Here is a 144,179-nt window from a genome sequence, read left to right on the forward strand (position 1 = left end):
TGTGTGTTCCATGTAAAACGGGTTGAATTTTTAGGATTTATTTTGACACCAGCAGGAGTGGTTATGGATCCCAAGAAAGTGCAGGCAGTAACTGAGTGGCCTTCCCCGCAGTGCATTAAAGATATCCAATCATTCTTAGGGTTCGCCAATTTTTATCGGCGTTTCATTATTAATTTCTCTAAGATAGTTTCTCCTATCACACAATTACTTCGGAAGGCAGTAAGATTTGTTTGGAATTCTGAGGCAGAAAGTGCTTTTAAAGAATTAAAGAAAGCCTTTACTACAGCACCCGTGTTAAGACATCCAAACACTGAGAAAGCTTTTCAGGTGGAGACAGATGCTAGCAATTTGGCCATAGGAGCTATATTGTCACAGAAAGAGGAAGATGGAATATGGCATCCAGTGGCGTTTTTCTGTAGAAAATTGACCAGTTGTGAGCAGAACTACTCCATTACTGATGAGGAATTGTTGGCCATTCGGGCAGCCTTTCTAGAATGGAGACATTATTTACTAGGGGCACGACATCAGGTGGTGGTGGTAACAGATCAAAAGAACTTGCAATATTTTAAAACTGCACAATCCCTGAGCCAGAGACAACTGAGATGGTCCCAGTATTTTAATGAGTTTGATTTTGTGGTAACATTCAGACCCGGCAGTAAAAATGGGAAGGCGGATGCCTTATCCCGACAACAAAATACAGACAATCTAGTAGAAGAAGTCAAAACAATCATTGCCCCAGAAAAAGTTATTGGAGCAGTCACTAAACACATAACTGATCAAATAAAGAAGGTGTTGTCACCAAGTCAAATGCAGAAGTCGAAAAATATGGATGCAACACGGATGGTGCGGGAAGGGTTGCCTTACCATAATGGGCATTTGTACTTACCCACCAAAGAATTACAAGGAAAGGCGTTGTATTGGTGCCATAAGTCACCTTTAGCAGGACATGCTGGGCAAAGGAAAATGCAAATTATGTTAGAGAAGTACTTTTGGTGGCCTACATTAAGAAAGGATGTGGAGAACTATTTATTGCACTGTGAAAATTGTGCGCGTAATAAGTCTGAGCATGTAAAAAAGAGAGGGCTCTTACAACCATTGGCCACTCCTGAAAGAGCATGGACTCACCTGTCAATGGATTTCATTACTGACCTACCACCCGATAATCAGTTCAATACCATTTGGGTGGTGGTAGATTTTCTGTCCAAACAAGCCCATTTTGTTCCATGTGTGGGAATTCCGGGAGCGGGCAAGTTGGCAGAGTTGTTTTTGCAACATGTAGTCAGATTGCATGGTCTGCCAAAGAGCATTGTGTCGGATAGGGGCTCGCAGTTTACATCCAGGTTTTGGCGTGCTTTCTGTCGGATGTTGGGAATCAATTGTGCTCTGTCCACTAGCTATCATCCTCAAACCGATGGGCAGACCGAAAGAGTGAACCAGACATTGGAGCAATACCTGAGAGGTTACCTGGGGGATGGCAGAGAATCATGGGTGCAGGCACTGTGGTTGGCGGAGTTTACATATAATAACACTTTTCACAGTTCTTTGGGAATGGCACCTAATGAATGTTTGTATGGGCATGAACAAAACATGATACCAGAACAACTACCAAATATGGAAAATATGCCAGCGTTGCAAGAGCGAAAACAGTTGCTTCTTCAAGTCAGACAGAGGGCACGCACAAATTTGGAGAGAGCCAAAGAAGCATATAAAAAACAGGCGGATAAACATCGACAAGAGAGTCCGCAGTATCTAGTGGGGGATCGGGTTTGGTTATCAACACGCAATCTTTCATTGGTAGGATCACGTAAATTTATGCCTCGGTTTATTGGTCCTTATGAAATATGTAAGTGTGTATCAAATACTGCTATGAAATTACGTTTGCCAAAGACTGTGCCGGTACATCCGGTATTTCATGTATCTTTACTTAAACCTGCAGCTCCCGGAATGAAAACCAAACGGCCTCCACCCATTGTACAAGATGGACAAGAGGAATACGAGGTTAAAAGGATTTTGGACGTGAAAAGGAAGAAGACACATCTATGGTACCTCATTCAATGGGTAGGTTACTGACCAGAAGACTGTTCATGGGAACCAGCAGAGGCCGTACATGACCCCAGATTGGCAAAATTATTTCATTTGAGACATCCAGAAAAACCCGGTCCTGGAAAGAGGCCTGGGAGAGGAGGTAATGTCAGGAATAACGGCTGGTGCCGCCGGGGAGTAACTAAGTTTGCTTATTGAAGCATTGGTAAAGAGAACTACATTTCCTAGCATGCCGGGGAGGACCTGTAGTTCAGCGCAAGTTGCCGCGCGTTGCCAGCTGCAAGTAATGAAGGGCAGCATAAAGCCAACACGCTCGCAGCCGCAGGTGTGGTTTATTTTGTGTTCCTGGATGGGTGCGGTCGGAGCGAGACGCGAGCGAAGCTTTCCTTACAACCCGTAAAACTTTGGAGCAATACGAAGCGGGCGAACTGGCTACAGCGTTTTCTTCAGACTCTGAGTGGTCCCGTGGGGCCGCTCAGAGCTCAGATAAGTAATGGGTACATTACTCTGGTAAATACTGGAAGCAGGAGGAATGCGGGCGGGCTGGCTGACATTGGTTACGGCATTTTCTTCAGACTCCGAGTGGTCCCGTGGGGCTGCTCGGAACTCAGATAAGTCCTGGGCACATTACGAGTTTTATAGCAAAGTGTGTGTTTTCAGGATGTCGATGATTAATACCCGTGTGTTCAAAGGCACACAACAGAGTGTGGACCATGTTTCGGATTGTTAAATCAGCAACATACAGTACAGGACATTCAGGGTTCAAGGCTGATTAGGCACACCAGTGTTCTGTGTCCCTGTCTTGGCACGTGTACATTATGGCCATATGTGTTCAGTGTTGCTTCAGCTTGCCCAACGGGCCGTGTGTCATGTATTTCATGTATGGAATCTAATTCCATTGTTGGTGTTCATCTATGCTTGCTATATGTTTATCTTGTTACATGTTCACACGTATTAAGGTGTGTTTATACGATTTTGGAGGTAGGCTGGAGGCAAGATTCATAGCGCATAACCTATGCGTTTAGTTTAGGAAAAGAACTAGATAAGGAGGTTTTTTCCCTGTGCTTCCCCTTTCCTATCCACCTTAGGAATTCCCTAACCCTCTATCCGGTGTTCCTACATCCCTACCCTATCCACAACCTCTTTCTAACTCCTCTTCCCCCCATTGGCTGCCACGTGGTGTCCTGTGTCTATAATCAGGCGCCTGTGCCAACCACGGGTGGAGAGTCAAATTCATTCGGCTTCTGTGGTTCGGGGGAGAGTGTCGATTCCTCTCCTCCATTATTGTGTGCACATTGACAGGTATCCGGTCCGGGTCCGACATGTGCTGTTGAGTGAGTGTCTGTGCCGTGTGTTTGTTGTTGGAGTGGGGTGAAGTGTGTGCGGGTTGCTGTGGTTTAAGAGGTGTGGTTGTGTTTAGTTAGGGTGTGAGAGGTGTTAGAAGTTTTTGTAGGGTTTGTTTAGTAGTCTTGTTGTTCTGAGAAATGCACACTCCTGTTGTGTGTTTTTAAGGGATTTAGACAAGGTTGTCTTCCTTTCAGTGATCTAGTTTCCAAATAATAAGGCTGTGTCTCATCTCTGTGTCAATATGCTAAGTTAGCTAGTCTTTGCATTTCTATCTACGTTTTGGCCAACACCTACATCCCAGTTTGTGGTTGGTGCAAACTAGTCCTCTCAGATCAATCTACTTGCAACCTGCGCCCATACCCAACGTCCTGTCTGGGGTATTAAGGTTGGTGGTTGTGCCTTTTGTGTTAAGCTTGTTTGCTATTGTTGTGCTCTGATAGGGTTGTCGCTCGTGGTCGGTTCCCCCTGGCATTGTCTCTCTTGTTCTTGTCAGAGTTTCTGGCAGTCAGTTCTAGGTGTTGTCTGTGCCGTCATGGATTCTGTCGGCCTGTTCTTTTGTGATTCCTGCTTGATTGTTACAGTTCTTTCCGTCTGGTTCTGAGGTGCTGAAGACCCAGGTTTTTAGTAGTTTTCTAAATTTTAGGTGGTCTTTGATAGTCCTTATTCCTTTTGGGGTGGTGTTCCAGGTTTTTGCTGCTAGGTGGGAGAAAGAGGAGACCCCTTTTTTTTCCTGGCGTATGGTTTTGGTTCCAGGCGGATTTCATTGCTTGCTCTGAGGAGTCTTGTTGGCTTGTAGATTGTTCTTTTCTTTTGTAGGAATTCTACTCCCTGTCCGTGGATTGCCCTGTGTGTTATGAACATTGTTTTGAACATGATACAATGTTTATTGGAAGCCAATGTAGCATTTTTAGCGCTGGACTCGTGTGATCTCTTCTAGAAAGTTTGAGGAGGAGTCTAGCTGCTGCATTTTGGATGCATTTTAATTTTTTCAGGAGGTGTTCCAGCGTCCTAGAAGCTGTTTGCGTAGTCGATTGATGACATCATGAGGGCAACGATTATCAGTGTTTTGTGGGTGAAGGACAGGAAAGGTAGGATTCTTTTTGTTGAGTGAAAAAGGGAGAAGCATTTCTTAATTATCACATTTACTTGTGGTTCTAAGGTTAGTGCATTGTTCATTAGAACTCCCAGGTTTTTTACTACCTTTGATGGTGTGGGGGTGGTTCCCAGTTCTATTGGCCAGGGTATGTAGGTGTTGTTCTCTTGATTTTTGGATATAATCATGATTTCCGTCTTTCCTGGGTTGATTTTAAGGTTGTTAGCATTCATCCAATCACAGATTTCTTTTAGACATTCTCCTAGAGTTGAGTGATCTGCTTGTGTATCTTTGATTTTGTAGATGATTTGAGTGTCGCCTGCATAGTTGCAGCACGTAAGGTTGTATTTTTTCAAAATCAGTCATTAACTCATGGAGTAGATTTGAAGGGTTTTATCCATACAGTTTCTGTTCTGTTTGCTAGGAATGATTTAATCCAGAGTAGTGCCATGCCCATTATACCTATATCTTCAAGTCTTTTGATCAGGGTGTCATGGCTTACTGTGTCGAAAGCTGCCGAAAGGTCGAGCAGAATCAGGGCCAAGGTTGTGTCGGAATCAGCATTTGATTTTAGGTTGTCCCAGATGGATAGGAGTGCTGATTATGTTCCTCTAGCGGGTCTGACACTGACTTGTGCTTCGTCTAGCAACTGGGGTTTTTCTACGTGTTCTTGGGTTAGTTTGTATACGTATGTTTCTAGGAGTTTTGCTGGGTAGGGAATATTTGAAATCGGCCTGTAGTTGGAGAGGCCTTCTTTGTCGCCACTTGTGTTCTTAAGAAGTGGTTTAATATATGCTGATTTGAAGGATCGTGGTACGTCCCTGTCACGAGCAACAGATTCAGGGGATTTCTGTAATATTCAGATGGGATCCTTGTGTGAGGATTGATTTGTAGATGTCTGGTGGGCATGGATCCATGGGCGACCCTGCTTTCTTGCTATTTTTTACCAGCTTGACGAATGTCTCTACTGATATTTGCAGGAAGTTTTGGAGTGTGTGCTGTGGCTCCTCGTCGGATCCGGTCGGTTATGTGTTAGGATTGGTCGGTCTGTTTTGTATGATTTGTTGGATGTCGTTGATTTTGTTTTTTTAAATGGTCAGCCAAGTTGTTGCATAGTTTCTGTGAAGGTATTGGAGTGTTGTCGCAACCTGGTGGGTTTCTCATTTCGTTTATGATGTTGAACATTTCTTTTTGTGTGTTGGTGGTTTTGGTGATTCTGTCATCATAATGCCTTTTCTTTGCCTTTTGAGTTTCCTTCTTATGTGATCGGATTTCTCTCTGGATCTGAGTTTTCTTATCTAGGTCATATACTTTCCTCCATTCTAATTCCAGCTTCATGTTGTTCTTTTTCATGTTGGTTAGTAGTGGGGTGAACCATTTTGCCATTGCTCTTTTTCTTGAGGGGGTAAACGTTTTTTTCTGGGGAGATGTTTTCCATTGTATCAGCAATCCATTTATCGAGTAGCTCCATTTTCCTGTCTAGGTCTGCCTTCTCCAGTTCTGTCGTGGAAGGTTTGGTCAGGTCAAGTTGTTCTATTAGGTTGCTATGTTTGATGGTTTTCCAGTCTCTTTTTGTGGTGGTTGGGAGTTTGAGGGGCTGGATGGTAGCTTTGGTTGATAGTGTGATCACAAATGGAATGATGATATGGTTGTTCCAAAGTATTTGTATCAGTAGTGCAGTGGTGATAAGTTGTTTCTTGGCGAAGATTGCGTCAAGGGGCCTTTTTTGTCCCCCCATTGTATGTGACAGCGCCTGGATGCCCCCGGGCTTTGGCGCTTTAGAAATATATTAACATAACAAGGGTGTGTCCTGTCGATTGTGTTGCTCCTATGACCAGATGTTGTAGTCTCATGTTTGTTAGTTGCCCGATTAGTGAGTTTCATGAGTTGGCATGTTTTTCTTCGAACCATATGTTGAAGTCCTCCAGGATTACCAGATCCTCATGTTGAATGGCTATGTTGGTGATGGCTTCTATGAAGTTGTCGACAAAGGTTGCATTGTATGTCGGCGGTCTGTAAATCAGTATGAATTTAATGTTTGTTTTTGGATTTGCTGATAGGTTTATGTCCATGGATTTGCAGTTATGATGTTTAGAGGTTTGTCTGTTTTTATTTGCAGGTGTTCTTTGAATGCTATTGCAAGGCCTCCTCCTTGTTTTCCTGTTTAACTGAAGGCATTTGAAGATGGTGGGGAGGCAGCTTTGTAGGTTGATTTTGTAGTTGTCTTCCAGCCATGTTTCTGTGATTAATAGGATGTCGATACCATTGTCGCAGAGCAGGACGAAAATCTCTGTTGAGTGTTTTGACATGGATCTTGAGTTAATTAGGATGCAGTGGATTTTTTATGGTATAGTTTGGTTTGTGCTTTAATATTGCTGTTGTTTTCTGACTGGTGGTTTGGTTTCCTTCCAAGTCGATCTCTGGTTGAGGTGTTGGTACAGTTGTGTCTTTGTCATCATTGAATAGCTCTTCTAGGCTGAGTCTTTGGTTTTTGTTTTCATCAGGGTCCTCTTGTTTTGCTGATGTATGGTGTTAGGGCGTCAATCATATTCTTGTTATCTCTAGCTTTGTCTGTTCTTGTTCTGCGTGGTTGTGTTTGGTTGTCAGTCTTTGTTGATTCGTTCGTTGGGTCAGTTCATTCCAGTGAGTCGTTATTTGCAAGGTATGGTGTTAGGTATAGGGATTTCTCTCTTCTGTCGGCACTGGTTCTGTTTTCGTTCTTGTCGATGGGCGCGTGTTCTGTAGTTGTGAATCTTCAGTGGCGTTCTGTTGGGTTTGTTCTCTCTGTCCTTTGTCTTTCTTTTGGTCCAATTCATTTACGGGGCATTTTGATTTATTTGGCAGTCCACTGTGGGGTTGGTGTTGGGTGTTTCACACTTATTTTTTGTTCTGTTTGTTTGGGTTGTCACGGTTGTGTGCTTTGTAACGTCTTTGGTATGTTTTTCCTTTGGGTTTTCTTCGGGGTTAAGGTTGCAGTTGCAGGGGCAGTAGCCCTCGTGCAGTGCTTTGCTGACTGGTTCGGTTTTTGTTATGATTGTACGGTTGCAAGCATTTTTTTCCTGATTGGTTTTGTTTCATTAGTTGCTTCGCTGTGTGTGTGATTGTGGGCATGGTGTTGTTGACGCGCAGAGTCAGTCTATCGTGCTTAGTCCGACTGTCTTGTGGGGTTGGTCTTGGTGAGGTGGGTTTCTCTGATACAGGCTTGGCCGGTGTCTGCTGGGGAGGTCTAGCTGGGATTATACAGCTAGGGTGATTCATTTGCTGTCCTAATGTGGCAATCTCTGGATGTGGCTCGAGGCAACAAACAATTTCTAGGGTGCGACACAGGCTAATGTTCACAGTCCACCATCTCAGTATGGTAGAGGCCAATAATCACAGTATTAGCTCGGCGTGGCAGGGCCAGTACTTACCATAATATCCCAATGTGGCACTTTCTAGATTTGATTTAAGGCCCTATTACCAATTCTCTAAGGGTGCTCCACAGGCCAATATTTGCAGTACTATCCCAGTGTGGGACAGGGTAGTAATCACAGTACTAGTTCAGTGTGGTACTAACTAGATGTGATTCAGGATGACATTAATAATTATCTAGGGGTGGGAGGCAGGCTGAAATTCACAGTACTATCCTAGAGAGGTGCAGGCTAATAATTCCAGGACTCTCCCAGAGAGGCACAGGCTAATAGTCACAGTCCCAGAGAGGCACAGGCTATTAATCACAGTACTATCCCAGAGAGGCACAGGATAATAAACGCATTACTGTCCCAGAGAGCCACAGGCTAATAATCACAGTGTTATTATATCTTGGTGCATTTTAGATGTGATTCAAATCAGTATGATCAGATCTCTAGGCAGCCATGTAGGTTAATAATCACAGTACTATCCTAGATGGCACTGGCTAATTATCACAGTACTAACCTAGAGAGGCAAAGGCTAATAATCACAGTGCTGTCCTAGAGAGGTACAAGCTAATAATTACAGTACTCGTCTATTGTGGTGCATCCTAGATGTGATTCAAATCAATATGCACACATCTCTAAGGGTGCGATGCAGGCTAGTATTCACAGTACTATCCTAGAGAGGCATGGGCTACTAATCACAGTGCTATACTAGAGAGGCAAATGCAAATAATCACAGTGCTATCCCAGGGAGGCACAGGTTAATAATCACACTACTATTCTATTGTGGTGCTTTCTAGATGTGATCGAACTGCAACAACAATGTAGCTGGACAGATGAAGTTGGGGGTCTGGTCTTCAAAGCTTCCAGTGCATAAGAGGGAAACATGGGTGTCCAGCATGTTTGCCTCTGACATTCATTTGATTCCCATCTCGCGATTTGAGCTGACCTTTCGAGATGACAAGTGTGTTGGCTAGGTAAGGTGATGTGTCTGTTCTTAGAGCCTTGTATGTGACACAAATAGTTTTTAGGCTGATTAAGACATCCTCAGATTTGTATGAAGTGTCCACGTTTTGGGATGTCAGCATTTGTTGCATGTCACCCCTGCACGGTGGACATGGTATCCTCCAGTGTGTGTTGTGGTCACATGGCTTCCCATGTGACCACGTTAATAAAAGGGACGAGCTGCTTCCAGCTCGTCAGTCGAGACCAACAAGACTCTGTGGTGTGTGTGTGTTCTTGTGTTAGCGCCATGGTGGCGCCCCACCACGTGTGCTGGGCCCAAGGACGGGGCCCAGCTCCAGGACGGTGCTCCTGCCGGGCAACGCCGTCCGGATGCTGCCCCTGCTGGGCAACACCATCCCTGTGTGTGTTTCCCTGGCCCGGTGAGTTGGGCCAGGGTGGTGACCCCAGCCTGGGTGCCCCCAGAGCCGGGGCCGCGGTAAGACGGTTGCCACCTGGCCCCTGTGCTGATCTCCGGTGCCCCGGAGAGGGTGGGGTGACCCCCCCCACCCTTTGTGTATGCATGATGCTCTGCTTTGTGTAGTGTGAGGGGTGTCACAGGGATCCCAGAGGTTTGTGCTTTGCCACACTCAGGTGTGATAGTGCCAATTATTGTACAAATGTCCTGATCTCAGAAGGTGGCAAGAAGTACTTTAATTTGTCTAGCAATATTAGTCTTCATAACATTCCAGGTGGGCCGTTTTGGTGATGTGATGCTTGATGGGGTGTTTTCAATGAATGATGAAATCTAGACATTTGCTGCTTTGGGTGACTTGAGGCTAATATTGTGTAGTCTTCAGGATTCCTTTGGTTGCACTAGTACTTTGAAGGAGGAAGCCTCAGGGCTGGTTAATCAGCAAATATGAGAGGACAACATCAACACATATCCCCCCAACAAACTATAGGAAAAGTTGAAAACAGCAACCTCCCAGTACAATGAAAACTGTGAACCATTCCCAAATAGACAGACCCACAAGCCTTGTGTGTGCACTCTAAACCACAGATTGCCGTGTCCAGGGAATGCACATATTACCTTCACTGCTGATCCACAGAGAAAACCAAGAAACAAGCTTCCACACAGGTTTTACTGCTCAAATACCAAAGTAAAATCCCATGTGTGGCACTAGAAAACAAATTGCATGTCTCAGCGAAGCAAATTAAGAATATGCTAGTTAAACTACAGCCACACGTGCGCCACTAAAGCACAACCTCCGTCTATATCAGTGGAAAATCAAAACTGTGTATACAAGTTATACATGAGACACTGGAAAATTAACACAGAGAGACTGCCACTGTGAACCAATTCATCTGAGTAAATGCATGCAGTTCCCAGGTGAATAATGTTTAGCCAGAACAAGGAATACTGGGAAAGAGTAGACCAGGCAAATATAAACCTATAAAGGCGATAAGTAGGCATGCTATTTGATTGCTCAGTGTCTTCCCAGGATGACCTGAGTCCTGCTATTGTGAGATGAAGGTGGAAGTGGCAGGAGATGCAGACCGGAGACAAGCTATGCCGTCTACCAAACAGTTGCAAAACATCAGTTGTGCTCAGATAAGAATGTCAGGGTAGCGAATATGGAAAGGCTGAGATGAATGCCAATGAGTGGGAGTTGCAAGTTATGCTCCATCACCCTGTGTGCATTTCCATAACGGGAGAAAGGTGACCAGTGGTTCTGTCTATCCAAGTCGACCTAAAACCTTCTGATCTGCTCTTTGCTCCATCCCCAGCCACTCAACCGAGCAAACCTTCTCTACTCCTAACTCATAGCCCCCACTATCTCTTAGAAGCATCCCTGCTGCCGCCAGAACAAGTGCCCGATCACACATTAAAAAATAAAAACACCCATAACCACCCAAGGACCAAAATAAACTCATGCCAACCAGTCACCCACTATAACCCATAACTATCCAAACTCAAGGGGGGCGTGGCTTGGACGCCATGTGAAAGGACGTGCCTGAACGGGAGCTCCCGCTGATCCGAACATTATCCGGCTGAATCCGCGCAACGGCCGCTACGATGTGGCATAGACGGTGATGACTGCAAATGCGAAGCTCGGCTGCACATGTGGATGCATTTTCACACGGGATTGTGCAGCGCTTGTGTACTCAGGAGCCGCGAGAAGTTTTGGTGCCGGAGCTTCGCCGGCAGACAAAATGGCTGCCGTCGCTTGATGTTGGGACAAAGGATCGGGGACCGGGATTCTGGAGGCGATTCCCTCAGTTCACGTTCAGCGCGATCCAGCGAGAGCAAGCCTGACTGGAGGTAGCCGAAACTGCGTGGCGACGGGGGGACATAGTGCCCCCAGGCCTGGGGCCTAAGCGAGATCGAAGATATGTCGAGCAAGCTCCTGAGGGCGAAGAATAAACAGCCCACGCTCGACGAATTTGCCAAGACGTCGCCTGGCACCGAGGGGACCAGGAGCAAAGAGAAGGCCCAGCCCAAGGAGATGGCCGCAGGAGGAACGAACCAGGAGGTCCTGGCAGCGATCGCAGATCTGAAGGCGACATGGGAGACCAAACTCCAACTTGCGGTGGCCGAACTGAAAACTGCGATGGAACTTCAGGTCGGGGCGGTACAGGAGGACGTGAACCTCCTGAGGCAAGATGTGCGAACCCTGGCCGAGCGCACAGAGACCCTGGAGAAGGAGATGGGCCCGACTGTGGCGGAATGCACCGCGCACAAACGAGAGATCCATGCCCTGGTGCAGAGGGTAGGCAACCTGGAAAGCAGGGCTGAAGAGGCAGAAGGTCGGGCCCGCAGAAACAACATCCGGATTGTGGGCCTACCGGAGGGAGCTGAGGGCCAGAATCCCACAGATTTTATTGAGACTTTGCTGCTGCAGGAGATCACCGGAGGTGCCCTAACGCAGGGATTTGCAGTGGAGAGGGCACATAGGGCCCTGATCAGAAGGCCACCGCCGGGTAATCCGCCCAGGCCCGTGATCGCCAAGATCCTCAACTACAAAGACCGGGAGAAGATTCTGGAACATTTTCGTAAAGGGGGCACCATACGGCGAGGGGAGGCAACCATCACCGCTTACCCCGACTACACTCTACAAGTGCAGCGCAGTCGGATGAACTTTGGGGCGGTCAAAAGGCGCCTGCGGACGGCCGGTTTCAAGTATATGTTACTCTACCCAGCCAAACTTAAGGTCTTCTTCAAGGCTAAGACGCTGTTTTTCGACACCCCTGAGGAGGCCATGGAATGGCTCGATGCGCAGAACTGCCCTCAGGAGCCTGATGAGCAGATGGCGGACGGAGCAGGGAGAGTTAAGTGAAATAGTGGGCCTGGCTGACTTTGAACATTTGGACTGGAATATAGTCTTTGCCACTTTGTGATGGGGATGCACTTTTTAACTGTTTCGAACATGGTCCGCGAGCGCGGATATAGATGTGTAGGGGGCATCCTAGGGCCGTTTTATTCGTACCCCAGTGTGTAGTTAGGTTAGTCACTGTGTGGGGTGTGACACCCTGTCGGGTTCTCTACACGGGCTTCCGAAGAGAACCGAACACGGGGATGCCTGAGATCCAGGGATGGAGCTGGGCAGTTGGTTGGGTTAGGGGGGTGGGGGGTGTTAGTTGTTATGTGAGCCTGGGGAAGAAACTGAGAAGGGAAGTAGTCGGGACTGGGGGGAGGCGATCAGACCAGAGGGGGAAGTGGGAGCTACGGATAAATCATGGGAGACCTTAAGGTATTGACATGGAATGTGAGAGGGTTGAATAGCTACCTGAAGCGTAATAAGGTCATGTTGTATTTGAAGAGGCGGAGGATAGACGTGGCCTTGTTACAGGAGACGCATTTGACACGGGATAAACTTGAAATGGTGCGGAGAAAATGGAGGGGGACAGTGGTTGGATCCACATTCTCTGCGTATGCCAGGGGTGTGCTGGTTTGGGTTGCACCACATGTCCCGTTCAAGCTCTTGGGGGAGGTTGTGGAGTCGGACGGGCGGCTGGCCATGGTTCGGGGGATTGTGGAAGGTAGAGTTGTCTGTATCATAAACACTTATGCGCCCAACCAGGACACAGCGACTTACTTTAAGACACTGTGCGTGAGACTCGGTGAAGGGATGGGGAGCACAGTAATCTGGGGTGGAGACTTTAATTGTGTGCTTAACCCCAGGGAGGACAGGTCGGATGACAAAATGGTTAGGCCCAGCCCAGCGGCCAAGGTGTTGCAGTCGCTGCTAACGGATCTAGGCCTGGTAGACGTGTGGAGAGCGAGACACCCGGGTGGGAGGCAGTATTCGCACTATTCGGCTCCGCACCAACTGCACACGAGGCTCGACTACTTTTTTGCCACTCCAGACATTCTTACGGAGTGTGAACAGATTGACTACAGGGCGAGGGTCCTCTCGGACCACTCGCCCCTAATCATGCAATGGCGGCTGCGCCCCCCACGTGCACGGATTCCAACATGGCGCCTTCGGGCGGAAGCGCTACGGGATCCGGTATTCAAGGAGGACATGAGGGAGGAGATAGTCGCGTACTTTGAGTCGAACACAGGGAGTGTCAAGTCGGCTGGTACTTTGTGGGAGGCTTTTAAGGTGGTGATGAGGGGAGTTGCTATCGCGAAGTCCAAGGGATTAATGGGCGGAATCCTGACCGACCTGCGAGAGGCCGAGATCGAGCTGGAAAAAGAATTGGAGAAGGGTGGGACTGATATGGAAGTAGTTACTGAGCTGCAGCAGCGGTGCTCTGGGCATTGGGACAGACTTTGTAACCTGAACTATACGAAGTACATTGAGAGGTTGCATGCGGGTGGGGACAAGACAGGCAGGCTCCTCGCTTGGCTATATAAGAGCGAAACCCCTAGGGCTCCGATCCGATCGGTCATCACCGAAGGGGGTGCGGAGATCGATACGCAAGAAGGGGTAAATGGGGCATTCGCAGAATACTACCAAACATTGTATGAAGATCGGGAAGGGGGGAGCCGAGAGGAGATAGATGAAGTACTCGGGGATATAGGCCTGCCCAGAATCAGCGATGAAGAGCGAGAGGAGATGGATGCTCCGATCACTCTGGAAGAGCTCAGAGAGATAGTGCGACAGCTGCCCACTTGCAAGGCCCCGGGGGCGGATGGGTTCCCCAGTGAGTTTTATAAGGCGTATGGGGAGGAGGTACTCCCACCCATGCTGGACATGTTTAATGAGGCGTTTGAGCTGGGACAGCTACCAGAATCACTCAGGGAAGCGGTCATAGTGCCACTCCCCAAGCACAATACACCGGGACACGGTTGCGGCTCCTATCGACCCTTGTCGATGCTGAACCAGGACAGCAAGATCCTAACAGCTGTCTTGGCGGCTAGAATGAGGAGAGTGATAGGCAAGCTGATTCACCCTGACCAGACGGGCTATGTCCCGGACAGGAACATTACCCACAACCATAGACGCCTACACAGAGTGGTCGAATGGGGATGTAGCAAAGACGGCGAAATGGCGATAGTGGCGCTGGATGCGGTCAAGGCGTTCGACTCTGTTCGTTGGCCGTGGCTGTTGGCGGCACTGGATCACTTCGGAATGGGGCCAGGGTACAGGAGGTGGGCCGAATTATTATATAGCGCGCCTCTAGCCAGAGTTCGGACGGGGGCAGTAGTGTCGGACAGATGGCAGTTAGGTAGAGGCACCAGGCAGGGATGTCCTTGGTCCCCAATGTTGTACATCCTGGCCCTTGAGCCCTTGGCAATTTACCTCCGGCAACAGTATGACCCGGTGGGCATAGAGGTGGGGGGGGAGAGCCATCTGATATCCCTGTATGCCGACGATATGCTGTTGTACCTCCAATACCCTGAAGAGAACTTGCAATATGTCTTGGAGGTGATGGAGAGGTTTGCTTGGCTTTCTGGCATAGCGGTCAACCCTCGGAAATCCACTCTGTTCCCGCTGGGCGGCTATGTGGGGATACCGGCTGAGAGGTTGCCAGTATTGCGGATCCCATGGGCGACAAGCACCTTTCGGTACCTTGGCATAGATGTATACCACACGACCGGGGAGGAACACAGGCACAATACTGAATTGGCAGTGGGGAGGATTGAGAAGTGCATGAGGTTTTGGGAGAAACTACCCTTAGCGATGATGGGCCGGGGTGCTATGCTTAAGATGGTCGTGCTACCTAGGCTGCTGCATTATTTCAATAACATTCCATACATGATACCCAAGGGGTTTTTTGCTAGACTACATAGGGTATGTAGAGATTTCTTGTGGCAGGGCACGCGTAACAGGGTCGCATTGTGGAAATTGCAGAAGGCTTATGAGAAAGGCGGCGTGAGGCTGCCGAACTTTGAGGCCTACTACGTGGCAGCGCAGCTGCAGTACGTGGCCAAGTGGCTTTCGGACGACGAAACCCCGGAACACAGACTGTTGGGAAAGGACTGCTCCCCCTTCTACCTGCGAGAGATTATTTGGGTATCCAGCACATGGATGAGGGGGCGTCCTAAGATGCTAGCGTTGGGCAGGAACCTGTGGCGAAGAGCCTGCCGGATGATGGGGGATCCCCTGCCGTGCATGCCGCAGCTGCCGCTGGTGGCCTTGGCAAGGGAAGACGGACAGCTTAGGGCCATCCTGCGAACATACTGGGAGTCAGTGGGGCTGGTCACTTTGGGTGACATTTGGCAGGATGGGGCCTTGGCGGAGTTCGCAGATCTAGAGGCGGGGGCGGGGCTGCATGCGGGGCAATACATGACGTTCCACAGAGTGGTCAGGGAGGTCCGGAGCACTTGGCCCGAGACCGTATTGGCTGACGAGCCGGATGCGACGCTGGAGATTATGTATGACGCATCCGAGGGCGGGCATGAGGTCTCCAGGCTGTACGAGATGCTGATGGCAAAGGTTGGGAAGGATTTGGGGTACCTGAGGTTGGAATGGGAAACAGAGATGGGGGCCCCGATGGCGGATGGGCAGTGGGAGCGCGCCCTGGGGTACCACAAAAAAGTATCGAGGAATGCCAGGTTCAAACAGATACAACTATATATCACGCATAGGGCATACATGACCCCCCTGAGAATTTCCAGATTTCGAGACGCTGGGCGCCAGGCGTGTCCCAAGTGTAACACAGAGAACGCTGATATGATTCACATGTTCTGGGCCTGCCCTGTGATTGGAACCTACTGGAGCGAAGTGGCGCAGAAGCTGGCAGGGAGGGGCATTGTACTTAAGATAGATTCGGCCTGGGCCTGTTTGCTTGGAGGGTACCCCAGGGCGCGCAAGCTTCGGCACGTGGAGAAGCTTAAAGATTTGGCTTATGTACTTGCCAAACGCAGAATAGCCATGGGATGGAAGAATTGTCAGAGGCCACGGGTGGAGGTATGGTGGTGTGACCTCCAGAAATGGGCTGCCGCCGAGACGACAGCATGGTGGGAGGCCAGCAGGGCGGGAGGGGAGGAAGAGGTGAGCTCCCTCACGGCATGGAAGGTGCTATTGGCTGAACTGTTTAGTACGGGGTCGACCTCGGCTGGATCTGAGAGCGACGGAACCCCACCACACGGAACGGACAATGATGGTGGACACCCTACAGGCTCATAGGGAGGAGGGAAGGGGATTGTTAAGTTAATTCCGTTCTGTTTTTTCTTTCTTTTCTTTTTCATATCTGTTGTTTGGCCTTTGTTGTGGCTTGATGTGTTCTATTTATGTTCTGTTGCACTGTGTGGTCGTTATAAAATAAAATACATTTTTAAAAAAACTATCCAAACTCAAATCAAACAACAAGATCCTTAATTGGTGCAGCATCAAAGAGATATCACCCAGCACATGGTCCACTAATTCTATTGTAATTGATTGAGAAGGTCACACACAAGGCATCAAAACCGAAGTCCAGTTGTACCTTCCAAGGCACTTGCGCCTGTGCCTGGCATATCTCCCTACACCTCGAGTGCTGCATACCAATCCACATGCCTGGTCCTCCTCTGTATTCTAACAACATAGGGACCAATAGGATTCCCACATACTGGATGATTCCAGCCACCACAATTATACCCAAGATTTTCCTGTTTCATTAACCTATTTTATTTAATTTTATTGTTTAAAGCATGGACCAAGCTCGAGAGCAGAGAAGCGATGTACAGAGCGCGGGCAGCCGGCATTTGGGCTGGAATGCTTTAACAGTACCACAGTATTGTGAGGTCTGCGCATCGGTATGTGCGTCCAGGGGAATTAGTCCTTGGTCAGGTGTTGTGGAAAGAGCCATCTTTTGAGAAATTGGAGAATTTTGGGGACATTCCGAGCCGAAACTGGGATCGAGTTCTAGAGGAAGGTGCATGACAAGAGAAGGATTGTTTGTGGGGCCAGTCTTTGCGGACGCATTGTGATTCAAGCCGGTTGGTCGATTTGCTGTGTGAGGAGCATGTGTCTCCAGATATGTGGAGTTTAGCCTACAGGTAACTAAGTCTGCTATGCGTGACTGCTTTCTAGATGATATATGCAGTTTTGAACAGTATCCTGGTTTGTAGTGTAAGCCAATGTATTTCACGTAGGATGGGGGTTATTTGGTCAAATTTCGGTGCTCCAGTAATAAGACGTGCTGCAGCGTGGTGGACTGCTTTTAGGGGAGAAAAGTGAGCAGCTGGAAAGCATTTCCTGCATCGATGTATGAGAACACAAAGGCCTGCACTACGGTCCGGAAGTCCTACGGCGGGAGGAAGTGTTTGAATTTTCAAAGGATGAGCCAGGATATTTGGGCCTCTTTGTCTATGTGTTTCAGGAATGACAGATTGCTGTCAATGGTGAAGCCTAAGGATTTTGCTGAGTCTGAGAGTTGTGAATCAAATCCTTCTAGGTGCATATTATTGAACCATTGTTGGACGAGTTGTTTTTTAGTGGGTGGACCGATGAGGACGAATACAGTCTTGGATGGGTTTAGTTTGAAGTAGGCAGTCGACATCCAGGACTGGATGATGGCTAGGTAATCGCAGAGACAAATGATGCCCTGCATGCTACTTACTCTCTTGTACAACTGAGTATCATCTGCATATTGGTGAATGGCTATATTGGGATCCTTTAGGAGAGTAACCAGAGGCTCCATGTAAAGGTTAAAAAGGATTGGTGAGAGGATGGACCTTGGGGGACACTGTAGGAGACCTGGAGTTAGTTAGAATGCAACTACTTCATCTGGACAGCCTGGTGTCTGCCAGAGTGGTAGGAGGCACATAAATTCAGGACAGGGCCATGACTATGGCTCTTATTATAGGCCTATGTACCTCCCCAGACATTATAACACTATTATGTGTTTAGATTGGCAGTGGCTTCCAGTTGTCAGTTTTTTTATTAATACATTTTTTTCTTGCAATGTGGATACTAACATTGCATTTCCACGTTATTTTTACATTTCTGAGGTGCATTTGCATCATAGCTTATGATATCGTATTTCATCTACTAAACGATAGGCAGTTAAATAGTGGCTGCATCTCCTTATTGCGAGCTTTTTACTTGCACTATTACTCACTCAAGATGGCGGCTCCGGCATACCGCCGTGCGCGTTGTAGCTAACGCTGCATTGCCTGGATATATGCTCCCTTCGTCTCATTTTCGGCCGGAAGGCAGGTGAGCAGGACACCTGCACCATACACATGATCCCTGACTCTCCTAATGATTGCAATTGAAAGCAATTGATATCCCTAACTAATGCGGGATTGCCGTCTATTTCTCTTTGTCTCCATAACTGATGTATGAAGGACTGATTAATCATTTGAATGATGACTTCGTGTATGGATTGGTTACATTCAATTCCCTTAATTACGCTGGCACTTGGGAACCGCTGCAGCTCGTATAATTATTGATATCTGCAACTGTAGGATAACTAAGGTAAAACACTTAATTTTGGTTCTTTAATATATACATTAAGTTTCCTGACTTTGTAGTGAGTGCAATTTGTGCATATGCAATTTTTCTGTTTTAGCACACTTTGATTACGGAACAAGAGAATACAGAATTGAATATTCTACTTATTTGGTAAGCACAATTTATGTGTCTTAAGCTGTAGTCTTATTGCCCACCATCACGTTATGGTTAAGCTATGGCCTAACTTCTTTTTTCACTTTCTGTCAATTTATAGTAATTCAACTTGGACAAGACTCAGTGGTAAATATGGTTGTTTTGAGAATTGTAACTCAAATATTGACTAATTGTTATTGCCTCAGATCTCACCCACGACTGCCTATCCACTAATTCTGGCTAACTGCTGTTTATTGTTATATTCCTTTCTTTTTCTTTGATATTCGGACTGCCTTGATGGCACTTCGTGTTTCGGTAAAGTGAATAATTTTTAATTTATATTATGTATGCTAAATGTATACTTATACTAAATGCATTTCTATATATATTTCTATATAATTTACTCAATGTTGGCATCCATATGTGTTAACTGCCTGCTTGTTGATTATTTATTTATGTTGCAACCCTGAATGTCCTCCCAAGCTTGACCCTTTTTTCCTGAATGGCTATGTTATCCACATTGGTCAATTCCACACAATGGTGCGCCAAAATAATTGTAACAGCCTCTGAGGAGGAGCTATGCTCGAAACAAGTGTCAGGCTGTTCATGGCATGAATTAAAATATTGTACACTTGTACTTTTTGAATTTCTTGGTGTGGCGCAGTTCAACTGTTTACAATTGTTCTAATGCTGTGCAAAGTAGTTCAAGTTGACTAAATGATTAGTATGCTGGTCAATCAAAGATGAGATGGCTTTTTATGGCCTAAAAGATGTTTGCAGGTCCTACCTGCTATTCTCTCGAAAAAAGGGGGTGTTTGCCTGAAACTAGTATATAATGGGGTCAATCCCTGCATACGAAATTCTGGGCAAATGCCAGAAGCAGCGAATAAACCAATCTAATCTAATAACACTACTAAATACAACCCTCCATGTAAAGGAATGCAGAGAACAGACAGTTTCTAAGAAGGAAAATGGATGCACTCTGAATACTGACAGGAGGGTAGTTGGTATGGTTAATAACCACAATCGTTTTTTAAAAGGCTTCGTGACTTCAGCAGAAACTGAGAAATGGTTTCAAAATGTCTCTAGCGGCCTTCGCGGAAAGACCAGGGGATAGAACCACAATGTACCTCTTGCTGTAGTTGTTCTTTGTCCTCAACAGCATTGAGTCAACTTCGGGGTGGTTGCCAGGCTTCTGCAACAGAGTTTGAGATTGGAGTCAGCGGCAGGTATCAGGCGGACGGACGGTTAACGTTCGAAGCTTAGCAAATGGCGGAAGGCTGGTCTTCATTGCGACTCGGGGTCAGGAATCGTTGTCTCAGTGCTGATGGCGGTTCTGAAGTGTGGGCCGAGATGTCTCAGGTTCATTCAGTTACTGTGGCTTGATGGTGGTAGCTTGAGGCTTGATAGCGGACAGCGTTGCAAGCGGTTGCGGATAGAGGAACTTGACTGGCTTGAGAATGTCCTTTAAGGCACCCTTCAGCAGGTGCTTGTTGTTGCACTTCTTCCTGCCTCTTCAATGGGCTTGTGTTTTCCTTTAAGGCGGACAGCCCAGAGCTAGGGAGTGTATTGCAGGCAGCAGCCTTCTCCTTGGTTTCGGGTTCAGAGACCTTCTGGCACTCCCTGTCCAGGAAGCTTGCTGCAGAGCCCAGCATGGCACGCTGTGTGCTGGCACAAGACTGGTTCTGTAGCAACTGTAGGGTCTTCTGAGTTCTTTTCTCCATCTGTTCCCTAAGAGAAGGTAAGGGCAGGGACCCTGCTTCCCTATTTGGATGTTCCTGGCCTTCCTTCACTGGAGTAAGCTGTAAGGCAGATTGTACCTTCAGCCAGGGTCGAAGGAAGTGAAGTCTTCAGATGATTTGCCTGAAAGAGGGGCTCAAGCCCTCTCTTAAAGCCAAGTGGGTCACAGTGATTGGTGTAGGCTGAGCACACGTTAGTGAACCAATCCCGAGGTCCCTACCAACAATTTTCTGTATGTGTGATGTTATAGCCAGAGTGCTTTGCAACAGGAAAAGGCAAGGGGGTCCTACAGGAACAATGGGTGTCCCAGATCCAATATGGCGGAACCCTTCTCTCAACAGAAGGAGTTCTGGTCTCACTCCCCTGTGATTCTAGGTCCCACCAACCTTCTTTTCCGCTGTGATCAAAGAGTCTTTCTTGTTAATGGTTCTCCCTGCAAGGTTCCTTTTTAAAGTGGCAGATCTCCCCTGAAGATGCTGAGAGACCATCTCATGCTTCTGCAAACCACATTCTTGTTTCTTATGAATGGGGTCCCCCTAGCGGGGGTTGTCTACTATAAAAAGACTCAGACATGTCAGTTCACTGTCATTGATACTGAGGAGCGGGAGCTGGCTCCGGGTTGACACAGTTACATATGAAAGGTTTGTTGGGTTTCCTGTCTCCTTTGTTATCCTCAGCAGCCAGGACCAATGGGGGCCTGTTTGAAATACCCTCTTTTGGCATGTTAATTGCTGCCACCAGTGGCAGGGCTAAAAGAAGAGCAGGGTGTTTCCATGGAGCCCTTGTCAGTTAATCAGCCTGTCCATGGCAGGGGGAAGCCCCCCGAATATGGGATGACATTGTTCTCTCCTCTCCTGTCATATTCCAACTAACTAGATTGTACCTGGAGGCTGTGTCCATGCCGGAGTAAACAGGTCTATACGTTTGTTGTGGTGTGAGCATAGGAAAATGTGTGTGGTTTAGCCACGCACATTTTCCTGAGGCAGGTGTGCCATCATCCATTTACTTAAACATTTCAAAAAAGCCCAGGTGAGCGCACGGCCACCAAGCGGATGGATGAATTCCTCACAGAGTGATTCAAATTAGTTTGTTCTGGAAAAGGGGATGATGTAGCATGGCCAATCACTCCTGTGGATGATTGCCACTTTGCCTCCTGCCTTTCCTGGCTGCTCGGTATGATGGATTAAGTGGCCCTTGGGTGGGAGGACATTGAAAACATGTTGGGAGGATAGGTTAAACCTTGTTTCAGTGATGAACACAGCATCAATACTGTTGTACGAGATGAGGTCAGTGATCTCTGCAGCGTGAGCGACTGCTGAGCGAGCATTGATCAACATAAGAGAAAGTGTGCATGTGCTCCATGACTGTTGGATGGGGACAATGGCAATATTGATGAGTTTCACTAGGGTAGCTTGCCAGAGCTTCCCAGGGCACTTGTTCATTCAAATCTTAGTGTGAGTGGGGATAGGTTGTGGATGTGAGTAGCAGTAGTAGCAATTAGTTTGTAGGTGAAATGCAGGATAGCAGGTCTGGCCCTTAGCCTATCAGGCCCAAATAGGCACAAACAGGTGAGGTCCTTGTCTTTGCACGTCCTTTGCTGACGCCTAAGGATGAATGATTAAATAGTTAGTGGGCAGAGTAACTGAGTGGTTTGGCCTGGGCACGTGACCAACAGCTTACTCAATGCTGTCTACCTGTAGCTGGTCTACCTTCCATAGGTGGAGGCTTGGAAGGCACAACCAACAACCCCACGTTACCACATTAACAACCTACCCATTCCCTAATCCCCTCATAGAAATTGCATCATAACAACATTCTCTGTGACCCCCGTCCCAAGTAAAGGACCCCAGGCAGCCTGCTTCCCAAATGTACAATACCCAGGTCCTCCATGATCTCAGGAATTCCCCACAATACACTGCCTGCTGCTCCCTCTCCCCAGTTGTCTAGGGATGTACTCAACAATTGCTTTACTAATAGGTCACACTCCATGAGCAGCATGTTCACTCCTGCTAGCAATCAAAGCAGTCAGCAATTTCCTCCCAAGCAGCCTCCAAATACTGAGATACATACAATGGGCCTCATTACGACTCAGGCGGTAAGGGGTTTACGGCGGCGTAAACAGCGCCGACCCTTACCGCCTGATTCCGAGGTCCCTTAGCGCCATGGAGATTTAACACCTGCTTTTAGCAGGTGTTAAAATCCATGGCGCTAAGGGACCTTGATGTTAATTACGCCACCGTAATTTACGGTGGCGTAATTAACGCCTTCCCCACTCCCATTATGCCCTATGGGGCAAAAATGGGAATGGGGAAGGGTAAATGGGGATTGGGGACTTACCGCCCCGCCAACCTCGGAATGGGGCGGTAAGTCCGCCAACCACCATGGCGTAAACGTAGTTTACGCCATGGTGGTAAAGGTACGACCCAGGCGGTAACTTACCGCCTGGGTCGTAATGAGGCCCAATGTCATGGTCGCATGCAACCACATGGCAGTGTTTTAGCCTCTACATCAAAGCTTTTAGGCACCGAAATGACTACAACATCAACAAGCAAAGTCCAAGAGAAAGTCCCACAATGCAAAGTGGTAAATGCTAAAATAAATAAAATAGTGACAAGTGCCACATTTGAAAGTGAACAACAGGCATATTAGGGCTGTCGTGATATTCCTGCCATTTCATGTTGCATTGACCGGAAGCACCGGGGCACTGTACTAGTGCATCCCTATTCTAGACACCTGTGGTCATTACGACCCAGGCGGTAAGTACACCAACTTTACCACCATGGTGTAAACTACGTTTACACCATGGTGGATGGCGGATTTACCGCCCCATTCCAAGGTGAGTGGGGCGGTAAATCCCCTTTTCCCATTTACCCTTCCCCATTCCCATTTTTGCCCCATAGGGCATAATGGGAGTGGGGAAGGAGCTAATTACGCCACCGTAAATTACCGTGGCGTAATTAGCACCAAGGTCCCTTTGCGGCATGGGTTTTAACGCCTGCAAAAAGCAGGCGTTAAAATCACCATCCCGCAAAGGGACCTTGGAATCAGGCGTTAAGGGTCGGCGCCGTTTACGGCGCCGTAAACCCCTCAACGCCTGGGTCCTAATGAGGGCCACCATCTTTCCTATTCTGGAGTTTGTTTTAATAAGCCCGATTTCATCAGATCCGAGCTACAGAGAACCTTTTAGTAGATAAAAGGAGGAGGCGCAGGTCTGGGCAACCCTTGGTGTGGCCTTTGTACCAAAGCCTTGAGAGGGAGCAGTCAGCTTTTGTGGTTTCAAATTGTTAACTAAACATGTTCAGGCTTATTTAGATGAAGCAGGGTCTATTTGGAAGAGGCCCGAAGGTTTTGTGCATGGGATTATGCACTAGCTGTAGATCTGGCCTTTTGATAGGAAATGCACTGTATTAGGGAGAAATGTGCAATATGAGAGAAGGTGTCGACTATTTTGATCAGATGTGTTCTATTGCAAAAGGTGTGTTCTTTAAAGAGCAGTGCAATCTATTATGTGGAGCTCTAGTCTACTAGAAAAAGCTCTGTTTTCTTGGGTTTGTATTACATACATAAATTAAGGCCAGTAGCATTTCAAATTACAAGTAGCTGGGATGAAGAGAATAATATAAAGAAGAAATTGCTTACATTCTAGGGCGTAGGGCGGTGGTTGCCTCCCTATAGTTAAGGTGAGTCGGGCTGCCATAGGAAACCCGAACAAAATGAATTGCTACTAACATTTGACTCTTGTGACGAAATCTGCAGATAACTGGGTGTGCCTGCCCCCCGCGACACTGCACATTGTGGGAAAACTGTGTTTACAAATAAAAATGTTATTAAGTAAATAAGAAAAATGTTAAAAAACAAAGTTGCGGCCAATTCATTTTCCCATCCACAAAAAAGGTCATTTTTTCTAAGACCACACAGCCCAAACTGCTGGATGTATTTGGACCAGGTCCGAAAAACAACTTGGGCATGAAGCCTTGACTCTGGGGCCTTTTATGGTATGGGTTTATTCCGTCTAGTAGTTTTTATAATATTTGATGGAAAAGAGGGTGCCCCTTCTCCAAAATAGATAGCTATATCTTGGGTTAATTGCCAAGAAGCTGGGTGTTTATAAATGATAGAGCCGCCATTTTTTTTTCTCAATGCGAGCGATAACCACGTGTATAGACAAGGGTATCAGAAAATGAAATGCAGCTAAAGGCTATTTTCACGTCAAAAAACGTGCAAATGCCAACAGTCTAGAGGCAGGGGGAGGACAATGAGTGAAATTTGGGAGATAGAAGGGGTCTACGGACTGAGTTTGAAACATGACGTTTTTCTGTAACTTCAGCTATCGGACAGAATAGCCGAGAATAGCCGACATCTCAAAGAAAACTGCGTCATAGAACCAGCAAGTGTTGTGGGGGTAATGGGAGAAGCAGAGTAGGTGATGGGGCCATCAGGGAAGTGGGGGGAGCTGGCACAGATGACAGGGGTGCTTGGTGAGGGCCTGGGGGTGCAGGGAAGCTTTTTTTTTTCTTTTTTTTCCCCGATAACCACAGGTATAATACCTCCAGATATTTTTACAGCTACAGTGACGTCAGGGGTGAAATTTCACTGGCCAGACTAAATAGTAATTTAAAGTACAGAGTGGGCATGGCTGAGTGGACGTTATATACAGTGGGCATGGCCAAAGGCCGTGGCCACTGGGCTGTTTGTGTTTAAAAATATACATTGGGCACGGTCACATGGCTAGTGTTCATAAAAAATATATAGTGGGCACAGCCGAAGGCCATGGCTAGTGTTCTGGTAGTGATTTAAAACATACAGTGGGCACGGCTAGAGGCCATGCACACCTGCCATGGCCGAAGGACATGTCTAGTATTCTGGTTGTTTTCTAAAATGGATGAAGGAAGGCCAGGGCTAGTGACTAGGTAGTGATTTAAAAAATACAATGTCCAGGGCAGAGGGCCATGGCTAATGGTCTGGTAGTGTTTTAAAATTGACAGTGAACATAGCCATGGTCGAAGGCCATGGCTAGTGGTCTGTTAGTGTAATACACTATACATTAGGCATGGCCTCCTGCCGTACCCACTGGCCATGGCCGAAGGCCATTGCTACTGACCAGGTAGTGATTTAAAAAATACAGCGGGCACGGCCATGGCCAAAGGCCATAGCGAGTGGTATGGTAGTGTTTTCAAATGGACCATGCCCCCTGGCCATGGCCAAAGGCCACTGCTAATGACCAGGCAGTGATTTAAAAACTACAGTGGCCATGGCTGGAGGGCCCGTGCCCACTGGCTTTGGCCGAAGGGCATCTCTAGTGGTCTGGTATTGTTTTAAAATGGACAGTGGGCACATCCAAACCGTGCCCACTGGCCATGGCAAGTGTTCTGGTAGTTTTCTGAAATATAAACTGGCCATGGCCAAAGGTCATGGACAGGGGCATGGAAAAGATCTACAGAATAACATAACCCTTGAAATACAATGATACAAACTTTAGTTGCAGGGACATTAAGGTGAGAACTTAATGCAACAAAACCGCTGAAATTCAGCGAAAGGCAGCTTACCTTTGCACCCCCAGTTGCGCAGCCTTTGACCAGTATGATGACATCGCTGATGACATCACTGGTGACTTCACTGGTGACATCAGTGTTTACATCATCTATGACACCATTGATTGAATCACTAATTACATTACAACACTTACCAGCCTCCTCCTCAACACCTAGGCCATCACGTTGCCTTCCGTGCCACCTCACGCAGTAGCATCCATCCGCCCCTCTTTTCCCCACCACTCTGTACAGATGTACCCCTCCTCTGTGCTCCTCAGTATCCTAACCCCTTCTGTATATCTGTTCTGTTATTACCTCTGAAATGTGCCCCTTTATTCATCTATACTTTTGAATACCTCTGTAAACCACTCCGTTGTGTCTCTGTATTGTTTTATAACTCTGTGGTCCGTGGCTACTCAACGCTAGGTCTTCGCTCAATAAAAACCATAATAATAATAATAATAGGCTGTGACAAGGTCAGTAATATGACCTTGTCACATGTGGATAGGATCCGCTTTCAAGCTGGAGTGGGACACCTACAGGTGTGGAAGCCAGAGCCAGTCCTGCCCGAGAGGAGGGCGGTTACAGTTCAGAGAGCCCCAATTCCTGTCCTCTCCTAAGTGGCTTTCTATGTCTGTGCATCACCCCCTAGCTAGGATTTCTCTTCCTTTTCAAGAGCAGGAAGTCAGGTCACAGCAATGTCAAGAGGCCATCTGCAAGACTACAACATTTCAGTGCCCCACAACACTGGTCTGCAGACATCTAAGCCGCAGAGAGAAAGTGCGAGTGAATGAGAACCCAGAGAGTTTACGCGGTGGTTGGAGATACCGCACACCTCTCCCTAGCTCCATCCTATTGCCACAAGGACTTGTCATGGAGCAGTGGTCTGGCAATAATATTGTGCTTAAAAAGAAAGTTGGTGGGAGGCACTTCTGGTAATAAATAGGGGTAATTCAAGGTAAATAGACCCCAAGGGGTCTTATGTTAAGTGTGTAAAACAGGTATGTGCTATTTCAGGTGCAGCAGGGTAAAGCTCGAGGCCACTCGAGATTCAAAATACTGAGGAACAAAACATGCACAGACTGTTGCCAGTCGGTAACCCTGTGCTGCACTCCTAATGGGAATAAAATCCCAACTGGTGATTCAGCCTGGCTGAGACTAGAAGACTCCCTTGTGGGAATACTAGCTCAGTAGGACACATTTTCAAAACGTTCAAAGAAAAGGGGTCAGCTTGATCAAGTATTAAAGTATTAGAATGGTGCTCCAGGTATACCCAGACCTCTCACGCTGTAGGTCCACAGTGAACATAGAATTCGGCTGGGCTCAGAACAGGTAACAGGCTGGCCTAGGTGCCATTAAGTTGTATCATTCACATTGAAAATAAATTCAACTTCCCACACTTCAATGTGTAAAAGGTGTGAGACTCAATTAATTCAATTCACAGGATACTAAGTAAAAGTAATTTTATAGTACACAAACAAAGAATTGCATTTCAGTTGATCTGGACAGAATGCTCTGTAACAAAACATATACAAAGTAGGTAACAAAAGCAAGATACACTTTTTAGCAGTATAGTCTGACTGAGCCATTCATATACAAAACTGAACAGACAATAGTTGTCCAATTTCAAATTCCCTGCTTCTGAGCAATCACATTCACTCAGCTCAGAAGTATATTCCTAAAGACACTCCTATTAAGTTTGTCAGTGCCAACGCCTTTCGGATTGTAGGAAATCCATCTTCAGGGCAGGATTTGTTTTAGTTTCAACAAGATTCAAATTTCAGTTTTCAAATTTCAGTGGGGTTTCCTAAAGGTATAAGGATACACTAATTAGATTCATGCAGAATTTGGAGAAACTCAAATAAGTATCTCACAGAGGTAGAGATAAACTAACCTGCTTTCCTTGGTACCCATAGAGAAATCATGGCCACCTGTATAGTTAAAATGACATGACAGAAACAGCTTGTCAGGATCCGATCATTGGTGAGGGATCAGATTCTCAAGTGTTGTGAACGTAATTTAATCGTATCTCACCTGGTCAAAAGACTGTATATGTCTCGCCGGGTGTAGTGGCGGTGTCGGGCAGTTGCTTCAACCGAGAGCGATTGAAATTATGAAGAAAGAAGAGGAGGGTGACTTCAAAGCATACGTGCTCGTAGTAAATGTCGTTGGGTGAGAGGTGGAAAAGCCGCCTCTGTGCACTCATTCACTCATAGTGAGATTTTAGTTTGATTGTTACTAGTGCTTGCCTCGGTTATTGTTGTAACTTACTTGTAAGTAAAAAATCACCTTAGGACCGACCCACTCTATAGGTCTGTCACTCTCTAGTACTTGAACGGTGGGTAGGGGCATGAGGCAGCTTCACAACTGCTGCCGTGCCCCTCCCCCCTCTAAATCTGTTTCCTCACCTTAGCAGGTGTTGGTACTCCGATCGTTCACTCGATATTACCATGATCCTCACAAAGTGGAATTATTAACAAATCCAATACCATTGGCAACGTGGCGCATGCTCCGTGCGCGTCCTTAGCAACGACTGCTGAGTAGAATCTTTCGGCGGATTTGCCCATACAAATATGTCGGTCAGCGTGGGGATGCGCGTGCGCGCCGGTTCCCTGGGCAACGATTATAGCTTGGGTGAGCTGTGCAGCACGTCCTCGAGGCGGGTTGCTATACTCAGTGTTCTGCAGGCGATTTTTTACTTACAAGTAAGTTACAACAATAACCGAGGCGAGCACTAGTAACGATCACACTATGAGTGAATGAGTGCACAGAGGCGGCTTTTCCACCTCTCACCCAACGACATTTACTACGAGCACGAATGCTTTAAAGTCACCCTCCTCTTCTTTCTTCATAATTTCAGTCGCTCTCGGTTGAAGCAACTGCCTGACACTGCCACTACACCTGGCTAGACATCTACGGTCTTTTGACCGGGTGAGTTACGATTAAATTACGTTCACAACACTTGAGAATCTGATCCCTCACCAATGATCTGATCCTGGCAAGCTGTTTCTGTCATGTCATTTTAACTATACAGGTGGCCATGATTTCTCTATGGGTACCAAGGAAAGCAGGTTAGTTTATCTCTACCTCTGTGAGATACTTATTTGAGTTTCTCCAAATTCTGCATGAATCTAATTAGTGTATCCTTATACCTTTAGGAAACCCCACTGAAATTTGAAAACTGAAATTTGAATCTTGTTGAAACTAAAACAAATCCTGCCCTGAAGATGGATTTCCTACAATCCGAAACGCGTTGGCACTGACAAACTTAATAGGAGTGTCTTTAGGAATATACTTCTGAGCTGAGTGAATGTGATTGCTCAGAAGCAGGGAATTTGAAATTGGACAACTATTGTCTGTTCAGTTTTGTATATGAATGGCTCAGTCAGACTATACTGCTAAAAAGTGTATCTTGCTTTTGTTACCTACTGTGTATATGTTTTGTTAAAGAGCATTCTGTCCAGATCAACTGAAATGCAATTCTTTGTTTGTGTACTATAAAATTACTTTTACTTAGTATCCTGTGAATTGAATTAATTGAGTCTCACACCTTTTACACATTGAAGTGTGGGAAGTTGATTTTATTTTCAATGTGAATGATACAACTTAATGGCACCTAGGCCAGCCTGTTACCTTTTTCTGAGCCCAGCCGAATTCTATGTTCACTGTGGACCTACAGCGTGAGAGGTCTGGGTATACCTGGAGCACCATTCTAATACTTTAATACTTGATCAAGCTGACCCCTTTTCTTTGAACGTTTTGAAAATGTGTCCTACTGAACTAGGATTCCCACAAGGGAGTCTTCTAGTCTCAGCCAGGCTGAATCACCAGTTGGGATTTTATTCCCATTAGGAGTGCAGCACAGGGTTACCGACTGGCAACAGTCTGTGCATGTTTTGTTCCTCAATAATATTGTGCTTACCTTTGGGGCTGCACCAAGGCCCCCCTAACATAAACTTGGACACTTTGCAATGCCGGGTGCCATTGTTACCACACATCAGTCCCGCAGAGAGAAAAGGGCCAGGGCTTAACACGTTACTTAGAACATCCCTTGATTGTAACACCATCCGGGCAGACAAGACAGGGCGAGATTGTTCATGGCAGTGACCCAATGTAAGAAGGAGCGCGGGCGATAAATCGAGCAACAGGAAACGGGAAGGTGTGGGTTGTTCAGTTGATGTCAGACTAGGGGGAGGGGGAAGAGATCATCAAGAGGAAGAATGGTGGATTGGAGATTGGAGGTGAATTGGAGAAAAGGTGAGGTACTGGCTGGTTAGAGAAAGTGGTACCGCATGCTAAGTGTGCATGCAAGATGAGTGAGAGTGATAGAGCAAGTGCATGGAATATCTGGAAGGTGATTAAGAGAATGGAAGGAGTGTTACTGAGAAGAAGGCTGTTTGGAGTGGGGTATAATGGTAGTCATAATGTGAAGTGTTAGCAGTAGTGTGGGGGAGGGATTAACAGTGTGGGGGAGGGAGTAAACAGATTGAGGGTGAACACAGGCAGTAGAAAGAGAGAGAGAACTTTGGGGGGACAGAAGAGGAAGGTGTAAGGAGAACAGTAGAAGGTGGGTAGAGTTGGAGGCAGGAGAGTAGGTGGAACTGTAGTCAGAAACAGGGAAAGGAATATCAGTAAATGAGAGGAAGGGTACTGAGTTACGGATAGTGTCTGGAAAGCCCAACCCAACATTGGTAGAGTAGGACCAATATTGGAAGTTCCGGTGGAAATGTAGTCAGATCAATTAATTGCCTTTGGGCCATCCGGAGTAGAGATCTAGAATTAGATATAAGGAAAGAAAAGATATATACTAACATGGGGAGTAGTTACTGCTATTTTATGGAGCGTCTGGTGCTTGTTAGATGGGATCGTGAAGGACGGCCACAGCACCCTGCCTAAGAAGCCAATACAAATCCTTTATCTTTCTATGGGAGTTGGAGTGTTCTTTGAGCCATCTGCCGCAATGCAATTTGCCTAAGCTTCATCCTGGACGCTGGTGTAACCTTAAAGAGCCATATGAAGGCCATTACCGCGTCATCTAACAACCAACTCATTGTTCTTTGAAAAATGTGTCATCTAATCCCAAAGCCGGACTTGCTCATGGATGTCCACTACATGGCCATTTCATTCCCGGATTTGGGAAATGCTGAGCTTGCAGGCCTTCGTAAGCTCTTGCTACTTTCTTTGAAAGTTGAAGTCCATTGGCTTGTGAGTAGAGCCAGTAAAATAAGATTAGTTCACTGCCATACAATGGCCTCTCCATTGGTAGTATCTAAATAAATCAATGTCATTTAAAATCATTTTCCTTACCCACCCAGCCATCCACACTGGCCTGCCAGATTATCTTGCCCTGAAGATAGTTCTATTTAGAGGTTATCCAGAAATTAGGAGCCAAAGTATCCTCAGATTGGAAACCCCAGGTTTTATTTTTTTTTTATTTTTTAAGTAATACAAGCTATGCAACTCCTGGTATGACTCAGACCTCGTCGCCCTTAAACGCAAGTGCAGGGTGGCTGAGAGGACACGGCGTGCTTCTTGTTCATCCTCTGACAAACTGGCCTGTCGCCTGCTCCAAAGGCAATATCGGCTCTCTGTCCTCACCAAGAAGAGAACTCATATCCAAGCCCACATCTCCACAGCATCTAACAACTTGGCTGAACTCTTTAAAATCTGCAAGGAACTGTCCAATCCTGCCGCAGTATCTACCTCTCCTGTCCCTTCCCAGGCCCTCTTCACGGCACTGGTGTCTCACTCATCTCTAAAACTCAGGACATCCTGTCCTCATTCGCCTCCTCTCCCCTCCCTCCCAATACTCCCTGTTCTTCCTCTGGCCCTTCTGTAGCCACCTCTCCTCCCTCCTTCTCCGCCTTTCCCCTGTTCTCCGCTGACAAGGTTTCTAGACAGGTCCGATCTATGAAAGTCTCGTCAAAACAGGTTCACCCCTGTTCCTCCAAAACCATCAAGGACCACATTGACACCATTGCCCCTGCCCTGGCTGAATTCTGCAACCACTCCTTCGCCACTGGGGTCTTTCCTTGCCCCCTGATGCACTCCTGGGTGCACCCTCTTCTTAAGAAACCCTCTGCCGATACCTCTTGCCCGGCCAACTATCGCCCAATCTCCATTACTCCCTTCCTGGGCAAGCTCCTGGAGAAACTGGCCATCTCCCAGCTATATCTCCACACTGAATCTGTTGGTTGTCTTCATGACCATCAGTCTGGCTTCAGAGCTGCCAGAGGCATGGAAACTGCTCTCCTAAACATCTGTGAAGACCTGCTCTCCATCCTTGACTCTAACACCCCCTGTGTCCTCATCTTGCTTGATCTCTCTTCTGCCTTTGACACCGTCAACCATGCCATCCTGCTTAATTGTCTCTGTGTTAACCTAGGGATCACCTGTCAGGCCCTGGAGTGGCCGACTTCCTTCCTCTCTGACCGACCCTCCCAGGTCCAACTTGGATCATTACTCTCTGCTATCTTCTTCTCTACCTGTGGTGTCCCCCAGGGGTCTAACCTGTCTCCCTGGCTGTTCAACCAATACCTGGCACTCCTTGCACAGTGCATTGCCGCTCTCTGCCCCAACTTTCAGTGCTATGTGGATGCCACTCAGCTCATTTTCAGGCTACCTTCGGCCACCTCTTCTCCATCCCTCATCTCTGACTGTCTGTCTTCTATCCAGGAGTGGTGCGTCACCAATGACCTCTGCCTTAATGCCAGTAAGACTGAGATTCTCCTCATCGGCACACCCACTCCCTCCTTCGCTATAGCTCTCTGGCCGGCCTCTCTTGGCTCACTCCCCGCTCACACCTGCAAGGCTAAAAACCTTGGGGTCATCTTCGACTCCACTCTCTCTTTCTCGCCTCACATCTCTGATGTCTCTAAGAAGTCACACTACCAGCTGCACCTCCTCAGAGGCATTCTTCCTTTCCTCTCCTTCCCCCAGAAGGTCACTGTCTCTAGAGCTCTGGTCCTCTCTAAGCTGGACTATTGCAACAGCCTCTTTCTAAATCTGCCTGCTTCCACTCTACGCCCTCTGCAACTCATCCAGAACACGACTCCGAGAAGTGTGCTTGGCCTCAAGCCCAGGGATCTTATCTCTCCAGGACTGAAATATCTGCACTGGCTCCCAGTGGCTGCGAGGATTAATTTCAAAACCCTCTGCATCGTCCACAAGGCCTTCTGGGGTCTGGGGCCTCAATACCTTCAACTCTCTCTTCCTAGTTATCTTCCCTCTCGAGCTCTTCGCTCATCCGCCTCCAACTCCCTCAGGGTCAGTCGCTTCTCCAAGCAACGAGTTGGTGGCAGATCTCTCTCTTTGGCTGGGGCCTCCCTCTGGAACAGCCTCCCTGCCTCCCTGAAACCTGAGGAGAACCACCTGCGGTTCCGGAAGCACCTGAAAACCCTCCTCTTTGTTTCTGCTTTCTCTCCCCCTCTCCCTTGCTAAAATCCTGGCTGTTACTGAAACTGCACTGGTTACCTGGCCACCCATCTTATCTTGGGCCCTAGCCCTGCCAGATGCACGCCTGCACTGCCTCCCTGGCAACCCCTGCACCTGTGTACTGTTCTCTGTATCCCTACAGTCCCCCCACTAGCACTTATGTTCTGCACTCACCCTGCACTTGCCACCTGCTGGCCGTTTATTTCCCCCCCTGCACTTGTCTTCCTCCCCCTTCCTTTGCACTTGCGCGATCTGAATGACACTTGGCCTAGTAATATCGTTGTCTGTCTTCCCTCTGTTCCCCATCCCTTGCCTCATCGCGCTTTGAAACACTTGTGTATAGGCGCGTTCTAAATGCCACATCATATCATATCATATCATACGCTCCTGGAATTTTCTTTCAGTGGCTGCATGTCTGGAAACAACCCTTAAACCAGTGGCGGCCGCTTACATAGGGCGGGGGGGCGCCGCCCCCCCTCCCCGCCACTGATGTAAGAACAAACAACTATTTTTTCCTGTGCGGAGTCATTGCGGAATTAAATAAATGTTTGCAGCACGGCAGATTCATGATTTATTAGCCTGCTGCTCTGCTGGGCTGCAGTGCCAGGCCTGCTCCTGCCCAACCACTACAGCAGCGGGGCGCGTCCGGATCTACGTAGACTTCGTTAATTTAATGTACATGTGGAGTGCGTGGAGCTTGTAGCTCCACGCACTCTACGTATCACATCCTCTCATTTGGGAGGCTGTCGGGGCGCTGGAGGGGTGGCCCCTCACTGTTTGTATTCTGCGCAAACAGCGCAGTAGGAGACCTCCTCGGGTTGTCATTGGCTGTTTACCAGCCAATGACAATCCGTGTGTGTGGAGCCTCACAACCTTCTTCTGGATTGGAGCTTGTGTAAGCAGTGCAGGAACGGGACTATGAGGAAATCAGGCCTCGCTATAGTGCTCCGTCGATTTTTTGTTTCCTTTCTTCCTTTAAGCTCCCATGATTATTTTAAAAATATTTAGAAACTCAACCGCATGGTCTGATCCTCGGCAGAAACTTGTGACTGGACGCGCCCTTGCCCCTTTCAAGCTTCCCAGTTCCCGAGTGTCACATGAAAACAGCGCAGGCGTATTAAGATAGCGGAGAGGAAAGAATGACTTTCTTCTTTTTTATTTTTTCCGTTCTGCCAGCCTAATATAATTCTTTGGAGGAACGACGGAATTCAAATGAGGCTTGTGAAGTGCGGCAGCTCTCACGGAGCTGTGATACGTAATGGTGTTTATCTGAACACATAGGCCGCAGATAAGAATCTCCGACTTTGATCTTGAGAACTCCTGCCTCTCCCCTCTGCTCTGGCTGACAGCTCTCTGGCTGCATCATTGCTTTGGCAATTGCAGTGTTGATCACACTGCGCCATGAGAAGGCATACAGAGAGCTGCTAGCTTTTACAGGAGTGGGCCCGTTCTAGCCTTTTGAGCACTCGCTAGGTTGCGAGATTACAAAACCTTTTCCCCCTCTGATTTTCAACACGTCCATTGATCGTTCTATGTGCCATGTACTCACGCAACAAGGGTGAAAACATTGGGTCGTAGTACAGAAACTGCAATAGTCCTGCATTACAAAAATAATAACATTTCGATGTATTTTTGCACAAGGCTGAGAGGGTTAGGATTAAAGCATATGGTTCCCTTGTGCAAAAGCACATTAAAAGAATATGTTTTCTCCAAAAGGTCAATTTTAGCAGTGGAGCTAATTTAACTTGCAACGATGAAAACTTTCTATAATATTCTGCTGTTATGCATTCATACTTTTATTGTACAATATTTCTTGATTTTAGCAGTCTTTCTGAGGTCCCTGGTGTTGCGCCATGTTCCACAGACTCCAATGGCCTGATTTACAAAGCGTTTTCAATGGAATTGCACCCTTATAAAACGCTTTTGTAAATCAGACCCCAACTTATAAAGGTCACGTTTTTATATAAAGCCTAGAGCCCCCAAACTTGCCTCAAGAGTGTTATAGCTAAGTAGTCTTTTTAGTAAACAATAGGTAACCATCCCCAGGTATGTATGGCACTGCCCTGAGTAACCAATTGAGCGTCTGCTGTTTTTAGTTTGGGCTATTAGGTGGCACCTGTAAGCCAAAACTATTGCATTAGAGTACAGATAGGGAGAAATGGCATATGAGGAGGGAACAAAGCGTGTAGGTGTTTCATTATTTGACCACTCATTTCCAGCCCCTACCCGCCCAAAACACCTCCTTGTGGGAACTCTTTTAGCTCAAATTAAACAAGCCTTATCATCAAACCTTGCACTCAATGTGCCAGCCAGTTTTTTTTCAAAGCAATCTTATGAGAGTTAATGACTTAAATGGAGTGTTGCTTCTGAAAAGCAATTGGGTTGAGCCGTTGTGGTACTTGCACCTTATTTTATGTTTATTAATAATCAGCCTGCGATTACAAAACTTGCATTATGATGCATTTATACAAGGCCTCCAGGCTCCAGTTCTAACAACGTCATTTATATCATGCACCCCCTTCTGAAAGTTGCAGAGTTACACTTCCTTTAATTTACTGTCATCTGTTCATTGCTGTACTTGTACTCTTTACTTACTATATAACGATGAATTTTGTATGCATACATCATAGTACCAGCTATTCTCAATACAAGCTGCTGTAAAATACACCATCACACCTGCACACGTAAGAATAATTTACAACCATTAGTATGTAAAACTTAATGTTTTTTATGTAATATTTCGGTGGCTTTTGGACAGTAAATAGCACATTTTGGAGGCCATTTTTCAAAATAAATTCCGGGGAGAGAACCCCCTACAATCCCCTTGGGTGGAGTGGGCTTGTGCGCTGCGCACGCTCGCTCACAAATTACACCTGGGAACTTTACGCCCCACCAGCTTTAAAACTCACCAGCCGCCACTGCCTTAAACTGTTAAAAAAACGTCTTAAAATGCACCTGCTTTTGCTCTGCCTTTACGTAATGTGATCTTTTTTTAGTTCCGGATGTGTTATCTCTATATTCGAGTTTTGCTGCTTTATCAGTGTTTTTTGTGGTTTTGTTCTTCTTGATAATGGTATTTCTATTCTGGCTGCAGTTGTATTTGTTTTATTCCAAGTGGTTTAATTATGCATTTTTGACATTTAGATTTCATTAATTTGCATAGTTCTTTTGGGCCATTCAGAGCTCTAGAAAACTAGTAAAAACTAGAATTAAAATATTATTTAGTGAATGTGTTTAATGCTATGGGGTGTGTTCTGTGGTAGAAGGTTTCATATTTTCAGGATCTGGGTTATTTGACAATGGCAGATTTTTTTGTGGCGGAATTGACCGTAGTAAATTTGCCTGCAAATAAAATTTTACAGTGGCCAAATTCACCAAATCTATGTCCCCCCCACACCCTAATACACCCCCCCATTTACCTTTTCTCCGTCTGCTGCCTCTCCTGATCCTGCGGTGTTAGCTCCGTCCCTCTAACACGAGTCAGATGCGACGCTGAAGGGTCTCCTTTCATTTTTTTCTTTCATTTTTGTTCCGTCCCCTGCCTCCAATCTTCTGGAAGCATGGACACCCCTGCAGCCTCCCAAGGGCCAAAATACAGAACATGGGGAACGGAGGGCAACCCTCGATCCCCGTGTTCGTTTTTTTTGTTGCCTAACTTGATCAAATAAAATCGATGAATCGTACTGGCCCAATTCGGTCAAATGTACTATTCGATCAATAATATTCGATCAAATTGGGTAATATTTATTTTCAAAGGCATTGTGGCATGGCACAAGTGGGAGGTGGGCACGAGTGAATGAACACCACCTAAATTGTATTTTCAGAGCGCAGTCTGCATCCTCTTTAGCAGAAGCTGATGGAGTATGGAACGGTTTTAACAAAAATATATTTATTATTGTCAGAATATGAGATTTCACAAGACGTAAACACATAAAGAGAAGAAAGAGAGATTGCAGTGGAGAAGTGATGAAAAAGAATAGAAGAAAAAAAATGTATGATGGTCAGAGGTGGCTATAATAATGCAAATACATAAGGAAAAGACCATGTATATGACAATGATGTAAGAAGTGAAAAGGTAAAAAGCCAGAGAAGGAGACCTGGGAATGAAAGTGAAGCAAGCATGCATGACAGAATGGAGGAATGTACAGAAGTGCATTGAAGGCTGGTGTCTTACACTTCCAGAAGGCGCTGATACTCGTGAATCTCAACCTCCAGCCGGGTTTTGTCCTGGTGCTTCTGCTTCATGGCTTCGCTGCGACTCTAGGGGACTCATTTCCAACTTTATTAGGTCCATTTGGGTGGGACCTGTAGCGGGCGTTTATGGCTTCCAAAATATGCCGCCGTTCTTGTTTCTGTCAGGAGAACAAAAAACAAGAGCAGAGCCATGTTACCTGACTTATCTGCCAGTAAATCAGGCTTTTTGGAATTCCTAGGAACATGCATTGTGAATTCCTCATCATTTATATTTAAAATCCAAAGAAGGATTTAGTAAGTGCTTTACAAATAATCAACAGCTTTACTTTAAGCAGTGAGCACATTAAAACAATGGCTTGAATGTAACACTATGCCTCAAATTCCCTGTTTGAACCCTGGCCATCGTTCCCACATAACAGGTGCCCCTACTCCTCCAGACGTGCATGGTCTATTGGGGATGCAGGCAAGGGTACTGCATGACTGAAGGTGTTTAGTGGACGTTTATGTGCCCCTCTGCAAATTCCAAGGCCATGGGGAAATTGTACAGAGTCACACTGCCTCCACCAGGCATGTGCAGGAACTAGGAAACTCTCCCTGCTTCTTAATTCCTGCGGCGTGCTGCACTGGAGCTGGAGAGCCTTCGTTGCCTGGGCATAAAGCAGAGTCGTGAGGAGTCTGGACAGGGCTGCAAGTAAGAAAGTCAAAACAAGTATGTATGTGTCTATTCATATATTGGTGCATGCAAGGGTTTGGAACAGAAAATGCATGAGTGTAAGGTCAATATGAGAGTATTCTTACATGTCCATACTGGCCTACTTTTGGTGCAGCCATTCTGGGCATGTTTTACTTTTTGTGGCTTGGCATTTTTTACTGAGCATCAAGGGTAAAGTTAGCATGATATCAAGCAATGAGCTGGGTTGGCACATGATATTCTTGTAGCAGTGGCACAAGACTCCACCAAGATGCACAGTGCATGGCGTACTGCGTGGTTGGTGTGGTTCAGGAAGATGGCCCAGTGCACCCACAACAAGATGGATGACTCAGGGAAAACACTGGACCAGTCTCCCTACGCCACAAGTGCAGTACCTTAGATTAATGTGATGCAGGGACCGTGCAGGCAGTGAACTGAGGTACCAGAATGAGTGGAAACCAGATAATGGTAGAAGGAAGGATTAAGAATAAACACAAGGAACAAGGATGGCAGAAGCCACAAGGAAGAGGCAAAGGGCAAGGACCGGGCAGCAGAGAAGAAAACAAGCAAGTAATATGGAGTCGGAAAGGACAAGGGTGGAGTAACCCCAGAAGCAGAAACAGGCAAGGTTAACCAGGAGGAACTCCTAACGAAAATGAGATGGCTATGCTTACACAAAAGCCAAATTTCTTGGTATTGCCAATGCTTGTCTTCAATGTATCGGTTTTTTAGGCATTTATAAAAATGATCCTTCTGCAAAATCCTTTCACAGCCATCTTAAAACATACCGAGGGCTTAGCACAGACGTAAAGACATGTTACCCACGGGAACACCAAGGAAAACCCTGACACTTTGCTAGCTCCTAGGTCTATCATGATATGATGGGTCATTCATAACGCGCGGACCCGGGGGATCGAACCTGTGTTGCTTCGCCTCGTCTTGCTTCCAAGGCGTGCACGTTGCCCCTGAGCTATCCTCCCAAGACTCATGGAAGAGACTGCTTCCACTGGTGCCTGCGTGAAACCCCGGAAAAGGCATTGTGGTGCTTACAGACATGAGCAGGGACTCCAGTTCAATCTCGAATCCCTGCATCTTCCGTTTCAGGTCTTCCAGCTCAACCTTCTTCGTGTTCAGCTCCTTGGTACTCATGGGATTGCCGGTCTTCAATGCCTTGACCTGAAAAAGATTTGCAGGGAGAGAGGTCATTGCGGGGCCATGCCATCATGTCATTGGGCCGTTTGAGGTAATTGATCCAGAAACTTTAAAAGTCTTCAAGCGCATGTTATGTTAGGTTACTTTGGGCCTGCAATGTGTGGTTAATAGTTATGGGCCTCCTTTCTAACTACCCACTGACACCTCACATTCATTCCAAGAGCGGCACCACTCAGTGTTGCAGGAGGTTATGCATGGAGTTTGCATACTGCAACCACACCAGAACCACACGTTGCAGCTACAGCATTTTACCATACCGGCATGTACCAGTGAGGCTTAGGGCCCGATTCACGAAAAAAGCGCAGAGACGCCTCAAACTACCCTGCGCATACAAGGACTGTGCGCGTACCTGCACGCAATGGTTTGCTCTGCACATTCTGCTGACTCATGGAATTCTAAGCGCAAAGTAACCCTATGTGCAAGTAACGACCCGAACGCCCATGACACGCCCCACGCCATCCAAGACCAGCCACATATACCAACCTTTGCACCTTCCTCATCTTCAAAATCCTGCACCCCGGCAATACTGCGTGCCAAACCCTGCAACCAAGGCAGCACCCAGGCGACACTGCATACGGTCCCCCGTAACTCATAACTGCACCCCGATCATCTGCGTTGCATGCCACGTAACACAAGTTAACCCACAGTTAATCTGCTTGCTAACCTCCGGAAATCAAGGCTGCACCCTGCTAATCTGCGCATGGTCACCCCTAACTCCAAGCGGCACCTCAACTATGTGTGGGCACCCTAAATTCCTGATCGTAACTTACCCTTTGCGCGTTGGTTCCTACGCGATTGGTACTTTGCGCCTCCTTGCATGTGGCAGTAAGAGCACAAGCTTTGTGTGGTACTTATCACAACGTGAGGTTGCACGTTCAGATCTATGAATACGGGTGTGCCTGTGCTCGACTGGGCGAGCGATTTCTCTGTGTGGCTCATCTCTCAACACGCTGACGTTATTCCTCGTTCTTCCTCATTCTCCGCAAAGAATGTGGGATATGCCTGTCCCACACTTTGCGTGCAGTGTCCTGCAAGGCGCTCAGCTGCACGCAGAGATGTGACGGACCTGCGCTAAGTCTCCATAAAGTCCGTCAAATGCATGCATAGTCAGTTGCATGAATCCACAAAGGGTGATTTTTCGTGCAAAGTCACTTTTGAGCGTGCACAAAATGCCAGTAAATCAGGCACTTGGCCTAGTTTCCTCTGCGCATTTGTTATGCTATTCTGCTTGCAGTGTTATGTTAATTCACTTTTGAAAAGTTTAAAGGCATAGTCTAGTAAAAATTTTTATTTCAAAAATAGATAGCCCACATTAAAAAAAAAATACTAGCATCCTCCGTTTTAAAACTTCCTATGTAAAATTTTGAGATATTTAAGCTCAAAAGCAAGCACAAGGGCGCCGCCATTTTGTGAAATGGAGGCCCTCCTGTGCTGGCTTTTGCGGCACTAATGAAGGAAAAGCCAGCCAGCTGTACTAAATAAAGTCTACCGCTGGGTGGCTTTCCCTTCATTAGTGCCGGGACTCGGAGGACGCGGACCGGAGACCAGAGCAGGAAAGCTGCAGCTGAATCTCGGTAAGTGCTATTTATTTTTTTTACAAAAAATAAGCACTAGCTGCGTTTTTTTTTCTAAGTTTTCCGGGCTGGAGGAGCCCGGAAAACTTAGAAATAAAACCGCAGCTTTAAAAACGTTGTATTTATGTTTGCGGTCGCTTTTGAAGCGACCGCAAACATGAATAAAACGTTATTGTGTTGGAAAACGCTGCGGTTTTAAAACCGCAGCGTTTTCCAACTCAACCGTGTTGTGTCTGCCTGAATCTGCTTTACCATTTGGGGCTCTCGGGCTCCCCGCCCGAGAGCCCCAAATGGTAAAGCAGATTCAGGCACACACAACACGGCGTTGCGCAAAACAACCGCGTTGTGTCTGCCTGAATCTGCTTTTCCATTTGGGGCTCTCGGGCTCCCCACGGGGAGCCCGAGAGCCCCAAATGGAAAAGAAGATTCAGGCAGACAACGTAGCATTTCCCATTTGGGGCTCTCGGGCTCCCCACGGGGAGCCCGAGAGCCCCAAATGGGAAATCAGCTGCAGGTAGAAACACTACGCGGCATGTAAACACAACCGCTTGTGTTTCTGCCTGCTGTGGCTTTCACTTTGGGTCTTCGGTGCTCCCCTGGGAGCACCGGAGACCCAAAGTGATAGCCACAGCAGGCAGAAACACATGCGGTTGTGTTGGAAAACGCTGCGTTTTTTCTTTCCAAGTTTCTCAGGCTCCTCCGAGCCGGAGGAGCCTGAGAAACTTGGAACGAAAAACCGCAGCGTTTTCCAACACAATAACGTTTTATTTATGTTTGCGGTCGCTTCAAAAGCGACCGCAAACATAAATACGTTTTTAAAGCTGCGGTTTTATTTCTAAGTTTTCCGGGCTCCTCCAGCCCGGAAAACTTAGAAAAAAAAACGCAGCTAGTGCTTATTTTTTGTAAAAAAAATAAATAGCACTTACCGAGATTCAGCTGCAGCTTTCCTGCTCTGGTCTCCGGTCTGCGTCCTCCGAGTCCCGGCACTAATGAAGGGAAAGCCACCCAGCGGTAGACTTTGTTTACTACAGCTGGCTGGCTTTTCCTTCATTAGTGCCGCAAAAGCAAAAGCCAGCACAGGAGGGCCTCCATTTCACAAAATGGCGGCGCCCCTGTGCTTGCTTTTTCGAATTTTGAGCTTGAATAGCTCAAAATTTTACATAGGAAGTTTTAAAACGGAGGATGCTAGTATTTTTTTTTTAATGTGGCCTATCTATTTTTGAAATAAATTTTTTTACTAGACTATCCCTTTAAATAAATCTGAATGGCTACATGTTTGCCATTCTGAAACGTTTTGCTCAACACCAAATAGCATGCAATGCCGGACGGTTACCCCACATCAACACAATCCAACCCAGCCATTCGGCCCAAAGTGCCACAAGGCCATTCCTAAAGTTTTGCTCCATGCCATGTAATAAGCAGTATTGGACTAGGGCCCGTGTGTAACCCAGACCTGTTCAAGCTAACCAGATCATTCTGCCCGAGAACTTTCCAAATGATACATAGCACCACAAATGAATGGAGGTAGGGTGAAACCCACATGGGTCCTGGTGCACACAAGCCCATAACACATGGTGACAAACTGGCTGCTTACCAATAACGGGTTCCTATGTCATCGTTGGAAGACGCACATTCAATCCAAAATGTAATATTCTGCAATGAAAGCTGGATGTTGCAAAGTGTTGAAGACTGAATACTTGAGACCCCGAAGATTCCAAGTGAACTTGGGGAGTAGTGTGGCTGTGCTTCAGTGAGCTATTGCAGGGGGCAGCCTTAAACCCCTTTCTCTGGCCTTGGGAGGCGCACATACTTCCAAATGTCCATCGGAAAGCATTGATGTATGGCAGTGAAAGTGTTGACAAATTGAGAACTCGAGTTGTGGGGATAAAGCGCAAACTTTGATGAGTAGTTTACACAGATGCCTATGTTAACAATGATAGCCTAAATTCAGGAATGGTTGACAACCTGCACTCACACCCATTCACAAACTTCTGATCAACTTTGAGAAACTCTGAATGATGAAATACTGGTATGTTGAAACCTAGCAGTGATCCTGGAAATCCCCTTAAAGATGTGATCCCAACCTGAGCATTACGGATCAATGAATGTGCAAAATATGACTCATAGAATACCACTCAATAGCAGCTGGTGCAGGGGAGTTAGCCAATCAGCTCACTCAGATCACAGGCTGAATCTGGGATACAGGCCCCCCTCCAAAGGAGTTGAAGGATGCTTTTTGGCATGCCCCCAACTCTTGCTGACACTCTCCTCTGCTTGCCACATTGCTGACGTCTCTCACACACCACCCCGCTCCCTCTCTGCACTTACCACCACCGACCCTCGATAGTGACATACAAATAATCACACTTACTTGAGCTCGTATCATCTTTGTCCACCTCGGCAAGAAAAAATGGTGTTGATATCAAGTTCCCTTCCTTTATTTCCATGACGACATTTTTTTGTAATATTGCTCATCAAAGCAGAAGACATCATGTTTCTTTCAAGAAAGGAAACTTTGGAAAACCACCAGCTTTAGCATCCCCAGAGTGATGGCGGGTGGGGCAGGGGGGCTAATGGTGTTGCTGGCCATAGTGAAGTTTACCCAACCAGTAATGACCCTCACTTGGCTCAGACCATCACTTTTGAATGGGGGGCAATTACGGGCCGGAGTGCTAACTACAGAGCGAACAGAGAGCGAGAGAGAGGGGGAGTGAGAGAGAGAAGGAGCGAGAGAGGGAGAGAGAGAGAGAGAGATCTTGGGAGCTTCAGTGCGAGTGTTCAGTCTTTCCCTATTGACCCCTTGTTGCCACAGGATTTAAGACTGTACCTCTTTTTCAAACCGCTTTTCGGCCTGCTGGTGATTCTTTTCAACTAATTCATCAAACTTCTTCCTCATTTCGTCCATCACCTCGGCCAGATCAACAGCTGGGGCAGCGTCAACCTCAACCTTGACTGATCGACCCAGCTGCTTTTTGAGTATCTTCACTTCCTAGAACAGAAAACAAAACAGACCAGCTTGACTGAACTGGAATATTGCACAGCTTTTCAGATCTCCTTGCATCATACATCAGCACACACATAGTGTCTATTCCAAACACTGCTGAAGTTTCTTCTTTTGATCTCTCGCACCATTTGCGTGCTGCCATTTCGCACATTTTCCTCTCCTCTTCATTCTCCACCACTGTACACTGTACTCTGTCAGCCTGTCTGCTGACACTTCAGTCTTGGATGTCTGATCATTATTTACATCTTAATTCATCCAAGCCTCTGCTATGAATATTCCCTCACCATTCCCTCCTTCTTCTATTTCTTTTCCTCCATCTTTTCTTCCAATGTCTTCATCTGCCCTGCAAGCCTAGAGTCATCCTCCACTCTACTTTTTCATTCTCTCCTCACATCTGCTCCACTCCCGAAGGAAAGGCTAAGACATACCTATCGCTCCATACAATACTCACCAGGATACAGCTGGATCCGCGCCGCACCTTCACACACCACAGTGAGACGGCCTAAAAGGAATCAGCAACAACCCCACCCACAGGGATACAGCTCGAACGCAACCAGAAATATCAGAATCAGGATACAGACCCCACTAACTCAACCTCCAAATCTCTTCATACTCAACCCACATAAAACTCACACAACCATTTCTCTCCCAGCAATCTACACGCACTTTACCACACCACACCAACAACACATAAACAGCACCTACAGCACACAAGGTCTCGCCCGATCCGATACCTGCACCGAAGCCCAGCACTCTGAATATACCGAGCTGAAGCCACCAACAGCACACCACCTCTCCCACTCTCCTACTCCAGCTCCACCCGACTAACTCTTCCCGTCCTTCTCTTGTTTAAACATCTGCCACAGCGCCTGGGGACCAATTCCGTTGGTGACGGTGCGCTATATAAGTACCTTTAACATAACATAACATTTTCGCTCACTCTTTAATATTCAGAGAGCATGCTCATTTCTTTACTTTCATGCCACCTAAACCCTTGTTTGCCCCCTTGTTTTGTTCATCTTTTCCATTGCTTCTGTCTTCTGCTTGGTCTCCTGGCATATCCGTTTGATCCTCCCCCTTCAAATTGCAATTCTTCAATTTGCCTATTGTTCTACATTCCCTCCGCTGTGATCTTTCCTCTCTAGCGTTGCAATCTCTTCGTTATCTCTGGATGGTGTGTAAATGCCTCCATGGTATGGCTCCAGCCTCCTTCCGATCTTTCTTCCTTGGTGTCTTTATGTTCTTCTCCTGGTCTTCTTCACGCACAGTCTCAACTCCTCCTATCTGTTGCTCATACTGCATGGGCTCAATTCCTTTTCCTCTCATTCTCTCTTTTCGCACCGACACACTGGACAGCACGTCCTCTCCCTCTTTGCTCCTTGTCTCCTTTTGCTCACTTTCCCTCTCATCGTATGCATCACTTGTTATCCACTTGAATGTTCATTGAAGTGTTTTGCACATTTTGTTGGTACCGTTTCTTCTGATTTGTTAAGCATTTCGGTGTACAGCGCTGAATAAATTAAATTAACTACAAATGCAAATGTCTCTAAGGGGGCAAGGTGTGGTTCCTGCACCTTTTGCTACAGAAGTAAGGGGGCATTTGTCCGCATTGCCCTCCTGTACTGGGTGAATATGCTATGCATTGCACCATCTTAAAAGGGTATCCGGTAATATCCCCATATATATGGTTGCCATACATATGGGGAAGGGGAGCAGGGGTTGAGGGGGTGTCCCCACTCCCCTTGAAAAATGACATTTTTGTCAGATGACATTTTTGCAGGGACATTATCACATGGAACCCTTAAAAGTAGTAATTGTGGAAGCAGGTGAGCTGAGCTTTTAGAACCTTAACCAGTGGTGTGTGAATAGCACTGGAGACTTTCCAAGGTGCTGAATAGAAATGAACAAAATAAATGCATGGAATGTGTGGCAAATTATTTTCCGTACAATTCTCTCGGGAGGATAGCCACGGAAGCAAGACGGCGTGGAACAACACAGGTTCGATCCCCGGGTCCGCGCTTAGAAACCTCTGTGTATTAAGTGTGTTATAAATAACCAATTATAATTATAATGTACTGGTTGTCTATCCTTCATGGTGCACTGGGTTTATTTCTGATCTTTCTGTGCATTTCTCTTCATGGTCCCGCGGTGCTTCACAGTTCTTCTGTGCCTTTTGCCCTTTTGCGCTTCTCTCTACCAAACTGGCATGGAGGGAGATCGTTCAAATCATTCACAAACATGCAATGCAGAATTTCTTAAATAGTGTGCATTGCATTTAAAAAATGCAGCAGGTTTGCTATGAGTTTTCTACCCAACTGAGGTTAAACTCATAATTTTGTGGAAACACTGCATTGGGAGTAATACTGCCAGCTCATCATGAGGGATCTTAGTATTTAAAAATAAAAAGAAAAGTGCCGTGGAGGGAGAGGTGATCTTTATCATTAAGGAGATATAAATGCAGTTCAGAGAAAGCATAACCATTTTTGAAAAGACATTGAGAACCAGACTGTGAAACTGCTACTGTGCCGCCTGCAGGGTCATTTTAAGTGATTGTATGGCCCAGGGCACAGACGAATTTGGGCCTCTCCCCCAAAAGCCTCAAAAGTAAATGATCCAAGAATCCCTGCCCCACCCTTGGTGCCGATCATAGCTCATAGCTTGGCATGCTGCCCTGACAGCCATTAAGCATGAGTGGGAATGTTCAGACAAAACTTGAACGCATATAATTTCCATGGGTTGTACCCAGATGAAACTTTGTAGGCTTTCTGGAGGTTCAAGATATGCAGTCCTACTGGGATGGACCTTGCGTCTATATAAAGGCTGGGAAGCAGAAACCTGGGACAGTCGAGGGCTGGCGCTTGAAATGTCAGTAGCAGATCTTGCTCGCTTGGAAAATGAAGGGATTTGTAGTCGAGTTGGGTTAGAATAGAACTAAATTGATAATATTGATTTATTTATTTGTTTATTTGTATTGCACCAGTAACTCGCAAGTCTCGGGCGCAGAAACATGGACACGAGGTATGATAACAATTACCACGAAACAAGACTCAACGTACAATTACCGATGGGAGGTCTGTTGAGAGTAGGGGATCAGTTGAAAATATGGGTCTTCACTAGTTTACAGTATGTATTTATTTGTTTATTTAATAGGGCCAAGGTACAATTAGGATCGAATTTCTTTTGGGGGTGGTCGAGGGCACACAAGGGGTTTGAATACAATGGGGCTGTACAACCACCTTGCATTTTGTAGACGTAGGAGAAGGGAATTGGCACACACATTTACTAGCAAAAGAAGGCCAAAACCCTGAGAACTAAGAACCACACATGCTTTATGTAGGCAGAAGAGAAGGCAAAGCACGGATAACCCAACATGCATTTACTAGACATAGGGAAAGGCCAACACACTGAGAAGCCCATGCACATTTACAAGGCGTGGGAGATGGTCAAAGGAATGAGAACCCACATGCATTGGTTCCATGTGATAAAATTGCGGCAAAAATTGCCGTGGTTACAAAATATCACGGCAAAATGCTGTGGTTTTTGCGCCTCAGTCCATGTAAAGGATGCGACACCCCGCAACCCCGGACCCATTATACCATTTAAGGGGAGCGGGGGACACCCCCGCAAACCCCGCTTCCCTTAAATGGTATACTGGGGCACACCTTTACTGGGTGAAACCACAGCATTTTTGATGCAATTTCTTTTTACCACAACTTTATTACCTGATAGCCATGCATTACAAAGCCAGATGAGAAAGCCAAAGCACTGAGAACCGCACGTGGATGTTGCAGGTGTAGGAGAAGGCAATGCATTGAGAACCCCACGTGCATTTACTAGACGTATGGGAAGGTCAAAGCAGAGAGAACCCCAGATGTATTTATTAGGTGTAGGAGATGGCCAAACCACTGAGATCGCCACATGCATTTATTAGGTGTAGGAGATGGCCAAAGCACTGAGATCCCCACATGCATTTATTAGGTGTAGGAGATGGCCAAAGCACTGAGATCCCCACATGCATTTATTAGGTGTAGGAGATGGGCAAAGCACTGAGATCCCCAGATGCATTTATTAGGTGTAGGAGATGGTCAAAGCACAGACAACCCCAGATGCATTTATTAGGTGTAGTAGATGGGCAAAGCACTGAGATCCCCAGATGCATTTATTAGGTGTAGGAGATGGTCAAAGCACAGACAACCCCAGATGCATTTATTAGGTGTAGTAGATGGCCAAAGCACTGAGATCCCCACATGCATTTATTAGGTGTAGGAGATGGCCAAAGCACTGAGATCCCCACATGCATTTATTAGGTGTAGGAGACGGGCAAAGCACTGAGATCCCCACATGCATTTATTAGGTGTAGGAGATGGCCAAAGCACTGAGATCCGCACATGCATTTATTAGGTGTAGGAGATGGGCAAAGCACTGAGATCCCCAGATGCATTTATTAGGTGTAGGAGATGGTCAAAGCACAGACAACCCCAGATGCATTTATTAGGTGTAGTAGATGGCCAAAGCACTGAGATCCCCACATGCATTTATTAGGTGTAGGAGATGGCCAAAGCACTGAGATCCCCACATGCATTTATTAGGTGTAGGAGACGGGCAAAGCACTGAGATCCCCACATGCATTTATTAGGTGTAGGAGATGGCCAAAGCACTGAGATCCGCACATACATTTATTAGGTGTAGGAGATGGCAAATGTAACCTGGGTGTTACTATATCCTGGCATGGGGCTTGTGCACACTCCATTCCCCCAGGGAGGGACCACTTAATGCCTTCCTCCCCACAGTCCAGCTGAAAAGAGAGGGGTGCTAGGAAAACTAAAATACACAACCAGATGGGTAATCCCTTCCTACACAACATTAGATGGGCTACCCTCTGAGCTTTTACCTTCATAAAGGGTTAAGCCACTTCATGTAAGAAGACTACAGACATCAGGGTGGATTTTATGTACCTCAATGGTGACCTTTATCTTTATTATCGGCAAGGTAGAACCCTTGGCGACACCCTGCTAGCTTCCTTCTCTTTGGTTCATTCTACTGGTTTTACTTGCTTCCTCGCCTGCCTTTTACCTATATTAGAATTCTAAGCATGTATTGCGTTCAGTGGTACTTTTACGTGTTTAATTGATTAACTGCTTTTAGAAATGTAATTTATTAGAATTACATATTCAATGATGCTGCTTTCACAAGATATGTTTGGTATCACGCTGATCAGGTTCCACTAATTGTCTTGCAGCTTCCTGGTTCCTGTTTGTTTGCAGCATGCAGGAGCCGAGGGGGCCTGGAAGGATGGACCGAAGCTGCAAGAACAAGGTAAGAAGGCTTTTTTTGTGTAATATGATGTGTGTTTTGCATGTGTGAAGTGTGTGTCAGATGTATGTATGTGAATGGTGGGGGAATGAGAAGATATGTGATGTGTGTTTTTGAATGTTCTGGGTCGGTGAGTGTGTGTCTGTGCAGAGAATACAATGAGTAGATGTAAGAGAAGGTGTGAGTGACTGGTGGGTGAATGAGAGGTTATGTGATGTGAGTTTCTGAATGTTCTGGGTGGGTGTGTGCCTATGTGCATAGAATGTAATGAGTGAATGTAAGAGAAACTGTGAGTGACTGGTGGGTGAATGAGAAGTGATGTGATGTGTGTTTTTGAATATTCTTTGTGTGCCTGTGTAGAGAATTTAATGAGTGGATGTAAGAGAAGGTGTGAGTGACTGGTGGTTGAATGAGAAGAGATGTGATGTGTGTTTTTGAATGTTCTCGGTGGGTGGGTGTGTGCCTGTGTAGAGAATACAATGATTCAATGGAAGAGAAGGTGTGAGTGACTGGTGGGTGAATGAGAAGTGATGTAATGTGTATTTTTGAATGTTCTGGGTGTGTGCTTGTGTAAAGAATGTAATGACTGGATGCACGAGAAAGTGTTAGTGACTGGTGGGTGAATGGGAAGTGATGTGATGTGTGTTTTGGAATGTTCTGGGTCGGTGGGTGTGTGCCTGTGAAGAGAATGCAATGTGTGGATGTAATAGAAGGTGTGAGGGACTGGTGGGTGAATGAGAAGTGATCTGATGTGTGTTTTTGAATGTTCTGGGTAGGTGGGTGTGTGCCTGTGCAGAGAATGCAATGAGTGGATGAGTGTGTGCCTGTCTAGAGAAAGCAATGAGTGGATGTAAGAGAATGTATGTGTGACTGACTGGTGGGTGAATGAGTATGCATGTGATGGTGGGTGTTTGAATGTTCTGGGTGGATGTGTGCAGCGCCTGTGTAGAAAATGCAATGGGTGGAGGTAAGAAAAGCTGTATGATTGAGTGACTGGTGGGTGAATGAGTATGAATGTGATGGCGTGTTTTGAATGATCTGGGTGGGTGGGCGTGTGCCTGTGTAGAGAGTGCATGTAAGAGAAGGTGTGAGTGAGTGACTGGTGGGTGAATGAGCATGCATGTGGTAGTGTGTGTTTCAATGTTCTGGGTGGGGGTTTAGTGTGTGCCTGTGTTGTGTTTGGTGTGTGCCTGTGTGGTGTATCCAGTGTGATTGAGTGCGAGAGGACATGTATGGGTGAGTGACCGGTGGGTGAAAGGGGATGCATGTGTGTGTGTAAGGCCCTGGGAGACTGGATATCACTGGAACATTTTTGCCACATCCTTTATTGACTTTGGATGTTTTACTGGTGTTTTGGGGCAAAGGCAAGTTCATGTTTGCCATTCCCTGGCTAGACTGGTATTTTGGTGCAGTCAGTCTAGCCCTTGCTTACTGTGGCATTTATTAATCGGCATCTCTAAAAAGCAAGCATGATAAGTAGTGTTACCTCGCTAGACTGATGTTTTGGCATAGAGGGCTCTATATTCTTCACTGTAGCATGAAATTTGATTAACTGAGCATCTATGATGTACCAAGCAGGATAAGTGTTCTTATGGGTCTAGACTGGCTTACATTGGAACCAGTTTGGACAGGTCACTTTTAATGGCCAAACCAATGGGAGTATGTACTTACATAGGAGTACTGGCATGTATTGGCAGAGCTGTTTTGTGCCCAGTGCCAGTAATGATACTATAGAAAAATGTCTTAAAGCAAACATAAGTATGGTCTTATATGGGAATACTAGCATAGGTTGGTGGAGCCAGCATGGAAATGTATGGCCACAGCCAGCATACAAATGTTTTTTACACTGGCATATATTGCAGGGACCAGCATGATAATGCATTGGGAAAAGCCCTGTGCAATTTTGGTGACTTGCATCTATTGTACTTTTTTTCACGATTTACCCTACACCCCACAAAACCAATTATTGGCCTTTTACCTGCATTGTTGGCCTTTTCCCCAAACTTTCCCAGAAAGTGTGCTTTGTAATGCACCATTTTAACCCATTATTCAAAACATTTACTCTAGGGAGGGAGAAGAAAACCCCTGCCCCTCCCCCCAACCCATTTTCATTAGTTCGGGCTCCCTCACTATGCTCAGTCGCAATCACATCCTTGTAGCAAATATTTACACCCTCCAAAAAAAAAAAACTCACCAGCCACCACAGGTGACTGGTATATTTGTGGACCAGGCACTGCCCCCTTCTCTCTACGTTTACTTCTTTCACATGCAGTAGTGCATGCCCCTGAAGCGGCATAATCATCATGGACATTGCGCAAATGTGGGGGTCCGGTCCGGCCCGGGTGTGTGTGGCGTGCTCTGTGCTTTGCTAAGGAGCTTGGGGGGGGCAAAGCATGGCTCGCAGGGGAGTTGACAAATTGTGTGCTAGGCCATTGGGCACCACTGGGTCAGACAAAGGGGTAGTGTGCAGTGCACGCCTTGAAGTCTGCCAGTGAGTCCCCGGGTGAGAAGCAACTCGTGGGTAATTTCAATTTTAAGTAAACGTGTGGTGCTATGAATTTATGTGTGCAGCAATGATATTACATTAAATGGTGTTTTTTCTTTTAAAGTCCTCTGGCACCCAGTATTACGCTTAATTAATAAAAAACTATGGGGGGGTCTTAGGTATATTGAAAGAAACTTTCCCAGGTATTATACTCCAGCAAAGATAACATTATCAGGTGCACTCCCCTCTGTGCACGCAGAGCAGTCCAATAGGTTTATTCTATCGTAGTGGTAGCTGAATCATATATACATTTATAATCAGGACATTTTGTTGATACTAAATCCTGGTCAAAGATTTAATTTTCAGGCCTTGCTCGCGCAGCATTGTTCTCCTGGTTAAACAGCAGTGCAGGCCTCCCAGGTCAGTGCTTTTTTGGCTTGTTTAACACAGCAGTGCCACAGATAACATGTACTTCTGTGTCCATTGATCTATAGATGTTTCATACACTAAATGTAGCCTGTGTTACAGATTTCGGTTACCCTGTTAGAAATACTGCATTATGTATGTTTTACATATAGACCCCACGTCGAATCTGGAAAATGGCATTCCCCAAATGGGTAATCGTGGAAAGTTCTTGCCTCCCTCTGTGCCTCGGTTCTTATATCTTGCTGAAATGAAAGCACCTGGAATACGGTTGATAGATGCATTTAAAAAATCTGAAGGTCATTTGCCATCACTTCCTGTGATGTCACTTGGGGGCGGGGTCAAATTACATCACTTCATGTGATGTCATCAGGGGTCAACTGTCATGTGATGTCACTTAAATTACGTCTCTCATAAAGAATTCAAAAAACGGTACAATCATAGTGATACAAAGGAGTGGAGATTACATCTGGTCATTTATTTTTATTTTTTCTAAGAAGCAGGATGTGAAAGAAGGAAGAGTTTAAGATTTGTTTGGAAGAGACAGCGAGAAGAAGAGGAGCGAAGGGAAAGAGGAAGAGTGTTCCAATGCTTAGGAGCCAGAAGAGAAAAAGCGTAGAAACGAGAGGAGACACAAGGGGACTTAGTAACAGTTAAGAGAAATAGATTCTGAGAACATAAAGGACTTGAAGGAAGATAAAACGAGAGTAGGGAAGAGAGGTAGGGTGGGGCCAGACCATAAGGCATTTGAAGACAATCAAGAAAAAGTGATACAAAAGACGACATTCAAACGGAAGTAAGGATATTCAAAGCAGGGAAGATGTTATGGGGAGCGAGGGGGCAAAGATAAAAGGAGACGAACAGAAGAATTATAGACAGAACAGAGAGGAAAAAGGTGGCAAGCAGGGAGGTCAAGCAATAAAGATGAACAGTGGTCAATATGGGAAAAGACAAGGGAAAAAAGAAGAAGTTTAGTGGCATGAAAAGATAAGTGTGTGCGCAGCAAATGTTAACCAGAGCAAAATGGCAAGAGCGAGCAATAGAGGAAATGTGAACGGAAAAGGAAAGGGAAGGATCAAAGATAACGCCTATGTTGCACGCTGAAGGTGAAAAGGAAAGAGAGAATGGGGGAAAGATTACAGAGGGAGGGGATGGGGTAGGATAGATAGTTGAAGAGGGAACAAACAAAACCCCAGTTATTGAGGGATTAAGATGTAGAACATGGGAGGACATCCTGTTCTGAACATATAGAAGACAGTTAGAGATGGTGGAGTGGAGAGCAGAGTCAAAGGAAGAGAAAAAAAGACTGATCTGGGTGCTATCAGCATTAAGGTGGAAAGAAAGGTAGAACAAGGAAATAAAAGCAGTGAGAGGAGCAGTATGAAGAGAAAAAAGAAGGAGGGACACGTTCAGAGCCTTGGGGACACCATAAAGAAGAGGGAGTGAAGAAGAAGAGTGTCCAGCCCAAGTAATGGAATAGGTCAGTTGCGAAAGATTAGAGCAAGGCCATTCAAGAGCAGGCCCAGAAATACCTAAAGTGTAAAGAGAGGAAATAAGAAGAGTGTGCTCCACAGTGTCAAACACCACAGACAGAGCAAGAAGAATAAGAATACAAGAAAGCTTGGAGTGGCTGGTTGCGAGTAGAAGAAGAGCAGTTTCTGTAGAGTGAAACGGACAGAAACCAGACTGCAAGGGCAGAAGAAGTGAATGAAGACTCAAGTAACAGGTTACCTGGGTGTAGGCAGTTCATTCAAGAATTTTGGAAAGAAAGGGTAGAGGAGAACTAGGGCAGAAATTAGATGGGGAAGACGGATCAAGAGAAGGTTTTATTTAGGATAGGTAGAATAAGTGCATGTTTGAAAGTTGCAGGGAAACAAGAATCTACGAGGGAGAAGAAAGATTGGGAAGATGATGGTTATATACTTGAGGAATAAGAGAAGAAGGGAGATTGTCAGAGGGGAGAGGCAGTAGGATGAGCACAAGTCAAGAGAGCAGGAGTGTCAAGGTCCATGAGAGGAGAAAAAGATGCAAAAGAGTAAAGTGACAAAGGAGGAGAAAGACGAGGAGGATAGGAAGAAGGAGTAAAAGCAAGACAGGTGTTAGATACATTAGACATAGAGTACTTTGCAAAATCAGAAGAAGAAAGGGATGAGAGCCTAGAAGTATCGGGGGCTTTTAGAGAGAGTATATTGTGCAGAAGCTGATAGAGATGAAAAGGGTGGTGAGATAGATAATGTGTACATTCAGAGAAGTAAGATTTCATAACAATGAGTAAAGCAGAATCAAAGGAAGAGTGCAGCATTGAAGGTGTGGCAATATGGGAAGGGGAGTGAGAGTTTTTGCAAAGCTGCTCAGCTTTACGCAAGCTACGGCAAAGGGAAATAAGACTAGGAGTGAGCCAAGGCTGTGAAGTTTTACAAGCTGGGGAAAAAGGATGTTAAGGGAAAGTAGAATCCAAGACAGATTGTACAGAAGAGTGTAGGGTACTAGCAGCTAGGCGCATCCGAAGTGGGCGCTACTAAGTGGCTGTTTGGCTGGTCTCTCTGCACCTCTTCTGTTGGAACTCTCCTTTGCCACTGGATTAATTCGTCGCCCGTCGGCGAAAGGAATCTTTTCAGCTGCCGCAACGCGGCTTCTGTTGGACTGCTCTGCTGCTTCAAATTGCTTCGCCATGCCTCCTGCCCGCCTCTGGCACGCCCCCCAGCCTGCTCCGGCCCACGCCACTTCCTAAAACATCTAGGAGCACGCGCAACCGCGTGCACGCATCCGCATGCGTGCATCCAAAGTGGGCACTGCTAAGTGGCTGTTTGGCTCGTCTCTCTGGACCTCTTCTGTTGGAACTCTCCTTTGCCACTGGATTAATTTGTTGCCCGTCAGCGAGAGGAATCTTTTCAGCTGCCGCAACGCTGCTTCTTTTGGACTGCTCTGCTGCTTCAAAGTAAATTGACCTAAGTTTGTTTTCCTTTTTCCTGCTTCTCTGTTCTTAGTGTGCGCCGCGGCTTCGCCACGGCTTAAAGCACTTAACCCACAGTTCCCCGCCCACATCATCTTTGAACTCGTTCTTCTATTTTTTTTTCAGTTGCTTCGCCGTGCCTCCTGCCCCACCTCTGGCAGGCCCCCCAGCCTGCTCCGGCCCACGCCACTTCCTATAACAGCTAGGTGTACGCGCATCCGAAGTGGGCGCTACTAAGTGGCTGTTTGGCTGTTCGGGTGTGCCATGGAGCAGGGGCAGTGGGACTGTAATCATTGATTACTTTGGGGTAAGTAGTCTTTTTTTCTCTTCCTTCCTAAAGTTATACTCCCTGGGCAGCATGGCAACGGGAAAATATGTGCATTAAAGACCCCAGGGCTTCCATTGACCCTGGAAAACAACCTGATCCCTCAATGCATCAGGACAGAGATAAAATCCCTCAGGGAAACACATGAAACCTCTCAGATGGGGGAGAGGACGGATCCACAAAAACTTGAGGTCCATCCATTCGACACTATTACTCAAGAAGAGAATTCCTGGGGAGCTAATATGGAGGAAAACGAAAAGGAAAAAAATGATGATATTAAACAAGAGGTGGAATTCTCTTACATGCACTCACAAATACACACAAAAATGGGTGCTCAATCTCTGGGGGTGGATGATATATCCTTTGTGCCTGCTGGTTTTTCCTTTGATTCTCAGATCCTAATTCAGTCGAGCTTTCTGAGTGTAAGGGAGTCACTAAATCAAAAACTAATTGAGGGAGCAGACAACATGCCAAAGGATATAAACCTTGATGTATCTATGATGGGCCAAACAGTGAGGATGAAACTGGGGAAGCGTGCTAGGCTCTCAAGGGGCCTGTCTACGCCTGTTAATACCGCTCGAAATGGGATAGATCATGTGAACCTTTTTAATACACTTCCCCAACTGAGGACCTTAACACCACACAGAGTCTTCTCAGCAAATGCGAAATTCCCTTTACCATCTGCCTCCATATTTACTGACACAAAAGAAGGCTGAGGAGGGGAATACAAGAGTGTCTTGGGGGAGCAGGGGGGACACATGCTGTTGGAGAATCTGGCTAGCACAGCTGTGCCCTCACACATCAATAACCCCCCAACTTCAGGGGTCTCCCTCACGAGCTCCCCGATCAACGATAACAACAATAAATTCGAGGAATCACTCCCAGTGATTTCTAGGATATTGAACCTTTTAGATAAAGGATATGAGCTTACCCATTGGGAGATGAGAGATCTGAAAAGGATCGTACTTGATACCCAATTAAAACTTAGTAAAGTGGAAGGTTTCCTCATGGGTAAAGATGATGTTAAAGTCCCCCCAATGAAGATAGGTATCCCACTAATACCATTAACAACTAACTCACAAGGATTCCAAACCATTGTTAATGGAAAGGAGGGTCAGAGTTTTGCAAGTGTGATATCCCTGCGGATCGGGACGAACATGTCCAAGGGAAAAAAGGAAAATAGTGCCCAGAAATTTGAAACACAAGGGGAAAAAAAGATTATAGAGGCACTCAATGATCTATCAGTGAAAACTACTAAATTGGAACAAGGTATGCAAGTACTGATCAGGAACCCCACAATGCCGCTGGGACCGGTGTTGCCAGTTCAGGAAAAGGAAACTAAATTCAGTGACACACCAGACAGTCCATCTGTCCTAATTAAAATGATGGACTCTGCCGACGGCGTGGGGGGCGAGAAGATGTAACAAAAAAACAAGAGGATGAAGGAAGTGTAGGAGGAAATGTTTTTTTTCTCTCAAGGCGACAAAAACGCTTGGCCTTAAAGGCAAAAAAAAGGCTGATGAAGAAGGGATCAATCCCTCCTAAGTTAGAAATCCCTAAAAAATAATCTAAGCCGCCCCTGAATGAAGTTGCCTTATCTGACCTAATACAACTTAATGAGGAAAGAAGGATGGCTCTGCAACTACACAATGTTGACACTCTGAAACCTATCCGGGAGCAACCTAGGAAAATAACAAAATTAAAAAAAATCTGAAAAAACAAAAAATACAAATAAGGTACAGGAGGGAGATATGAGACACAATGCAGGTGATAAGACAGAAGGTATTGATGATGAGAAAGCACTGTCGCAACAAATGGGGGGAGAACAAGGAAATAAAACAGTCACAACTCTCCAACTTCTACAAGGTTTTAGAGAAATCAACATCTCATCGGATACTGCCACAAGATCTCTCTAACCTTATGGCTGAACGCCTAACAACTTCAGCTGAATCTAATAGACTGCGCTTTTCTTCCATGCCCTCAGCTCTGACTTCTGCCCCCTCACTTTCAGGGGTTCCAAAAATCCTGGGTGCAGATGTAACAGAGGGGAAAATGAAATCCAACCCCGAGAAGCCTCTGTCCGATGGTGCTGTGAATGAGGGATATATACCACCCTTGAAGGGAGATCAACAGCCCCCGATTGGGAATGAAGGGGAAAATGTGATTCTTCCGGACACAATTAAAAGGATTATGGTATATGTCTTACCCGACCTGGCACTGCTTGGAAACAAGGCCATGATGGGTAGGGACCACGTGAAAAAGGGAAATCCAGCCTGGGCCCATAGTGAAATGCCCACTAATCCTGCGTCTAGGGGAGGGGGCACAGAAAAAGAGCAGTTGCATGGGGATCAGTGGGGACAGGGGGAGGAACACAAGAGGGGTTCCTACACAGTCTACTGATTTGCATGTAATGACCCAATCCAAAGGTCCACAGGAATTGATAAATCCATTACAATATGTATCGGCTAGGCCCCTTCATATTAAGGATAGTGATCTGAGGAATACAGTGTGGCGGAATGTCTCATTTCCGGAATATCCAAGTATCCTTCTCTACAACCTGTGTGACATTGGAGGTCCATCCTCTCTGAACAGACCTCATGTTCTGTCACTCTTTAATGAGGTCCCCAGCCTGAGGCTGATCTCATCTGCTATTTGTTTAGTGGACTTCATCCATCCCTCACGTCTTGATCATGTCCGTATTGTTCCTAACTCTCAAAAGATATTTGAGATGATAATACAGGAGACAGTACAATTTAACAGAATGGGATATGATATCCTGATTTTTAGTAATGGATGGGAGAACGGAAATGCCTTGATGCACCAAAAAGTAAATTCAAACATACCCAGGGAGGAAGTAGACAGACTAAAGGATAATAATATGGCTCATAAGGCGCAGGAGGTTCAGGACTGGACCTGGCTTGCCCAGTCCTTAAGAGAGTCAATTTCTCAAATTCAAAAGATGAAACAAAAACTTAAGTCTCATAAAAGAAAAAGATCATTGGAAACTGCTTTCATGGAACTCAAGGGGTTACTCAAATCTGGTGAACTCTGGGGTATTAGGTGAAAAACTTAAATCATTTGACCTGTTTTGTATACAGGAGACTTGCCTTATTTTCCCTATACAACTAGACGGTTTTGTATGTAAACATCTCTTTGCTAAAATGGGGCTTCGTGGCAGACCGGCAGGAGGTTTACTTACTGCGGTCAAAATTGCATCTGGCACACAAGTCCTAGAATCAATGGAATTACTCAATTTTGCCCTTGTTGTTGTAATGGAATATGGAAGCAATTTACATCCCCTGTTGATTCTTGTGCTAAATATTTACTGGAATCCCCAGGCACCACTGGATAATGTCATTTCACACTTGAACAATTGCATATCTTCCATGTTGCTCAAATATAGAGGAATAGATATTATAATTGCGGGGATCTCAATTCTGAAATTAAATATGGGCAAGGCATTGGGAAAAAGATGGGTGTGTCAGTAATAAGACCTATGCTGACCATGAAAAACGTTGAAGGTGGTCCCTTTGCAATTAAACAAAGGATAATTAATGGTGAGATCTGGAGGAATTTATTTGATTGTTGGGGCCTTAATCACATTAACGGTCTTTCCAATTCCTCTCTTCATGAGCATACATGGTCGAATGGTATTCACAAATCGCACATTGATCATATTTTTATGTTAAAATCTCTATCTACTATATGTCTAGAATTCCATATAAATGACACTAACATGAGTGATCATAGACTTCTGGAGACTAAAATGGCATTTAATACTATAACATCTAAACAAAGCATGATTCAGATGAATTTGATAGTGTCTTGTGGTGAAAATCGTATAATCTGGCATGAGGGAAATGTTAACAAATTTAACACCGTTTTTGTTCACGAATATCATAGTATGCCATTGTCTACTAGACTTCATTGCTTCTCTGTACCTAACTTTGCAGAATATATCAAAGACATGATACGTAGGTCTATAAAACATAGTAAACATGGCATTATGAAACACTTTCACACACATGCTTATGATCCTTTGGTAAGGCAAAAAATAAATCTTGCCAACCGTCAAATTAGAGCAACCCTGAAGACCAATCTGACCGAGATAGAAAAAAGGAGACAAGTTCTCCAAATTAAACAAGCCAAAAAAAAACTGGATGAAAAATCACGAGATGGTCCTGCAAAACAATGATAATACTAACATGCTTGAGGCACTAAGGGGTTCGTCGGGACGCGAATTCTGGTGCCTGATAAATGCGCTGGAAAAACGTCAGGTTATAATTCAATCGGTAAATGTACAGGAAGCTACCTGGGAAAAATATTTTTCAACCCTGTATAAAGGTAAAAATGAAAATGACAAATGAATTACTAGTCATAAAAAAGGGCTCTGGGATTTTGACTTTTCAATTGCAGACATTGAATCTCAGATTAAGAGGGTAAACAACTCAAGGGCGGCCAGACCAATGGGTTGACAAATAATACACTGACGAGGAACCCCGAACACTGGGCAAAATTGTTCTATTCTCTTTCATGACATCATACAGTCCAGGGTAGCTCCTCAGTCTTGGTGAATATCTTATGTCGTTCCCATATATAAAAAGGGGGATAGAACCTTTTCGACTAACTACCGCCCGATTTCGGTTATGAATGCCGACTCGAAGATTTTTGCGGGGTTGGTACTACAGGGAATTGAGGAGTGGGCCGACTCTAATAAGATCTTTTCGCCCCCACAGTTTGGCTTTCGAAAGGGGGTGGGCACGGAGATAGGCAGACTGATTATCTGTCTACTCTTAGAGAAGGCTTGCAAAAAAACTGCAACCCCAATATATCTGGCGTCAGTCGATCTTTCGCTTGCCTTTGATAAGGTGGACAGGATGAAACTCTGGACAAAACTTGCCCATATGGGGCTCCCTTCTGGACTCCTGGCAATTCTTATTAATCTTCATGAGGATTCTGCAATCCAAGTAAGATTGAATATGTCCGGCGATCTCTCTAAAACAATCCAAACAAATAATGGCCTTAGACAAGGGTGTCTGTTCACCCCAACACTTTTTGATCTCTATACTGCAGGCGTAAATGTCCCTCTTACGACCTTTTCCCTTGTCTCTCCTAAGATAGAGGGTGTAAAAATATGCTGGAGTGCTTATGTTGATGACCTTCTCCTGGTTGATAACACCACCGTTGCTCTACAACAAAAACCTACGGCCCTGAAAACATACGTACAGGAAAATGCACTGGTCATAAACGAAAAGAAATCAGTTGTAATATCTCTTTACCATCAGGAAGAAGAATGTAAATTTCAAGTGGCGAATCAATGCATGCCCTCTAACAAAAGTAAGATCTCTATGTTACCTGGGCTGTCCGGTCTTTGGGAGTGCTTCTGTGCAGTCTTACTCGAAATTCTGTTTGGAGAAGGCCGATAAGCTCATTCTCCAAATGAGGAAGGTTTCCAACAAATACTGCAAATTCTCTGTCATTCCCCTGATCAGGTTCTATAATCTGAAAGTCGTACCAAAATTACTATATGGTCTTGAAATCCTACCATTCAAAGCCTCGCATATGGTACAAAAAATGGAATCTAAAATATGGCAGAAAATCATCTTTTACCTACCACAGAGCTATCCTGTATCTGCAATACGTTATGAGTTAGGTCTCATGTCCCTAAATATGAGAGTTAAGTGGAAAAAAATTGCATTATATCGGAATCCGGTTGTATCTAAGAATAACTCCTTATATACCCTATTGGGAAGTAGACTGAGAAGTGGTACCAGCGAATCGAGGTGGATGTTGAAACTACAGAAAGACTGTGTAAACCTCCTTGAGACCATTAACTTATCGCATGAAATGCTGATTTTCAACCCGGTGGGTGTGAAAAAACGGCTGCAATGGTTGGATTGGGCGAATACCACGGAAATGGTGGCTGCTTCCAAGATCTATAAACAATTAATTGCTGAGGGGAAAGAATTAGGCATGTTGGAATATTATTTAACTAAATTCCCGGATCCAACAAGGAGAGCAGTTTATTTACGTTCCCGTTTTAATGTCCTTCCTACGGGGGAAATACTTGAAATTAGATCAGGAACTTGTCAAAAAATCCCCTGTCGCTTTTGCCATTGTAAACCTACGACTGAATCACTTAAACATCTACTTCTGCATTGTGAAACAATTGCTCCACAGCGACTAACGTCCTTTGGCAGATTTGTCCATGACCCCTCCAGGGTTTTGTCTGAAACATTATGGTGGTACATGCTCCACGGGAAGTTAAATGCACTAAAGTTGGCTGTGGTAAATTTTCTAATAGAAGTGGGTGGTTTCGCAACTATAGGAAGAAAAAGTAATACTGCAGAGAATCTCCATTTGATCTCTGAATTTACATGAATGTAAAGTGTGGCCTTTGCTTTCCTCTTCTGGTTTTGATCTCATATGTTTTTCGATTCTAAAAATGTAAAATGCTGCAGAAGTCCTATTGATCTCTGAACTTACATGAATGAAAAGTGTGGCCTTTTCTTTTCTCTTTTGGTCTTGATCTTATATGTTTTTCTGGTTTTTTAAAATGTTAAATATTTGTAATGAAATTGTGTATTGTTTTAGTCTGGCTAAATATTTGTAATGAAATTGTACATTGTTTTAGTTTTGCTAAATGTTTCAGTTCGATTTTATAAAGGTTTATTTTGTATAAACCAGATACAAAATAAAAAAAATAAAAAATACTAGCAGCTAGGTCAGGAGAAAGGGTAGAGAAAAGGTACATTTGAGTAAGGGAAGAACTCATAAACGAAAGGAAAGATGGAGAATCAAAAGAAGAAAGATCATGACACGTAAAGATAGATGAAGGAGGGAGAGAAGGCGAAAGGGAGAAGTAAGTGATCAGAAGCATAAAAGGGGGAAGAGGAGACAAGAGGAAGAGGAGAAAAAGAAGAGAACATTAAGTCAAGACAGGAGCCAGTCTGATGCGAAAAAAGGAGAAGGAGGGAAGTGCAAGTGATGAGAATCAGCAAGAGAGAGCAACAGAGGGAGTGAAAAATTAGTGGCAGGAAGATTAAAATCCCCAAGGAGAAAAAAAAGGGGAGGAAGACAGAAGAAGATGGGATAGAAGGAGTTCAAGATTTTTAAGAAAATATGTGGGTTGGCCAGGGGGACAATAAACAACATGAAAAGAGACAGGAAAGGGATTAGAAAAGGAGGACACATTTTATCAAAGGAAGAACAATTAGGGAGATTAGAATGAGATGATAGAGTCCAGGATGAATTAAAGAGAATTCCAGTGCCTCCGACGCCTAAGTGGATGGGGGTGTGAGAAAAAGAAGTAGAGGGAGTGTGAAGAAAGGCATGGGCTTTAGAGTTATCTGGGGAGATCCAAGTTTCAGTTAAACAGAGAAAATGGAAATTAGAGCGAAGAAAGAGGTCAAGAATAGAATGTGATTTATAACAGATAGAACAAATGTTTAAAAGACCAATGTGGAATTGCGGAAGAGCGTCAGAAGAAATGGGAGGACAGGAGAAATTAGAAGCTTTACGTAGGTGAGCAGGGGGTAGCACCGGAGAAGTGCGATAGGTTGTCCTAAATGGGAAAGGACGAGACATAGAAGTGAAGAGAAGACTAGAAAGGAAGATTGTAGACAAATAGATGACAAGTCGGCGCATTATTTGCCACAAAACAGAAATAAATAATGAAAACCAAAGCCTTTCAAGAGGGGTCACCCATAGAATAGGTTGCCCGTGGCTACAGATGTCCGAGGAGGCTCCTTAAAAATAGCAGTCACGAACACGTGACTGCATCAGTCACCAAAAACTGGAGGCGGCATAGAGTTGTAAAACACGCTGCAGTGGCGATGAAATGGCGATAGGAAAGTCAGTTGGTAGGAGAGCAGCGCAGGTACCAGTCCAAGGAAAGACACAAAGTTGGAAAGTCTGATAAGGTGGTCACGTGGAGGCAGTTATAGATGGTAATTTCCAATGCCCAAGGCGGGAGTCCAAGCACAGACAGCAAAAGGTAACGAGCACACTTTCGCTGAGATCATAAAACTGTAGGTACAGCCATGGAGCAAAGTACCTCCAGAGAAGGCGAAAGGGTACAAAATGCCACTCCAGCAGTTAGCTCCAGGAAAAGGTGGGCCGAGCCAGGAAACCTGAATGCACAAGGGGCTCAAGAGCAGTTGCTCACAGTCACCCCTGGTCACCCTCCTGCCAACACCCAAACTAACAAATGCTTATGGACGGAAAAAGAGGGGCGGGAAGGGGAAGATGTGCACAGGTAAACAGATGATGGAAAAAGACGTGGAGGGCAATAGAGCACCAAAAGAAAAGCTTGAGCTTGCAATGGATTAGAGCCCTAGTACAGGGCTCCAACAAGCAATCAAGATATCTGAGGCACCAATTGCCCACCCCCAACATCAGCACTACCGAACGTTGCCCACAACAGGATGCCCAGCTCAGCTCACCATGTCCAGTAGAAAGAGGCAGGGTCAGAGCTCAAGGCTCCGAGCCTACTACCTCTGAATTGGTAAGGCTGAAGGAGACTCTCAGGAGGAAGAAGTCATGGCTGGAGAGAATCCGGGACAGGAAAATCTCCAGAAGCGGGGAGCCACAAAAAACGTGTACAATGGCAGTGCTGCTCTCCAGGGAGCATAGAAGGACCAGCGTGGTAGCTGCTGCACTCAAGTAAGCGCATAGCAGCGTGAGAGCTGCCTGCAAGCCGCAGCTCCATGAGCAGCGGTAAATGTCCAGCACCTCAATCACTGTGTTGATGCAGGAAGGAGCCGGCAAAGACGGGAAAAGTGGACCCATCAACACGGGGTTGGGCATCAAGCCACACTTTCAGACAGCCGCTTCAGACGTCTCACTTCCGCTCCGCAGCCGGACAACTACAACGCATACCAACATTTGAGATCCCATGTTTTCTTCAAAGGCCATGTTGGAATACATTGAGTATTTACATGAGAGGAGGCAGTACATGTCAGATCAGAGAGACATGGCAGCAGTAGCAGTTTTGTGTGAATTTGAAGGGGGGGGGCTTGGGAAAAGTTATTTTCAGATGAAGAAAGTCTTAGCAGAATGGGGAAAGGATGAAAGTGTTCACCCAGAGAGCAGGAAACTCTTTGTTGCCCCCAAATAGGAAAGAATACGGTTGCCCCGCAGCATATTTGGAGATATTGAAGGATTATCTTCTGTTAAGAACAGTGTTCTTCTTCTTGCCATTTTACATGTGGGGAGAGTCAGAGAGCGCCTCTGAGCCATGGTCACTGTGGTGGTGTGTTTGTGACATTGAAAAATATTGTAAGCTGGATTAATAAAATGTGGGAAATTGTGAGGCAAGACCTTGTTGTGTCTGGTTGTGGGCTGGTGTTCAGTCCAGGTCGATGAAGTTGTCATGAGGGAGTTCACCATTCGCTGCTGATCTGGCAGCTGCACACATATGGAGGGGAATTGCTCTGAGGGTTTGTCGATTCAGAAAGGGTCATCATATTATCCTCAGATCTAGTTCCGGCGGCGTAGCAAGATGCGTCTTCCATTGACATTTAGAACGATTTCCCTGGGGTCTTGGCCCTGCAGAAATTAACATTTACTAGGTGTGTCGTGTTATTATAACTAGACCGGTAAGATAGCTCAGTGGGTTGAGCGCTCGCAGCTGTGATCTGAACGTGATCTGCAGGTCGCAGGCTCGAATCCCTGCAAGGCCAACTCAGACTTCCGAGGTCGATAAATGAGTACCGTACTAATTTCGGTTTGGTGATATTGGGCCTCATTACGACTCAGGCGGTAAGGGGTTTACGGCGGCGTAAACAGCGCCGACCCTTACCGCCTGAGTACGAGGTCCCTTAGCGCCATGGAGGTTTTAACACCAGGTGTTAAAATCCATGGCGCTAAGGGACCATGGAGTTAATTACGCCACCGTAATTTACGGTGGCGTAATTAGCACCTTCCCCACTCCCATTATGCCCTATGGGGCAAAATGGGAATGGGGAAGGGTAAATGGGAAAATGGGGATTTACCGCCCCGCCAAGGTTGGAATGGGGCGGTAAATCCGCCAACCACCATGGCGTAAACATAGTTTACGCCATTGTGGTAAAGTCACGGCCCAGGCGGTAACTTACCGCCTGGGTCGAAATGAGGCCCATTGTATGTAAATATGAGCTCTGTAAAGCGCTTTGGATTAAGGTGCTACATAAATCACACATCATTATCTTGTCAGTGATTTGTTATAAGCTGTCAATGTTTTTTGTAATAAATGCGAGAACTGTGTGTTGCATTACTCCCATTGGCCCTCTGCACCTCCCATTAGTCCTGACCATGGAGACTGAATAAGGCCACTTACTGTGTCCTGGTCCTTCCTCATGATGGCCAGCTCCTCCTGCCCACGTTCAATACGCGACTCCAGTTCAGTAGTCTCTAAAGTCAGATTATCCCGAAACTTGCGTAACGCGGCAACGTCTGAGTCGATGATACTCCAGTGCAAATGCTCCTTTTCATACCTAGAGAACGAAAGAGTATTTTATTAGCACATTCCCTAGGCACCATGAGGCTTTTGAGGTGCACACGAGATCCGGCAAATAGAAGTAGCTATACATCAGTCACACAATTGTGCTAAATAGAATTTGTCTGTCTGTGGGAGGATTGCACATGAAAGATCATACGTCACTTTCTTATTTGAAAAACAAGGGATGACCAACCAACTTTCAACCGTAAATTAATGACCGAGTGCTAATGGGGCCAGAGAGTTAAACGGATAACTAGCAAAGGAAAAAGAAAAACACGTATGGAGCATTAAACAACACTTTCTGTCAACTCTGAGAGTGGACACCTTAAAAGAACTAGTAGTGAAAAACACGTTTTTTGGGTCCATTCAATTTTTTGCATACATTCTAAAAAATACATTGATTTAGAAAGACATTTAGAAAATGCATATCATTGTGAATAAATCCCAATAAAGGATACTTAAAAGAGAAGATACTGAAAGAAAAGCACATGAAAAATGACATACATGAAGATACCACTTTTGCATATTCAACTTTCTTTTGACAAGGACAGGTAATGATATATAGGTGAAACACATTCCAATTGTCAAGGTGTATGAACATCAACCATTTTTACTGTGCAAAGTCTGGACGTGAACATGATGATTCGTTCCATTTACGTAAGCACATACGTTTCGGCTATATTGGCCATTTATTTAAGGGTTAGCCTTCCTCAGGATGCTATTGAGTGGTACATGGGCTTCTCAATTTGGTTCAGTAAAGTAGGTCCTTCTACAAGAGGAGGAGAAAGTAGCAGGGAATTAACTTACATAGCTTTTTTTTTCTTTTCTTCTTTTTTTAATGAATTTCAGCATATACTACCAAATGTGTAAAGTGTTTTGGTGTATTTTATCCAATATGGTGCTCCAGACGGATGCAATTAAACCTGCCTTCAAGGATAGCTGTGTTTCTTCATTGGAGAGTGTCCTGGATTAAAAGAACGAGCATAACATAGAAGCTCAGTGTACCCTTGTGACGATGCAAAAAGGCAACATGCCTAATTGAGAAATATGAGATTCCAACTGTTGTCTTATCCAAAGTTTGCAGCGGGACAACAGATACATGCATCTACCCCGTCTCCTACCACATTTGGGTACTGCTGCCAATTCTGCCATTTCTTTTTTATGTACTTCTACCGAAAAATAAACAGGTTGACGAACGCTGCTTGCCTACAAAACACACATAGCATTCTCACAGCTTTTGAGCTTCTCCACCCGCAAAACACAAATAACATTCTCAATGATTTGTCATTTTCCTCCACCGGCAACACATGAGTGCCTAACACTGCTTTGACATACTCCCCACCAACAAAACCGATATGTGGTTCTCACTGCTTGGCCTTCTCTTCTACCTACAGCACACGTGCATGGTTTTGGATGATTTGGCACTCTTCTTAGCCTACAAGACTTCTCTTTGTCTAACATAAATTTGGTCTTCTCTTGCACCAACATAACACATGTGTGCCTAACATTGCATTGGTGTTTTCATTCAATACGTTGAAAAAGTGGTAGTCTGTCTTGTTAGAGTCAAAGCGAGCTCCAAATGTGGAACTTAATAAATAATAAAATAAATGATTTGTGCATGCAAGAAAATGCATCACACAGACAACAGCCTATTGTTCTGCAGATGCATTACCATCATCCTTAGATTCAGCATCAGATGGAAGGGCAGAAGGTTATAATGAGACAGATCGACTGAAAATGACATTATGGAAATTAGTACCCGGCGAGGGTCAATGTGCTTGCAACAACCAAGCTCATTGCCCCTCGCAGTGGCCTTACCCGGCCTTAAAGGCTCTGCTCACCACCACAGCCCCAGGTTTCATCCTGGAGTGGACGCCATGGAAAGCGAGAAGGGACTACATGTAGTCTTTCCTTTCCTTGGCATCCATTTTCTTTGTTTTGATTTTTTTTTCTGTTTTCAATGGCCGCCATGGAATGGGATGAGGGACTACATGTAGTCCTTTCTCCCTGTTACGTGGCGGCCATTTTTTCTTTATTTTCCATTTGCGAAACGGCTTGCTCGGGCTTGTTACTCTGTGTCCCAGGGCATTACCTGAAGTGATATTGCCCCCCACCATCCCTGCAAGGAGCTTATTGCTTAAATAGAGCACAATTCACACAGTTCACCAGTCACCAGTGCATTACAACAGGGAGGTGATACCCCGAAATCGTGCAATGAGTTGGTGGAAAAGAGAGGAGTTTTCTGGAGAAAGGTGAATGACAAAAGAGTGTTAGCAATTCCTCACAAGATCAGGAAAGTTGTCTAGCAGTGGCACGTGGATGCTGGGTGAATGAGAAAGGAGACAAAACGTGGGGCACATGCCATCATATAAGTTGATGTCCAGGCTAGATGGCAAATGAGGAGGAATGGATGTCAGTCAAATTGCCAGGCATGTGGAAAACATGCACAATCTACCTGAAATGGACACCAAACGGTGCTTTGCAGCATCTGCATTTAGATTTTACTGGCCATTCACTACAAACACCTCAAGGATTTCCTTAGTGTTGTTGGTGGTTTTCGTAGATAGCTAGAAACATTTCCCACTAGAAATTGTTTTGCATTAACTATTTGATAAACAATCGGTGAACAATATAATTTCCCAACTTCCAGTGTTATGCTGATGACATACAACTCTTCTTCAAACTTCCTGCAGACACCCTTGCACCTTCCATCATCCCTGACTGCCTCTCTGCCATCCAAGCCTCTGCCTCAATGCCAGCAAAACAGAGTTCCCTCCAATTGGGACTCCTGCACCTGACTTCTTCCCTTCACGCTGGCCTTCTTCCATGAGCTCTCCCACCGTTCTCTCACCGTTCCCTCTTCTGAAGCCAGAAGCCTCAGAGTCATCTTTGTCTCCTCTCTCTCCTTCCTCCCTCACGCTCAGGACATTGCCAAGAAGTCCCACTTTCAGCTCTTCCTTCTCAAAGGAATTCTACCTTTTCTCACCTTCCCCCAGAGGCTCAATGTTACCCAGGCCCTGGTTCTCTCTAGGCTTGACTATTGCAATAGCCTCTTCCTGAATGTACCTTCTTCCACTCTGCAACCCCTTCAGCTAATCCAGAATAGGGCAGCGAGACGTATCCTTGGCCTCAAGCCCATGGACTGCATCTCTCCTGCCCTACATAGTCTTCACTGCCTCCCGGTTGCTTCACAGATTAAATTCAAATCCCTCTGTATTATCCACAAGGCTGTCTGGGGCCAGGGGCCACACTATCTGCAACTCTTTCTTACTAAATATGCCCCCCTAGACCTCTGTATTTCTCTGGAACCAATTCCTTGTGTGTAAAGTAGTTTGATAAACAGAGGGCATGTGGTTGATCGCTGGGGGTACTCTTCAGGACCATGAGGAGACTTTTCAGAAAGGTGTTTTTGAAAACAGTCAGGCACCCCACTTTATTAAAACCCCACAGTTCTGCCCCATAGCTGGCTGCGCCTACTACTTGTGTTCTATACAGCTCTAAGCAGCTCTAAGGATGGGTACACAAGGTTATTCCCAAATTTCTTTACAAGATGTTCACTCACTGAGGCTGGTCTCACCCCCTTCTCAAACTTAAATGTCTTAGTGTACATCCCATACATTCCGGTTCTGACAACATCAACATTGTTGAACTGTCAGCGTCAAACTGTTCAAAGCAAAACTGTCCTGTGTCCAAAGTACTATTTGACCCTGACATTCTAAGGAAATAATTCTTAAGATGAAAAGGATAATGTCTTTGGTCTTTAGTGCTTCAAAAATGTTCAAATTGTAAAAAGGAATCAATAACTCCAACAAGTCTTTAAGGATATTGCTCCTTAACCCAGAGGGTGTTTCCCTTCCCCTGGATTCTTCTCCACGGCTCCTTGAATAAAGACAGTTCTTGTCTTTCCTCTTCAGAAATACCAATGTATGTTTATCTTTGGACTTTGATCTGGGTTCTCAGTATTTCATAAAGGTACAAACATGGAAAACTCAATAAATAACTTTCAACAACAAAAAGTCTTTCAAAGACTTTGCTCCTTAATGCAAAGGGTGTTCCCCTTCCCCTGAATTCTTCTTCACAGTTTCCTGAGAACAACAATTGTGATCTTTCTTCTTGATCACTACCTAATTTAGGCACAATAATGTTTTTAGTCTTTGGGGTTGTACCTGGTAGACTCTCCTGCCAGGGTTGCCTTGTACTCACTCTTGCGATTGCCTGGTACATTCTCTTGCCAGGACGTCTTGTATTCATACACCTGTAATTGCATGGTATACTCTCTTGCCAGAGCTTGCCAGGGCTTCCTATCTTTGAACTTGTGATTGCCTGGTATACTCTCCTGCCAGTGCTTCTTATATGTATACACTGGTTAGACAATTGTAGTTACTTTTCTTTACAATGCTACTTTTGATAATTAAACACACCTGTTCTTTTAGTAAATTCCTTTTGTTTAATATTCAGATTGGTGGGTAAATATGACCTTGTTACTGTTTCTTATTCTTTGTGTATAAGGCAAACTTCAACGATTCCCTTTCATGGTAAATGTCTTTTTTACTTTCTCACTTGCAGTGTTAGCAAATGGTTTCTTTTCTTTATCCATTATGGGTGGCATTTTTGCCAATACGCCCCAGTGTCCCCTTCACCTCATTGTGAACTCACCAGCTGTTCGTGGCCTTTCCTGGTTTCTTTGCAGTCCGCTGATGACAGCCGCTGGATGTTCTCTTCCTCACGCTTTTCGGCTTTTGGCTTCCCTGCTTCCTGTGGTTTTGCTTGGGCTTCTCCTTTCCTCGTGGGTCTCCGGGAAGCGCTTTGTTGCTTCTTTCCACCAGCGAATGCCCAGGACTTTCTTCATGCAGCCTTTTTCTGCTTGACACTTTAGCTCCAAGGTTTTGTTTCTCCTTCCGCTCCTTGGTAGCACAATGATCAGCAGCAGCCTGTTCCCAAAGGCAGTTTGCCATTTCTTGTGATGATTCAGTTTTAAAGGTCCTGGGCAAAAGTGCACAATCACAACAACTAGATCATTTCCTGGCCTTATCCTGCTCTGTATTCCTCCATTCCTCTTTCTTTATCGTCAATGTGTTAAGGTGTTTCTGGGAATAGAAGCTCCTTTCACCTAACTTGCACAAATACATTGGTGGAAAGGTTTTAACATGTGATAAGGACATGTTAGTGTTTGAAAATTGATTTACAGATTGGATAGAGAAAAATTCAGCCCTCTCTTTTAAGGGGGCAGGAAAAGTAATGCTATAGGCCATTAAGGTGTTTTGCATGGGTGATTCATTCTGCAAGGGAAAAGGGGGATACCATGTATCGTCCTCTGATATTACTACTCCCTGACGGAGGCTATATCCCCTCATTAGATCCTCCCTCATATAGCCACCTCCAGGGTCAGGATCAGGTAGCGGCTGCTATCCCCTGGCCACATGGGAAGAAGTTACAGCCGGGAAAACAGTGATAACTCCATTGGATTCATCACAGTTCGCTGCAGGGAATGCAGTCAAATGCAGTTTATAAGTCTATGAATACCAAATACAGGGTCCCCTCTCTTAGAGAAACATATATTTTTGTGCTCTTTTGCTTGGTGCAACACTTGTTTCATACTGTAGCATATTTGTTGCAGTCTTCTGTCTGGTTCTGAGACCACAAATTAGAGCTGTGCTGTGGTAATAGCTGTGAGGAATTATTCTTATTTACTGCAGCTGGTGCCTTTGTCATCTAGGGAATGGAATGTCATCCGTATCTTGTGACCTTTACTGTGGGTCTTGTCTCAAACATCTTTCTCTCTGTCCAGCCTGATTAAGCTCAGCCTGGCTCTTGCTGAGAGGCCTGTGGCCTGCTGTAATTTTCCTAAACCATTATAGTGTGGTTTCTACAAAATCCATGTTAAACTACATTCTCCGTAGGTTAGTCACACTTGGTTCTGTCAGGTCCCATAAGTGCTCTGGTAGTTCCATAAGGTTAGTCGCATGTAAGCATCTGAACGCTTTGCTCAGGATCTCTTGCTTCTTGCTGTTTCTACGTTGCTGCATTTGGCTAGTGGAAAAAATAATGAAAAGCAATGACAGTATCTATATGCGTCTGTCCTCTACCTATAGAACTGTATGCTTGTGTACTTCATGGATTGGAGTGCTTGTGTGTGTCCTGAAGTGCGGATGGCATGTGTGCTTCATGTCTACTGTCGTGGTGTCTCTAATGACGTCAGCAACATGGCGTGTTGGTGTTTTTAATCGAGACTGTCAATTGAGGTGCCTTTGGTTATAACCTGGGTCTCCTCATCCACGCTGGGCTATATTCGTACCACACCTGGTATGTAGGGCTGGTTGAGGGCGTATGGCTATGTGAGGGGGTATCTCTCGACATACTTGTCAACCGTTAGTCTGTTGGGAATTTGTCCAAAATAGAATGGGTGATTGCTGTGTTTCCTGGCCTTCTTTCCGCGTCATAAATTTCGTATGAGTGGGAGAAGTGGGTAGGCTTCCCCATCCCTCTTCAGTGCCCCCTATGGTCGACCTGTCGACCACATCCTTATATGACAGTCCTTTGGCTCTGGGCTGCCATATCTTTGTTATTCCTCCGAGGTGTCCATAGTAGTGTGTGTGGTCGTCGAACAACCAGTGCATGTAACAGCACTCTCCTTCATGGTTGCACCAAACCTACTTCCCTTCATAGTACTTTGGATCATGCAGATTGTCCAGCTTCATGGATTCAGTTGGAAATAGTTGACACTGTGCAATTTTCTCTCTGAGCTTGTCTCTTTCTGCAACAATCTCGTCTTTTGTTCCTCCTATGTTTACATCCATCAGGATCTGCATTCCGATAGCCTCTTCTGCTGTTATCTTGCATTTTCCCATGTAGATTTTGATCCCACACAGTGTTGTGGCTGGCAATGCCAGTGCTCCCATTATCACCTTTACTCCATCTGATAGCCATGAGGCCATCCAAGACCATATGTACGCTATCCAGCATTGGTTCTTCCCTGTTCCCCGTTCCGTTGTCATAGTCGTTGGAGGGTGTAAATGTGCAACAGGAACTCCCTACTTTTGCGAAAACTCCCCCTTCCATAGATGTGAGTCGGTCCAGGACATATCTATTCTGGAGCGCCACCAACCTTATTGCTCTGAGCTCTTCCTTTATTGTGTTGAATCCATTCACCGTTGAGTTTATCATTACCATCAACTCCCATCAAGTGATCTGTAACCACTTGGCATTTGTGTACGTCTGCTCCGAAGGTGGTATTGATGCAAAGAACATTTGCGTCCTTCTGAACAGCCTGTGTTCTGCTGGGATCTCATCTAGTACCGTTGCGGATGCTTCTGATAAATAATTCCCTCCCCTCTTCACTCTGCTCAATCCTGCTCGCTTCTCTTCTTTCTTTTGTTGTTATTCATTTTCGGGAACTCATCAAGTTTTACGTCCTTCCTTGGCATGACCAGTGAAGACATATTGATGCGTACCAACGAGCAAACTCCTCCCCAATCAGGTGGCAGCTACTCGTATGCTTTTGATCTGCAAGCACAATAAAGATCTGTAGAGGAGCAGTTAAATGCCTCTGCAGGAAATCCCGCCCCCATACCTCCTGTATGTTGAAACCCTAAGATTGTGCCATGCTTGACACCAGCAGTTGTGACCATACCATGGCGAATATTCGAAAGAAGACACCTACTGAGTAAACCGTATCAGATGTATTCCCGAAGAGACGACAATCTGAGGGAGGATCTCCCTGAAAGTATATGAACACGAGAGAAAGAGGAGCTGCTGGTGACGTCACGAAAGACGAGCGTGACGCACTAAGAATACTGGGTGAAGAGAATGCATGGACCTTATACAAACTGATAAAATAATCGAGTAAACTTTCATGTGCTAAACAAAGATTGTATGTGTGTGACACACTACAGAAAATGCAAGCCATTTAATACTGTACAGATGCTGTAACGCAAGTAGATTATGTAATCTTAGAAGCTGGCTATATGTAGTGAATAGACTGCAGACAGAGTCTCCATTGTATAGAAGCTGGACATCAGTGTCATGAATTTAGAAAGCCCAGACCCATGGAGAGGAAAGGCTGAGAACTGTGTCGCAACAAGAATTAGCTGAGATTGTGGATACGAATGGTGAGGCTGTCTGGCCTGGTGTGAAAGCTGAGGCAGCCAAGGCTGGTTATCTATTCTCAAAGTCAGTGAACATGAGAAGCTGAATCATCCCTTGTTAAGGTGCAAAGAAAGAACACAATGCATGCCGATTTTTATTCATTTAAGACATTTAAATGCTAAAAAATGGTCCAAATCGTGGTCTTCGTTCACGTGGACCAAGGATGGAAATAGAGTTGGGCATGGAGTTCCAGAATTACGACAGTGCGTGCTTGCACTCCCTTTTATTCCCAGAGGCAAGAATACTCTACAAGGCCAAGTTCAAAGACAATCTTCATGGCAGATGGCATGGGTGATGAGAGACGTTGGGCTAATTGGGTGGGGAGGTAAAGTCAAGTCCACCTCTTGGCACCTGGGTCTGAGCTTACGTACTGCTAAGTGTACTGAATGTTCCAGACATGGCACGCGCATGCCAACAAATTGTAGAGGGCCATGTAACGAAGGGCTTTATAGTTTGAGAGCCAATGATATACCGTGTACTTTATAGTGCTGATGATGACATGTTTTAAAGGTAGGCATAAGTTGTCCACCTGACAGTAGACATTCAATCACAATCCCACCCCTAATAGAAAGTATACTTAGATGTTCCCATTGAGCCTATCATAACCCCTCAAAGGTTTTTCTCATTGGCCACGTAGTATGATGTCACCTATGACACATTTTTTTTACATAAATGTGTTTTTATGTAAAATGAATTGAGAGCTTGAGCAAACGACTGTTGCTGTCCGTTTTAACTCCCTGTTTAAGATAATTGATATTAAAACAGCAACCTTTGCCATCTTCCTGAGTTGATTCGATTATTTGGTGTCAGAGTTATTCTGCATCCCCATCCATTGCATGCATGTTATCCAAAGGGCTCTAAGCTCACGTGGTAGCACTACGGATGGTTTATAGGTCCAAACTAGTTTGTCTCCAGAGTTTCGTTCGATCAGGCATCCTCCACCATTAGGCAGAAGATCGCAGGGTTTCCTGTGTAGAGCTGTCGATTAGAAATAAACTTTCATGAAGAACCGGGACTGTGGGCAGGTCCCCCTTTGACAAAATCCCTGCATGGTTTTCACGGTCGCTCTGCGGATGGAAAGCGAAGTGGTCGAATTGGAGGATGAGTCGATAACAAAGGCCTCAAGTATATTAAATGAACAAATGGTGAGGAGACTAAGGGGAATGGCAAATGAAGGGGATGAGTTGTGATACTTTTTGAGTAACAGAGAAATATTTTGTGAAGAAGAGATTGCGCCTAGAGTCCTAGCTCAAGGGAGTTCAGAAGGAGACGTCTTAAACTCCAATGGGAGTAGAGTGAAATATATAACGCATGAAGAGGTTCATGTAAGGTGACGTCTGAAACCCTGTACAGGGTACATAAGTAAAGGCGAGAGAGAAAAAACATGATCACAGTGTTTATTAATGTGTGAAGTTGACTAGTCTGTCTGTTGTTTGTTGAAGTAAAATATCGAAGAGCGACAGAAGTTGTGAAGTCATTGAAAAAGCTTGAGGAGCTATAGTGACTACCTAGTGAAGAGGTGGGTACCAATCCAAAGGTAGAGATAGCTAATTAAGAAATTAGGGGCTTGTGCAGCGATTGATGGTGCGCGCTCATATTTGTTGTTTTAAAGGTGTTGAAAAAATGGTGATTTAAGTAAAAGTATAAAGGTTATTTTATAAGCCTGGTAAGTAGTGACAGTCAATTGAGACTTGTCATCATGCAAGACACTCCTCTCATGCACCTAAGCATGACACTTGCAAAGTATAAGCCCAAGCTCAAACAGTATAGTATGGAATGGGTGAAAGGCATGGCAGATAAGATGTTCATGCCGTGGCCATAAGGAGGATCATTGTAAAAAGTGGCATTGCATCACATGACCACATACTTGCATGCTGCGTACACAGGGAAGAAATCAGAGAAAAGATTAGCGATTCTAGAACTCTGGAAAATGTATCAGGAAGAGAGAGAGGATATGCCACCTAAGTAGTGGATGCTTAGTCAGCGTAGGGAGGAAGGTTTTGAGCCCTCAGCTCCACTTACCTCGCTCGAAGTAAAAGGCGCTGCCACAGAAGAAATAGGGTTGTATCCTTTAAAGAAGTTGGAAGTGGCATTGGGGTGTAGTAATCCAATATACAAATCTCCTGCTTATAGCAGCAGTGATAGTCCAGAAGAGAATAAGAGAAAAGAAGAGATCTGTAAGATCATACAAGACAAAGAAGAAAGGAGTGAGCAGTCGAATCTGTCGACAGAAATAGAAAGGGAGATCAAGAGATGGAAAGGAGAGAAGGATAACGCTGAATGAATGGATGGGTGGACAAATATTACTTAAAATCGATGGCAAAAGCATCGAGGAAGTTAGGCAAAGAGAAGATAAGGACGAACAAGAAAAAGAGAAAAAGAATGAGAGAAGAGATTGAAAGAAGACAAACAGAAAAGGAAGAACAGGGAGCAACGAGAATAGATGTATCAGGAGGAGCAAGAGAGAAAAGAACAGTCAGAAGAACAAAGAAAGCATGAGAGTAGACAAAGAGTGATAGAATACAGGGATAGTAGATAAAGGAAGAGAGAATAGGAGGAAGTGCAGAAATTAAGGGACAAAATAATACAGAGACAAAGGGAAGAAGAGGAAAGAAGGGAAGGAGTAAGGAGAGAAGAACAAAGGCAAGAGGAAGAAAGAATTAGCAGGGATGCGAGAAAGCAAAGAGAAGTAGATGAAGAAATAGAACGAAGAAGGAGACAGCGGGGTCTTGACATCAGCCTTATTTGTAGGGAACCAGTAGGGCCAAGCCCAGACAAACAATTGGACAGAACAGAAGAGTTCCTTCCAATAAAGGAAATAACACCAGGGAGTTGCGTTGGGCGAGGAAATATTTGATGTGGAAAGCTTCGGAGAGAGTATCGATAAGGCCTATCAACATTTGAGACGAAATAGTGAGCATGAAACCCAACGGAAGGATGATCAATCCCTAATGCCCCGATCACAAAGAGAGGAGGAAAGCCTGTTCAGTGATGAACGCTGAGCATTGTCTTTAAGTAGATTGAATCTGGATAAAGGTGAAGAGGATGATAGTTACACTAGTTGGGGACAAGGCAGGTCAGACGAGGAAAGAAAATCCAGTCTTGGGGTAGAAAAACGGGAATGGGTGCGCCCGAGGGAAGCCTGCAAATAGATAAAGAAGTAAGATGGTCAGATGTGGAACAACCGAAGGATAGGATGACAGATTCCATAGCATATTCAGAGCGTCCCCGAGGACGATCGTATAGTGAGAAGGGAGAAACGCCGCCATATGTGAGCAGGTTAAGATCGCTACCATCAAGGAGACGGTCAGGGACGATTGTTCCTACCATGGATAGCCTAATGATGGGAGCTGACTGTGGGTTAGGGTTTACGTAGTTTCCCTTATTGGAAAAAGGGGAAGCAAGACCACAGTATATTCCATGGCCGTAGATGGACAAAGATCATTTAAGATGTAAGCTCCCGAGTTTGACTTCCTGCGCTGGGAAATGGATATACGAGTTAGAAAAAATTACAGGAAGAAACACGCTGGCCATAGGGGACATAAAAGGTCTCCTGGCGGCTATTCCTGGGGAGAAAGCTGATGACATATGGAGGAGAGCAGGATCTTCAACTGTGACAGCACAAAATACAGCGCATTACGGAACGCTGTTTAATAATTGTAGAGCAGATGTGTGGAGGGCTCTCAGGGTACAGTATCCTGACACATCAGATATGGGTGCAATTATGACACGTAAGATGAAGGAAGATGAAGAGTCTATTTCTTACATTCAGGATATTCAAGACAGATGGCAACTTGAAACTCGTGAACTGTGGGAAAAAACTGTGGCATTATTTTACCACATTTTGTGCCAGGGGTTGCCTGAGCTAGTGCAGAGGCAGATGAAGAAACAAGTGGGAAAGGAAGCAAAACCGTGAGCTGAGATACATCTGACAGTAGTGCATCATTGTCCGCTATTGCAAGAGAAAAATGAGAAGAAAGATCAGACTAGGAAAATCGAGGGAGCCAAGCTAGAAATTGTCAAAATTTGCCATAGAAGGGGCGGTATGTGGAGAAGGATTGGGAATGCAGGAAGCAGTGGGTACATCGCAGGTGAATAATCAGCACATGATGGATCAAGGTGGATATGGGTTTGTGCCACGAGGCAAAGGTATGGGCTATAGAAGAAGATGAGAATTCCAAAATAATCAAGGTGGGTTTCAGAATACTCAGATAGCACACGCGTTTGATAGCATGGATAGAGAACTATTATGGTCAAAACTATGGAAATGGAAATGCCCAACAAGTCTGATAATGGCGCTGAAGGAATTGCACACCGATACGGAAATAAGAATCCATCTCGATCAAGCTGGCACAGTATCAGCGCCAATAAAGACCTTCAGAGGCGTCAAGCAAGGGTGCCCCTTGGCGTCCTTACTCTTCAACATGTTAATCTCTGATATTATCGAGACCTTGGGTAGTATGTCGGCCTTTCCGCCTAAAGTTAATGGACATCATTGTGGCTGGATGCTGTACGCGGATGACTTGGTCCTGTTAGACGTCACTCCGATCGGACTACAGCGCAAACATCTGCTCTTAGAAAAATAAAAGAGAACGGGCTTAACATCAATCCGTCGAAATCAGAAATTCTAATTCTCCATAATCTAAGAGGAAATAGAGGCAACAACAAAAAGAAGTTCCAGTGGAACCTTGAGAAGGAAAAACTAACCCTCGTAAATCACACAAAATACCTAGGGAGGTTGATCAATTCCAACATCAATGACGCCCCCTGGGTGGAAAAACCCAAAATCAAATGCAAAAAACTGATAGAGCAGGGTTCTTTGATTAACTACCAGTTTGGCAAATTGTCATTGAAGTCTGTAGTCAATTTTTACAAGCAAAAAGTGATACCTGCACTGATACACAGAGCCAAGTGTGCCCTAGGATGCCCCTGGTCCTTATGGGCAACTCTAGAAAACAACTTCTGGCGATCAGTCTTAAGTCTGCCAAAAGGTGTACCTACAGCGTGCATGAGATATGAGTTAGGCTTGACCTCGATAAATGCCAGAGTCGTATGGGGTATGCTTACAGTCTATTAAAAATGATTGACAAAGATAGCCCACCACAATTCGACATTCTAGGCATATTTGAGAACAGGAAGTTCGATCACATACTCACGCAATAGGTCAAACAATGTGAAGGAATCTTGCGAGATGTAAACACTGATAAAGAGACACTGGTATTCAATCCTGATCTAGTTAAAAAGAAACTTTGGTTGCAAGACTGGATCTATACTGGAGATCAAAGGATCAAACACAGACTGAAGCACGTTGTAGCGCCCGAGGCAAAAGAGCTGAACATATTTTCTAAAATATCTGAAGACATTTCCGAGCAAATTACACAGGAATCTATACATGAAATACCGTTTGAACTTATTTCCAACCAAAGAATTTTTGAATATACGGGGAAACAATACATTACAAGATCTTAAATGCAGACTCTGTGATGCTTCAGGAGAAACTCTGAAACACTTAACTCTCTTTTGCTCAGAACTCAAACTTCTGAGAACTAAATACCTGTGTCCCTTCATAGAGGAAAGCCCATCCATGACCAGTGAAAATTTGTGATCGTTATGCTTTGACGAAACATACAAAAAACTAATAATAGCACTGACCACCTTCTTGGAGAAAAGTTCAAAGCTTTTGGTGACAGATGCTTAAAGTAACGGAATCATGAATGAATGTGACCCAGTAAAATGCATAATCGGAGAGAGTGAGAAGCCATAATTCCTAAAATGATGAACTTTGTTATCGGAAGGATGGACTTTTAGCGTTCCAATGATGTAAAACGTAATGCCCTAGAAATTTTTTAAAAGTTTGTAATAAACTAAAAATTAAAAAAAAATTTAAAAAAAGGAATACACAGAATGAGAATCAGAGAACCCTGGGAGGATATAACCATGGGGGACTTGTCAGACGAGCACCCCCAGTATGTTGGACTTGTGGGATGACAGGGCACATTGCACGCATATGTGGGAGCCAAGGGATTGTACAGAATGGCAATTTTTGAGAGGGATGACAGCTTATCCTCCACCATATAGCACACAAACGAGGGAATCGATTGCCCAAGATCACACATTGTATCAGACTCAAGCATCCCGAGTACAGCAGGTACAGCAACAAGAGTGAGTGCAAATGAATCCACCACAGGGGCAGTCGCAACAAGCCCCTATGCAGATACAGCAGTATGCAAACACAGTACAAGTGCTGACACCCAGAAATAGGAGGTGTCACTGTGGTAGGAGGAAAATCCTTTCATAGGGACAGGATGAACCTGTACCCACAATAGGACAGCTCACAGGGTGACTTGATGTGTTCAGTACTATCTGTGACACCAGACCCCCAAGAGGAACCAAGGTTCGATGTGACGATAGGAATCAAATCTTGTTCTCTTCTAGTAGACACTGGGTCTACTTGTTTGTGTATACGAGAGTGGAAAATATCCAATGTCGGGAATTGCCATGAATGCTCAAGGGTTCTCTGGAGCTACAAGTCAAGTTCCTTTTACTAATGAATAACCAGTCTCTATAGGAGAGTGTGACATATCTGTTCCTTTGTTATATTCACGGCAGACACCAGTTAACATTTTGGGTAGAGATTTGATGACAAAACTTAACATTACGATTTAATTCACTGATCAAGGAATAGTGTGCTCCTATCCAGGAATACACTATTTAAACATGGGTGAATTTACACTGGCATTTATGGGGCAAGTGGCTCTGTGAGGCGTTCGAGTAGATCCAGAGATTTCTATTGACATGGTTACCTGGCTTAGTGGGAAAAATTGTGAGGATTCCCGATGAGTTTTTGTTTAGACCACGAATACCAATGGACGAAGAGGGGGGGACAGACAAGCCCTATAGAATTAAAAGCAGCCATAGTACGAAGGGAAATGGCAATGCTCGAAGGAGTAGATGATGAGGGAAGACCATGGAGAACAGTAATAGCTCTCGAGGAAGGGTGCAGACTGACTGACATCATTGATGATGACATGTTTAGGGAAGACCGAACAGATGATGAAATGGTGTTCTTTATGAGCATCACGTACTGGATCAGGATAGAGGAGGGAAGTCCCGCAGCAAATGGCGATAATGCGGCAGCATACAGCATTTTTTCAGGAAGAGTTGGAGAAGGTGCCTAGTGTCCTTTGGACCACAGGCCTTTATGACGTAGGTTTACTGAAGGGAATAGGTGAAGTTAAAATAAAGCTGAAGCCAGGAGCGATTTTACCTCGTGCAAGGCAGTACCCCATGTCTCGAGTTGCTGATGAAGGCATATTTCAGGCTATCTCCGCACTGATGAAGCAAGGGATTCTGGTGCCATTAAAATCGTTGTGTAATACAGCAAAGTATCCAATCAGAATATCTAAAGGAGGGTTGTGGAGATTAATACAAGATAGGAAACCGATTAACCAGATTGTAGATGCAGAGTGGAATGTCGATATTTCAAGATGATCAATTTGAAAAATTTGTTTTTCTCGATCCTGTTGCACAAGGACTCACAAGACTTGACTTCTTTTACGTTCCTCCAAACTTGACTGAAACATACTTCTTTGCCCCAGGGGTACTGTGAGTCCCCATCGATCTTTAACAGAGTCCGACAGGTGGATTTAGGCAATATTGATCTTAAGAGTGGGGTGATACAATACGTAGGTGACATTTTAATTTGTAGAACCACGGAAGATGAGTGCAGACAAGATTCTATTCAGTTGATGACTATTCTAGCAGACAAGGGATAAAAGGTGGACAAGGAGAAGTTACAATACTGCCAAGAAGAGGTGTTATACATAGGGTAGCTGATTTCACGTGAAGCAAAGAAGGTGACACCTGAAAAAGCTGAGGCGATTATGAAAACCTCAAAGCCAAATACAGTGAAACAGATACAACAGGTTTTGGGATAATGCAACTATGTTAGAGCCTGGGTGTTTGATTACAGTTCATACACAAGGCCACTTTTGCAAGCTTTAAAGAAAGCACACGTGGATAAAGTAAAAATAGAATGGACTGAGGAAATGGAGGAAGGGTTTGAGGAGCTGAAAAAAGCAACTGGTACAGCCCCTGGATTGTGAATTCTCAATTATGCTGAGGAATTGTATCTGTTTTCGCACACAAATGGGACAGTCATGAGAGCAATGCTTACACAGAGAACTACATTGGGGTACACGCCTTTGGCGTATTACAGTGGGATTTTAGACCCAGTTATGCGAGGATACTTTCCTTGCAAACAGTCATTGGCAGCTGCCGCATTCGCAATTGAGAAGTCCACAAGTATTGTTACTGGTTGCTCTATGACTCTCTTCGTGGAGCATGCTCTATTTGCCATTTTAGAGAAACCCAAAGGCACATTGACATCCCAAAGAGCTTCAGCTTATGCAATGATGATTTCAAATCCAACAATTAAGAAGACAGCAAAGAAGGCAGATGGAATGAAGATCATGATCGATGTCAAATCAGGGTTTAGACTCAAGGAGTTGACTGATGAAGATGTCAGAAAATACAAGGAGGCCAGCATCCTAGCACCCAAAGGAACGAAGTTCCTTTAGCCAAAGAATCATAAGAATTATGCAGGACAATGGGGCTATTGTAATCCAAATGGACAGTGCAGCTATATGACCTGGAGTGTGGATGAACATGTTAAATCAGCTGGCACCATGAGGGGGGTGATGAACATCTGAACTCCGAAGAAGCACTTCTTCAAGAGAAAATACCAAGATATGGAAACTGGTGAAAAGGTGGTTGATGACTCGACCAGAGGGGGGAATGTAGAGGAGCAGTTAAATGCCTCTGCAGGAAATCCTGCCCCCTACCTCCTGAATGTTGGAAGCCTGGATTTTGTGCCATGCTTGACACCAGCAGTTGTGACTATACCAGACCGAATATTCGAATGAGGATACCCACTGAGAAAACCCTATCAGGTGTATTCCCAAAGAGATGACAATCTGAGGGAGGACCTCCCTGAAGGAATATGAAAACAAGTGAAAGAGGAGCTTGTGACGTCACAAAAGACGAGCATGGCACACTAAGAATACTGGCTGAAGAGAATGCATGGACCTTATGGAAACTGATGACAAAGTTAAGAATCGAGTAAACTTTCATGTGCGAAAAGAAGATTGCATGTGTGCGATGCACTACAGAAAATGCAAGCCGTTTAATAACTGTACAGATGCTGTAACGCAGGTAGATTAAGTAATCTTAGAAGATGGCTATATGTAGTGAATAGAATGCAGGCAGAGCCACAATTGTATAGAAGCTGGTGTCATGAATGTAATAAGCCCGGACCCATGGAGAGGAAAGGCAGAGAACTGTGTTTCAGTAAGAATTAGCTGAGATCGTGGATACAAATGGCGAGGCTGGCTGTCCTGGTGTCAAAGCTGATGCAGCCAAGGCCGGTTATCTATTCTCAAAGGCAGTGAACGGGAGAAGCTGAATCATCCCTTGCTAAGATGCAAAGAAAGAACACATGCATGCCAAGTTTTATTCATTTAAGACATTTAAATGCTGAAAAATGGTCCAAATCGTGGTCTCCTGTCATGTGGACCAAGGATGGAAAAAGAGTTGTGCATGGAGTTCCAGTTCCAGAATCACTATAGTGCATGCTCGACCTCCCTTATATTCCCAGAGACGAGAATACTCTGGAAGGCCAAGTTCAAAGACAATGTTCACGGCAGAATGCATGGGCGATGAGAGACGTTGGGCTAATTGGGTGGGGAGGTAAAGTCAAGTCCACCTTCTGGCACTTGAGTCTGAGCTTACTTAATGCTAAGTGAACCGAATGTTCCAAATATGGCACGAGTGTGCCCACCAATTGAGAGGGCCATGTAATGAAGGGCCTTATAGTTTGAGAGCCAGTGATATACTGTGTACTTAATAGTGTTGAAGATGACATGTTTTAGAGGTAGGCATACGTTGTCCACCTGACAGTAGTCATCCAATCACAATCCAACCCCTCATAGAAAGTCTACTTGGATGTTCCCCTTGGGCCTATCACAACCCCTCATAGGTTTTTCTCATTTGCCATGTAGTATGACGCCACCTATGACGAATCTTTAGTATATAAATGTGTTTTTATGTAAAATGTATTGAGAGCTCGCGCGAACGTCCGTTGATGTCCGTTGTAACTCCCTGTTTTAGATAATTGACACTAAAAAAGCAACCTTTGCCATCTTCCTGAGTTGGTTCGATAATTTAGTTTCAGAGTTATTCTGCATCCCCATCCATTGCATGCATGTTATACACAGGGCTCTAAGCTTAGATCCATCAGCACTGCTGTTCCCGATCTCATAACTGCGAGTTGTTCCAATTGCTTTGCACCCAACATTCTCGCCAACTTCAACTTCGCCATTGTTCTGGTAGCACAGGGCTGGTGTCTTCAGAGGGATTATCGGTGAAGTGGGAGAATGGGACAATACCCTCCCCCCAGTCTCATACAGACCATGGCCTACACGAGGAGCATGCCCACTACCAAGCCCCGGTCAAGCTGACGCCTGCGACATGGACCAGCTTGACTAGAACAACAGCCACAAGTATGTACATCGTCAGAGATGCCATGACGACATAGCCAACAGACAAGAACACATGTGCCACCATGCACACTGGTCACTCACACACCAACCCACACGAAGAACATACTCAGTGCTATGACGTAGCGGACTGACATACCCACTGACATGCATCGTTGTTATTTTTCACATAGGCCTTCTACAGCACCGCAGAAACGCAAGACACCTGAAGAGCTTCTGTATATGCTTGCTGATGCTTTCTCGCTACCTATCCCTATGAAGATGCCACCATGTATACCTAATGCTGCTTGTGACACTCTGTCGCCCCGCGACCCCCATATTATGGGTTATGTACTGCCACCCAGAACTAGGCCCAAGTAGGCCGCAAGCAAGAGTCCCCAGTCAGGAGCCTTGCAGACGAAAATCCTCCCAAGACGAAAAGCAAAGCGCTGACCATGCAGAACGAGTCCCAGCGAGAGCCCACAGCCAAGGCCGCAATGTTGCAACCCACATGCCGCGCTCTCAGTGCCAAGGTTACACCTGCCAATGCCAAATGCTCCTCAGAGGCCGAACTACAAATCTAATGCTCATAATTGTGCTCCAGCTACGGTCTCTCCACACGTGACCAAGCCGAACTGACAAGGTGCCAAGCTTACGAGACAGAAAGTCGCCAGGGTCCCACGTCTGGACACAGTCTGCAAAAACAAAGTGACAAGTTGGACACCTACACCGATGGGAAAGGCGTGATCATCAGCCACTAGCAAGACCTGTCCATTGTCTGCCACAAACACATAGTTGCACATTGTTGCCAACGCCAGGTACACCACGAGCTGGGAACGGCAATGGTCCCAGGCTTGGGGGCTCGCGGGAGAACCAATCAGAACACAAGGGGCTTATCACTGATGCCATTATCCTTAGCCAATCACCAAGTGTCCCCTTATAACAATTTTGGTGTAGCAACTGTTAGGGACAGTCCAAGTGTACCACCTGACCCGTCCTTATCCACTAATATTTCCTTCCGTAGGTAACTATACTAACCCTACCACTCGGGGAACCAACCTGAGGTGGCGTTAGGTTTTGTGACGATTGTCCCAGGTGACGCGAGTAGCGCGTCATACTGCTGTAAAAAGGGCCTGCGAGCCCCACTAGTGACGAGAGCCTCTCCGGATGCATACGGTCTGAGCGTATCCCTGCCGTTACTCTAATAAACAGCAGTTATTACCTTGCTCTTGGCTGTGTCTCATACTTCTTTTGGGACGCGGGAGTAGTTGGGGCCACCCCAGCCCCGGAGGTCCGCGAGTGTCTCTGCCGGCCCCCGGGAAAATCACCCCGACAAGTTGGAGGCACTGCTGAGATCTATTTGAGGTATACCTAACCTGAGGGCAGCATTCCAAGGCCTCTTGCAACGAGGCAACCCGGCAGCGTGGCTCCCTCTGCTGTTGCCCCCTTTTGAGGAGTATAGGACCATCGCGGAACTGCGAGAAGACCGGACAGCGCAATCCGGACATTGGCCCTCGGGAGCCGACTTGAGAAGTATCCCACCTGCGGTTGGCGAGTGTCCAGAAGTGGTCCAGACGAGGGGAGGTGGCGAGCTGCTTTGGAGGGGTGCACGCGGTCGAGCGGCCCCGGCTCACGAGGACTTGGTGACGAGCAATGTAATGTTGTGTGGGAGGGGGAGGAATTGTAATGAGGATGGTGGGAGGAGTTTACAGAGGGTTGTAGAAGATTTGATTAATGAGTGGCGAAAGACGTGTGAGTGGTAGTGGGACAGGCACGAGGGCTGTCTGCTACCACGTCACGAAGTGAATTGGGTGGAGTTCAAGGCTACCACGTGTGGTTGTTCGAAGGCACTGATTTGTCCAGATCGCGGGCACCTGTAGGGGAGGGGTGTGGCTTTCCTCTGAATTGACGTTATAGATCAATGAGTAGACGAGGATCCCTACTAATTGAGTGTTGAAACTAATTAGGTAGATGATGTTTTCCCGCAGGAGGTAGCTAGGTTGTTCCCAAGTGCGGAAGACAATTGGCTGGTTAAGCTCCCCGCGGGAATGAGTTGATTGAGTGTTGCACACTCCACTATAGATGAGGTGGGAAGACAGCTGTGGGGTTGTCGGGGGACAAGAGGGTTAAAACATATCACGCACTCTTTGGTTTTGTAAAGTTTTCTTACCGGTAATAGCTTGCAGAGGTTGTTGACATCACCCGTAGGGCTTGTATTGTACACCGCGACAATCTCGTGCTAATAAAGGGGTGGCCGGGGGGCAGGAAGTGGAAAGGGGTGGGACAGAAAGGTTGAGGAGGCCGCGCACAGAGAACGCCGGCCGCACTCGATAAAGGAGGGGCAAAAAAGGGAGAGGTGGCCGCGCACGGATAACGCCGGTCACGCTCGACAAGGGGGTTGAGAAAGGGGAGGGAGAGGTCTGACGAAGAAAGGAAGGTGGGGCGGCTCTAAAGCACGCCACACAGGGCACGCAGCCACAGGGGGCTTCGTGCGGCACGGCCGCAGGGGGCCATAATAGTCATATCAAGGGAAACAAATAAAAAAGAACTGTAGACTTGCAATTGTATTACTTTTCAGCGGACAGTGGGAAGTCCCCAACTTACGGGGCCAGGTAAAAAAGGTTGATATCACGAAAAAGCAAATTGTAACATGGCTACATACTATGGGTCGGGGCCAGGAGTTGGGTGGGGGATGAGAGGAAGCGTTTTAACTACACCCCTCCAGCACATTTGCACGTCACTATCACCACATAAGGAGAACATTATAAAGTACAGCATTGACTGGACACAAGGGGCAGACAACAAAATACGAACATCGTGGCTGCCTAACGGCAGCTTTGATTCATACACCCAACACTCGCTGTTGACATACATACACAACACCTACAAAGGAAAGAAATTAGCTCCCCATATAGAAATGTTCAATTTATGGAAAATGTTCCAGGAAGCCAGACTAGTAGATATGGGAATGTTTACAGTGGAGGAGATAAAGGAGGAGAAAGGGAGTAAAGAAGAGAAGGAGGTAAAAGAGGAGAAGGAGAACGGAGGGGGCGTGAGTATGGCACGCAGCAAAGCACTATGCACAGAAGAGGGCAAGAGAGAGAAAGAAGGATCGGTTGCAATATCAGAGGAAAAGGCAAAAAAGGAAGGGACAGAAGAAATGCCCCTGGCGAAGGTAGTGAAGAAGAAGAAGGAGGGTTGTACCCAGTAACAGAATTAAGAGAAGCCACCAGACAACAATTAACAGCCGCTGAGGGATACTCAAACCCCGCGTACAGCCCTTCACCATACGCTCCTACAGATAGCTACCAGAGGGGGGGTGGCGGCGACGAGCACAATAGACTCAAGCACAATACAGCCAGGCACGTGGGGCGGAAAGAGAACTGCGGAAAACATCGCAACCATAGGACCAGATGAATGGATAGCAGCACAGGTGCTCCTAAAGCTCAGAAGGACACTAACAGGGGAAGAAGAGGATGCAGTAAGGAGAGTGAACAAGGAAGAAATGGACAACGCACAGACAGTCACAGAGGTGAGTAATACGAGAGAAGGGCGATTGTCACAGGTAGAGGAAGAAATGTTGGAGGAAAGGTTGGCTGAATTAAGGGAAGTACGAAGCACACTGATCAGACAGTTTTAGAAAGAAACACGAGAAAGGTAGAAGGAAAGAAAGAATAGGGATGCGCAGGCGAGGATGAAGGAACAAACAGAAGAAAGGAAGAAGGAGGAGGAGCGGATGAGGGCAATAGCAGAGAGGGTGTCACGCACGGAGCAACAGGAAATGAGAAGGAAGGAGGAGGAGAAGGGTAGGGAAATGGAATTGTGGAAAAAGAAGATATTATCTGAAAGCTCCCGGAAGTATGAAGAAGGTAAAGTAATAGAGAGCATATTAAAGAGGGAAGGGGTAATATGGGGGAGAAAGGAAGAAGAAGAGAGGATATTAGCAAAGGTGAGTAAAGATGTATTGGAAGAACTACACAGGAAATGAGCGGAAATAGGAGGTGAAGTAGTGGAAGAGAAGGAAGAGGAGAAAGGAGATAAGAGACTAGAACATGGAGTTAAAAAATACACATGCCACACATGACAGGTCTTGGAGGTGGCAACAACGTCAACACAGGGGGCAGCTGTTAAAAGTGGTGAGCACAAGGAGATGGACTTAATAGATTTAAGGATGGTAACAGTGGGGGGTAAACGCACAGAGTGGGGATTGTCATTTCCAGATGGATTTTGCAGCGAAGAAGAAGAAAGTTCAGGAAAAAGTGGAAGAGATGGCAATAGGGAAAATTTACACAAACTATACATAACACACACTAACTGCGAGTCACCGTGGGCATGCCAAAGGAGGGGAGAAGAAAACACAGGAGAAGAACAGGTAAGGGAGGCAGCAAGGCAGCAAGGAGAACGCCACAATCACTAACATCCACACCAGTACAAACACCACGCCCACTGACACCACGCCCACTGACACCAACCCCTGCGTACACCCCATATGTCGGCAGACTTAGGGACCTCCCAGGACTCAGGCAGGAAGAACGGGCAATTATGCCCAGGGTGAGACAAGAGGGTAACAGGAGAGGGAGAAAGGATGCAGGGGACGAAAGAACAAACTACTGTAACATTGACATAATTGAAGAGTTACCTGACGCAGAGGAAGAGGATGAATACACCAACATAACCACACAAACACCGGGGGAGGTGAGGGAGTACAATTTAATGCCACTTCTGGAAAGGGGAGGGGCCAGACCACAATATGTCCCCTGGAAGCATGCCGATAAAGAAAATATAAAATGCAGGCTTCCATTACTAAGTGGAGGAGATGGGAAGTGGATATATGAAATGGAAAAACACATTGCGGGGCAAAAACTAGCGGCGGGGGACGTTAAGGGGCTCCTAATCTCAATACTGGGGGACGCTGCAGATGACATTTGGAAAAGGGGGGCTTCCCAGGGGTCACAAGAACAGACACATCACATGATGGAGCACCATTTGCCAACTGCAGACACGTGCTGTGGCAGGCATTGAGGGTCCAGTACCCAGACACGTCAGACATAGGAGCAATAACGTCACGCAAGATGCATGAGAATTAAGATCGTGTTGATTACATCCAGGAGATTCAGGAGAAGTGGTGCCTGGAAACGCGGGAACCGTGGGATAAAACACTAGCAATTTTCTACCATATACTAGTACAAGGGCTCCCAGAGCAGGTACAAAGGCAGCTGAAGAAAATAGTGGGGATGGAAGTTAAGGCCTGGCCAGAAATACAACTAACCATAGTACACCACTGCAGGATGTGGCAGGAAAAGATTAAACAAAAGGAGGAAGATAGAAAGGCAGAGGAGGCAAAATTGGTACAGAAGAAGCTATCAAAATATGCCATGGAAGGAGCACTAATCATGACACCCGCCCCCATGCAGGTCACGGTTGCACAAGACACAACACAACAGCAGGTGGCACAGTTACAGCAGCCAGCACAAATAATAACACAGCAGATGCCCCCAACCCCACCATACACGGCATACACTGGAGGAGGGTATATGCAGATGGGAAATGGATATTTAAACAACTACAGGGGGAGGGGCGGTCAGATGAGAGGGAGGGGTTATGGCCCGCCTGCACAACAACAAGGGGGAGGGTTCCGGGCTACAACCCAAATGGACAACAGGGGAACCAAGACAACACAGGGATTTTTCCATGGCAGGCCCGAGAACCACCAATATGTTGGATATGTGGGATGGTGGGACACATGTCACGCACTTGCAGGATGAGACCCCCCCAAGTAGCCTGGGGGGAACAAGGGCAGCAGGGGCCTATGGGGGAACAGCAATTTTACCAACAACCGCAAGGAACACAGCAATGCCTACCACAACAACAAGCGCCACTGCAACAACCCCAGCTACAGACACCAGCCTACATACAACAAGCACAAATACAAAAACAACAACAGGTCCAGCAGGCACCACCACAGCCACAGGTACAAACATATACACCACCACAGCAACAAGCGATAACCGCACAACAACATCAAGTGCAAATGGTACAACAGCTCACACAAATACAGGACAATGCAGTATCAACAACAGATGCCCCTATACAGCAGACACAGCTAGGGAAGGTGACAATATTGGGTCACATCCCTTACACAGGAAGCGGTCAGTCACTATACCCACAATAGGACAGCCCACAGATGTCTTTGATGCGTCCCATCCTATCAGTAACACCTAACACTGCGGAGGAACCACGCATACGGGTGGCGGTAGGTGACAAAATGTTTCCTTCTTAGTTGACACCGGGGCAACTAGGTCTTGCATAAGGGAGGGGAAGTTTAGACTGTCAGGCGAAGCTATGCACACTCAAGGATTTTCTGGGGCTCGAGGGTTGGTTCCCTTCACTGATAACATCTCCTTATCTATAGGAGATCACAACATGTCTCTTCCACTTCTGTATTCAAAACAGTCACCAGTAAACATAATTGAAAGAGATATCATGAGCAGATTAAATATGACCATCTCCTTCACGGAGAAGGGCATAATTTGTTCTATACCAGGCATTAACATGCTCAGAGCACAACAAATACTGCAGGCTTATTGTGGCCAAACAGTGGCCAGGGCTGAGCCAGTAGATGGAGACATCTTCCAATACGGGACAGACATGGCAATAGCATGGTTGCCTGGAATTGACGGCAAAATTTGGAGGAGGCCAGCAGCTTACCTATTCAGACCAGAAACACCAGCAAGTGAAAAGGAGGGGAAAATGATTTCAGTAAGCATCGAGAGCATTATGGCTACTGAAAACTACATCGCAGTACATGCCCAGGATAGGGAGTGGAGGGCCTGGAGAGCTCTAATAGCACTGGCAGAGGGCTGCAGGCTTACACAGGTATCGGATGAGGAGCTCTTCTCAGACGATAATGGAAAGGGAGAGATGGTGTTTGGAATGGTTGAAAGTAACATACAAGCAAGTGGCACAAAAAATGGCCATGGCACTAGAGGCACCTGCCCATACACCAGTACCGTTTTACGAGGAAGACATGGCGGCAGTACCAACATCTCTGTGGACCACCAGTCCATATGACGTTGGCTGCATCAAAAGCATTGGAGGAGTACAAATAAAACTGAAAAAAGGAGCAATGTTACCAAGAGTCAAGCAATACCCACTATCAAAAGAGACAGATGAGGGCATATATGAAACAATAACAGCCCTAATAAACAATGGTATATTAGTACCATCAAAGTCATCACTGCTGTGTACCCTGTTCCCAAAGCGAAAGGAGGGTCTTGGCGTTTTATCCAGGACCTGAGACCTTTGAACTACATTGTAGAAGCAGAGTACCCCATAGCAGCTAACCCAGCCACCATACTGTTTGGAATACCAGAGAGGCATCACGGTTCACCGTGATTGACCTAAAAAATGCATTCTTTTCGATACCTCTGCACCCTGACTCACAAGACCTGACAAGTTTCACATACCGCAACACAAACTGGAAACACACAAGGTTGCCCCAAGGGTACTGTGAGTCACCATCCATCTTTAACAGAGTGATACAAATGGATTTGGGAAACATTGAAATGGAGAGCACAGTGCTGCAATACGTGGATGACATAATAATATGCAGCACCACAGAGGAGAGGTGTAGGAAGGACTCTGTGAAGATGCTCACAGTGTTAGCTGAGAAGGGGTACAAGGTAGACAAAGAGAAGTTACAGTACTGCCAAGAAGAGCTGCTCTACATTGGTCAGCTCATTTCACAACATGGAAGGAACATTACATCACAAAGGGCACAAGCCATAACAAACACACCACAACCACAGACAGTGAGAGAACTACTGCAGGGCGTGGGTTTTTGACTACAGCTCATACATAGGACCCCTACTCGAGACCCTCAGAGAAGCACAGAAGGGGGATAAGAATTTGGGATGGACAAGAGAAAAGAAAGAGGAATTTGACGAATTGAAACACACCATCTCACCAGCACCAGTACTGGCCACCCCAAACTATGAACATCAATTTTTCATCTTCTCCCATTGTGACTCAGCAGTAATGAAGGCAGTACTGACACAGAAAACAAGCATGGGGCACATGTCTGTAGCATTTTACAGTGGCCACTTGGACCCTGTAATGTTAGGTCACTTCCCTTGCGAACAGAGCCTGGCCGCCGCAGCCTTTGCGGTAGAAAATAATCATCCATAACAATGGGGTGCCCCACCACACTGTTCGTGGAACACGCCCTGTTTGCAATAATGAACAAACCCAAATCAACATTGACCACACAGAGGGCATCAAGTTACAAGATCATTTTATCCAGACCAGAACTGACGATTGTAAAATGCAGTAATGTAAACCCAGCAAGGTTCATAGCAGAGGTAGTTGAAGATGGTGATTAGGCTCATGATTGCACACAGTCCATTGAAATCTACTCCAGCGCAAGAAAAGTTGAGGAAAATGCCCTAGAGGGTGGAGAGATAATGTACGTTGATCGGTCGTCAACAATAGACCAGAGTGATGGGGTAAGAAGGACAGGAGCAGCAGTGGTTCGTTTGACAGAGGATTGGATGTATGTACCAGTAAAATGTGTTCAACTACCACATTACTCCGCCCAAGCAGCAGAACTTGTGGCCCTAATTTTGGCACTGAAAGAGAGCAATGACAAGAGTGTAACAATATATTCAGACAGTGCGTATGTTACATCAACAGTACGCTCAGGATTAATAAAATGGCAACGAAGGGGGTTTAGAAGAGCAGATGGTACCCCAATACAACATGCCCTCCTACTTGCTGAACTGATTGAAGTAATTGATGACCCTAAAGAAATAGCCCTGGTGAAGTGTCAGGCCCACACTAACGGAGATGACCCTATCTCAAAAGGTAACAATCCAGCAGACGCACATGCCAAATACGCTGCGTACTTTGGCGAAATATGGACCCTCCCAGAAAAACAAAAAGATAAGGGGAGGGCGGGGGCAAGACAAATGCTGATGAAGGATGGGTACACACACATCCCTGAAACTCAAATTATGGAATTACAGGCAGCAGCACCTATGGTAGAAAAAGAACTATGGATAGATGCATTATGGCGTCAGAATAATACAGGCAAAGTTGTGATGCCCCTAGCCCTATTGAAAACAGCCCTGGCTCAACTACACCACCCCACACACACAGGAAAAGAAGTGATTGCAGCACGGATAAAATAGGCCTGGTTCTGCCCCGAGCTAAATTCACACGTTGCAAACTTCATCAGCAATTGCCTAACCTGTCAACTGTTTATGGCCGGTCACACGCTGCAAGTGATCAAAGGTACTATACCCCGTCCAGAAGAACCCTTCCTGCACCTGCATATTTACTACGTTGACATGATCAATGTATGTCAAAGACACAGATACATGATTGTGGTAGTATGCCCATTTTCAAGGTGGATCGAGGCTGGACCATGCCCGAGGTGGGGGGTTTGTGAGGTGCTGCGGTCAAACAATGGCCCGCACTTTGCCAGTGAAATGTTCCAACACATAACTACACTCCTTGGGATCAAACACAAATTTGTATGTGCATACCACCCGCAGGCTAATGGTGTTTGTGAATGCCTGAACAGCCTCCTAAAAGAAGAAATAGCAACAATTTAGCAGACAACTAAGAAAAGCTGGTTGTACTGCCTCCCCTTGGCCCTGTTTGAATTAAGGAATAAGCCGGGGTCAGATCACCACCTCACACCCCACGAGGTGGTGACTGAACGTCAGATGCACCTTCCACTAACACCACCATCAAGGGCCATGACAGATTACCACACCTCTGCAAATGTTTTTGGTGATGAAATGTATGTGTCTTCCTTGATTACTAGTGTCGCCTTTATCTCTCAACAGCTCGAGTGGACGCGGGCGGGTCGAAAAACACCCAACAAGAAGAAACAAATGAGGAACAGGAACAACCATCACAGTGGACTGTTAAGGAAGGGGACCACGTCCTCCTCCACAACTTCAACCGCCAGTGGAACTACCCCAGATTTACCGGGCCCCACCAGGTGGAAGCAGTAGCTCCTAGCGCAATAAAGTTGAGAGATAAGCACTTCTGGAATCATCTGCATGATGTCAAGCCCTACAAAGATCAGACCCGCCCTTGCTTTGACGACAGGGCCAACGCAGCAGCATCAGCAACAACAACAGAAGACAACGCGGTAGCAACAGCAACAAAAGACAACTGCGACATAGCCCCTAACTCCTCCCAAAAAACAGGCACTACTAAGGACTCAAATGGACAATCACCCATAGCCCACCCCATGGTCACAAGATCCCAGAGCAAACCAAACACTGCCCCGGCCAGCCCCACCCATGCCACTACCCAAATAAAGGACATTGCCTAACAAACTGTCATATTGCACCACACTTGTAGACACGTGCATGTTCTCTTTCTCTTTCTTGTCTCGCACATGCAGGTACCGCGTACAACTGTTTATGTATAAAGAAAAGTGAAGCAACTAACGTTGCGTTTTGCCCAAGGGTAAATGCTGCCCACAGACGACAACACACCTGAAGCCCTATCACACCAATTTGTATACGTTATAAAAAGACCAAAATATTTAAAGAAGAGAAGAATACGTGTGTATTACAACACGTTCATTTTGGCCATAGAACAATCATTCCCACATCTCCACGAGCACTTACCAGCCCTGAGAGATAGGTCACTTAGACTAGCGTGGGAACAGCTTTTCGCTTGGGCATTAAACGATTACTTGATAGGGAGAGCTTGAATAAACAAAACTAACAAAATTAATGCTTATTTTTTTAAATTTTCAGGCAGGCATCTATATCGCCAAGACTAATAAGCTGCAGGACTGCAGCAAAGGGAAGAGGAAAATGCTGGTGATATTATCTATTGTAATAAAAACTATAGGCTTGTTGTTTATCACTGGTCTACTTGCTGCCACTGTCTGGCAGGCACACTGTGCTTCTTCAGTTATGGCTGCACCTCCCACTAACGAACCCCCCACCACGGCTTCAACAGGTTCGGTGTCAGGTGGTACAAGTAGAACAAGAATAAATAGGGGAAGGAGTAAACGCAGCACATCTGTTGAGAATAATGGGGTTGACACATACCTCACAAATTCAGCACACGTCTCGAACAACATGTGGTATCACCACATGTCTAAAATTGGTAAGGGGACAACTAAGGACAGCTGCTATGTGTGCTCATTGATCCCATACGCCATGAGCGCCTCCAGAATATTTGTGGCTACTGAAGTACCAGCAACATCAGAAGAATGCCTGATATACCTGGCCATGTTCCAGACGAAAGGACGTTTTCAAGGGAGAATGGCAATAATAAAGTGGAAGACAAGAGACACAAACCCGTATGAAAATAACTTCATCAAGACACTTCACATGTACAATCACTACTGGCAGCTAACAGAAGGACTCCAGTATGTGACGGATGGCCCAGATAAAGGCGAGACGAAGGAAGTAACATTGAATTACCTACCATGTGAATGGCGCGCAAGTGAAGTTGCAGGAGTAATGGGGTGCTGGGAAAGACCACTACTGCTAATATATGGGAAAATATACGCAAAGGAAGGATGGACAGACGGGGTTGTGGGGAGCGAGATGGTAACACTGACGAAACCAACCATGGCGAAAATGGACGAAGAAAACAATAAGTGTTTCAATGGATGGATAAAGACAGCTGGACTGGTGACCTGGTTGGAGAAAGGACGAAGACCCAGTAGCCATACTTCCACTAACTGCACCGGTGACGTCCATGTCAGAAGGAACAGCAATTGCAAAAGGATAGTGACAATAACTAAGGAGGATGCCGGTACAGCGGTTTTATGGACCACTATTGGGCCTGCGGAGATAAACCATACCACAGCTTGCTGCCATCTTGGAATGGACTATGCACAATGGTACACATAAATGTACCATCCCTAGTGGTACCACAAAAAGATGTCAATTTGTGGAATTTCCCTAAAATGGAGGAAGGGAACAAAAGGAGGAAAAGATCTGTGACGATTGAAGAAGGTAAAGAAAATAACGACACAAACATATTGTCAAGAGTGAAAAGACAAGGAGAACCACTGACGGGAAAATACCTATGGGGTAGATCGGAAACAGCTCTCAGTGACATTCCACCAGGACACAGACTATTTAGCAGAGCAGCAATGTTCTTCTCATCAATAGTACATCCAGGATTGCAGGCATATGCAAATGCAAAACGGCTCCAGATAACAAGATGGGAGCTAATGATGACAATAACCTCCACCGTCAATGGATTTAATGCAATAAAAGAAGAATTGAGGGCAGTACGAATGGTAGCACTACAGAATAGATATGTGCTGGATCTCCTTACGGCGATGGAAGGAGTTTGTGCAAAAATTGGAAAATCATGTTGCACATTCATCCCAGCAAATGACGCAGACAACGGCACACTTACTGAGGCAGTATCACAACTTGCCAAGATGCACTCCAAGATGGAAGAAGAAGCTAAGGGAGTGAAGACAGATGGCAGCTGGTTTTCCTACTTGTGGTCGTGGATGCCATCATGGTTGTCGGATGGCCTTAAAATAATAGCTGGGTGCATAATACTGGGTATGGCTGCCCTTTTAGGATTAAGGTTATGGAAAGCAAGAACAGCACGTACATCAGATGAAATGATGGAAATGATCGCCATGCACGCCATGTTGCCAGCAGAAGATGACAAGCACACAGATATAATAATAGAGGAACGAGAAAGTTTGCGCAAGAAAATACTAGGAACACACTTGGAACCACCATCTGTAAAGGTAGAGAACCCAAGGAACCCAAAGAGCTATTTTGGAAAGTGGGTCTACTGCAAGCCTGGTGGTGGATGTGTTTAAATGTACTGGTCATTTGAAGATCATGTGAACCACTATGGACACCTGGCTGGAATAACGAAAGTATGGAGAGTACGCGGAGATAAGAGAGCGGATAATTTTGTGGTCGACAAGTCAACCAGAGGGGGGACTGAAGTGGGAGAATGGGATAACACCCTCCCCCCAGCCTCTTACAGACCATGGCCTAGGGGACCACGGCCCAAGCACCCCCCCACGAGAGGAGTTTGACCAACTCCCTTCTTTACCAAATGACAAGGTAACATGTGTTCGTGGCCCACATGCACGAGGAGCATGCCCACTACCAGCCCCCGGTCAAGCCGACGCCTGCGACATGGACCAGCTCGACTAGAACAACAGCCACAAGTATGTACATCATTAGAGATGCCATGACGACATAGCCAACAGACAAGAACACACATGCCACCATGCACACTGGTCACTCAAACACCAACCCACACGAAGAACATACTCAGTGCTATGACGTAGCAGACTGACCTACTCACGGACATGCATCATTGTTATTTTTCACATAGGCCTTCTACAGCACCGCAGAAACGCAAGACGCCTGAAGAGCTTGTGTATATGCTTGCTGATGCTTTCTCGCTACATATCCCTATGAAGACGCCACCATGTATACCTAATGCTGCTTGTGACACTCTGTCGCCCCGCGACCCCCATAGTATGGGTTATGTACTGCCACCCAGAACTAGGCCCAAGTAGGCCGCAAGCAAGAGTCCCCAGGCAGGAGCCTTGCAGACGAAAATCCTCCCAAGACGAAAAGCAAAGCGCTGACCATGCAGAATGAGTCCCAGCGAGAGACCACAGCCAAGGCCGCAATGTTGCAACCCACATGCCGTGCTCCCAGCGCCAAGGTTACACCTGCCAATACCAAATGCTCCTCAGAGGCGAACTACAAATCTAATGCTCATAATTGTGCTCCAGCTACGGTCTCTCCACACGTGACCAAGCAGAACTGACAAGGTGCCAAGCTCACGAGACACAAAGTCGCCAGGGTCCCACGTCTGGGACACAGTCTGCAACAACAAAGCGACAAGTTGGACACCTACACCGATGGGAAAGGCGTGATCATCAGCCACTAGCAAGACCTGTCCATTGTCCGCCACAAACACATAGTTGCACATTGTTGCCAACGCCAGGTACACCGCGAGCTGAGAACGGCGATGGTCCCAGGCTTGGGGGCTCGCAGGAGAACCAATCAAAACACAAGGGGCTCATCACTGATGCCATTACCCTTAGCCAATCACCAAGTGTCCCCTTGTAACAATTTCAGTGTAGCAACTGTTAGGGACAGCCCAAGTGTACCACCTGACCCGTCCTTATCTACTAATATTTCCTTCCATAGGTAACTATACTAACCCTACCACTCGGGGAACCAACCCCGGTTTTGTGACAATTTTCCCAGGAGACGCGAGTAGCGCGTCATACTGCTGTAAAAAGGGCCTGCGAGCCCCACTAACGACGAGAGCCTCTCTGGATGTATACGGTCTGAGCGTATCCCTGCCGTTACTCTAATAAACAGCAGTTATTACCTTGCTCTTGGGTGTGTCTCATACTCCTTTTGGGACACAGGAGGAGTTGGGGCATCCCCAGCCCCGGAGATCCGCAGACAGCTCTGCCGGCCCCTTGGAAAATCACATCGGCATCAGGACCACTTCATTTTCCATTCATGTCAGTAACTTTGCACTCAGGTCCCATTCTTTCAGGGACTTTTCTTCCTGCACTTTGTTCACTGATGACTGTGCTAGCATCAGTGCTTTGCTTTCTACCCCTACATCTTGCCATCCATCGTTTGTGTATACTCATCCATATGCTAGGGTCTGTGGTCTTTCCCAGCATCCAGGCTCTCATCCTATCTCCCTCACTCTTGTCCAGGCACATGGCAGTTCCTTCAATGTGATAGTCTTTGTTTCTCCCTTCTCAGGTCCCTCAGTTGTGTACTGTATAGCTTTGTCTAGCTGCCAATAGTTGTTCATCATGTATAATGTCTTTACGTAGTTATCTTCGCACGGGAATGTTCCTTTGGACATCCATCTCAATTTTGCTGACTTCCCTTGAAATCTTAGTTGTGTTTGCACCATTGTGAGATACATCAGACATTGTGCTCTTGCTTCTGGTATTTCAGTTGCTATGAACGTCCTAGAGGCACTCATTGAGTAGGGGATTAACGAGCACCCATAACAGCTCCCCCCAGTGGTTTCCTTACCTACTTTTGTCCTGTGTTTGTGCCACATGTTATTAGACACTCGAGCAGTATCGATGAGATACATGTCAACTCACTTCATGGCTGTGTCAACACTGCCTTTACCTCTCCTTATTTTATCAGAAGTGTTCTCTCGTCCACCTGACATGGTTGTTCTGCCTGCTTGGGGGACTGTTAGTAGGGGGTACAGCGGTAGTGCTAACAGCTCTTATAACTGCCAAAATATGAATCCCATCAATCCACTGGGAAGTAATAGACATGACATAATGATAATGTTCTTTATTATTTCCCTCATCTCCACTTACGCTGCTTGATCCTCACAGCTCAATGATACAGTTGCCTGCCTGGAATGCACAAAGAACTGCACTATTGTGTTAGTATTGTCAATGCCCTTAAGCCCCGCGGACCAAATAATCACTAATTGCAAAGGCAAAAACCTCCTCCCACACCTTTCTTACTGATAAGTCTCTTAACATGGCCAGTACTGGGGGTGTGCCATACTCAAGTTGTGGGTCTGTTTGGGCCAAGTACTCTACGAAGACAAGATAATATACTTCAGGGGATCGTGCTCTGAATCAGTTGGGTCTCCTTACAGCGTGAACAAACTGGTTAGAGAAAGTGTCTGGGTGACGGGTGAAGGTAACATGGGTGAAAACAAATAGTACAATCCCCATGGTGTTCACGTAGGCCCTGCATGTGTGGAAAGGAAAAATAACAGACAGTGTATCCTTAATCGATTTCTACAAGTGTTCCAGTCACCGCTTCTGCTGCTTGGGAGCGCGTGACCATTGAGTGTCCTTGTCTCCCTGGCCGTGTAAGTTCAGAACGCACTTGTAGCTCTTCTTGGTACTGAATGTTGGCCCTGTCAGTCACAGAGACTTTGTTGCCAGGTGAGTCCACTGCTTTGTAGGGCTTGATGTCTTGCAGGTGGTTCCAGACCACCTACCCTATTAACTTGACAGCACAGTCGGCCAGCTGCTGAACCACATGAGGACCGGTCAACCAGGGTACGTTCCAGCGCCTTATAAAGTTACGCAAGAGATCAATGTGGCCCACTTTCACCAATTTTTTTAGTTCACCGTCTTGTGGTGCGTTGTCGCAGTCTGTCTCTTCGCCGTCTTCTGGGCCCCCTGGATTCGCTGTATCTGGTGAGAGATAAAAGACATGCTAGCCACCAGAGAAGTGATGTACTCGTACATTTCCTGTCCTAACACATATATACTATTCTCACAGTCTTTCAGTGCCCTTGTGGGAGGAGCCAGGGGAAGATGCATGCACGGTCCTGTCACCACTTCATCCTGCATTAAATGGTGGTCGGACCCTGGCTTATTGCGCAATGCGAACAAGGAAAGAGGCAAACAGTGCAACCAATATTTCTTGGTGCTTTGCAGTGTCATGGCTATGCACTCCTTCAGCAGTCCATTTAGGCGTTCACACACTCCATTTGCTTGCAGGTGGTACGCACAGGCAAACATATGCTGAATGCCTTGCAAGGTTGTGATGTGCTGAAACATTTTGTTTGCGAAGTGAGGGCCGTTTTCAGACCGCAGGACATCACACACGCCCCATCTAGGGAAAACCTCCCTAACCAAAAACTTGGCCCCTTTAAGGGCATCAGCATGTGAACAGGGACCTGCATCAATCCACCTGGAGAAGGTGCAGACAACCACTATCCGGTAGCGGTACCCTTGGCAGACTTGGATCATATCCACATAATCCATGTGTAAATGCAGAAATGGGCCTACTGTTTTTGGTATGACTCCTCTCACAACTCTCAAAGTATGTCTTGCTGTAAATTTACTGACAGGTCAAGCAGTTACTCACAAACTCAGCCACATGGTCATTTAAATTGGGGCAGAACAATGTTTCTCCAATGCGTGTAGCAATGACATCCTTCCCTGTGTGTGTTGGAGAGTGCAATTGTGCTAATGCTGTCTTCAATAATGCTAGTGGCATGACCACTTTCCCAGTGTTGTTCTGTGGCCATAAGGTGTCTGTTGGAGACATTGAGCACCCTCTCCTCACCCATAGCTCCTTCTCCTCCTTGGGTGCAGCTCCCTGCAGCTCCATAATCTGTGTCTATGGTAATATATTATAACCCTCTTTCAGCACCATGTTCCTCGCCCCTCCTTGTGCATTTTGTCTCTCTCTCAGTTCCCACAATTTCCCAAAGTACTCTGCGCATTTTCCCTCAAAATCTGCTGCTTCATTTCCTCTTGAGATGGGGTCTTCCCCTTTTGTGTGGACTTGGCAATTCACTATTGCTACCTTTGTTGGATAAGCAGTCACCTTGATCAATCTGTCCAATAACAGAACATTCTGCACTGGAGTCCCGTCTGCTCTCCTGAACCCTCTCCTGAGCCATCATGCCAGTCCTGAGTGTTCTGTTGACATCATGTAGGTGGAGTCAGAATAGATTGACACCTCTCTCTCTCTACACTGTTTTCTAGTGCTAGTATAAGAGCCAGTAGTTCTGCTGCTCATGCTCAGTAATGGGATGGTAGTTGTGCACTTACAATTACCTCCCTTTTCCCGTCCTCCTTCAGCCTTACCACTGCATTCCCAGTATGTCTGACCCCATCAGTTTGATCAAATGTTGAAGAACCGTCAATGTAGAGCATGTCTCCCTCCTCAAGTGCGTCTTCCTCTACATTGTGTGTCTCACTGAACATCTCTTTGTTTTTTGGGCAGTCGTGTGCATAGTCTCCTACTTGTAGGACATCTGCCAAAAATGTTGCTGGGTTTACAGTCTTGCATCTTACTATCTTCAAGCCTACATTTGATAGTATCACCTCATATCCTGATGCTCTCTGTGTGGTCAGTGTGCTCTTTGGCTTCTGCAGTATCGCAAAGACGGCGCACTCCACGTAAAGAGTGGTGGTGCACCCCATCGTTACTGCTGCTGACTTCTCCACCACAAATGCAGTAGCTGCCAAAGCTTGTTCGCACAGATAATGTCCTATCATCAATGGGCTCAACTGCCCACTGTAGTAAGCTATTGGCTTATGGCCCATGCTTGTTCTTTGTGTTAGTACTACCTTCATCACTGTAACATCAGTGTGTGAGAACAAGAAACACTCCTTTTTGTAGTCTGCGATCACTAACACTGGGGCTGTGCATATTGCTTCCTTCAGTTCATCGAATGCTTCAGTCATCTCAGTGGTCCATGTCAGTGTCTTGTTTCCCCTCTATGCTTCCTTCAGGGCACACAATACTGGTCTTGTGTATGTGCTGTAGTCAAATACCCATGCTCTGCAGTAGTTGCATAACCTCAAGCACTGTTGCATTTCCCTCACTGCCGTGGGCTTAGGTGTTTCGCGTATTGTCTGTGCTCTCTCTGGGGTGATGTGTCGGCCATTTTGGGATATTGTCTGTCCAATGTATACCCCTTGTCTGCTAGCATCATCAGCATGTGCACTGAGTCCGTCCTACACTGATCTTCTGTCCCACTGCAAATCAAAATATTGTCTACATACTGTAAAATTGTGCTCTCTGTCTGTATGTTGCTCGGGTCCATCTGTATCACTCTGTTAAAGATAGATGGTGACTTGCAGGACCCCTGTGGGACCCGAGTATGTTTCCACTCTGGTTTCTATACATAAAGCTGGTCAGATCTTGTGAGTCTGGGTGGAGTGTTACTGAGAAGAATGTGTTCTTCAAACCAATGACTGTGAAACAGGCAGCTTCCACCGGAATGCTGCACAAAATTGTCACTGGATTTGCAACTAAAGGATACTCTGCTTCTACAATGTGGTTAAGAGGCCTTAAATCCTGTATAAAACACCATGACCCTCCCTTTGCCTTGAGCACATAGTACACCACTGTGTTACATGGGGATTCTGATGGTACCAGAATGCCTTTCTCAATTAGTGCTGTGATTGTCTCATAAATGCCTTCATCTGCTTCCTTTGTTAGGGGGTACTGTTTTACTCTTGGCAAAATCGCTCCTGGCTTCAGGTTGATCTTCACTCCCCCTATGCTCTTTATGCAACCCACGTCATAAGGACTTGTGGTCCATTAACTGCTGGGTACCTTGGCCATGTCCTCCTCCCACAATGAGGGTGGCGCCTCCAGCGCCATCGCAATTCTCTGTAGCACTTCCCTGTAGTGTATCTGCAACAAGTAGGTTACACTCATCTCGAACACCATCTCTAGTTTCTGTCTCTCCACAAATAGTTTGTCGTCTGTCATTGTGGTTAACCTGCACCTCTCTGCAACTGCGATTATTGCTTTCCATGCACGCCCTGTCTCATCCATCCCATGCACTGCAATCCAATCCTCTCTTGCCACCACTGCCTCTATTTCTATGGGCACTATTGTTCCTTCTGGTTCGTCCAGTGGTGTCTCCGGCCTGAACAGGTACTCATTTGGAACTCACCACATCTTCCCTGCGATGCCTGGAAGCCATGCAATGGCTGTGTCAGTTCCATACTGGAACATCTCTGGGTCCACTGGCACCCCCATCTGTACCATGCGTCCACACTGCGTTTGAACAATCTGTCTTACATTTAGCATGTGTATGCCTGGTGTAGAGCACACTATGCCCTTGTCTGTGAATGAGATGGTTATGTTCAGTCTGCTCAAAATGTCTCATCCGAGTATGTTTTCAGGTGTCTGTCGAGAGTAAAGTAAAGGCAGTGATAGATTGTGATCTCCTATAGAAAGTGAGATATTGTCTATAAAAGGAACCACTTCCCGAGCCCCAGGTAATCCTTGAGTGTCCATGGCATCGCCTGACAATGTAAACACTCCTTCTCTAATGCAGGGCCTAGTCGCCCATGTGTCAACAAGAAAAGAAAATGTTTTCTCACCTATCGCCACCCCTATGCGAGGTTCCTCCGCAGGGTGGGGTGTGATCGACAGGATGGGACACATCAAGTTCGTCTGTGGGCTGTCCTTTTGAGGGTGTAGGGATAACCCATTCCCAGTAAAGGGGTTGTTTCCTACCGTGGTAAATCCCCGCCAGTTGCCTGACAAGAACTGTCACGACTGTCTCCACGTGGGCTAGTGCATCAATGTGCTGTATTTGTGCTAATTGCTGTGTGCTTCCTCGAATTTGCGGGGCTTGTAAAAACTCTGGTACCGGTGCTGGCATCTGTGGTACTTGCCCTTAAGTTTGTGGTGCTTGCATCTGTGTTTGTGGTGTCTGTTGATACGTGCCTGCAGCTGTCCTTGCTGTTGTTGGTCCTGTGCATAATAATCATCCTGATCCCCTTGATGTGGCTGCTGACCATGTCCTCCCAAATTCTGTTGCATCCCTCTGAACTGACATACTCTTGAAATGTGTCCCATTTGCCCACAGGTCCAACACTGTGGTGACTCCCTTCCTTGCCCTTGGAAACCCCCCAGGAAGTCCCCTAGGTTCTGCTGCATCTGTTGTCCATAACCCCCAAACCCTCCAGGAAACCCCCCTTGATTGTGATATGATATGATATGATATTTTATTTGTATTGTGCTCGCACACAAGTGTTTCAGAGTGCGACGAGGCAAGGGAGGGGACAAGGGAAAACAAAACAGTGATCTTACTAGGCCCAGTGACATTGAGAATGTGCAAGTGCACGGGAGCGGGAGAGGCTTAAGTGCAAGGGAGGGGGGAAGGTGGAAAGTGCTGAGCAAAAATAAAAAGAAGTAAATAAAACATGAATAAATAAATAAATAACAAAAAACAACAAACAGTCATGTTGCAGCCAGCAAGTGGCAAGTGCTAGTAATAAAGCAACACACAGGGTGTGTCCGGATAAGCATAGAAAAAGAAAAGATGGGGACTGTAGGGTTACAGACACTGACCCCAGCGCAAGGGATTGCCTGGGGAAAGTGTGGGTTGGTGGCAGGGTGAGCCGGTACCTGGGCCCTAAAGACAGAGGGAGACTAGGTGCACATGCTGAGACAAAACAGGTGAACGGGAGAGGAGGAGAGAAGGCAGAAGCAAAGAGGAAAGTCTTGAGGTGCTTCTGGAACCGGTGATGGTTCTCCTCAAGTTTCAGAGTGGCAGGGAGGCTGTTCCAGAGGGAGGCCAAAGCCATGCCGCCTCTAAGCCCCCTTCCTCGGAACCCTTGCTGTTGTCCAACCCGCCCCATAAACCCTCCTCCCATGGGTGGGGCGAACAGTTGTTGCTGCTGTACCTGTGGTGTGGGGCTGGTTATCACTGCCCCCTCAATCAAAGATTTTGATAATTTATGCTGTACTAGCTTTGCTTCATCTGCCTTCCTGTCCTCTGCATTTTGCTTAACCTTCTCCTACCACAGCCTACAATGATGAACTATCATGAGCTGTATCTCTGGCCAACCTTTCGCCACCATCCCCACTAATTTCCTAAGACTCTTCTGAACTTGCTCTGGTAGCCCCTGCACTAGTATGTGGTAAAATATTGCTACTATTTTGTCCCAAGGCTCTCGGGTTTCGAGGCGCCAAAGCTCTTGAATCTCCTGAATATACTGCACGGGGTCTCCATCTTCCCTCATTTTGCTTGACGTAATGTCCCCGATGTCAGACGTGTCTGGGTATTGTGTCCTCAATGCTTGCCATACTGCCGCCCTGCAGTTTTCAAATGGCGACCCGTCATGGCGGTGTTTTGTGTCATCACCCCTGGTAACCATGCCCTCTTCCATATGTCATGAGCTGTGTCTCCTAATATTGATACTAATAGTCCCTTTATGTCACCACTGCTAGCCTATGACCAGCTGTCATTTTCTCCATCTCATAAATCCACTTGCTCACTGCTGCACTCAACGATGGTAACCTACACTTCACATTATCCTGGTCTGTGTGTTTCCATGGCACATACTGAGGTCTCACCCCTCTTCTCTCTAATAAGTGCATCTGTGTGAATGCTTCCTCGTCCTCGTGTGTCCTTCTGGTCAGTCTCACTTGGCGGACACCCTTCTCACTCTCGATACCTGCGCACACATCTATTGGATTTAGTATGAGCACTCTCTTGTTGTTGTCATATACTCTAGTCAATCGTCCCCTGCAACAACCTATAGCTGTCTCCCCTCTCCTTCTCTCCTTCATCCTGGGAGGTCCCTCAGTCTGTTGATATTTGTGCTGTGTGAGGTGCAAAAGTCATTCGCCTGCTGTACCTGTTCGTCCGAGCTGCCGCTCCCTTCTCCCTGTGAATGTGTCCTAATCTCCCATGACACCCGTTTGTAGGTCCCCGCTCCCTCTGCCTGCGATTGAAACTGCTCCCCCCTCTCATCCCCACTGTACTTGTCCTCGTTTTCAGATCCTGTGTCCATGTTGCTACAGAAAATGTCTGCAAAACTCAGTCTCCTTGATGTCAAGTCTGTGTTGGGCTTCATGCTGAGATCGATGTTTCTCAAGTTGTACCTACTTCCTCCCTCCCAGGCCCTTAGGCCTGCTCCTTCTCCTTCATTTTCGCCCATACCCTGAGAGTTGGTGCTGTCAGGCTCTGTTCGTCTGTCCTCCTCATGTCTGTCCTTTGCCCTATCTAGTCCTACTTTTGTATTTAATGCCCTTATTGCTCGCTCGTCCTCCTCCCTACACGCTCATTCCCTTACCAGTCTTTCCAGTTGTAACTTCCTCTGCCCCCTCTCAAATAACTTTCCTGCCCTGATATCTCCCTCTGTCTTTCCGCCTTCTCCAGCTCCCTTTCCCATTTCGCCCTCATTTTCCTTTCCACTCTCTTACTTTCCTTGAGATGTCTCTCAATCCTTTCTTCCCATTGCCTTTCCATGCGTTCCTTTTCCTCCTCCCTACTTCACTTCCGGTCCTCCCTTTCCAACTTCGCTTCTCACCTTCTTTCCCTGATCTCATGCTCTAATCTCACTTCCCTATCCTTTTCCCTACGGTCTTTCTCTGGCCAATCTGTTACTTTGCTGTTCCTCTTCAGCCCTTCTATCGCCTCTGTCACCCCTTCTGCCCCTCCATTTGTCTTCCCTTGATGTTTAAGGAGTACATGTGCTGCTATCCATTAATTTGTGGTTACGCTCTCGAGCCCCTCCTTCACGCCCTGCTGTGCCTCGCTGCTTGCCTCTGTGCCAACAGCTGGCTGCCATGCGCCCTTTGGCTTCTCTTCCTATGTTTATGGTGGCGGTTTATATGTCGGGTTTCAGTACACCTCTGCTGCCCTGAGTCCCCTCATTGGATACATTCCCTGTTCATCATCTGTATCATTGGATGCTGCACTCGGTGGGGCAGGGGGTGGTGTGGAGGGATGGGTCCCTGGTTCCTTCACCTCCTGCTGGCTTAGCATCCACTGACACCTCACGGCATCCCCCTCACCCTCCTGAAACATGCTCCATAGCTCAAATATAGCCATGTGCTTGGTCAGTTTCTTCCTCTTATAGGTACCCTGTGTGTGTGTGTCAATAGTGATTGCTGCACGTCTTTGGAGAAACTTCCAAAAGAGTGGCCATGGCTTAGTCAATTTCCCCTCTGTACCCTTGGACCATTCTATGCTCTATTTACAGATCTTCTCCCTGTAAGACAGGAGGGTATTACACAGATGCTAAAGGGGTGTGTCCCACCTGCACTTTCCCCGATGCATTTTAGTACCTTTAACTGACCTCAAGTTGAGGGTTTCGATAGTCTGCTGTTTTAGGGAAAAAGGCATAACATAATAACAATAATTTTCAATTTCAACGAGCCTCTCAAGCTCCACCACTTAACAGGCGTGCTCTGCTTGCCACCCCTCCTTCACACTCATTGCCTCCTCAGGCACACCCACAATCTTGCGCATGCGCCTTCCATGCACTGCTGCTAGTTCACCTCGTCTGTGAATCCTAAGTTTCCAATACTAGCTCCTCACCATCTCAAGCTCTCTGTGTCCTATGTGCAAACCTAAGGGTGACGTCACCAAGCTAACAGAGTAACATAGGAGGATCAAAACACCACGCGCACACTGCAATAGCCCGCTACTCCCAACCCCCACAAAATCCTGCAACTATCTTCCTGCACTCCAGGCAGAGTATACCAATATTCTCTTGTTATTGAACTGCACCTGCTGCGTCGCCTAGCGTGGGAAACGTCTCGCTCCAGGAGACATAACCAGTCAACTCACCTTCCACAATCTAGGCCAGCTCCCTTGCTAACCCTCACGGGGATACCGTCATCTATGACCCGAGCTAAAATGCCCACCAATATTTACATATCTTCTGTCATCCAAGCCCTTGAGTAAATAGATAAGGTTATTCATCAGAACCTTTTACCTCTAAGACCGAATGTGCCCTAAGCATAGAAAAAAGGACTTCTACCTTTGCTCCCGTCCCTACTTACTTTGACAATACTAGATAATACTTTGACAATACTCAACAATACTAGACAATACTCCACAATACTCAACACCCTCCCTCACACCCACAGTTGCCGTTAGACTGGGTCAATACTTACACTCTGTTGTTTGCTTGTGCTGCTCGGCTGCCGGCTCCTCCTCAAGGCGCTCGCCTCCCCGTCTTGCTCTGCCTGGACAACTCACTTATTTCAGGCAGGATGATTCACAATGGGCTCCTGATGGCCTGTACACGGGCATGCGTTTTCCCATCTTCTCGAAATGTCTGAGGGTCCTGCAGCCTCTCAGGTTCAGAGGCGAAGGACACGATCTGGTGCCGGGCTAGTGCAGCCAACCATCACCTCTGCTACCAACCTGTTGGGAAGAATTCCCATGTATACCAGAGGGACACTGGAAGTCCTCTGACCCTTGGAAGGCCATACACCCTCCCCAGAATAAATGGAGGACTCAGTCAACAGCAAGTTCAAATTGTGGTTTATTACAGACAAAACCAACAGGGATCAGCACAGGAACAGGAGAAATCCATGCACGTCTCGTCCGTTCTCGGCTTGCAGCCAGTTTTACTTTAAGGTGGCGTCAGGCCCGCGTAACAACCTGGGCCCTTCTCCATAAAACCTATCGGCCCTCCTAATTGGGCGTTGAGTAGTCTACTACCTGCAGTGGACACTATACATGTTATTCTACTGGCCCTCGCATGTCAGGTGGCTGGCCTGGTACAACCACAAGTCACTATCTATAACAATGTTGCAGTGTGGGGGTCTTGCCATTGGTTCTTGTCCATTGCCACCCACCCCTAGGATACTGAACTGTGGTTGGCTAGAGCTGACGCCCCCAGGCCTGGGATCTTCAAAGGTTCTCCACTCTCTGTGTACTTCTTCAAGGTAATAAGAATGACTGCGTGTCTGCATTGTAACTTATGTGTGTACCACCTTAGTCTATGAGAGTGCCCCTTTGCTCGGTGCAACACTTGTCTCATATTGTAGCATATTTGTTGCAGTCTTCTGTCTGGTAGCCTGAGATCAGTTCTCTTTCCCTGCGCGGGATACGTGTTCCGAGACCACGAATTTGAGCTGTGCAGCTATGAATTATGAGGAATTATTCGTATTTACTGCAGCTGATGCCTTTGTCATCTAGGGAATGGAATGTCATCCGTATATTGTGGCCTTGGCTGCGGGTCCTGTCTCACACGTCTTGCTCTCTGTCCAGCCTGGATTTAGCTCAGCTCGGCTCTTACTGAGAGGCCAGTCGCCTGCTGTAATTTTCCTAAACCATTATAGTGTGGTTTCTACAATATCGATGTTAAACTACATTCTCCATAGGTTAGTCACACTTGGTTCTGTCAGGTCCCATAGGTGCTCTGCAGTTCCATAGGGTTATTCGCATCTAAGCATCTGCAAGCTTTGCTCAGGATCTCTTTCATCTTGTGGTTTCTACTATGCTGCATTTGGCTAATGACAAAAATAATAAAAAGCAATGACAGTATGTATATGTGTCTGTCCTCTACTTAGAGAACTGTACGCTTGTGTTCTTCATGTATTTGAGTGCGTGTGTGTGTCCCGAAGTGCAGATGGCACGTGTGCTTCATGTCTACCGCAGCTATGTCGTGGTGTCTCTAACGATGTCAGCAACATGACTTCTTGGTGTTTTTAATCGAGATTGTCTATTGAGGTGTCTTTGGTTATAGCATGGGGCTCCTCATCCACGCTGGGGTAAATTTGTACTGCACATGGACTTTAGGGCTGTTTGAGGGCATATGGCTGGCTGAGGGGGTATCTCTTGACATACTTATCAACCATTAGTCTGTTGGGAATTCGTCCAAAATAGAATGGGTGATTGCAGTGTTTCCTGGCCTTCTTCCGCATCATACATTTCGTAGGAGGGGGAGGAGGAGGTAGGCTTCCCCATCCCTCTTCAGGAGAGTGAGTGGTGTTGTTGTGGTGCTGCTCAGAAGCATTGGGTGATGCAGGAGGCGTCGTCTCAGAGAGAGACGCAGCACTATTAAGTGCAAGAGAAGTATTGTTGCGCAAGTGTGTGAAAGGGAGGTAAAAGAGGGTGAGTGAGAATTGAAATACAATTTGGTAAGTATTGGTAAATTAAGCTGTGACGTATGATCATGGGAGACACTCCCATTATCCACCTGTGCAAGGTAGTACACCGGTATAAGGATCAAATAATTAAATACCACACACATGGGTGTGGGACACGGCGGGCAAAATGTTTATGCCCTGGCCGCAGGAAGGCACTCACTTGAATACAGTACTGCAACACATTTGCACTTATGTACATGCTGCATATAAGGGAAAGACTTACACAATCAACTAGCCATTTTGGAACTGTGGAAAATGTATGGGTAGAGATAGAGGAGCCACCCGTGAAAGAATGGATCCTTAAGGAGCATGGTGTAGGGGGCACAGCACTCACAGCTCCTCCTCTGCCCTAGAGAAGTTATCCGCCTTTTGGAAGCACAGGGATTATATCCATTACAAGCATTAAAAGCAGCGGCGGGGTATAGTAATCCCACATATGCAACCCCTGCGTCCAGTAGTGAAGACATTATAAGTGGAGAATAAATAAGTGAGCAAAGACCAATGTCCAAACATGTAGAACATGACAAGCACTGCTACTTACAAGCGAAACTAACAAAAGCTGAGGAGGAGGTTCAGAGAGAAAGCGGCAGGCAGTGCAACAGAGATGAGATGACGATTGTATCAAATGAATGGGTAGGACAGATAATGCTCAAGTTGGATGGAAAGGGCATGGGTGATTTTAAAGTAAGAGAAAGGGAAGTTATATAAAGAAAGTAGCAGGAAGTAGAGAAATGAGAGGAGAGAGAGAAAGAAAGAATGAAGAAGAAGGGGAGAGAAAAGGAAGCAAGAGGCAGACAGAAAAAGGAAGAAGAGACGAGAAGAAGAAAGCAAAAATAAGAAACTAAGTAGTGAGCAGAAGGAAAGAGAAAGGAAAAGAGAGGAAGAAAGGACAAAGGAGAGACATCAAATGAAGTAGGGAAAGGTGGCAAAAAGAAGTTGATGGGGGACGTACACTCCCAGACAGAAAGAAAGACAGGAAAAAGAACAGAGAGAAAAAGAGAGGAGCTTAGAGAGATGCTGCAAGGAAGTTGATGAGATTCTTAAAAAGCATATTCTTTCAGATGAAGGGGAGAAAGGGGCTATAAGAAGGAGGATTGGCAGTCTGTACAACAGCAGGAGGGATGGCACCAGCAGCAAAAAGGGGAGTAGAGGAGGGTCTCCGCAAGATGGAGGCATGGATGTAGGTGATGACATTGACAACACTATGTTGGAGAATAAAGAGAGAGAGGAAAGCGGAGAGGAGGTGGCCACACAAGCCCCTTCCACAAGCATGGGGATAGGGAATGATACAGCGTGGTTAGATTTGGAAGAATCGTTGAGGAGGCCAGAGCCCGTTGAATATCCCAGAAACCTGAATATGTGATCAAACAGTGTAGAGGCGAGAGCACCGTATGTGAATAGACTGAGGAACTTACCAGGACTGAAGAGAATAAGTATGGCAGATGCAGCGACAAAGACAAAGGGTGTGGCTGTACTGGGACAGGGCACTGGGTTTACACAATTCCCATTATTGGAGAAAGGGGGAGGACTGCTGCAATACATCCCATGGCCACAAATGGACAAATATAATTGAATTTGTAAATTGCCATCACTTACATCAGGGGCAGTTAAATGAATCTATGAATTAGAGAGCATAACAGCTGGGATGACCTTAGCAGTAAGTGACATAAAAAGCCTTGTTGCTGCCATATTATGGGAGCAATCAGATGACATTAGGAAGGGTGATCCAGGGTAATCCAGACGTGGACCCCTTGCTCACTGTGTCTCAGAGAGGCTCAGATTTACTTCATTGATGAGGCCCGGCTAGTGCAAAACACTTGTCTGGGGTTGCTGATGATACTCTATTTCAGAAGAGATTTGTCTAGCATTTCAGTGCTCGACTGCCCTTGTGGATGGGACAAAGACTGATATGCAAATGGAGATTTTTCCTCTGTGAAGGGTGCAGATAGCTAAAATAAAATGTGTAGACCTTCCTGAGTGGAAAACATTCCATAGAACAGGGTATTTATCCCATTTTCGTTCACAGTAGAGGGGCTCCCACACTCCTTTTGCAACTTTGTAAAACTTGGGGTTTCATACTAAGTAACCCAGGGTAATCCAAACATGGAAACCTTGCTCATATTGTCTTACAGAGGCTATGCTTCACCTCACTGATGAGTCCAGACTAGGCCGAAACATGTGTCTTGGGTTGCTGATGGTATTCTTGTTCAGAGAAGATTCGCCTAGCATTTGGTGCTGGACTGCCCTTGTGGTGGGACAAAGACTGATATGCAAATGGATATTTCTCCTCTTTGAATGGTGCAGTGAGCTAAAACGGGGTTGTACACCTTCCTGAATGGAAGAAATTCCATAGAACAGGGTATTTGACCCATGCTTGTTCTCAGTAGACAGGTTCCCACACTCCTTTGTAACTATATATAGGCCAGCTATTATAGAAAAGAAGGAAGGAAGGTAACACCTGAAAGAGCAGAAGCAATCATGAAGACACCCAAGCCAGAGGCAGTGAAAGGGTGACATCAATTTCTAGGCCTTTGCAGTTATTGCAGAGGATGGGTTTTTGACTACAGCACATATGTAAGGCCACTTTTAAAATAACTGAAGGAGGCGAAGAAGGATAAGAGTGATGTGTCCGGACAGCCTAGATGATAGATGACTTTGTTCAATTGAAGCTAGCAATTAGCACAGTTCATGTGTTAGGGGTCCCTGATTACAATGAAAACATGTTTTGTTCTCCCATTCAAATGAAGTAGTGATGACGGCTGTCCTTGCACATGAAAACTACCATGGGACACAAACCATTAGCATTCTACAGTGGGATTTTAGATCCAGTCATGAGAGGTCATTATCCATTCAAGCAAGAATTGGTGGCATCAGCCTTTGTGATTGAGAAATCTGCCAGTATAACTATGGGCTGAACAGTTACATTATACGTTGAGCATGCCCTATTTGCCATACTTGAAAAGCCCAAAAGCACTTTGACTTGGCAGAGAGCCTCCACTTATGAAATAGTTATATCAAACTCATTGATTAAAATAGTCATATGCCGAGTGGTAAATCCAGCCAGATTCATAGCAGAACCAGTAAAGGAAGGAAATAACATGCCTGATCGCACTAAGTACACTGAATACTATGATGACATACCACATGTCAAGGTATATGCCCTAGGAGGTGAACTAATACTCTTCATTGATGGTTCATCATCAATAGACCAGAGCACTGGCGAAAGGCGCAGTGGCACAGCAGTAGTGAAGGCAAAAGAGAATAACAGTTTTGAAACAGTGACAAGTGCTAGAATACCAGCACATTTCTCAGCACAAACAGCAGAACTGGTAGCACTGATTTTGGCACTTGAAGTGCATGAAGTAGAGGTGGTAACAGTTTATTTTGACTCCATCTCTGTGACGCCAACCGTACACGCAGGACTGTCACATTGGAAGTGGAGGGGCTTCCTGCGCACAGATGGCATACTAGTGCAGCATGCACAGCTATTGGAATGACTCATAGCCACACACCAACTCCCATCAGCCATCGCCCTGGTGAAGCTCGCAGCACACACCAGAGGTGCATATTTCATTTCTTGGGGCAACAAGGCCACCAAACTTGAAGCACGAAGAGCGGCCTATTTTCCCAAAATCTCTGACATTGCGACAGCACCGAACAAATACACATGTGCACGCAACATGGTGATGAAGGAGGGTTTTAATACACTACCCATAGTACAAATTATCAGACTACAGGGAAGGGCACCACAAGAAGAGCAAGAGTTATGGAAATGAAGGGGGTGCTCATTGTCCCCCACAGATGCAATGTGGAGGCAGGATAGCACTGGGAAACCAGTCATGCCCCTAGTGCTGCTTACAATAACACTAGACCACTTCCATTACACAGCACACACACATCAAGAGAGTGTCTTGCAGTACTGATTGTGGAGGGCTGGTTTGTTCTGAATTTGGTTGAACACATCGCTAATTTTATTGCAAATTGTTTGGCATGCCAGAAGTTCACTGCTGGACATACTCTGCGAACAGTGAGAGGAGCAATACGCCATCCTACTGGACCATTTTAGCATTTGCATATATACTATGCAGATATGCTCCAAATTTATAACGGCTACAGGTAAATGTTAGTGGTCATATTTCCCTTTTCCTGATGTATCGAAACAGGTCCATGCACACATCTAGATGCCACATGTGCTGCAAAGTTTCTCATACGTGATGTATCTCCAAGGTGGGGAGTGGGCAAAGTGCTCTGGTCCGACAATGGGCCACACTTTGTAAATGAGATGTTTGAGCACATAACTAACCCGTTTGGTATAAAGCACACATTCTCATCAGCTTATCATGCACAAGCAAACAGCTTTGCAAGCATCCCAATGGTCTCCTAACGGTTCGAATTGCCAAACTAAAAGAGACACTGAAAAAAGTTTGGCTCCAGTGACTACCTTTAGCCCTATTTGCATTATGCAATTAGCTTGGCCCTGACCATCACCTGACTCCACATGAGCTGGTGATGGGATGCTGAATGCATATGCCCCTTTCTCATCCAACTCAGCTCAAACTGATGCAGAGAATTCTGCTGCTGTGTTAGGGAAAGAAATGCACGATTATTTGACAGCTATGACGGAATCTCTTAAATGAATGTCTCGATAGGTACGAGCACAGCAGGAGGGTTCAACGAAGACTGCTGATGAAAATGAACAAGCTTATCCAAATGATCTACTGAAACCACAAGTACTGTTTTCAGGGGATATTGTCCTGTGCTGGAACTTTACACAACAGTGTCACAAGCCCCGCTTCGAGGGACCGTTCATGGTGGAGACGGTTACACAGTCTGCAGTGAAAGTTCAAGGAAGGCGTGCCTAGTTGCATCTCAGCAACGTCAAACCCTACAAAGTAGAGACTCCACTGTCTGCCAACATTGAGCGCAATGGTGAAGAAGACGTGAGAAGAATCCAAACAAGGTCATGGATGAGAGCCAAACTGCAGCAAATAGAATAAAACACATTGGGCCTCATTATAAGTATGCCGGTCTGGAAACAACGGTGCAGGTAAGCTTACCAGCACCGTTGTTTCCAGACTGGCATACTACAGGTCTGCCTGCCGGAACCGCTGTGCCTGACAGGTTTGATCCTGTCAGGCACAGCGGCCATGGTAGGCAGACCATCACGGAAGCACCGGCACCGTTAGCAATGGTGCTGGTGCTTCCGTGGTCCCCACTCACACAGGGTCCTATGGGACTCTATATGAATGGGGAACAACATTTTACCGGCGCCTCACTTCCCGGCCGCCAGACTAGGAATAGCCCGGTGGCACCGGGAGGTCAGGCGTCAGTAAATTATTCCGAGTCCAGTGGCAACCCACCCGTAGCACCGGCAGGGTTACCACCAGACTCGCAATGTGGCCCATTGTCTTTTCTATAGATACAGACAGTTTGATAAAACGTTCAACGATGCTTGCTTAAAATAAAGTGTGATACTTCTACAGTAAAAGGAAAATAACAGATGTTACCTACAGAAATTCTATTTTTCCTGGTAGTGTCCTTTTTCATGAACACTTGTAGCTTTTTAGGAGCTTGAAACCTCTGCATAGCTAGATTATTATTCAATCTAAAGGCTAACCTATTGTTGGAAAGAAGTTTCCTCTCAATATTGACAAGGATATTCTTGTGAACACTTGTTTTTGAAGTTAAGAAACACAAAAACGCTTCTCCTGATACAAGAATGCATATATTGAATAATATAAGGTATTCTCTTTTTTAGCCTGTAGAAGAGAATATTCTCAGAGATTTGCAGAAAGTAGATACCATAGCAATAATAAAAGCAAAGTTTTTCACATTTTGTTGTCTTTATATAATAATGTTCATCACAGCAACATACATTATCGTTTATAACACTGCTAGAGCAGTAAACATGAGCAGAAGTACTGTAACAACGATAAATGAAATGGCACCAGAAAATGTCCTGTAGTAAACGCACAGATGAGGAAACTAAAAAGAAGTGTGATAGATGACTCTAGGCACCTGAGCAAATATATTACTGATTCTGCCCATGTCACTAACAATATAATGCACCAGCACATGAGCAAAGTAGGGAGAGAGACATCTGATGAGAGCTGTTATGTGTGTTCCCTCATTCTGTACGCCATGAGCACTTCCAGGACATTTGTGGCCAAAGAAATACCTGCACATAGAGCACACTGCCTAATGCACTTAGCACTTTGCACAAATGGGTACAATTCCAAGGAAGATGGGCCATCATGTGATGGATGACAAAACAGACATTTTCTTATGAGGATAGCTACACAAAAGTAAACTCTATGATGGATGAACCTGGAAGAAAAACTAAGGTGATGCAATACACATTAGAAGGCCAAATAGAGGAGATGTTAAAATAATGGACCATAAGTTATCTGCCCTGAAAGAGATACCTGGGTGCTGTGAAAGACCCCAGTTATTAATATACGGACAGGTATTTACTTCAGAAGGTTGGGTTGAAGGGATATTGGGGTGCAAAGCACAAGCACTCTTGACAGCGCCAGTAGGGGTGGTGCACAATGCAAACGATGTATGCCTCAAAGAATGGACTGAAAACTCCAAATTGCTCACATGGGTAGAGGAGGAAGCAGGCCCTTACGCATAATACCCATGAAGAATGCCACATTTTGTTTCAGGAATCTTGACCCAGTGAGAGTAGGGGAAAACTGGAAAAGAGTATCCAAGGACAACGACCGGGCAGAGGCAAATAATCAGCAAAAGCTGTTTTACACCCAAAAACATCACGATGAGAAGAGATTCCAACATAATGGGTACATTGGGACCTACATCCATATCTGCTCTGCATCTAGTGCGGGAGTCTCTGTTACACCTGTATGATAATATCAAAGAAGCTGTCCAAGGAAACTCAGGGAAATTAGATCTATTGGAACACGGAATGAAACTATTGTTGGCAGATGGAAAGCAGGCAGCATACTTGGAGGCCCCCCCTCATCCGGGGTGGGAGGAGATGCACCATATCATCCAAGAAGCACAAGGTTTGCACGCGCAACCTATACTGTGGATTGAAACTAGTACTGGCTGGTCAGAGACCGAACAGAAGGATCGGGATCAATCACAGGAAGAGGGCCCTCCAGACTCTCCTTCGCCTTTATGTGAGCAGTAGAACGCAAATACCACAGAAGGGGTCCAACAGGAGAGGTCAACACAAGAAGCACCCCTACAAGGAAGGACAGAACTGGAGACAGTTAATGAAGAAGGAGAGGAAGCAGTGAAGCAGTACAAACAAAAAAGAAAAACGAAAAATCAAAAAAAAAATAAAAGAAATCTAAGAACCAGCCTGCACTAAACGTCAACAAAAAAAAACAAATCAAAACAATTTGTGGGTGCTCTCCCGTTGGTAGAAAAAGACACAGGAAACACCATGACTGCAAAGTCTTATAAAATGGAGTAGATGATCAAGGAAAGGAAAAGGGACTGGGAAGAAAGAAAAAACAGTCTAAAATCACCACCTACCTGGTCACACAAAAGAAGGATAAAAGTGACCAAACCAACTCTGTCCTTGATGAAAACAAAACGTCTATGGAGACTACCAGGGGGAAAAAATCCTACAGGGGACACCAACACCTATGGAACCAGCAGAAAGGGCGCACATCACATCGGCAGAGGCTCACCTTGAAAACAATGTGGAACAGGAGGGGGAGAGAGAGAAATCCAACAAGAACAGTGGAGAGGCAGCCTTGCAGAGGGAAAAAAAACATAAGTGAAATATTTCAAGGCATGGAGATGGGGTGGAGTGTAGACAGAAATTAAAATATGAATAGGGAGCACATCATAAAAGCTTTTCAGGTTGTTCCACAATTAAGAGCATTGCGCTCAGAGGACATTCTGAGAGTGGCTTTCCCAAAAAAGGGGACGGAAATATCTGTATGCAGCTTTGCGTCAAACCTTATAGCACAGTTGATCTTAAGTAATTGAGAAGCACTAAACACACTGTTTGTTTTTTTTATTTATATAGCGTGCCGAACCAAAAGGTATCTGTCCGCTTTCCTTAGGTACAAAGTTACATAAAATATACACAATCTTAGTAGGAAATACAGTGCGATATAAAGTGTGTATGCAAAGCTTTACAGGAATACACGGGGTGCAGAACATATACTACATTTACAGGTTCAGGATATAGTTGAGGTAGAAGCTAGCAGCAGGCCAAGGCAAGGATTCACCCTGGAGGAAGTGCTGACACAGGAGCAAGTGGACCTTTTCCTAAACCCTATTCAATCAACACAGAACCTGCAAATATCAATGGACACAATCCAGGAGGCACAAAGATTACCTGGGACTGGGGATGAATTGGCTTGGCTGGAAAAGGCCATAGAAATGTTCAGGAAGGTCAAAGAAAGTCAGCAGCTCCTTTGAAACAGATGAAGTGAAAGTACCATTGTGGAATAATTGTGGATACCTCAAGCTAACAGTCATCCCCTCCATGCCTTTTAAAGACAAAAACATTGTGATCTTACAAAAGACAATGGAGTTTTCAGGATTTAGAACATATTGCAAACATGCTACTCGGAGTGTCCATGGTAGACCAAAGGGGGGTTTGGCAGTGGCGGTTGATTTAGGATGGGACTGTAATCATCATGAAATCAGGGTATCCTCGTTCGATATAATGGCTACACATATTGAAAGGCACTCACCCGCACCAAACCTCCAGATCGTAAACATTTATGGAAACCAGTCTAATATCCACGTTGGGAAGCTGCAGAGAGCGTTAGCCAAACTCTTTGAGGAATGGCTAGGAAAAGCTAGGAATACAAATCTACTAGTAGCCGGAGATTTTAACGCAGCATGTGGGTTGCAGAAGGGGAAAAAGCACACACTCCAAAGAGGAAATACCAGAACCAGAAGTGAACAGTTGGGGGGCCTTTGGAACTCTTTCATGGCAGAGTGGGAACTGTGGCCTTGTACCCCGAGAGAACAAGAACAAATGAATTTCTATACATCGAAGTGGGGAAAACAATCTTCATGGATTGACCACATTTTCACTACTATAGAAATAAATGGAAACAACTTAACATGGGGTAAGGAGAGGGGAAGTGATCACTTGCCTATCAAGTATATAATATCTATGCAAATGAAAAAGCATCATATGGAACCCGCGCTGGTTTATACTGAGTTACATAAGGGGGGAACATTCATCAGATGGAACACAAGAATAAAAAGGTTGTTTACGGAGATTTGTAACCTTGAAGAAATGCCAATAAAGACATTTGAAAATAAATACAGAGATTTGGTCCCAAGAACTGGTACAAATGGAGAACAGGGAGAAACACTTCACAGTGTGGAACTACAATAGTAAGCTAAAAGCATGTCTGGAACAATTATCCTTAAAAGGAAAATGGCATTCGATTAATTCACACAAAAATCCCTCCGATATTAGAATAAGGGAATTAAAAAGAACAAAAAGAATACAAATTGGCCTTTGCAGATTAAAATACCGTTTGGACATACCTTACCATGAAGAAAAGAGTAAGATCATTGTGCAATATAAAAGAGAATTACAATTAATCAAAAGAGAAATCAAGGTCAGGAGAAACCAAGATTTAGTGGAGACACTGGTTAAAAAAGATGCAGCTAAATTTTGGTTCATCATGGGAGGAGCCACAAAAAAAGTAGCAGATCTCTAGAAGAAAGCCAAATCTAAGCACAAATATGGGAAAAATCTCTAAAAGAAAAATACGTAGCCCCGAAAAATGAACTTCTAATAGATCTAGGCAGTAAGGGGGATAACATAGGAAATGAGCGCCGATGGGACCGGAGTGATGTGATATGGGCAATAGGAAGAGCAAAGGCCTCTAGGGCCCCAGGCCCAGACAACATTCCTCCGGTGGTCATCAAAGTGAATGCTGACATATGGGTGACTTCGTTGTGAAACCTGTTTCAACATGTTTACTTTCTGGGAAATATCCCAGACACTTGGAAAAATCAACAATTGTTCCAATCTACAAGAAAGGGGACACATTGAGCCCAAAAAACGTCAGGCCTATTGCATTATTAGACTCCACGAGTAAGATCTTTGGAAAATTGCTGTTAAGGGACCTTACAAGAGAGATTAGTAAACTTCATCTTATATCTGACTCTCAAATAGGATTCAGAGCAGGAATGGGCACCCCTCTTAATGCATTTACCCTGGCTCACATGAGAGCAGCCGTTAACAAAAAAAATCTGTTGATATGGTATTTATGGCCTCATTCAACCTGACTGGTGCATTTGGCACTGTTAGTCATGGTTGATTGTGGACAAAGCTTCAACAAGCAGGGGTCTCTGCTACCCTGGTAAAATTGCTCTCTCTATTACATACAAATACCTCAGTAAGAGTGAGGTTGGACAGGGGAGTGGCCACGACGAACCCAGTTTGGACACATATGGGGTTAAGACAGGGATGCATCGTGGCTCCCACGTTGTACAACTTATACATGGCAGACGTAGCAGAGATCGGGGAGGGGGGAGGCACTCACCCAGTCAGATTAGGATTGGCAACACTTGATTGGATAGCTTTTACTGATGTCGTAGTGCTGTTTGAACTTACCCCCCTGGTGTTACAACAGTAACTGTCACTGTTTCATATATATGCAGTCGAGAACAATCTTAAGGTAAATGGATCTAAATCTAGAGTGTGTGTATTCTCAACAAGGAGAAATCCAAAAACAATGAAATGGCAAGTGGGAGATGAGCCACTGGAGCGAGTATCTTCCCTGACCTACTTGGGATATGAAGTAGTAAACTCCATATCCTGAGAGGGAGGGATAAAATATCTAACCACTAAATTTGGTCCGCTACTCGCAAAAATGAGGCTTGTATACGTGCAGTTATGCACATTTTTGCTGACTCCCCTGATCAGGTTTTACCTAATACAAGTGGAGCTGACAATATTGTATGGGCTGGACATCAACCTAAACGATCTAGGAAAGCATTTAAATATAATCCAATGTAAACTCTGGAAAGAGACCTTGAGGTTGGCAAAATCAATACCAAATGCTGTTGTACAGCATGGGTTTGGGTTCATATCACTTGCCACTAGGGCAATATGGAGGAAATTAAAGGGCTACACAAAACTGCTAGATCCTTCTTTGGATTCCCTGTATGAAAAATGGGGCGAATTACAAACACGTACTTTGAGAATCTCAATAAACATACAAAGGCTGAGATGAGCAACCTATTAAGTGAAATCGGCTCATCAAGATTGGAGTTGATTACTAACCAAGCTTAAGTAAAGAGAAAGTTGTTTCAGTATGACTGGGGAAAAACATCAGAAGAACTAGCAAAGTACAGTTTGTATAGAGAATACTCAAAATTGGTGTGTAAAAGGGAACAGGTCTCAAAATATCTGCTCATTTTCCCAAGCACAAGAAGGAGACTATTACATCTCAGTTTTCGACTAAATCAAATGCCCACCCCTGAGAGAGTTGGAAATTGGAAAGGGGGCACAGACAATAGAAGCTGTAGGCTATGTGGCATTGTTGAGATCAAAGAAACCACAAAACATCTGGTTATGGGCTGTAATGCCCTAAGGGAAGAAAGATTAAGATACTTAGACACATCGCATGGGAATGAAGCCCTGTGGGTTGGACTGATGGGTGGACAAGAACAGAGTCTCATCCTAGCACTGTGTGATTTCCTATACATCATTCTGGAGAAGTTAGGAAAGGCAGCAGTGGAATTAGAAATCTCCAAACTGGATTAGTCTGAAATGGTGTAATTTGAGCTGTATTTTCTCTTCATTGAGCTCCCTCTTCTGTTTGTATTCTTTTGTTTCTTATTCTCCTTTTTTGGAAAATAGTTTTAGCTATATTTCTTAATTATCTTGTATATGTTTTATTCTTTTTGTGAAAGAATCTCTTCTGTTTTCTATTTATTTTTTTATTTATGTAAACAGTTGTGACTCAAAACACAAAATAAAAATAAAAAATGTAAAAAAAAATAAAAGTAGGGGAAAACAAAGGGTGAAAACACATTTTTAATGTGCCAGGCATGAAAATAGGCACTGCCGTATTAATGGACCACTATTGGGCCAGAGGTTCTTGGGCTTATATGCAGCTCCCTGCAAATTGGGGAGGCTTGTGCTTCCTGGTGGTAATGAGTACACCAACCTTGGGAGTACCCCAGAGTGAAGTACAGATTGCCGATTTCCCCAAAATGAAAACACACATAAGACATGTCTGGCTAATGCATTCAAAATAGTGATGGCCATTTTAGTACTAGTACTATTTGTCTTCAGTGTTCTAGGAATTGCAATAAGCCAATGAAAAATGACTGCCAAAAAGGTTGGAGGAATGAAAATAGTAATAAACCTGGATGCTAACATACACAAGTATACCCAGACAGATGTCCTACCCCGTGCTGAAGCAATGGAGAGCCCTATTGCCCCTCCTGGAGCAAAATGTATTTGTTCTCAGGACCCTCACAATTACACCCAGCACTGGGTATATTGTGATTCCAATAAGGAATGCTGCTATATGACCTTGTGTTTGCACAAACATGTTAGACCTACAGGCTGCTTGAGGTGGGTGACTAAGATATTGATACCCAAAGAGCCCTATGTGGGAGAGAGCAGAAGGAAGAGTGTGGTCGAGGACTATGCCAGAAGGGGGGGAATATTGAGAGGCAGATGAATACGTCGTCCATAGCTTCTGTCCCACCCCCAGCTTAATACTGCACATGTAAACGTTGCTCACTAAGACCACCATACCACCATTATCCCAGGCAGGTACAGCAGGAGATGGACACGATCTAAGCTGAAGATGGCACAATAAACCAAACTAACATTGTGAAAATACATGTGCATGCATTAGACACAGAGCATATGTTTTCACTCAACATGAAGAACGCGGACATGAGGTAACATATGCACTTATATGTGAGGAATACTAACAAAGCATCCATAAGCCATGAAGAATACCAACATAATCAATGTATAAGCTGAATGCAACATGAACGACACACGAATATAGCTCACTAACATAGAAACGCAACAGTAATGGCCAGCTACCTTTCCCAAAATGAAAGCCACAACATGCTTCTGATTAAACAAAAGGCCTCAAGGCTTCATGAGAACTCAAAATGCAGAACTTACAAAAATACAGATCTGTGCACAGCTTAGGAAGGAGCTGGCAACCACAGGCAAGGTTACTGCAAATTAAGGGAGGGTCATAACATTGCAGTGAAAGCACGAGATAGCAATTCCCAAGCCGCAATATGGATACTCCCAGATTAATTAAAGTTTTAATAAGAGTACAACGAGCCTTTGCAAGCCAAGTGCTGGACAACTATAAGCCAAATTACTCCATGAAGAATAATTCAAGAGTGTCCCCAGTGGCAAGAGAAAACATAAAACTCACATCAATATTAGCTAAATTTACAAGAAATGAAGGATGAAGTAAGTCCAAACATGGTCCCATCACACTTGACCCATATTTGGAGGACACTGTCTGTTCATTGTCAATGAACACAGATAGGACGCCTGCCTTACTCCTTACGCTTATCCACAGACACAAGATGCCACACAAGGCCAAATACAAAGAGATCACCCTCGCTCATGGCCTAGAAATGAGGCATGGTCACTTATTTAATTGAAAGGAAAGATGCCTGTGGACCTCTCCCCCTACTACTGTCTGGCTCCTTTCTTGACAACCTGTCAGTTGTCCAAGGTTGGTAAGTAAGAAGCCAACCAATGAAAATCTCTAATGTTAGGCCGCCTATGAAGCAAGGTGCCAGCCAATTACGTATTGCAAGGCTGATGTCTTGTCACTGTTATCAATTTAGAGGTGGTCGCAGGAGGAGCCATCCGACCAATTAGAAATGTAACCCCTATAGAATGTATATGTATATGTATATGTAGTCATCATTATTAATCTCCGTACTCCATAGGTTTCGGTAACTTAGATTACAATATGATGTCAGCTATGACAAATGTTGAACAAATAAACCATTGTTTTTGATAGGCATGTAGAGAGTGCCAAGAATTCAATGCCTGTATGCTGACCCTGCTTTTATTTAATGGTAATAAAGCTGGGTTTTGCCTTGCACTTTGTCTATTTCCATTACTGAGTCTGGTTTGAACTGGCTCCAGTACCTAAGTGTTGCCAGGCCATCTTAACACTCTAACCAAGCACCTACACGGAATCTCTCACCTACCCACATCAGCTTGGACTTTCTGCACATTTCTAATGACAGGATCACTATTACTACTTGCGCCAACGTCCTCGTGTACACCCTGCTCAATCCCAAATCAAAAAGCACTTAGCCTGCCAATGCAATGTACAGTTGTCCAAATGTTGTTGCATTCTCCTAGAACTTCACCTCTATCACGGCTTCCCCTAATATCAGCTAACAGCAAGACACTCTACCCATCATGAATACTACCTACCATTACAAGGATTGGCGCTATGCCCTCGTCTTTCTTCAAACACTGTTACTCTTCACCCACTTACTTACAAGGTACTCCCTAACTAAATGTACTAGCATTTAAGTTCCCGTCTCGATGCAATGTCCCTGTGCTCTGTACATGTCCCACCTTGCATTGACACAATTTACTTTGTTTTCATGCTATTATTATCTCCAGGCATGTATCTGATGAAATTGTAATTAGATGAAAATACATCACTTTTCCCCTTTTGCTCCATTACCTTAACACTCTTAAATACCCTTGTTGTGCATGAATATAACCATTGCTGCATTTTAAATTGTTTGGACTGCAAAGCGGCTTGTCACAAAACTTCATAATAAAATAGAATACATGATTACCCTCCAGCCTGGAAACTCATTAGCATCCCAGCTACATTGAGCTTGCTTTTCTGTCTTCCATCCTCAATTTTTCTCCCCCACCAGTTGGTCCATCTGACACTGACCACTTCCTCATCACTCTCCAATTTCTAACTCCCTTTAACTCTCCCCTTTACTTCCCCAATCACCAAATGCAAATTTAAAGGGCAATCCGTTGGACCCTGCCTTACCAAGGTCAGGTCCTCTCACCAGGCTCTACCACATGCCAGCTTTATTGGCAAGGACTTTATGAGTTCAATGTGCCACTAGCTTCTCCCTTTCACCACCACTATCTTGGTCACTAATACGCTCAACCCACAACTCTTTATCACCCTGATGATCCAACATGTGATAACCCATGCACCTTGAACTGCCTCAGCAGCATAAGAGCTGCTGTTCCACTTTCCTAGCCTCCTACAAGGAGTCCTTTCTTGGTCTCTCCACTGCCCTAGTCTCTGCCAAATTCACCTACTACTGCAGCGACCTCATTGTGTCTTTTTACTACCATCCTCTCATGCATGCTCATGCTTTTCCCTCTTAGTCCCTGCTCCATCTCTTCATCCTTTTCCACTGATGACTATGCCCTTTAGCCCTTTACTTCTCCTCTGTGGTCACTTACAACAGGAACACCCTTACTACTCACCTACCTCTTCCTATCCCTTCTCTACTTCTCACCTATCTCTTCCTAGCCCTTCTCTACTTCTCACAACTACCTATACGCTTTCCTTCTTAGGTCCTTTCGCACCCTCTACCCCACTGAACTGGCACAATAATTGCCCTCTCTCCTAACACATACAGTCATAGGGCCTCATTACACTCAAGGCGGTGAGCCATGGCGCTATTAGCGCCATGGCTCATGCCGGTAAAATACCGGCACCGCCTTGGCGGAAAGGGGATTTACCGCCCCATACCAAGGTTGGAGGGGCGGTAAATCCCCCTTCCGCCATTGCCCTTCCCCATTCCCATTTCTGCCCCATAGGGCTCTATGGGAATGGGGAAGGCGCTAATTACGGCACCGCAATTTTGCGGTGCCGTAATTAGCTCCAAGGTCCCTTAGCGGGTTGGTTTTTAACGCCTGCAAAAAGCAGGCGTTAAAGCACCAACCCGCTAAGGGACCTCGTAGTAAGGCGGTAATGGTTAACGGTCACCGTTACCATTAACGGTGGCCGTTAACCATTACCGCCTTCCGTGTAATGAGGCCCATAGTGTTGAATAGTTCACAAAACAGATGATTGACATCCCAAATTTGCTTAATCCTCTCCCCTCTATTCAATCTACAGCTTTCTATTGGGAGCTTCCCAGCTTGCTTTATTGTGGCCTTTGCCCTACCAATCCTGAAGATACGATCTGGAACCTCAGCAGCTCAGCCAGCTATCAAGCGGTGCCCTTCTCCCTCACTATAGAGCAGTTCTGGAATCAGCATCATATATACCTGGAAGATCACATACTGTGTGACCCCACCCTTACTCCGATCTGGATTCTACAGTGGTTGCTCGCCTGATGCACACTTACCCAAATTTTGGACTTTCTAACTACTGTTCACCACCTAAAATCTCATCCATCCTCAACCCCCTCTATCTATCACCTGCCGTCTGTTGACCACTGCTCTATCCTCCATACACTGTCTTACATTAGATTTCAGGCTGCTGCTCCTGACTGGATAGCCTCCTACCTACCTATTCAATTCTACTTCATCTCTTGGAACACAGGTGCATTCTCTGCCACTTCTGGCAACAGTAGCGGTTCCTAAAGGGTCACTTCTGGGTCCCCTCCTCTTCTTCTTTTCACACTCGAAACCTCTCTCTTGGAAAACCCATCTCATTCTTTGGCTACCCCTATCCCCATCACTTTCAATCTCAATATCTTTGTCTCCTTCACTTCTTTCATTCTAAACTATCCACTTGCACTGGCAAATGTCTTATCATCACCCATCACTCAATGACAGCATGCTGCCTAATTCTTAGCTCTGCTAAAACAAAAGTAATCTTACTTCCTGTTTCAAATTCTCTCCCCCTCACCTCTCCTATATCCTGTCCCCCCTGACCCACTGACCCACTATTTATGCCCAAGGTTTGCAACCTGGAGGTTGTCTTTGATAACAACTTCAATCTCCAACGTTTAATTACCTCCAACGCCATGGCAATCAAGCTACACCTGCTAAACATCTAAACCATCCATGTCCACCTCACTTATTACTCCACAGAACATCCTTAGCTCTACTCTTGTCCACAGCAGTCTGTACTTAACTGCTCCAGCCTCCTCAAGGAACTGTCACTTTATTCCTTTAACAAAGTACTGAACACTCTTCAAACCACTGCACTCATCACCCACCTCCACAGACCTCCACATATCGTCTATATTCAAAATACCTAATACAAAGTCTTCAAATTCCTACTCCTAGTCTAGAAGTCTCACATTGGACTGGTCACCCTATCTAGATAACTGGATCTCTTGCTGCACTCCTTCTCACACTCTATGTTCGCAGGCTTTTTCTCAACCTTTGTGTTCCACACTTGCCCTGTCCTGCCACCTGCTTCCCCTCCTTCACCCTTCTTGTTCCTACCATTGAAGCTCCCTACCCTCTAGAATCAAGAACACAACAACTACAGTGGGATTCAAGATTGCACTTTTAATACCCATGTCAGGGCTCCAATCCAATTGTACCCCTTCACCACATAGATATGCCTCACAATTTTAAAGCAACCTTGATATGATATGATATGATATGATATGATATGATATGATATGATATGATAGTTTATTTATATAGTACATACACACAATGTGTTTCAAAACACTTCAAAGCAAGGGAGGGAACAAGGGAACATACAATGACATACTTACAGGCCATGATCAGTAAGAATGTGAAATTAACTATCGTACATAGCCAGAAGACATTTCAGATAGTGCAAGAGCTAAGACATAGATAATGAAGGGAGGGGGAGAGTGGGAAGGAAATGGAAACAGACAGGCGACTACCGAACTAGGCCTGACAACATTTCTGGTAGAGCTGGAGAAAAACAAAAGGTGAGGGAGAGGGGTGCAGAAAGGGAGGGGAGGAATGAAACAAGTGACTATCATACTAGGCCTGATGACATTTCAGATAGTGCTGGGGGGGGCAAGTAAGTGGAGGGGGAGGAGACAGACGAGGTCCAGGGACAATTCTGATAGGGTAAATGCATAGAAGAAAGTAAGGGGAGGAGAGGAGGAGATAGGAAAAGGGAAAAAGGGAAAGGAGGAGAGAACAGAGAGTTAGTAGTCAAAACAAGTGGAGAAGCAAGAGGGGAGAGCGAATACAATAGCAGAAGTCAGTAGTAACACATAATGTTGCAAGCCAGGATGCAGGATGAAGATGGGAACAGAATGATTCAGGGCCACCATGAGTACAAGATGCAAAGGAAGTCCAGCATGAGAGTTGAGAACGGGTGACACACCGTGAATCAATGAAGTCCATAAAAGTCAAATCCAGCATTGGCCACAAGACGGTGATGGTGAAACCAGAATATATCAGGACAGACTCCTGCAGAAGTAGGCTCAAGGGGGTGGAGGGAGAGCGGGGTAGAAGAATAAAGCTAAACAAGCAACACCCTTGTGCGAGAAGGGCAGGGCACAAGGGAACATCAAGGGGGGACCAGAGGGGGTGGGGATGGCCTGTGGGGACAGAGGGAGTAACACATGTTGGTGCATGCTTACCTGCTGTCTGAGCAGGGGGCGGGCCCTGGGTCCTACTGGTCCGAACAAGTTCAAACAGGAATTGCCCTTTTCTTTGTCTGCCCTTCGCTTCGGACCCCCGGGCGACAGACACCCTTGATTTAAGAGTTAAGAGCTGGAAGGAAGAGGCAGGGCTAAGAAGGTGGGTGGTGCTTAGGCCACGTGGCCTAGATCCCCTTGCACCTGCTCCCCATCTGCAAAGGAAAAGAGGCTGGAGGGCTCCTTAGGTAGGGAAAAAGAGCAGCAACCAGGAAGGTACCAGGTGGGCGGGGCTTGCTAAGTGAGGAAAAAGAGCAGCACCTTGGAAGGCACCAGGTGCGTGGGGCTTAGGCCAGGTGACCTAGATCCCCTTGCACCTGCTCCCCATCTGCAAAGGAAAAGAGGCTGGAGGGCTCCTTAAGTAGGGAAAAAGAGCAGCAACCAGGAAGGTACCAAGTGGGCCGGGCTTGCTAAGTGAGGAAAAAGAGCAGCAGCCTGGAAGGCACCAGGTGCGTGGGGCTTAGGCCAGGTGAACTAAATCCCCTTGCACCTGCTCCCCATCTGCACAGGAAAAGAGGCTGGATGGCTCCTTAGGTAGGGAAAAAGAGCAGCAACGTGGAATACACCAGGTGGGCGGGGCTTAGAAAAGGAATGTTCCGCCTACAGTGTTATTCATGTACAGTGTATCTGCTTGAAGCACTTGGTTACTTCAATTGAAATATAATTAGAAAAATACAAATGAGTGGAACATCTGAACCTAATTGGCCTGCAAAGATGGCCAAATAACCATCCTTACCATGGATACACTAAAACATCACCTCACTTTACAGCATGGAATTGAATAATACCATCACCTAAAGAAACCCATATTGATGACACTTATCCCCTGGTTCCACCATACAGGTCCATCGTCGACCCAGAGTTACTGGCATCATTGCTCCTCCAGCTCTAGGAGGCATTGTCTATGTACCATTGAGTCTGCATGAAAAAGGCTCTATGCATGTTGTGGTTCGTACCAGGATCTATATGATCAGCTTTGGCCCTGGCAATTTGAACCTACCTTATATGGTAGTCAGCGACTGCTAGTCCGGAACTCTCCATCTTCTGCAGGAGGTTCAATTGTGTTTTTGTAGCATCCTGGATCTACACAAGAAAATGGCGGATGCGTGATCAATACCACCCAGCCATACAAAACGTAAGAAGATAAAGAACAAAAGTGTACCATCAACAAGGGTGGGGAAATCAGAGAGTGGGGGGAGGGGGCGGGAGGGGATCACATGCGCTTTCTACTGTGGTCACCGGGTCCTTTTTTGATGTCCAGTTTGTCATCAGTGGCAAAATGAAATTGGGCGATTTTGATTGGTCGGGATGCATTGAACTGCATTCTAGTCATCCATCCGTGAGACAAAGCTTCCCTTCTACATAATATTCCAGTAAATGTTCAAACATGTTGAAATCAGGAAAAACAAAAATGATTAAAGAGGGGATCCCTTTGAAACACTGCAGTGTCTTCCTTCATAACACTGATGGTGCCATCTTCTTATTTGTCTCTTGAACCTTCGATAATCAGGGGCTTCCGTTCGAAATCCCTGTAACTTGCATTGATGGGACAGCCTTCGTTTGATCCCCTCTGTGCAATTGTTGTCATTTGCACGGAAACGTGCAAAACAAAGGTGGAAATGCAGGCATAAAAGCCTGTGCATCTTAGTTTTCGCACTTGGCATGGCACTTTACACTGCCTGCCACTGACGCCTGCCAGGCACCATTTACAAGGGATTGCTACGGAATCCTGCTACTTTTGTTGATGTAATAAGCAGGTGGATTCCAGAGGAATCCACAGCACCTACACCAGCATGAAAATGCCATGACTGTGGAAATGCTGCAGCGTTTGCATGGAGGAAAGGTTGGGAACAGATCTTCCCTCCTGCGCCTCTTCTCCACAATACAAATGAATGAAAATAGGGCACGGAGTAAACCTCCTGTGTAAAATGCGTATGCCTACATTTTACGCATGGCATTTTCTTTACACTAATGCAAACTTGACTCCATCTGTGTGAGGGCTGAGCACGGGCCAACATATGAAAAACACAAACAGATGACACCTGCTATCAATGACATATCTGAATTCAGCCAAAGACTTATTCATTCATATCACATGAACATGTAGGATCCTAAATGTGTTCCATGAGGGCACAGGGCCGGGCTATTTTGGCGTACATTCCCGATTCAACGTCAGCTTGGATACAATCCTGTGACCGTGAAGAATCCGGGTGTTTGTCAACGCTGTGTTTTTCGAACTGCTAAATTGTGCGGATGAAAGACATGGAACTTGTTTACCATTAAGTGTGATTCCATGTTTAAACCCTAATAAAATAGGAGTTCTTGGGTTGGTGTGAAATAATCTGCTGGACTGCTTGCTGGCACAAGATCCTCCTACAACCATTGGGCAGATTAGTTTGCCTAGGTCCAGGGCTGGACTGGCCTATAGGGAACTCTGTTGATGCACCCTGTGCCTCTTTTATGTGGTATTTCCATGGGAAAAGGGTTGGTCTTGCTGAAAATGTGATATATGGGGCCACTTTGAACATCATTTCCAGGCCCTCTTTAACTTCCAAGTCCACCCCTGCCTAGGTTTGAGATGAGATTGTGTTTATTGGTGATGACAGCCAAACAGGTTTTAGCAAATGATGCAAAAAGTAGACAAAAGGGGGTTGAAGTTTGTAGCATATGAGCGTTGGGGATTTGAATACATTGTTCTTCAGGGAGGGGCATTTTAAACAGACTTATATTTCCATGAACATTTCTATTATTAATACCAATCCCATATAGACACGCCCTTGACACATTCGCACATTTTCCACAATCTTGGTTAACAAATGGTCTTACTTTTAGGTGTGTCATAATCATTATTCTAACACACACCCTGATTCATTCCAATGCCCTGTTCCCTGTTGACTATATCAGCAGCAGTGTGTGTGGGGGGTGAGCAGGGGGGCGGTGGCCCTAACTCTGATGACATTTTAAAACCTAAGACAGACACCTGGACACTACCATTTCAAGTTTGATACATATTGTTTTTCTCTCCCAGGGTCGACAACAATGTCATGGTCCCTCCCTTTCCAATAGATCATTAACCCCTTAAGTGACTCGTCCTTTTTGCATAGACTTCATTAAAGCTCAGCAGTTAAGGGTACAATGCATTGTTGCTTCTGTGTTTTTTTGTGGATCTAAAATCATCCTGAGAGTGGATGCATGCATTTGCTCCAAGGGGGGCGCATGCCCACCTACCTTATCCTTGAGCTCCGTGATGGTGTGCTGGTGTATACTGAAGTCAGGTTCAAGGGTGAAGGAGTTCTTGCCGCAGTGCTCCTTGATCTGGTTCTCCAGCTTGGAGTTCTTCTCCTCCAGGGCCTGCACCTTCTTCATATAGGAGGCCAGGCGGTCGTTCAGGTGCTTCATGGTCATCTTGTTGTCGCCTCCCAGCAGGTAGGTGTCTTGCAACTTGAACGGCAAGTTCTTGGCCCGGATCGCCGTGGAAATGCGGACTCCGTAGCCCCCTGCTCCCCCATAGGCACTGGGGTGTACAAAAGGCACAGCAGCTGGACGGTTGCCCCTCAAACCCAGCCCAAGTAATTGGTCTGACCTAGCATAACCATGGGGCAAATGGAAGGCAGGTTGGTCGGCCATTGCGATGGAGTTTAAGACCCTCTAACTCAGACCGGGCGGGAACCGCAAGTCGTGAGAATGGATGGTAGCAAAGATGATGTGCTATTTATATAGCGCCGAAGAACGGCTTGGACTCCTATAAATCGCACTTTATTATCTTCCCTTCGCACAGCTGATAAATTATGAAAACGAAAGTGCCCAAGGTAGGCCCTTGGGTGGCACAAACAGGTCTGGTAAATAGTAAATGACACCAATCTGTTGTTACCTGTGGGTATCTCAGCTGCTTGCTACCCTTTGCACAGCAGCAACTCATAAAAAGAAAATCAACCAGCAACAGAAATAATACAGTGAATGGCTTTGTCTTCCAGAACTGATAAACACCAACTGATGTATTGAAAAATGTAAGTGTCAAAAAAGTAACGCATTGATGCAAGATGTGCAGTCGGAGCCCTTTTCTAATTGAATTACCACCAGCATGTTTACGAAGCAATGTGTCTCGAGCGTAGTCCTGTGACTGCCCATGTCATGTGTGCATGTATGTATGCACTATGCACTTTATTGTTTAAATGTATTTACAACTATGTCATTGAAATAGTTATGGGTATGAGATTATTTAAAGTGCAAGGTATAATCAATACAGTATGCACTTTAGTACCCCTTTGCACTATGCACTTTGAGTGAACCAATAATAATTGGAACGTGTACATACCTACAGTTAAATGCACTATGAACTTTGTTGCTCAAATGTATTTACAACTCTGTCATTGAAATAGTTATAGGTATGTCATTATCTAAAGTGCAAGGTATAATTAATACACTATGCACTTTAGTATCCCAATGCTCTATGCACTTTGAGTGAACCAACACTCGTTTCGTTGGGACGTTTACATGTCCATCCATGGATGCACTAGGCCCTTTACTGATTGTGCAGACTAAAAACTGTGGTATGTTGAACATGTCTACGCATGTATCTAATGATGCATTTTGCACTTTATAGACTCTGAGCAGATTAAGTGCAATAGCATTGAAACGCTGATATGCACCTCATTGTTTCGGGCTAAGGCGTATGATTTTCTGTATTTGATTACATTAACCATCTCGTGCTTACGGCACGGTATTCCAGGTTGAACGTGCCTCTATAGAAAAGCACGTTAGCGAGGAATTAATGATGTCATTGATCGCGCAAATAGATCATCAGGCAGATACGCATGCCTGATAATCGGCATGCAAACCTCAGCTATGCATGCACCAGTGCATCAGAATGCCTGCCCACACAAGGAGATGAATACATTTCACACGCCTACAAGCGCGACGAAATATAAACTAATGATGAGATATAATGCTGTTATCAGTGTAAGCTATAGTGTCTATTAAGGACACTGTTAAATATAGTTAAGAGGAGGTTCCAAGGCCGACCCACACTCAAATCGCTCCTTTTGAAGTGCCAGGAACTTTCACAGAAGTCCACCAAGCATTCAAGTATAAAGAAGAACTGGTTGGGGAATATTGTGATCTTTGATGACGAACCTGGCTATATGGGAGAACATTAATTGGAGTCACAATCCTGACAACTATTTAAACTGGATACTTCAATAAAGGTTTCTTAATAGGGAATCATTCTGTTCTGAGTTTAATTAATGCTTTTGGCCGCAGCTCTCATGCAGATGGGGGATCTTGGTCTTAAACCAGTCAACTCCTTTTGCCTACTCTCAATACTCTGTGAATTTTCTTAAGCTCACGATGATCCACAGAGATATTTTAGGAGTGATTTGTTTTTTGACTCTTCAAGTTATTTTTGTATTTTTGTTTGCATTTCATCCAATGTACATAGCGCTATACACCAAAGTGCTAAACAAAGAAACAGTACCAGAAATATGGCAAGCAAAATCAATTGGATAACAGTTCAATTGGATAGTAAATAGTCCTCAAGACAGGAATGAAAAAGAGTGAAGGAAGAGAAAGATCGAAGAGCAAGAGGGAGTTTGTTCCAGAATGTAGGTGCAAAGAGTAAGAAAGAATGGAAATGAGATTGGGTGCATGCAGGATGAGGAGCTAACAGTAGAATGTAAGACTACAAGCAAAGAGAATGAGAATGGGAATAGAAAGAAATCAAGGAAAAAGGAAGGAGCCATGCCATGGAGGCGTTTGAAGACGACACAAAGGAAGTGTAAAAGTAGATGAGATTCTAGCGAAAGCCAGGAAAGTGATTGCAGTTCATGGAAAATGGAATCACGAGAGGGTAGATGAAAGGGAATTTGGAAAGGTGAGTTATCAATGGATCAAGTGTGAGTTGGCTGAGAGGAAGGAAGACTGAAATAGATGACCCGAGAAGAAATTAGAGATAAAACAAATACTTTAGTGCCTTAAAGGAAGAAAGGGACTAACATGCTGATTGTTATAGAGATGTTATAGAGATTGTGTTATGGAGAATTCTCATAAATGTTCTAATTTCCCTTAACTTTTGAGAGCCCCAGCAACTTTGCTGGATTTCTAGGATTTGATTTTTTACCAAGAAAGAGTGTGAGCCTTATTTCCCACTCTTTCATGTATTTTGATGTGTGTTTTACTTTTGTGTTCTTTGGTTATGGAGTTTTTAAAGAACTCCATATGACAAAAGAGAAATTATATCGTGCCTCCTATTGCAATAAAATATGTATATTGGCCTACGCCAAGCTGCTTATAAGTCGCTTGTGAAGAAATCTGTGTTGCAATGTCCTGACCTTAGAATCAATGTTAGCCGCCATTTTAGGTCAAACCGCCATTTTAGGTTCGCTTTGTAAAGACACCCTGTGAGTTAAAATGGTGGACGATGTCATTCCAAAATACAACATGGCCGTCTTGATCGCTGTATGTAGCTAATATGTAACTTGCCTCCAGGCCACTTGTTGAGGTTGTGAACTAAGACCTTGTCCTTCGTTGACCTGTGTGTAAAGGATTACTTGTGCAATGAAACTAATCCGTGAGCATAAAAAGAATACATTCAAATACTGAACGTAGAACACTTGTTTAACTACATTGTATTAATGTTTGAGAAGACCTACATGGAAAATCCCAGAATACACTGTTGCCGTATAGGCTTGTTGAAATATGTATTAAAAGCAAACCAGTTGTATGCGTATGTGCGAGACTTGGCATGAACCCTAGATCGGTGATGTATTAGCAGAATATTAACCCGAAGTAGGGCTGGACATCGTGCTCACAAAGAGTATAAAAGACCAATGCATTCAAATGTACAGAGTCTCTCACTGAACACACTGAACCACGCTGGAGTTCGTTGTGTTGCACTGAGGGCCGATAGCTATCGGATTTTTGCTCTCTTCTTAGTAACTGGATTTAGTATAAAATAAAGTACTTTGCATGTTCCTTTGTAAACCGTGTTTGGTGTATTTCCTCTTGGGGTACTCAGCCTTGATATTTTGATTTTGTTTTCACAGTTGGCGCCCGAATAGGGACCCTCAAGATTGATGCCGGATTGTTGAAGGTTGACGCAGGCTATCGGACCGGGATCGGATGGTGTGACAAAAAGGGGCCCCACTGAACGAGACGCGACACCTCAGCAGCGCTGCACAACCCGATCCCTGGACGATTAGCTTGTGGTCCAAGATGGCATCTTGACGAGGGTCCACTTATCGAGGCAGACAGATTTGCCGAAATCACCATACACGAGGTAAGATTAGTTAGATAAGATTCTTTGAAATCTGATCGAACCTCCTTAGGTTTGTTCAGGTGAGTCGTGACCTGACTCTTTATTCAACCCTGATAATTTGAATTTGGCGCATTGTATCCGCAGACACAATTATTGACCAGGTAACACCAATAATTTGATATGCCTGGGAAATTTTCTACCTGCTTCAGGGCGTTGTTCCGCAGCGATAGACAATCTTTGGAATTTAGCTGTCCCGCACCACAGGAGGGGTCGACGGCATGTACTGTGTACTGTAAGCATGGCATTGGAAGTATACTATTTAATGACATTTGGCACAGACAAACCAGACATGCCTCCAAACTTCAGTGGCCAATCAATGGTAGTTTTGAAATCCCTCTTATTGAGTACTTAGAGTCAATTCTATTAAAGAAAAAGGCTAGACCTGCAGCATTTGATGTTTTGCAGAATTGGAAAAAAGAAGCATTGCAGCAACTTAAAAGTAGAGAAAAACATGCGCGCCGTCATAAGACGAATGCCGAAAAGGCATCATTGTATGACCAAGATAAACATTCTGAATCGACTAGGAATATGGCTAGGGCTTTCTCACTTGGAATTCAGAAAATCTATCCTTCCAAAGACCACCATACTTCCGATGAATACATAGACAAATTGTTAAATGAACGAAGGCCTGGTGCCTCTGCGCCACCTCCGTATGTTCCTCTTCCTGCTGCTTTGCCTCTTCCTCCTGCTATTCTTACTCTACCTGCTGTTGTTCCCGTTGTTCCTGCTCCTCCTAATGTTGACCTTCCTCCGGCTCCTCCACCTCTTCTTATCGCACCAGTTACAGCACGTCCATTGAATGTGCCTTCTCCCTCTCTTCCAAGTGGTCCTGAGCCGCTTGTAGTCGATCGAGGTGCAGGGTCAAAGGTTGTCACTCGCAATACTGTACCACCAGAGAAGAAACGTGATTTGATTGCATGGGCTAAGCATTGTATGGAGAGGGATGATCAAGCTAATGTTTTTGCCACAGTTTGTAATATGGATAATTTTCCTGAGAAAAATGTTTTTATTGAAGGTTTAGGGATTCATTTATGTGTAATGTGGGGTAAATGAAATAATACAGATCGCCCGCAAGGGTTAAGGGATCTAAATACTTTAGCGTTTTCTAGAGACACTGTGGCAAAAGTAAATGAGCATGTCAAGAGGTTATTTGGGTATAGAAAGGAGTTAGAAAAGTTGCAGAATGAGGATGACGAGGGGGGAAAGTATGTATGTGCAGAAACGGTTCCTTCCTTGTCGTAAATCGATATCAGAGGAAGCACGAATTTGTACGAAGGACGTGCTTAGATGGATTTCAGATATGTCGATAACTCCAGTTGAAGTATATGACACATATAGTCAGTATACGCCAGAAATGCAGAGGAAAGTGATACAGGTAATGATAGAGTACCTACAGAATAATTGTGAAAAAGAAAGATTAGTTGTCCCACAGAGTTATTGAGTATTTACAAGAGAGCTTTTTCACTTGACACTTCTTCGACTGCTTTAGCACTCGATTTAGCTCTGTTGCTTAGCAAGCATTCGGAGCCACCTACTTCTCAGTTGCCTATGAGAGAGGTTACTCCGACATTTGTCCCAAAGGTTGAGATTGCGGCCGATGCTGCACGGGGTATAGTCGCTGTGGACATTCCTGCACATTATGTATCACAGTTCGTTCACGTCCCGTTCTCAAGACAGGAAGTGAATACTGTTAGGCAATCTATTCCTGATATTAGGAAAAATCCGACAGGATTCTATAAAGAAATAGATTCCGTTTTGCAATCCTCAGTGTTCACCTTAGGTGATATTGATTTAATATCCCCTGTACTCCTGCCCGTAGATTTGTGGAAACAAGTTAGATCTATAGACGACGTACCAGGGTTGGGAGATGCATGGGTGAATATAACTAGACTCAATGGAGAAAGGCCAGCTGGTGAAAGACAGCCTCAGGTGACACTAACTTTACCCGATAGAATTATTGCAAAATTAAAAACCATAATTCCAGAGAAAATAATTATTTGGGACACACTTACGTCATGTGTCGAAGGGAAGTCTGAGGGTGCTACCGAGTTCTTTAATCGGTTCGAATAGGTATTCTCGGATTTCAGTGGACAAGACCTAGGCACAGAGTCTGGGAAAAGATTATTTGTGGACAAATTTGTGCGTGGATTGCTGCCTGACATCCAGTCACAAATTATGTCTTCTGAAAGCGCTTGGCAGGCGAAATTACAATCAGAAGTACTGCACATGGCTCAGTACTACGAGAACCATGTCAATAATGAAAAAGATTGAGGTGAAAAACGAAAAGGTTATTTGAAGTCTAAAGTGCTATTACAGCAAATTGTTAGAGGCCCCAAAGGGTTTAGTTCTCAGATTAGAGGTCAGTATGTCCCGCAAGGACCTTTGGTCCTGTGAACATTAACCAGTGTGCCTATTGTCGTCAAGAGGGTCATTGGCGTGCGCAATGCCCCGTCCTTCGTCAAAGGTCAAATAACACATTTGGGAATATGGGTAGACGATCCAGAGGTCGCCCGAGTGTAGGGGGCCCTGGTAGAGGTCAGTTTACACAGGATCCTCAGCAACCTTTTTCACAGGATAATCAGATTTCGAGTGTGGACACCAGGAACATATTTGATCATCCTTCCGCTGCATATTTATCTGAAGAGCTTCCTTTTGTTGACATTCTGTTTCGTTAGGATTGCCCAAAGCAGGGTTTGGAACCTACACCTTTTCCCATCAATCAGAACGGTCCCTACGTTGAAATGGTGGTGGGAAATAGGAAACATCAGTTTTTGATAGACACTGGAGCACAGATTTGTTCCATTGATTATTCTCGGGTTCCAAACATTCCACTGTCAGGGCAAACCAATGTTTCTGTAGGGTTTTCTGGCACACCAGTTGTTTGTCCGGTTTCTTCGCCGTTACCCATTTCTTTGCGTCCCTTTACGGACCACTGTCCATTTCTGTTGACTTTGAATTGTGAAGAGAACTTGCTGGGGTTGAATCTGTTAAAAGAATTGAATGCAGTGATTTATTGTTCTTCTGATGGAATGCGCTTGACGATTTCACCACAGCAATTTTCTGTCTCGCAATTCTTGACTAGACCTTTGCCGCCAGAATTCATTAATGTACCAGAGAGCTTATGGGCTGTTGATGACAATGATGTCAGTGTTTTACAGATTTAACCTGTTAAGATAGTTTTGAAACACAGAATGGAGCTGCCACGCATTCCCCAGTATAAGATTTCAGTTGAGGGTGAGCAAGCTTTGAAATGCATTGTTTCTGATTTTGTACATCGCGGGGTGATTGAAGACATTTCAGGAAGTTTGTGCAATAGTCTGATTTTACCCGTGTACAAGAAAGGCGATAATTCAATTCCATTCCGTTTCATAATTGATTTACGTGCCATTAATAAAGTTGTCGCTCCACAATTTCCAATTGTGCCTGATGTGACGACAATCTTAATCATGATTCCAGCTACAGCTACTTACTTTAGTGTTGTGGATCTAAAGAATGCTTTCTTTAGTATTCCTATACACAAGGATAGTAGATACTTTTTCGCGTTTACCTTAGGGGGACGCTCGTTCACATTTACTCGTGCACCTCAAGGGTACACAGAGAGTTCTAGCATCTATAGTAGGGCTTTGAAAGAACAGCTTGATACCCTTGAATTGCCCTCTACTTGTACATTGCTTCAATATGTTGATGACTTGCTTTTAGCTGCTGACTCTGAGAGCGCCTGTATGGAGGGCACTGTGTTATTTCTTATCCATCTAGCTAAGCATGGTCACAAAGCTTTGCTTAAAAAATTTCAATATTGTTGCCAGGAGGTCGCCTATTTAGGCTATCTCCTGTCAAAGGAGGGAAGAAGATTGACACCTGAAAGCATAAAACACATTTCTGGCATGTCTGTCCCAAATACACAGAAGGAAGTTAGAGCCTTGATAGGTATGGCTTCTTACTGTAGGTTGTGGATCCCACATCCCTCCTCCGAAGATCCTTCCCTCCTGGTTTGCCCGGGTGGATGAGGTGTAACCTTCTGAGCAGCCGTGGGGCCTTGATGTTTGAGAGAGGTTCCCAGGTTCTTTCGCTAGGAGGATATCCTTTCCATTCAACCAGGTATTGAAGCTGGCCCCTTCTATATCTGGAGTCACAAATCCGAGATACCTCATATTCCAATTGGTCATCGACCAGTACAGAAGGAGGTCTGGAGGGTTTTTGGGAGGATGGATAGTAGGGTTTCAACAAGGATGTGTTAAACACTGGGTGTATCTTCTTCCAGGATTCAGGCAACTCGATCCGATAAGAAACAGGATTTATAATTTCCTTTATGGAAAATGGACCATAGTACTGAGGGGCCAGTTTACTAGGCCATAGATGTCGGGGTAGTAATTTGGAGGACAACCAGATCTGATCACCGACTGCATAAGAAGGGCCAGGTCTTCTTCTGAAATCTGCATATTTCTTGGTCTGTTTCCTGGCCTTCTCCAAAAATTCCTTGGCTTCTTTATGTATGTTGACAAGGGTTTCGATCCAAGAGTCAACTGTAGGTACTGGTGTAGATTGGGGAAGAACAGAAGGTAGGACCAACGGATGAAATCCTTGACTGCAATAAAAAGGGCTGATCTTAAGTGCTGAATGGTCAGAATTATTGTAAGCAAATTCAGCCATGGGTATCAGGAGCGACCAGTCATCGTGGACCTTGGTGGCGAAGCATCGAAGATACTGTTCCAGGGTTTGGTTGACACGTTCTGTGATTCCGTTGGTTTGAGGATGGTAACCTGACGAATGGGCATGTTGGATCCGAAATGACCTTGGAACGGAGTCCATGTAAACGGAATATGTGTTCCAGGAAGATTCCTGCTAGTTCAGAAGAGGATGGTAATTTACGCAGGGGCGTAAAATGAGCCATACGAGTGAACAGGTCTATGGTAACCATGATGGTGGTATACCCACGGGATGGTAGCCGTTCCACAATGAAGTCCGTAGCGATAATCTCCCAAGACCTAGTTGGCAATGTAGGTTGTAGTAGAAGGCCTGCTGGTTTCTTGTTATTGTGTTTATTTTGATTGCAGACAACACAGGATTGAATGTACTGCCGTACGTCGGGTCCCATCCTAGGCCACCAGAATTGCCTTTGTATTAGATGGAGGGTATTGGTGACACCACGATGTCCGGAGTGTAGGGTATCATGGCAGGGATTCATTATTCTTTGTTGTAGTCTTTTTGTAGGGATGACCAACAGATTGTCTTTGAACAAATAACCTTCCCGGACCTTTACATTCCAAGGATTTCTTTCGGATTTGTCCTTCCACAGATCAGAGGATTGGGTTTGGGCTTGGATTTCTTCGAGGAGGTTGACTGCCTGGCCCACAAAGATCTTGGGGGAAAACATCTGAGGATATGCCTTGTCTTCAGTGGGCTCGTAGTCAGGTCTTCGAGATAAGGCGTCGGCGATCAGGTTTTGTGATCCAGGAACGTGAGTGATATGGAACTGGTACTGGGCAAAGAAGTATGCCCAACGTGCCTGACGACTGTTCCTACACTCCAAAGACTGTAGAATCTGGAGTTTTCGGTGGTCAGTATGGACCTGAACTGGATGTTTAGCTCCCAATAGTAAATGTCGCCATTCAGTGAAGGCTTGGCGGATGGCTAACAATTCTTTTTCCAGGACTGAATAATGTGTTTCACTATGAGTCAGAGTTCGTGAGAGGTAAGCAATTGGGTGTTCCAGCTTATCTCCTAATTCTTGTTTCAGGACTGCGCCAATGCCATAATTTGAAGTGTCAGTTTCTACCAGAAAAGGACGGCTAGTATCGGGTTGAGCCAAGACATAAACTCTTTCTTTAAACGCTGGAACGCCATATCTTGTGGTGTTGACCAGAGGAAAGGAGTGTCTTTCTTCAGGAGAGCAACAATCGGTTGCACTATCTCAGAGAAATTAGATATGAATTTCCGGTAGAAATTGGCGAGTCCCAGGAAAGATTGAATTTGTTTCACGGAAGTAGGAGCGGGCCAGGTCAATATGGCTTTTACCTTTGAAGGGTCCATACCGATTCCTTCTGGGGTAAGAATAAACCCTAGGTAGTGGACGGAGGTCACATGAAACAAACATTTTTCAGGTTTGACTAGGAGTTTATGATCTCAGAGTCTCTGCAACACTGCCTTCACATGCTCTTCATGTTGTTTAGGATCCTTGGAAAAGATCAATATGTCATCCAGATATACAATAACAAAGAGAAACAGCATGTTAGAGAACACCCTATCCATAAAGCATTGGAAATTTGCCGCGGTGTTAGCCAATCCGATGGGCATGACTAGGTACTCAAAATGGCCAAAGGGTGTTCTGAAGGCAGTCTTCCATTCGTCTCCTTCCCTGACACGGATCAAGTGAAAGGTGCCCCTGAGATCCAACTTGGTGAATATCACTGCACCTCTCACGGCTTCCAGGATATCCGAAATCAGGGGTAAGCGGTACCGATCCTTGAGGGTACATTGATTTAGCCTGCGATAATCAAGGCAGGGTCTGAGTTCCTTGGTATCCTTCTTGGGAACAAAGAATAGAGAAGCACCAGCAGGAGATTTCGAAGGTCTTATGGTGCCATTTTGAAGGTTGGTATCCAGGTATTCTCTTAGAGCCTTCTTCTCGGGTTCGGAAAGAATGAACATCCTGCCGAAGGGAATCACTGCAGAGGGTTCCGTCTCTATGGCACAGTCTTCAGGTCTGTGTGGGGGTAAGGCCTGGACAATGGCAGTCGAAAACACATCAGCATAAGCTTGGTAGACTTCAGGAACTTGCATGACATTGGATACCATTAGTGGTGTCTGTTGTTCTTTTGTTGGTTCCTTTGGGTGTGTTAATGGAGGTTCTAGGGATAGACAATGAGGCATGCAAAACTCTGAGCCTAGGATTAGGGAACCCGCAGACCAATTGATACATGGATTGTGTTCCTGCAGCCAGGGCATGCCCAATACCAAGGGGTAATGTGCTGACTTAATAATGTCAAACCTGATCAGTTCTCGATGGTGATTTATTGAAAGCTGGATCTCCTTGGTCTGAAAGCTTATGGGTCCTGATGTGAGGGGTCTTCCGTCGAT

The sequence above is a fragment of the Ambystoma mexicanum genome, chromosome 13 (genome assembly GCF_040938575.1).
Source record: "Ambystoma mexicanum isolate Mex_15411 chromosome 13, UKY_AmexF1_1, whole genome shotgun sequence".
Taxonomy (NCBI): Eukaryota; Metazoa; Chordata; class Amphibia; order Caudata; family Ambystomatidae; genus Ambystoma; species Ambystoma mexicanum.